General features: G+C 38.9%; 10 protein-coding genes across 18 annotated transcripts; 7 read left to right on the top strand and 3 right to left on the bottom strand.

Annotated features, from left to right (window-relative positions):
• Positions 1-2,513: 2,513 nt before the first annotated feature.
• Positions 2,514-20,600, bottom strand: epn3b (epsin 3b). The gene is made up of 12 exons (XM_044114425.1): positions 20,149-20,600; positions 14,794-14,998; positions 13,766-13,924; positions 13,547-13,630; positions 11,974-12,298; positions 11,263-11,381; positions 9,704-9,790; positions 7,397-7,550; positions 7,111-7,281; positions 6,118-6,213; positions 5,081-5,374; positions 2,514-4,997 (listed from the first exon to the last, which is right to left on the bottom strand). Exons 2-12 carry the CDS (start codon positions 14,860-14,862, stop codon positions 4,711-4,713), a joined length of 1,845 nt encoding a protein of 614 aa, XP_043970360.1. The 5' UTR covers positions 14,863-14,998; positions 20,149-20,600; the 3' UTR covers positions 2,514-4,710.
• A 128-nt stretch (positions 20,601-20,728) lies between these two features.
• On the bottom strand, positions 20,729-38,456 carry LOC122829674 (mycbp associated protein). Of its 5 annotated transcripts, none has more exons than XM_044114423.1 (19): positions 38,363-38,456; positions 35,533-35,628; positions 35,333-35,456; positions 35,102-35,202; positions 34,833-34,995; positions 34,607-34,722; positions 34,372-34,522; positions 34,138-34,256; positions 30,939-31,063; positions 29,927-30,029; positions 28,991-29,183; positions 28,655-28,842; positions 28,384-28,530; positions 26,361-26,459; positions 26,078-26,205; positions 25,845-25,939; positions 24,500-24,618; positions 22,569-22,715; positions 20,729-20,907 (listed from the first exon to the last, which is right to left on the bottom strand). In XM_044114423.1, the coding sequence occupies exons 2-19, from the start codon at positions 35,620-35,622 to the stop codon at positions 20,812-20,814; spliced, it is 2,304 nt and encodes a 767-aa protein (XP_043970358.1). In that variant the 5' UTR covers positions 35,623-35,628; positions 38,363-38,456; the 3' UTR covers positions 20,729-20,811. The 5 variants fall into 5 exon arrangements, with proteins under 5 accessions (XP_043970358.1, XP_043970357.1, XP_043970359.1 ...); XM_044114422.1 differs by lacking the exon at positions 38,363-38,456 and adding an exon at positions 36,973-37,061; XM_044114424.1 differs by lacking the exon at positions 38,363-38,456 and adding an exon at positions 36,912-37,032 and having other exon boundaries at positions 35,333-35,441.
• Positions 38,061-40,274, top strand: si:dkey-27j5.5 (dexamethasone-induced Ras-related protein 1). The gene is made up of 2 exons (XM_044114426.1): positions 38,061-38,867; positions 39,030-40,274. The coding sequence occupies exons 1-2, from the start codon at positions 38,276-38,278 to the stop codon at positions 39,569-39,571; spliced, it is 1,134 nt and encodes a 377-aa protein (XP_043970361.1). The 5' UTR covers positions 38,061-38,275; the 3' UTR covers positions 39,572-40,274.
• A 4,415-nt stretch (positions 40,275-44,689) lies between these two features.
• LOC122829677 (GTPase IMAP family member 9-like) lies at positions 44,690-50,328 on the top strand. Its single transcript, XM_044114427.1, has 3 exons — positions 44,690-45,062; positions 47,757-47,867; positions 48,418-50,328. The coding sequence occupies exons 2-3, from the start codon at positions 47,774-47,776 to the stop codon at positions 49,254-49,256; spliced, it is 933 nt and encodes a 310-aa protein (XP_043970362.1). The 5' UTR covers positions 44,690-45,062; positions 47,757-47,773; the 3' UTR covers positions 49,257-50,328.
• Positions 50,329-59,496: 9,168 nt separating this feature from the next.
• LOC122829679 (GTPase IMAP family member 9-like) lies at positions 59,497-62,458 on the top strand. Of its 2 annotated transcripts, none has more exons than XM_044114428.1 (3): positions 59,497-59,722; positions 60,284-60,394; positions 60,617-62,458. In XM_044114428.1, the coding sequence occupies exons 2-3, from the start codon at positions 60,301-60,303 to the stop codon at positions 61,486-61,488; spliced, it is 966 nt and encodes a 321-aa protein (XP_043970363.1). In that variant the 5' UTR covers positions 59,497-59,722; positions 60,284-60,300; the 3' UTR covers positions 61,489-62,458. The 2 variants fall into 2 exon arrangements, with proteins under 2 accessions (XP_043970363.1, XP_043970364.1); XM_044114429.1 differs by having other exon boundaries at positions 59,497-59,667.
• Positions 62,459-64,434: 1,976 nt separating this feature from the next.
• LOC122829680 (GTPase IMAP family member 9-like) lies at positions 64,435-67,816 on the top strand. 2 transcript variants are annotated; one of them, XM_044114431.1, is made up of 3 exons: positions 64,435-64,566; positions 65,304-65,414; positions 66,132-67,816. In XM_044114431.1, exons 2-3 carry the CDS (start codon positions 65,318-65,320, stop codon positions 67,013-67,015), a joined length of 981 nt encoding a protein of 326 aa, XP_043970366.1. In that variant the 5' UTR covers positions 64,435-64,566; positions 65,304-65,317; the 3' UTR covers positions 67,016-67,816. The 2 variants fall into 2 exon arrangements, with proteins under 2 accessions (XP_043970366.1, XP_043970365.1); XM_044114430.1 differs by having other exon boundaries at positions 64,471-64,566; positions 65,307-65,414.
• A 1,350-nt stretch (positions 67,817-69,166) lies between these two features.
• On the top strand, positions 69,167-72,684 carry LOC122829681 (GTPase IMAP family member 7-like). The gene is made up of 3 exons (XM_044114433.1): positions 69,167-69,473; positions 69,661-69,732; positions 70,884-72,684. Exons 1-3 carry the CDS (start codon positions 69,464-69,466, stop codon positions 71,813-71,815), a joined length of 1,014 nt encoding a protein of 337 aa, XP_043970368.1. The 5' UTR covers positions 69,167-69,463; the 3' UTR covers positions 71,816-72,684.
• Positions 72,685-74,379: 1,695 nt separating this feature from the next.
• LOC122829683 (GTPase IMAP family member 4-like) lies at positions 74,380-83,444 on the bottom strand. Of its 3 annotated transcripts, none has more exons than XM_044114435.1 (3): positions 83,309-83,444; positions 75,758-75,791; positions 74,380-75,637 (listed from the first exon to the last, which is right to left on the bottom strand). In XM_044114435.1, exons 2-3 carry the CDS (start codon positions 75,771-75,773, stop codon positions 74,856-74,858), a joined length of 798 nt encoding a protein of 265 aa, XP_043970370.1. In that variant the 5' UTR covers positions 75,774-75,791; positions 83,309-83,444; the 3' UTR covers positions 74,380-74,855. The 3 variants fall into 3 exon arrangements, with proteins under 3 accessions (XP_043970370.1, XP_043970372.1, XP_043970371.1); XM_044114437.1 differs by lacking the exon at positions 83,309-83,444 and adding an exon at positions 79,428-79,490; XM_044114436.1 differs by lacking the exon at positions 83,309-83,444 and adding an exon at positions 75,858-75,887.
• LOC122829684 (claudin-4-like) lies at positions 77,038-80,737 on the top strand. Its single transcript, XM_044114438.1, has 2 exons — positions 77,038-78,252; positions 78,784-80,737. Exon 2 carries the CDS (start codon positions 78,927-78,929, stop codon positions 79,593-79,595), a length of 669 nt encoding a protein of 222 aa, XP_043970373.1. The 5' UTR covers positions 77,038-78,252; positions 78,784-78,926; the 3' UTR covers positions 79,596-80,737.
• A 129-nt stretch (positions 83,445-83,573) lies between the features above and the next one.
• On the top strand, positions 83,574-95,482 carry slc25a10b (solute carrier family 25 member 10b). Its single transcript, XM_044114434.1, has 11 exons — positions 83,574-83,763; positions 87,196-87,315; positions 89,363-89,477; positions 89,595-89,643; positions 89,765-89,806; positions 89,894-89,937; positions 90,032-90,102; positions 90,521-90,613; positions 90,705-90,782; positions 90,984-91,040; positions 92,194-95,482. Exons 1-11 carry the CDS (start codon positions 83,674-83,676, stop codon positions 92,293-92,295), a joined length of 861 nt encoding a protein of 286 aa, XP_043970369.1. The 5' UTR covers positions 83,574-83,673; the 3' UTR covers positions 92,296-95,482.
• The last annotated feature ends 14,622 nt before the right edge of the window (positions 95,483-110,104 follow it).

The raw sequence follows: 110,104 nt of genomic DNA on the forward strand, positions 1-110,104 counted from the left end.
GTATAATATCAAATATATCAATATATACACTTTAAATATATAGAAGTTAGTTGTATTTGTCTTCAGATTTTAATTTCACTTTTGTTCTTCCTTCATAAGGATAAAAACAATAATAAAAAGCAGAAGAGGAATATTTAATGTTTACATAGGGGCTGCACTTTCGAGCAGTGGTTACCAATAACCACATAATCCTATTCTTAGGTGGAGCTGCAGGTTGCAGCTAAGAACCAATGCTGGACTGATATTGAGTAAATGCTGTAGTTCCTTTTCCCAGCAGACTAATCGTTTCCACATTGCAGCAGCAGCAGCACCTTCCTCGGACCTACAGTAGCTTTAATTTATCAGGCTGAAAGCTTCTTGAATTGGATGACTGCCCCCACAGCAGGCCAGAAACAGCAGCTCCAAGGGGGCGATGATGATTAGTTAAAACCAAAAGATATTTGGCACTTTTCTGCAGATGCATTGACAGATCAGGACAAGTCTAACAGAGCGGTAAGAGGTTGTTTACTTGTCTGCATTTGAGCCAACGTGTGAAACTGTTACTTCTGTCAGCTTTGCTGCAAACAAATTTCACTCACCGAGTTGTTGACTTCTGAAACATGAGACTTGCAGAGCGTACTGCACCGGTGCTATGAAGCAAACCAGTTATTAATTTCTGACAAATAGAGATGGATAGCTGCAAATAGTCACACATAATTACCTTTCATACGATTGTATTACTCAGATGTTTCCATTTTAGAAGTTCAGCCTGAGGTTACTGCTGATGTGGAACATTTTGTTCTGCAGGTTCACATTGTCTCTTATCCTTCTGCGGAAACTTTTGCAATAGAAAATAGTTTTTACTCCCCCTACAAAAAAAAATAAAAAATTCCCACAATAACTCACCACTGCCTGTTTATGCTCCCCTCTTCCACAAAATCAACACCACATGGCAAAGTTGCATATCAAATGTTTGCAGCAGTTGATTTACTGTATCTGGAGGTGGAGGCTGCAGCTGCTTAGGTCTGTGATCAGACGGCACATGACTGGGTCTGGGCACAAATGGCAGCCATCAAAGTCAAACTGAATGGTTGAGTGTGTCTGATACTGTCGACATGATTGAATTTTTAAATTATTTTCTTCAGTATACTTAAAAAAAGTTTCTTTTTGAAAGTGTGCAAGATGAACTTTTGCAGCAAGGCTACCTTGGGCAGGTTGTCCTGTAAGTGTGTTGCCCTGCCCCTCACACAAACAATTTACGCACCTATTTCTACGTAAAATTTTGAAAACAATTAACCTAATGACATATTGGTGGACTAAGGAAAGACGGACCCACATATGCACAGGGAGAAAATGCAAACTTCACTGCAAGAAAAAAAACCCCCCCAAAAAACACCAGGGCCAGAATACACACATAAGATATTTTTTGCTGCAAAGGTAGAACTGTTAACCACAGCTCAATTGATCGTCATTATTTCTGAGAAATGTATTATGCGACCTATATTTTAGTGCTTATTGACGTGTGATCCCTGTTAATCTCATCCTCAGACAATAAAAGTTCCCACTCTTTGACTAAGAATCTGGTGCATATTGAGTATTTTGAGTAAGGTTATTTATCAGTAAAGGCGTGTTTGAAAAAAAGTTACTCTGTGTCCAAACAGTTGCACAGTAAAGACATGCTGCCATCTAGTGGTTATTTAGAATATACAACGTAAACCCTATTTTTGATTAATTTGCAGGACAAATAGCGTTCAAAGCTTCGTCATCGGGTTAAATTTTACTGATTGGTTATATTAAAAAAAGCTATTACTTGTGTCTATGAACCTTTTAGAATAATGTTTCTCATAGAAAACCGTGCAAAGACACTTTCAGTTTCTATTCCCTTTCTGCGGTTAGGCAAGTCCTGCAGGGTCACAGTTCAAGTTCCTTTCATTGTTCATGCCAAGATCGTTGAGAGTAATGCAGCTGTTGCAAATTTTCATTTTTAAGTTGATTATAGAGTGATTCTTAGCACTCAAATGCTAAGTATCAGAAATATATATTTTATGTTTTTTGGAAATTGAAAACAATGGCTTTGTTAGGGGAATCGGTGTAAACAGGGGCTACTACACATGATGCATCAGACTTTTCAGATTTCTTCTTTTGAGCAAAGTGTTGAAAACAGTCAAAACTATCCCTTCCACCTCACCAACTCTGTTGTTCAATCGCATAAAAGCCTAACGAAATACTTTGAAGTTTGTGTGCATGTGACAAAATCCAAAACAAAAATTGTGGCCTATGAATTCCTCTCTAAGACACTGTACCAGTCAGCTCAAATACGTTTCTCAATGATTAAATTATGGCATTTTAAAACTCTCATTTTTCTTTGTAGGGAATTGTCTTTGTCATGTTGGAGCTTTCAGTGCTTTAAATCTTTTTTGCAGCAGTGGATTTTGAAGGGTTATTCACTTTCACAATTGTAACAAGAGGAAGAACGACTCACAGATAAATGAAAACATTTGAAACTATAAATGCAAACACTAGCTGTTTATTGGTGTAATATTTCATAATACAGCAATATATTTTTCAGTAGAGATACATATGTACCAAGCCTGTATGTGTTTATAGATAGGCATTACACATTCAAGTCCAGGTTCAGTGCAGTGATAAAGTGTCTCATCGTGTGATTTTTCTCTGATTCTCTTATTGTCAAACTGCCATTGTGCCAAGACCTTCACATCTGATATCAGTTCTTTTACGCTTTTACCTACTTTCTCATCAGGCATTTCATCTGAAGTAAGCTATATGATCTGTTTTTAATTTGATTTCTGTAATTAAGTTTCATCAATTTCATCAGTTTAGGTTGAATCCCATCACAGGAGTGAGAGGTTCTTCCAGACGTCCTCTAGAAGGTAGTGAAGTTTGGGCCGTCAGTGGAAACACGCACGGGTACAATCAGAGACTTAAGTAGGTCCACATTTAGGTAGCACAATCAATCGTAGGCTGGCTTAGCCTAGGTCCAGAAGGGGCTATTTGCTCTAAATGACATAAGACAGTTAACTTAGAACAAGATGCTCAGGAAAGTTCAGGATATTAAAGGTAACAACAATTTTACAAAGCTGTGAAAAAGTATTTGCCTCCTCACAAAACTGATCTGTTTTGACATCTTTGTCACTCCTAAATATTTAGGAACATTAAATAATTTTTAGTCACAGAGAAAAGAAACCATAGAGAACAGACCTCATTTATTAAGGAAGAAAGCTTATGCAACATATGTTCAATCTAAATGGGATAAATCATTTATTTTTGGTTTAACACTCGAGTCTGATTACTGCCAGATCTGAAGAGTTGAATTTACCAAGAAACTGAAGAAATCATTTAAACAGAACCTCTCTAACAACACGAAAAAGGCGATAAGATCTTGAGTGGCATCCCATCACACCTTGATGAGATGCTAGTCAAACATTGGTGGTAGAGCAATGGTCCAACGGTCCATGACTAATGCAACTATGAATTCAAATATATAGTCAAATTCAACAATTAAATGGCGCTAAATTTCCACTTACCCTTGATGGAAGCAGCAAAGCTAACTAGCTTGCAAGAGTATATTAGCAGCTAGCTAATAGTAGCCTCAACTGTCTCGAGTCACAGAACACAATGATGATGCCTGATAAAAAAATAGATCCTGAGAAAAACAAAACCATAGAAAACATTAAATAATTTAAGGCCTGCAATTTACATACTTAAGACCAACTTATTTTAAAAAAATGGATTTAAGACATTTTAAGGCCTTAATTTTAGATAGATACATCAATTTAAGACTTTTTAAGGATGTCCAGACACTCTGTGTTGAGATGCTGAAGGACGACTTTAAGCAGACATCCAATTGTTACTAAATTAAACAATTAAACAAAATTCCTCCAAGCAATCAATAAGTTTCTAATTGGTTCCTCACTGCTGCCAGGGAATCAGTTAAGAAAGCCATTACTTTTTCAAATTTGAATACTGTGTTTTTTTTAATATTTGCACAGTTTATCTTGAGGAATTATTAAAAGTGGTTTAGTGATCAAAACATATTAAGTACGACAAGCAAGCAAAAAGTGAAGAAATCTATAATGAAGGCAAATACTTTTTCACAACTTTGTATGTCGTCATCTAAAGGAAGGAGTCCATGAGTTCAATTTGTGCTCTGTGCTTTCCTATATCTCACAGTTTGGGGCCTCCTCCACTAACGGAAAGCTCAACATACTGATCAGATCATCAGATTAAAAAGTATGTCATCTCCAGTTCTCAGAAGAACATCGTCGCTTGCAGTCTTGTGAGTAAAACGCATTCATGCTTTTGTCGGTGAAGCAGCAGCAAAGATCCCAGTGACGCTTGGGGGACAATCATAGAGTGTTGCTTCATGAAACGGAGCGGTCTGTCGATGCGATCAGAGGGGGGCGGGGCTTGGAGCATCAAACTTGATGAGAGGACAAAAAACCCCAGACTTTTCAGATACAGTCTGTCAGTTTGTTGTTGTGTTCGTGTTTATGCATCCTGAGGCACGCTTGAGTGCATGAATGAGTGAGTTTAGGCTTTATAGCAGCTGACGTGTCTCTAGACAGACACAGATTCACCGTATGGATCTGTTACATCCACTGAAAGTTAATGACATCAGACCACAAACCAGCTCACACTCTTACACTAGGTTTACTGCAGCTGGCGTACATCATTCACTTGAGAGTCCACGGGTTGTGTGCCGCTGCGGCCTCAAAGGAAAGGGTTGTGGTTGTGCGTTTGAACGCGAGGTGCCGGTCGAGGAGAGAGGGGCAGCAGAGGCTGGGGGAGGTTAGAGGGGAGGTCCAGGAGCCCAGAGGGAGGCTGTGTGAGGGAGGAGGGGAGGACGGGCGGCTGGTGGAGCAGAGGGAGGGGCAGTGACGGGCTGTAGGGCAGCATGTGAGGGGGCAGCGGAGACGTGGACGAGGGTCGCATCTGGTTTAGGGTGAGCCGCGGTTGGTCGCAGTGGAAGGGGTTGTTGGGGGACGGTGCACTCAGACCTGAGAGGACAGATTTTGGTAAAAGTAAACATAAAACTCTTTACAGGAATAAGTGGGTGAATCACAGAGAATCAGCGTAATACCTGAGAGGAAGGGGTTATTCTGCGTCTTTGTAGAGGGTTTCGGGGGAATCAGAGTCTCCAAATTCACCAGCGAGGCCCCTGTGGGTCCAAGGAAAGCCTCCGGAGTCCGGCACACACGAACGGGCGGGGCGCTGAGAGGCGGCGCCAAACGGGAGAGGTCAAACATCTCTGGACTGGCCGACTTGCGACCGTTCACCTGGTATTTCGCTGGTGGGTCCGGTTTAAACGGATCTGAGTTGGAGTCTAGTTCAGGAAACAGTTCTGACTCGTTTCTATCTGCAAACATCTTCGCATCTGGGAAAGGAGCACAAAGGAGCTTTCAAAATGACTTTTTGGTAAAATGCAATGTTTAAGTGAAGAAAGTTGATAAACAAAACAATCAAAAACTGAAGAAAGGACTGCTCACATGTTAAAGTTATTTTGAAAAAAAATTTTTTTACAGAGTAAACAAACACTGTAGATCTGCAATCTTTACAAACCAAAATAAAACTCCTTTAGAGCCGCCAATATTACATAACCTTTTGTGAAAAGCCAACGCAATTTTCAATAACTCTACTACAGTAAAGTTGTCGTAATTTTAAAGAACAGTTATTTTAATTCTGCTTCTTAAGAAAAAAACAAAAAACAAAAACATTTACAGAAAGAGGACTGACACATTTTCATCTTGATGTTGGTGAAAAATTATGTAAATAATAATAATAAAAAAAAACACTTTCCAGTGTAATAATGAGAAGGAAAAAAAGAATCACTCACACTTGTGTTATTCTGTTGTGGAAATTAAATGCAGGATGTATTCTATGTAAAGACCTTAGAAATGTGTGAGGGTTACATACTTGTTCACGTTGCTGTATTTCTCACCTCTCGCTCATGCTAAAACAACACTCTCCTTTTGTCCCTCATATCTGTAGCTGCGTTAAAAGATTCCAAGCAGAGCATCTCCCTCTGTGTAGTGTGAACAATAGCTGCAGAAACACTCCAGACTGAGGTCGGCTGACTTTAAAAATGTTACAGCTAAATGTGTTTATTTGTCTCCCCACCTGTTGGGCTGGCGGGCTCTGGGGAGGACGCTTTGGGAACTTCCTGCTGAGGCTTTTCTTCTTCCTGCGCAGTGAACGGATCAGTCCCTTCGTGTTCTGTGTGGGGGAAATGAAAAGTGATTGAGTCAGCAGAGATAGTATATAATACTTATGAGCTTACAAATTTAAAGTAACCTTAGAGCGCATTTGCAGTTACAACCAAAAAGTTCATTGATGTTGGAGAGGATTTTGTGCTTTTTGGGATTTTACGCACTAATCACACCCTCTCCCCTTTGGTAGTTCCTCGTAGCACAACCTGCAGTGAATGATCAGCCTAGTAGCCACCAATGATGGCAGATAAACAGTTTTCCTAAAATGTTAGGTTGTTTCTTGCAGGAGAGCAGCGTGTTCACGAGCATGATTGGCAGTACTAACACCCTCCTCCTGGCTCTGATTGGTTGTTTCTGACTGAATGTGGTGCATTTCTGCAGTTGACTTCAGGACAATAGGGAGGAGGAAGAGGAGCTGCATTTTTTCCCATATTATATGTCTTAGATTATACTGTCCAGTGCATAGTGACAGTTTACCAAATATGTAAAAAACATATTTTTATAAATCTTGAAAGATAACCTTTTTAGGCCAACAACACTTGAGACGAGGGCACAGTTCATCATCAACCCTAAACATACAGCCACAGCCACTGAAGAAGGTTGAGATCACAGCACATTTACTTGTCAGCATGCTCCAATCAGCAAAATACAAATCGATGCCACAATTTGAAATTGTTGTCAAAGACAAAAAATTTAAAACATATGTACCGTTTTTCTTTCACTTTCTAGTTATGATATACTTTCTGTAGGTTTAATAACATAAAACCCAGACTAAAACACACACAAGTTTGAGGTTATTAAGTGCCAAAATGCGAAACAGTTCAACGGATAAGATACTTGTGAAACTGTACGTGCTTTCTCCCGTGTCTTTGAAATGTCTGATAAAGGACAAAGTGTAAAGTACCACCATCTGTTGGGCTGTCCCACGCATTATTAAGAGGACTGGAGAGGGCAGGTGCTGCTTCCCAAGGATCCGGGTGTGAGTTGGTACATGGAGCCCAAGGATTGGCCGTGTTAGAGGAGGAGGACGGAGCCGCCCAGGAGCTATTAATCACAGGAATGCTGGACTGAACTGCTGTGAAGACAGACATGATCTTCTTTGAGTGTGGCAAAAAAAAAATAAAGAAATAGATAAATAAAATAATACCATTGTTTTGACTGCAAAGTCCTTGAGTTTCATGCTGGCTTACATGTGGCTGTTCCTGTCATGAGCCCCCCACCTACAGAGTCCCAGGGGTTGGAGGAGATGTTACAGGAAGGCTGAGCTGATGTCCAAGGGTCGCTGGAGGGAGGCTGCGGCTCAGACGAGGATCCAAATACGTCCACCAGTTCCAACATGGCCGACTACAGGGAAAACCGAAAGATTCATGACAGACGACTGTCTCATGCAGTTCACGCTGTCTACTAAACACAACAGAAGTACAAAAAAAAAACTGATGTTCAGAAGAAAAAAACCCAACAAAAACGGTTAAACAAATATTGCTTTTCACCTCATGAACTCATCATAAAATATCTGTCATGGTATTACTCGTTTCACATTCAAAGCACCGCAATTTAAAATGCCACACCAGAGGCACCAATTAGTCATTTATCACACATCTGTGTTTAAGCACAGAGTCCGAAATCACAAGTCAAGCATTAATAGTTACTGCAAGTTAAACTTAACAGGCTAACAAAGTAAACGAAAACCCACACAGCTCAACGAACTCAATGGACACTGAAAGACAAACTTCAAAGATTTTTCACACTCGTGAGAGAGGCTGGTAAAGAATTGTGCTCTCTATTTAAAAAAAAAAAAAAAATCCTACAGATAATCCAAATAGAGTTTCATTTGAGCAAGAAAATACAGTAGCTCCTGATCCCAACACCTTCAGGCTCAACTGAGACCCACAGCTGCCAACATGAAAAAGTCAAGTGGTTGCAGATGAAACAAAATGTTTGTCAGACAAGACAAAGACGAAGCCATTAGGCCACAAAGGTGAAGCTTTCAAACCAAATAACAATCTACTGCAACTCCAAGCTGAGGTTCTGGTTCATTGTACAGCAAATACTAACAAATCAAAATACCACTACATTGATCAACTTCACCTCATAACCGCTGGACAATGGAAACCTCAAAATGATTGGGTGTTTCAACAGGTCAAAAGTCTCAAACACATCTAAACTAGTTTTGGACTCGAATGGCAGACTGCCAACAAACTGCTGGGATAGTTTTCCCAAACCTAAAGGAATGTGAACTTTATTTGATTTAACTATGTCCACCACTTCTAAAATGAGTTCTTAAATATCAAGCCAGAATCACACCAGCGTCTTGTTGGTTGGCTCCAAATAGCCAACGATTCCTACAACTTGCTAAGAGATATTCACCCCACATAATGAAGGTGGAATGATGATACATGGATCCTAATGCTGGACCAGTTTTTGTTTTTTTACGTCTAACACATCAACTATTACAAGACACTGCTCACTTACCACCTAATATATTACACCCACCAACATGTGTTAATTCACCTGTTACTGGTTCTAATGTTTTGCCTGATTGGTGCAAGTGTTTGAAAACTGACAGAAAAAGAATCCTCCCAGTCTTTCAGCGTATTTCAGATTGCATAAGGAAACGGCTTGTGCCCACGCCGGATGACATTGTTGAGCGTTCATCAGTCAGTTTCGTAGCTTATGTGTGTTTGAGCATATGTGTATGATTTTGAGTGTCTGCACTGATAAAAATTCACAATAAATTCAGACCCGTGCCACCATTTTTCGCTTTCGGCAGTCCTTAAAAACACCCATGTTGTATCATCAGCACACGACAAAATAAGGCAAAAACGCACCATGGCAAGCTGAAAATGACCTCCACGGGATAGTGAGGGAATGAAATAAGGTCATAATTAACAGAATGAACAGGACGTGGTTTTGTTATTCCTGATATGATGGCCTTTGATTTATTTTTTTTGTGTGTGTGCCTAATAATGTGAGGATGCTGTAGAGCTTTTCAGCTGGAGACCCATTACACCCACTTCCCATGGTGTCTCACTGACGCAGCTGAGAGGACCTGTCTCTCTATGATAAGAGTAATGCGTACATGGTGTAGCCAATTATACGCCCTGAGGACATTTACATAACACAGTCAGTGAGTCTGATTGGCTTTTTGACAGAGATCTGAGAGAGAGATGTACAACCAGATTAGGACTGTTAGGGTAATGTGACATTTAGCAGCGAGGTGAAACGGGACTCATCCTATAGCAAGCCCTCCGTTCTCCTCTCAAAGTCCTCAACTCTTTTCTCTCTTAAAGCCCACTGTCAACGTTTGTCCATTTTCCGGTCTCGCTTCTCCTCCATATCTCCAAAATACAAGCTGAAAAACTCTGCTTCATTCTCAAAATGCCTGCCAGCTGCCACCTACAAACGCTCTCACCCACCTTTCTATACAAATTTGCATTTACCACACACACACACACACACGAGCCGTCCGGCTCACATGCACGCATTTTCAAACTAACCTCGTGTGTCCCTGACTGGCTCTCTCTCCTGCTCTCATCCAGGGCCTTCTGTAACAGGGAGTCGTCTCCTTGGCGACAGCGCTGCTCCTGCAGGGGCGGCGTCGTGACATCATGAATGCAACAAACCCACGAATGCACACCGCCGTTAGCAAAACACCACTTTGGATTCGTCTGGCAGAACGAATGCAAACCAGAGACTTTTGTGCTGGCTTACAAAGAGGTGATTTAGAGCAAAGCAGTGGGAAAATCATCAAGGTAGGGGTTACATTGGGTGTCTATACAATGTATATATAAAAAAACACTGATTTCATATTCCATTAAAGCGAGCATGATTCTACATGGAAGAAAGTCATAAAATACAAAGATGGTTAAGGAAGAAAAAAGAGAAGTAAACAGTAGAATAAAGTTAATCAGTAAGCTGCAGGAAAGTGTCACATGAGGAATATATGAAACGACACTGAAAGGTGAATAAAGGTTTTTTTTTCAGGCAGTTAGGAGGCAGATTTCAATCTGTGTTTGTACCTTGTCTCGCTCCTTTTGACAAAAGCTTGAAGCAATCTGCAGTTGTGTGTCTTCATCCATCACTATGGTAACAGGGGAAGGAAGGGCTTATGTTGTGGACGAGTATTAAAACCATTTGTAACATTTCCATTAATGAAGACCATTAAGACATCAGAAACTCATGTGGCTCTAGTACTGGAGGGGAAGGGGGTCCTCTAAAGAGCCCTACACACTACAAGGTACTGCTGGCAAAGATAAACAACAAAACCTTTGTCCCTCTCCGGATAAGGAGGAGTAGCTAAATGATAAATCAGGGCATCTGCAGGTTTCAGGAAGTCCTGTGATTAACACATTTAAGGCTTATTTTTTAAAGTGAGTTTAAGACTTTTTAAAGACGCTAAAATACCAGGTAAAGCTTTTCTAGTCATATTGACCACTCAAAGTTAGTTGTGTCAAAAACTGTTGAAAGATGAGTAAACAGCCTGAAAATAACTTCATCTTTAATGTCAGCAACGCCTCCTCCTGGAAGAAGGTACAAAACTAACCTTAAATGTGAGCACTTATTTATTTATTGATTGATTTTGATTGTCCTAATCACTGTGATGGTGTGGGAGAAAATATGGAGGGAAAGGAATGTAGCTGCAGCTTCCTCAGATCGATGTGTGTTTCCTTCCCCTAAGCAAAAACAGAGGAGCAAAAGCCTCTTTCTAATATCCATTATTTAACGTATGACGCAAAACCGCAGGCAAAATTGTCAAACTTAAAGATGGGAGAGTCCCACATTATCAAACTTGAGCCCCCAACAAAGCTGCTGCAGCTAAACTGGTTCCATCACTCACACCTACGGTACATCAATGACGCCGGGGTGAGCTCCACCATCTTCAAGTTCAAGGTTCAGCTGCAAACTTCTCAGAAAACTGGGTTGTACTCATTTAGACACTGCTGATGGTGTGACACAGAGACTCTTTTGTCCAACACAGGGGTCTGCCAGGAGCCAAGGTGATGTGTACAGAGTGAGACAGTGAGGTCCACTTCTCTTAGCCTCTCTGTCGTCTTACCTTCTGACTCTCCTCTCTGCTCATAGCTAATGCCAGCTGGAGCTGCAGCTCCTCCTCCCCGCTGGTCTGGGGCCGGGCCTGCTCCAGGTCTGAAGCGGCGCGGGGAGACGAGGCCGAGGCTGCAGAGGGAACAGACATGTTCAGGCGGGGTGAGGAACAGATGCACAATGACACGGGGCAGAGACGGTAAGTAGATTGTTTGAATATTTTGTGATCGTGACAATAGAAGGAGGAAGGGTTCTTTTTTTTGTTTTTTTAATTTTTTTCTCCGGAGAGTTTTTGCTGCGCCAGTGGCTCGTATTTTTGCAACAGTAGGCAGACAGGAAAGAGGGTGAGGAGAGGGGGGAAGACATCCGGCAAAGGTCTTCTGGACCGGGAGTCGAACCCGCGACGTTCGCGTCGAGGACTAAGGCCTCCAAACGTGGGGCATGTTAACCCCCTGTGTCGCCACAGCACAAAAAGGAAAGGCTGCAAATATGTTGTTAAAAAGCAACTAATTATGAAACGCTTAAAGATTCATTCACAAAACGTGGAACTAACTGATACTTAGAAACAAAATGTAAAGAAATGAAGTCTGACTGAAGAGCTCCGGGGCATGGTTAGAAAAACGCTTAATTAGAGATGTCTAAAAAATACGTTTTACAAATGAGTAAAGCAGAAAACAACAAAAAAAACATTCAGTGGTCCAGATGAGTTTAAAGTCAAACTCACAGTTGAAGGAGCACGGCGAGCCTCTGGAGCGGCTGAATTCCTCCCCGTACAGCACAGCCATGCTGGGCTGACTTGTACGTCTGCCGGGGAGATATGATGGAGGAATACCTCCGTACACGCCGCCACTGCCGCCGCCGCCGACACCCCCGCTGCCCCCTCCCGTGCCTCCCCCAGCCATTCGCTCCTTGGTCTTCAGCGCCTGACTCCTCTCCTGGCGCAGTCGGTCCTCGTCCTTCAGCAGACACACCAGCTGTCGCGCCTTTTCTCTAACGTTCGCCCCCTGGTCTCTGCCGTCACGATCCACGTACTGGAAGTCACGCAGGGTCTGAAACCCAGACACCAAGACACAGTTTTACTAACACTATCAGCCTGGATTTTTGAGTAATGTGGAAGAACAGGTTGGCTTTTTATCCTTTAAGGTATTGATAGGATATTTAAAGCAGAAGCAGCGGAAACCCTGACTGTTGCTTCACAAACATAGGAACGCATCTCTTCAAATATATGGAGGATTTCTACACGTTTCAAAGTGCTAACTAAAGCTGTATTGTATTGTACCAATACATAATAACCTTGTAAAAAAATAAATGGTCATATAATGGAAAGGTGAAACTGTAGCTAATATTACACTAATTCAAAAGACGATATCTTTCTAGTGTTTATTTCTGATAAGTTTGATGATCATGCCAATGATAATGGCATAAAGCCAACAAAAGTAGTGTGTAAAATATTTGCTTAAAACAGAAATTGAAAAATATGATGTAGTACAGTGCAATATAAGCTTTCGATACTTGACTCCTTTTTGCATGAATTTAAATGTAAAAATACTTTATTGATCCCAAAGGGAAATTAAATGTAGTAATTCATTAATTCAGATTCTTCAAAGAGTTACTGTAGTTTGCGATGGCTGTTGGCAGGACAGATCTCCTCTAGCAGTTTGTATTACAGTGAATCTGAAGAAGCTTCTCTTAACAAATGTGAAATTAGATGATTCATTAAGCTTCTTAAAACACCTTTAGAGTAACAAAATAAATAAAGTTAGTTCTTAGTTATTTATTCCCCTGAACTTTATATTTTGTCACTTTGCTACCACAAACTTCTGTATTTTTGTATGCATACGACACGCATATGACACAGTTTCTAAAAAAAAATATCTGAATAATGCAAATGTAAAAAGAAATTATATTTCAAAGAATCACTATTTACTGCAAAAATAGCTCAAGTGTAATCATACTGCTTTAAATACATCACTACATATTGAATCTTTTGAAGTCTTGATACAGATTCTCAGTTGAATTTAGGTCTGGACTTTGACTAGGCCATTCAAACACATCAGTACGATCTAACTGGCTCCATTGTAGTGCTGACTGATCATGACTCAGTCAAAAATATGTAAATGTTCAAGGATTATGAATACTTTTACATGTTTTGGTTTATGTTTCTTTTTAAGCAGGTACAGCATAAGAGGTAGCAGGAGAAGAATTGGTCTTCAGGGTCAATATTAATACTACTAATAATGAAAAAAAAAAAAAAAACAACTGAACTGCAAATTGAACTGCAGAGAGTAATTACGTACCTGAATGGTGAATGCATTTTCCCGGCACTGCTGGGCTACCCTCTCCGATCCCGTCTTCAGCAGGTAATCCAGCAGAGTCAGCGCCTGGACTCAGACACAGATTTTGGACAAATATTTGCACAGGCGTGCTTTACTTTTCAGTTCTCTTAAAAGAACACGCAAATTAAACGCTACTGTAAATATTGGACGCACTTCTCGTCTGGGTGTAGAGAAACAAACCTTGTAAACGTGTCTCCAGTTCTTGCCGCTGTCGTTGAGCCGTTTCCACACCATCCCCATGACTTCGGCGAACGCCACGACGTTGAAGGTCAGGTCAGCGATTTCTGACATGAGAGACGACGACGGGCCCCAGGGATCGTTGGAAGTGGCCTCGCGTACCTTCACATTGGCAAGAACATGATCTTTGAGCGTTCCCCTTCTCCTCAGGAATCAGCATCCAAATGTTTAAACATACTGAAGCAGTATATTTAAAGCAACTGACAGAATATATTTTGATTCATATACAGTAAGGTGAATATCAATTCACCCCCTTACAGATTTCTTCTGGTTTTAAATTTCTACTTATAATACTGAATGTTTCAGGTAATCAAACTAAATTTAATTATTAGACAAACACGACCTGATCAAGTACAAAAAAGAAAAAAGGAGTTCAGATGATGATTTCATTTGTTCAGAGAAAATACCCGTCGATTCTGCGGACTGACGAGACAGAAGTGGAACATTTTGGAAGGCTGAACGTTTCATTGCATCTGGGGTAAAAACTCGCACAGCATTTCCGAAAAATAAACATCCCAACTGCAGTCAAACATGGTGGTGATGGTGTGATGGTCTGGGGCTGCTTTGCTTCTTTTAGGCCTGAACTACTTGTAATAATAGACAGAACCATGAATTCTTTATGAGAATGTCTGACTATCACTTTATGACCATAAAGTGCAAGAACACTCGGGTTATGCGCCAGGAATCCAGCAAATCCACCGATGAATGGCTAAAAAAAAACAAGATGGCGATTTCCTTGTCAAAGTCTGAACTTGAATCTGATTGAAATGAAGTGGCGCGACTATTAGGAGGTCGCTCATGCTCAAGCCCCTCCCCCCACCCATGTGGATGAATTCAAACAATTCTGCAAAAGCGAATGTGACAAAAAAAAAAAGTAAAACCGGTAAAAGAAAAAAAAAAAACAGTAATGGGGCAGATACTTTACAGGAGCACTGCGGGTGTTACTGTAGGAGTCAGGAGACAATAAATACCTTGATCTCTGCTTCTGAATAGTTGTGCACAATGTTCTTCACCTGTCGTCGCAGGGCGGAGGTTGTCATGGTGAAATGTGACGAAAGCGAAAACAAATACTCCACAAGTTAAAAAAGGAGGCTAGGGGATCAGCAAATTGACAGAGAGAAGAGGCAGCTATGCCAGGAAGGGCTCCTCTTCTCTGTCACGACTCTCAGGGCGCTCCTGTACAAAACAGCCAGGGAGACAAATTAATACACAGTATATAAGTATAAATAGATTGCATAATCAACTTATAAACATTGCTTTTTTTCTGTTTCCAGGATCACCTGGAAACAACAATATCCTTCCTCCATTGTGCAGAAATAGTTGTGCTTTTGAGGAAGGCTAAACTGCTGGCAGACTTTAAATGACAGAGCTGCAGAGTTTAATTCGAACGTGAGCGAGCTTGTCCTCAGCATCATAAACACAGCCTGGTGATGGAGAGCTGCAGCCCAGTCACACAGAAGTAGGTCACACAGTTTCTGGCTCTCAGGTGTCGGATGAAGCTTCTTGAATTGAAAATCATTTTTATTCAGGCCAGAATCTATACTCAAACGCACGCATGCGCACGCACACGCTCCCAACCCACTTTTCTTTTCTAAACTCCTATTTGAGAGGAAACTCAGGGGAATTGATGACTCTGGGCTCCCATGATGTTGTCGCTCCCCCTCTGATTACAGCCAGCATCATTAACCCAGTAAACCCAGGCTGATTTAGTGTGACCTCAATCGTTTCAATCTAATCTGACTTGAAGGCAACCTTACTTTTTTATTTCTTCCGTTGTAAGATTTATGATCTTTTACCCGACAGCCTTTGGAAACGCTTGGATGGGTCACAACCTAAGGTCACCTCTTGCGTTTAATATGTTGGGTTTTTTTTTTTTTTTTACACTCTTTCATCCCTTAATCAAACACTTTACTCTGCTTAAAATAAAGACTCCCCTGTCCTCTGAGCTTTGTCCCTAATCTTAGCTGAGCTGAGATTTGACTGAACAGCTGTTTCTTCTGCGCTGTCGCCAGACATTTTTAAAGGTTCAGTTTCCCGTGGAGAAAAATCTGCAGAAAACGCACAGCTATATTTGTGAATGCATACAAAGAAACAAAAACAGCAATACTCAATTTGGATGTTTTAAATTAAAATGAGTCACCAGGCTGTTTCTGTCTGAAATGTTTCTTCAGTGAAGTGTAATGCTTCACTTTGCTTGTAGAGTCTTAAAGCTAAGAGATGATTATTTCAAGTCATTTTTTTTGTCTGAAATAAGCAATTTATTGATAGAAAAAATCAATAAGTAGAACTTCCTTTTTTACTCAAATCTATAGCAATTTGGAGTTAAAAGTACATAAAAAAAAAATCTAGTGATATAATTTAACATTAAAACTTATTTGATAATAGCTTTTAAATCTCCAAATCCAGTTTATACATAAATAAAAACATTTTAGCATCTAAATCCAGGGTATTAAAAACATAAATGTTCATAAAATCTTTGGAAAAAGTTCCCAGATGACCTGAAAACAAAATATTTCTTTAAAAAAAAATGGACTCACCCCCTTTTTTTCAGGTATAACTCTCCAAATTTGTTAAATTTGCATAAAATCTTGAAAAGGTTTCACAAGGCAAAGTGGGTAAATATTTGTCACTCAGTGTTTTCAGCAGGGATCGGCTGAATCGTAGTTTGATTTCTTTTTTAAATAATGCATCTAAATATAAACACGACTAAAAGTGCTACTGAACATCACCTAACGTGTTCCTAAGAACATAAGCAGCTTGTTTGTTTTAGATGCATACAGAGTATGTCACAAGTGCCTACATACATGACCTAATCTGTTCTCAACAGTCATAGCTGTGCATATGTCTTAGTCATGGGCCAGGGAGGTTTTCGGTGCGTCATGCTGCCATTCTCTGAGTGCAATATGCAGAATGGAAAACCAAAACAAGCTAAGGTTGGTGTCCTCTCATCTTTTTATGTGCATAAGTTTTATCACCGAAATGCTCAGTTTTTCTCTTCTTTTTTTTTTTTTTGTCACATAAAATGTTTTATTTTACCTCTGTTCATTTGTTCTTCCTATTAGGCACTTCGAAGTACCCTGCGCGTCGATGGTGCTATACAGTGAAACTCGTCCTGAGATGCCTTCTCAAAGTACAGCGATAAAAATAAATGCTAATCAATGTGCAGGTTTATTACTGGAATAAATAAAGCAGGGAGAACCTAAGAGAAATTTTTTTTGTTGACTCCTGAAGTAAACAAATGCTCTTGCAAAGTTTTCTAAAAAATGTAAAGTAACATTTAGGTCCTTGCTTTGTGCCATTTCTGACCTGAAAAATCAATGAGATCCAGCAATCCAACATTCTTTATCATTTGTTTATTGTCGCTGACGGGTTAAATATTCTGATATTTCACTCTCTCAAGCAGTGGTGTCCATACTTTTTGCCCCGTGGGCCAAAACTGGCAAATTTAAACAACTGATTTTTATTTTAATGACTTTTTAATTAGCCAAATTAAAAATCCAGACATTATATACAAACAAAAAAACTAAAATTTCTATGATATCGGTATGTCATTGGAGACCTAGAGCATAAAAAGGACTGTTGCCCTTTAAAAACAGAAAAGACAATTTCTAATTTTTTAGGTTCTCAATTGTTTTCTGTTCTGTTTGCCAAATGTTTACTATTCTAGACTTGTATCAGGGGTCGAACAAAATCATTTTAAGGGCCACACTTTGGACACCCCTGCACTAAAGACCTGAATGTATAATTTCAATGCATAACATTTTGGTATCTTTATATTTACATTATTATAAATTCTAAAAATTTCCTAAAGTCTTATCCAAATTGATTCAGGCCTTTTCTTTACTTTAGTGATAAGACATGCATCCCCCGCCCACCCCAAAAAAATCTATTTGATTAGATCTTAGTTTAATTCTGTCGACAAAAGCCAAAAACAAAGACAAAAACTATGAATAAACCAATAGTTTAATCACCTCAGTCCATATTGAGCACTTTGTGCAACCGTGCTATTACCCAGCCTATTTAAAAGCACAAAATCAAATTGTCTGATAGCCGTTCACTGCTGCCCTATAACCGCTCACACCAGAAGGATGCAGAGGTCGCATTGTTTGGCTGAAAAGCCAACATCAGCAGCAGCACCGGGAGCCTAAGATGCAGATGGCTCTGTTACAAAACACTGAGGGGACGAGCATGAAGGAGACTGTATAGGTGCAAGAGGCACACAGAGAGAAGGACGAGCATGAAGAGGGAACTAATGCTCAGCAGCTGCAATCAGTATCAGCTTTCTGCACAATCATCTTCGACCGGCTCACACACTTATGCACGCGCGCACTCGCTTGCTCATGCTGAAAACTGGAACGTGTTTGAAAACACTACGATTTGCTCGTCTTCATCTGAGCCTCACATCATAACAAACATGTCAAATTGAGGAGTTACTATGACACAGAGGGTAAACAGTGCTCTGATGAAGAATTCAGCATTGTCATGTAAGCAGTATGATGAAAGAAATTCACCTGACGGTAAAAACCCCGTAATGTGCAAAATACTCCCAGGGCCAAAGTGGCGATCGAAAGATTATAAACCATAAAAGCAAAAAGTGGATTAGCATCCTAAAATAACCAGATGTTTGCCTCTGAGACGCAGCAGACTCGTTTGTGAGATAATGCATTTGCTCAAACTGTGGAGACATTCTGGGAATTAACAGAATAAATCACACAGAGCAATATTAGGTTGAGGGCAAACATTTTCTGACTCACACGGATCTATCACTGGCGCAAAACATTTCAAATAAAATTGAAATATATTTTGTCTTTTTATTGAAACGCAAGTTTTCAATTACATCAATTTTTCCATCTACTTTTCTATAAGACACCGGACATTAGGGTGTGAAGCAGTAGTCATGATTTGTTATCTACCAGTTTTAGTAATTCACGTTTGATGTAGCAGTGTGATAAAGCTCTACTGTTTCGGCTATAGGATGAGCTCTACTGTATCAACTCCAAGCTGGGTTTTCTTCAACCAAATATTGATTATTTATAGTACATTGTAATCACTGATACCTGACAATTAATATATAAAATTTTGTAGTTTTGTGTTTTTTTTATATTGTGACAGGCTTTACAACCATGTAAAACAGACATAAAGCTACTTACGAAGCAAGAACCAGTTAAATTACTCTATTAAATCTTTGAATGATTTAAAAGACCTGATGGCAAAAATCTTTGGAGATCAAAATAATACAAATTGAAAAGGCATCTTCAATTCACTATTATATAGAATTTTTTATTTTTTTTTGCTCTTACTAATATGTTTTCTGGTGGTATACTATCTAGACAGGGACAAGGTAAACTAAAATATAGCAAGATTTTGTGTTTTAAAATGTCCCACCTGACTGGTCTCAGAATAAAACACTAGCAAAAAATAAAGAAACAAATAAATAAAATTCCCAAATTCAATAATATTGTTAACATATAAAATAAAGGCCAACCTTTATTTCAATTACACAATAAGTCATTGAGCCATTAGGGATAATAAATATTTATTACACTGAAACAATCCAAGCAAATTGTGTTAAAGTAAATTACCTTTTTGGCTCAAATTAAATGCTTAAAGCACAATATACAAGAAAAAAAAAAGTAAAACGTTTTCTGGAATTTGGCAAATAGAAATAATTTTGGTGATTTAAACTGACCTAAAACTAGGTCTGATTAGACTTCAGATAGTGAGAAAAGAAATGTATTTTTACTAAGTGTATGAAAATATCTGGTTTCATCAGAGACCCATGCCAGAAACTGAGTCTGAATGCTGCAATAAAGTGACAAAGAGGGGCTTTAATTCATTTATCGACTTAATAAAAAATAATAATTCACGTTTTAGAGTCCCGTGCGTCATTTTCTCGGATTTAACGTCACCCCGTTGTCCAAAAGTGCGCATGCGTGCTGGGGTAGCAGGTGCACGCTTTATTATTTTACATAGTAGCTTGCCTACATAAGAAAAAGCAATAAGCAGGTAGAGCTTGGTGTGCAGTGATGAAGCAGTGGTTACCGATAGAGGATTGAAATGATAGTGGATTAAGCGGGTGGCGATGAAGGGGGAGATGAGGGAGGCAGTGGGGCCATCAGAGGTCTGCATAAACTCCCCCTCTTTACCCCCAACGCGTCTTAACGCACGCCCCCTCATGCGGTGGATGTGAGGATTTGCCATGTGAAGTATTGATTGCCTTCTTGCATTACACGCACGCTGAAAGGTAAAGCGACGGCATAGGTGGAGGCGATACAATGAAAAGGAATACGCAAATTAAAGGGCGACGGTGTGTTTCTGCTTCTTACCATGACCGCTGCTCATCTCTCGCCCTGACCGCCGAGCATCCTCGCCTTTCTGCTGCCGCTGCTTTCCTCCCAAACTCCTGCCGCAGACACAGATCAGCTCTCTCCCCTCTGCCGGGATCAGCCTAGCGGCGTCGGGACAAGTCCCTTCCCCGCATCTTCGTCCTGCTTTTAAGAGTCTCCAGATCACTGTGGGTCTTTTGTTGTTAGTAAAAAAATAAAAAATAAAAATAAGTAAATAAATAAAATAATTTAAAAAAGAAAAGAAAAAAAGCAGTAAAGTAAAAAGGCTTTCAGCGGTGATCCCGGCCTATCCTGGAGGATCCGAGGCTTTTCGAGCAGGGAGTCGGTGACTGTGAAATCCGCATTGGATAAACTACAACACACCGCTCACTCACTCACACACTCGCTCACTCACCCACCCTCCCTCGCTCTCTCAGGCCAACCACGCTGAGCTGAGCTGCACACACGCAGCAGGGGAGAAGCGGGTGACAGAGAGGAGGGACGGGGGCGCGTCTTTTGCTTCGTCAGCGATTAACGTGACAGCATCTGAAGGCGTGAGCAAATATTCAAATATTCGGTGTTCAGTAAAACAAACTTTATTGATTCGTTAACAAAAGTAATATCTGATTGTTTGGGCCTTTTTCTTCTCATCCAGCCCGCCTTTCAGGCGCAGCATTTTGGGGTCTGTGCGTCACCCACCGGAATGTCGTCCATCAGGTCACACAGATTGCACACAAGTTCTTCCATCCAAACATAAACCTGCCAGAAAACCAACATGGAGACTTAATTTCAGCATCTTCTCATACATTATTCATTCACTTTTCCCCTTTGTTTGACTTTATTTTAATACATAGGGGGGAAATCGAATAATTCATCAAGAAAATCTTAAGATTAGTTTAAGACTAGCTCGGCTACTGGCAATTCCTCTCATTTCACCGCTCCCTCTGAGCTTTCTCCCATTGAAATGGATTCCTCTGGTAGAAATTCAAGCAGGCCAATCAGCAAACAGAGGGAAAACTTCTGATTGATGACATGGATTCTCTGCATTGTTTTAGAACTGCAGTCTGCCTGTAGTCTTAGAAATGTCCGTTCAGTCTGCGCTGGGTGTACGCTTCCAAATGGATGGTCGTTTACAGTACAGGCAATTTTTGGTAAGCTTCATAGCGTCAAACTGGCTGACTATCTCAGCGTCAAACATTAAAAACTGGGTAAAATTTAAGACTTTAACAGAGTCCACACCTCCGGCGACCAATCATTTCCCAATAGCCAAGAATGCAGACCCTCTGTCTGAAGCAAAACATAGAAGTATATATAGGAGTTGGTTTTTGCCAGGCTAGATAAAGACCAGAATTACTGTTTTTCATCGTGAAGAAAGAATTTGACAGGCCTACCAAAAACATGGGAGTAGATGGTAATAAGAGTTAATTAGCATATAGCTCAGATATTAATTTAGTTTTGAGAAAATGTACCAGAGAAATCCATTGAAAACAAATGCTCAAGTGGAATGTGATGTGAAGGAAAATATGTTCTTCCTCAATTTTGTTTTTCTGCTATAGATATAAATCCATCTGTAACAGTTTGCAGAGTGACCTGGAATGACCTGCTGTATGGGATCTTATTGGCAGGGATCTTACATGGTCTCAGTATAGTATAGAGTGTTGTTATCAAGCCAGTGTGTGTTTTTTTCCCTTTAGTTCAGTAGGAGTCTTTATTTAGTTTTTTGTTTTTGTTTTTTTGGAATCACTCTGACACAAATAGTCCAGCAGATGCCTATTTAGAAAAAAGTTTACATTTTCACCACAGGATTCTCAAATATGTGCAAAGTCTTTCTGGAAAGACTTCGAAATATGCTTCCAAAAACAAGAGATTATAACGTAACTCATTCCAACCTTGCATTTTGTTCATATTTACACCCACATATTTGTTGTTGTGCTCCACTGCCTCCATCTCCTCTCCAAGACTGGAACTAATTTATGTTAGTTTTTTTTAAATCATTTTCAGAATTTTCTCCTTGCCTTTCTTAACACTGAAGATATGTTTTTTTCTCACATCATGCTACAAAGAGCTCCCCATGTCCTCTGTTCATACTGTAGCTTTTTGTTCGACACTCAGACACAATGCTTCCACCCACATTGGTGGAGTTTTCAGTTTTTGTCTGTGGGTGTGGTTAAGCTTTCACATGAGGTTGAGTTACACTTTAAAGAGAACTGCAGCTGTCCCAGGTACCAAGTTAAGGTCAGGAGGATGCATCTATGTGACCCCTTGACCTCCTATCTCCTCAGTAACAGTTAAGGAAACTTTAATGAACAGTTCAAGCATCAGAACTTTAGAAACCGACCCAGGAATGTCTCAGAGTGAAGGAAAAAAATTAATCTCAGATTTATGCACTGTGTCTGACAAAACAAAACAACACAACTTGCCTTTTCGTGCAAAGCTCCTTTGTAGATCAAGAGGGTCTCCTCGTCTATGGCTTCAAGGTCAAGAAATGAACTGAACTCACTCGCTGAGTCAGTGGGGGACTTTTTGGAATGTTTGCCATCCGTTCTCTTACTCTTTGTTCCAGTGATCTGTGGAACAATGATGCCGAGTTGCGGTTAAGCACAGCTGCGATTGACAGAGCAAACAGAGACGTTAGCGCGTAGCTGTGCGAGCATCTGTTGAAGATGGCTTGGAGTGGCACAGGTGCAAATAATTCACACCTTGGCATGCTTTCTGAGAGCAGGTGCACATTTGTCACAAAATTGTTCCGTTTCCATGGCGCCCTATGAGTAATAAACCGTACCTTACCCAATGACTCAACTTTTACACAGAGAAGAAAATTGCTCAACAGAATACAAACAGATAAAGCTGCGTCGTCGATCTTCTGGTAAATGTCAAAGATGGTGAATAATAAGAAATGAGCAGTTAGAGCAGAAGTAACATGACTAGGGCCAGAAAAGAAGTTCATGGTCATTAAGGGGATTTGGAGAAAGGGGGTATTAATATTCACTTATATTTTTGTCATCTTTTTGTGTTACAACTACTAATCACACACACATATATATATATATATATATATATATATATATATATATATATATATATATATCTGAAGAATTAAAAAGTGTTAAAGTGTGACATGCAAACCTTCTTTTTCATTCTTTGCTTTACATACCATCCAGTGGATCAAGAAGATGTAAAAAGTCACGCATATTTCACAAAAAGAAGACTTATTTAATGTTTGCAACAATCCTTGCAGGGGACACAGCGAACATGTGGAAGAGGTTGCCCTGCTCCGATGTGACCAAAAATTAACATTTTGAAACCAGATAGTGGTGGCAGCACCATGCTGTGGGGAGACTCTTTTTTTCTCAGCAGGGACACGTAATCTTTTCTGGAGGAAAATCTGTTTCAGGCACTTGTTTAGACGTCAATGTTCCAGCAGGACAATGACGCTAAACATACAACTGAAGCCCATCCACATCCACATTTTAGAAAGTCAAAGCCCAACTGATGTGGATGTAGGTGGTTAAATGTTAAAGTATAAGTTCACGGATAATATAAGTCTTGACTGAGGCTGAGCGGTTTTTACATTTTTAACTGAAATTTAAATACATATATGAGAATAATAAGTGCTCTACTTGGTTTTAATCTAACACATACAGTCCTAATAAAATTCACAGAAGTCGTAGTTGCAATATAGCAAAGTGTTAAAAGGCACTGTTGTGTAATTATTTTGTCCAAACAAGTCTTCTTATTAAAAACTAGACGGCCGCTGTGTTGCTAAGTTACTTCTACAACCCAGCAAAAGGACACAACTCTTGGCAGAAAGCCTTTATTTTCTACATTATTGGGCAAAATGTACTGACTTAGAACAGAAGATCATCACTTCAAGACACTGCCTGTCGTCAAAGACCACCACAGAGACGAGCAAATTGATAAGATTCGCCGCAAAGCCGTGGCACAGACATAAAGTGACAAATCTAAAAAAAAAGAATAATTTTAAGGATCTAGTGAAGAGAAATGAATATTGCAGATCAGTGCCTTTCTGAGGACGCGTGTGTGGTTATGTGGGGGCGGCAGTCAGTAGTAACAAAACACTTGCATAGCAGATGAATGGATGACGGCTTGACAGCCTGGTTAAAGTGGAGACTGACTCATGATCGGATCAGTTTTACTGTTGGATTCAGTGATGTGTTTTTTGTCAGTTACAACAATGTTGAATTCACACTTATATTCCAAAGTGCTTTCGATTCTGCGGCAAAACAACTGTAAACACGCCTCAGTCTCTTTGTTCATGTCGGTTAGTGAGCTGCAAAGGCATTCGCCGACACACAAACGCTGCGCCACTCTGACACTGAGGTGCATTTACCTCAATCGGGCTGTCGTAGTCTTTGGATTCTGATCTGCCCTGTCTTGCTTTCGTGCCACACTTCTCTATTGCAGCCGCTGACTCTCTCTTGTCATCGGTGGGCGACAGAGTACCCACATCTAGGACGTAATGTAGAAAACAGAAATCCTGAACAGTAGAATATTTCATTTGATGTAAAATCCAAAACAAACTAGTTGTTCTGTTAAAATTGAAGCAGATTTACTAAAATCTGTTGCAGTGGAGCTTTTTCCTCTCCTTTTCCCCCCCGCAAGGTTAATAGTTTGATTTGACTTTATCTCTGTTCAGATACACCCGAATATGCAACAATAACTAAAAATTAAATTAGAAATAAATGTCCATCCTTATAATTTTCAAGATATTTTTTTTGTTTAGTTTACAACATGGACTGCAGCTCTGTATTTGAAAATTTGATTCCTTCTAAATGGAGTCCATCACAACAGACAATGAACAGGAAAATATGTAATTATGATGTTATTGCTGAATCCTGCAAAAAAAAGAAAAAAAAAAAAAAAAAAAGATACAATATTGTGCTTGATATAATACTTCTAAAATATTTTGTATTTCTACTTTGATTTAGGTCTGCAGCTAACAATTATTTTAGTAAGCGATTGTTTGTCATCGTTCTCAAGTAGTAACTTAGAAAAATGGGCATATTCTACAAATTTTTCATTTAACCACATAAGCTTATTTTGAGCAATATAAAAAAATACAATAAAAATTAAAATAAACAAATAATTAACCTTAATTTACTTTTTTAAATGAGAAAATACACATTTTGTTGCCTCGAATGCAATAACTTTGAATTTCTTTAGTGCATTCTTGATAATTTGTAGCATCTGCAACAAAAAAAATGACTCCTTGACCTGACATCAATAAAGGGGTGATCTGCTGAATAATTTGTGATTAGTAGTTGAATAGCAAAAGGTGTCTAATAGAAGATTTATTTAAAAAATTTAAACCAGGTGAAAGTAAAACTATGCCACTATACCAAGAGTTCTGGGTTAAACACACTTCCAGACAAAAAAAGGATTTTTATCTGATCTACAAAATGTATTTATTTTTTGCACAATTTTGGCTTACTACTATGAGGGGTCTTGTTCTTTCACCAAATGACAAGTTTCAGAGTCTGTATACTCTAGTTAACCATTATTCAACTACTAAGCTAGTTGACAATTATTTCAATAATCAGTTCATCAGGATTAATCGAATTAACTGTAAGGCACTGGAGAAATAGCAGAAATCCAATCTATACTGTATCCCTAAATGTTTTTGTCGTAGAGCTGAGTGTCACAATGAGTTGGGATTATGAGTTCATGCCTCCTACCAGACCAAGTATCTTTCTCTGGAAGGCCCATCATGTCTCTGAGCCTGAAGGCTTCAGTTCCCATTAAGTCCAGAAGGTTTATCCACAGTTGTTGCCTGCAGGGGGCACCACACACCACCACCACAAACAGTATTATTCCACAATTTGTAGGCGGAAAACGGACATGTAAAATAAAAAGAACCTGCATAATGCATGTTCCTGTATTGTACTATACACTGTAGTATAGGCATTACCCTATATCGGCCCGTTCTAGAAGGTGGTGTTTTCTAGCGGGAGGTTCACAAAGTTGCAGATACAGAGAGTTGAGCTGGCAAAAGGTCTCTTCTTTGATAGGATCCTCATTAGGCAGAGACAATACAGCCTCCAGAGTCACAACATAGCAGGAGGATTAAAAACAGAATATTATACAGGTATTATAGATGACATAAACCTGTTTATGTCTTACTTTTGTTCTGTGATGTGCTGCAACATGGTCTACATTTGCTCAAAGCAGTTACCTCGAAGTGTTAGGATTACCTGTCGAAGAGTGTAAAAAGAGAGATCCCAGCTGCACTCCGGATTCACCTGTTGCCACACTTTCTTTAGGGCCTCTACTGGCTGGTAATGGTACTGCAACTAAAACCATAACAATGGAATGAATGTAACAATACTTTTAAGAGTTTACTTTTACTTTTTTTTTTTCTGCACAGCTTTGACCTATAATATTACCAGATTTATGATACAACCCCTCAAGGTAAATAAATAAACAAAGTAAATACAAATATCTTAATAAGAGGGAAACATATTTTCAGAACAGTAAAATAGTTTGTAGATATATATATATATATATATATATATATATATATATATATATATATATATATATATATATATATATATATATATATATATATATATATATATATATATATTAAAAAAGGTAATGGTTTCTATATTCACACAATTATAACCTAATAAAATAAATATTGAATTTCAATTCTAATATCTCATTAAAGCATTAGACACTGAATCTATGAATCAAGCAGAACAGAAACAAACATTTCATACTGAACTCCAGCTTTTAAAGTGAAAGACAGCATCACCAGTTTTTGATGAAGAAAAAACCATTATGCGTGATGAAAGGTTTTCCTGAATTTTAAAACATATGGATGTGTAAAACAATAAAATGTCAGTTTATGAATAAAAAATATAAATACAGACATACATTTTTAAAATGTGTTGAAAGTTTCAAAAAGAAATGCAACATTCTTTGTTTATTCCAGTTCCCTTATTAGCAGCAGGCCGACTTGCAGAAGGTAGCTCTGACTATTTTAGGAGAATCACGTGATTATAGATAATATAAGAGGTAATGCTTCCAGCTAAATGTTTGGTTGCACTTCTTAAAAGAAGCTAACAAAACTGATTAACACACTTCTAGGTGGTGGAGGGTTGTTTTTTTTCACTCACATGCATAAAATTTCATTTAGAGCCATTCTCCTTTGTAATCAATAATAAATAATGAGCTCGCCCCAAAGTTAGGATGAAACTAAACGGAGGTGTGCTATGAATATGAAATGAATAGGAGATGTAATAACGGCTCTGCTTAGGAAGAACGGACATGATGGTCTAACCACTCTCACGCGATGAATGGACCCATTGCTGGGTCATCTCACACTGACTCACAAGCTGTGACTAGGGATCTGCAACCAACACTGTCAAACAAAAACCCTCTGACAGGTCAGAACTGAGCTGGAAGGGATTAGGAGAAATGACCGGTGCGCTTCAAATAACACGTGTCATGGTGTCGAGGATTAAAACAAGCAAGCAGCTCAGTCACCACAACATCAAAACTGCCACAACAAAGGTAGCGGTGTTGTGCAGGGCCACATTCACGAGTTGTGGTGGCAACCTACAAAGACGTGTTTTGGAGAACCACGAAGTTATATTTGGTCCGTATTCATTTCATTCTAACAATTTTCAACAGCGCCACGGTCAGCACTTCAAAAGGTGTTCCAGAAGATTATGCTAAGACACCTTTATCCATAGCAAACAACAGTTGTGATGTGCAGTTTGGATAAAACGGTTGAAACACTTAATTAGTGTCTGCCAAGCATGGTGACGTCAAATTAAAGGTTAGTACTTGTAGCAGTACAGCAGGTGCATTCTGCAAGGTGGATTAAGCAACAAAGAAAGTCCACTATATAAAAAAATGTTTAAACGGATGTAAAAATCAACAGCTGATTGAGCGATGCTTGAGCACAAATGGGTGTCCGAAGAGAACAAGGCAAATACATTGACATTATTTCTAACAATAAAGGAGGCTGACATTACGTTCTTGAAATAGTCCTGAGCTCCAAACTACAGAAAACTTCTAAAATGTGTTGAAAAGCCCCGTCACTTTCAATGACGTCAAACATTAGGACAAGAATATGTCAGTGTTACCCAAATGCTTTTTGTTGGCAAAGAAAAGCATACGAGAATAAAGTTGTGATAATACGAGAAAGTCAGTAAGCTAAGAAAGATAAATAATGCAGGAGGCTTTCACCGGAGGGTAATGTACCCTGGGGTTTTTCTCCTGGAACAGCTCCTCTTCAGTAAGGTAAAGCTCTGCAGGAGACGTGGGCCTTTCAGGGACGTAGATGATCCCGACGCGGCCGTTCAACATCGATCGATAGTACTTTTCCACAACAATCTTTTCCAGCTTGTTCTGTTAAACACACACACACACACACACACCCACGAAACAAGATGAAGCCACAAAAGTACACTTTTCTATGAATGGAAATGACTTTTTCGTTCCTTTTTGAAACACGCTGTGCTGGTTAAGTTACCGCTAAGAAGCTCCTCTGATCTGCAGTTTTGTCCAGTTTGGTGGCCACCCCACTCAGCCTGATCTGAATCGAGGCTCCTTGCAACAACACAGGGTTGGTGTTGAGTTGCCAAATTTCAGTCCAGAGACCTTGCTCCTCTGACTTAAATATGAACTCCACCTGCTGGGTTTCGCTGGGATGAATCACACCTGAGTTAAAGTAGAAATAAAAAAAAAAAAAAATTTAAAATGCAAAAAGGCTGAGTTGTTGGTAGCGTGACAAGGGTTGACACATGCGACAAACGCATGACGCGCAAGCAGCAGTAGCAGGTGTTGAATCGCGTTTGTGAATCTGTACCAGAGGAGGATCTGAAGTAGAAGCGCACACGATCCTTTGGCTGGTACAGGTGAGACAGACTTAGGTCTCTCGGAAGCTTCTTCCAGCTGTAAAAAATGACGGTGTTGCCTTCGTTGCGCAGCTCCATGTCGGTTGAGACAATTTCCCCGGTCTGGGTTTTGAACAACACGGAGGTACTGATTCCAGCTTTTCCCTAATCAACCCAGTGGAAGAAAACCAAAGACACGACATGCAGAGAGCAGACAATGTGTGTTACACTCAATCTACTAATCAATAACATTTTCATTAAAAGCCCATCAGTGCCTTTGCCTACAAAATGAAGTGGAGCCGACTAATGTTTTTAAATGCAAATAGCAAATAACAAATGTAGGTTTTTAGTAGCTTTTACTCTTGAGTTACAGAGTAATTGCACTGAATTTTCAGAACAGGAGACATTTTTTAACATAGACTTTCTTGTTTTTAAGTTTGAAACTGCTTTCTTTTCTACATTATTTCCACAAATATCCCGTGGAGCGTATCTATCCTTTTTTTATATTTTTTTTCTCTATTTTAAAACCAAAAATAGAAATAAAACAGTTTCTTTCAAAATAACAACACAAGTCCTAGTAGATATGTGTTATTTCCCCATAGATAGCGTAACATTTTTGGCTCTTAACAAGTTTAGTTTTGCTGGACTTTGGGCAAAAATGGCTCTTTGGATTGTGAAGGTTGCACACCACCGGCTTAGATGTGCAGAAGGTGGTATTTATTTTCATTGTGAAACTATTCAGTGAAAAACATAACTTATCTGTGATGCTTTACTGATGGATGAAAGGCAGGAAAAGTAGAATTGAAGGTGTTTTCCTTTCATAGAGAGTAATTTGTCCCAAACAATGTTTTATCTCTTAAGAGACATCACGTTTCTGAGCAGAGAATTAAAAAAAATAATGTCGGTACCTTATCAGACGTCCATTCAGCAAGCTGACCGTTAATCCTCAAAGCAGGATAGGGCAAAGCCTGGACTTGACCATCATCAGTTTCCTCCAGTGAGTCTCTGTCACTAACAATATGAGGACACCAAACCATTTCAATATCCAGTCCTCAGCCTAGTTGAGATGTTTTAGTGCATACTCAGACTTAGCAAATAATTAAATATTGGCTAAAATAATAATCAGTTGCAAAAACAAAAAAAATTCTCACATTCTTTTATATCAATAACTGTATATTCTCTCTTAAGCCCCAATAAGTTGCTGCAGACGGCTGCTGGAAGTTTCTTCCTGTTAAACAGGAAGTTGCTCCTTTCTGGTGTCACCACATGCTTACTCCAAGAAAAGATCACTGCAAAGCCAATAACTTCATACAATCTCCTCAACTTCCTTAGACATATATTTTATTTTATTTTTAATTGTATTTTAAATTGCACCTACTACTGCAATGCATGTAACTGGATTTTTATCTGTAAACTGTACTGACTTGATCTGATATATTTCTGGTTATGAACTGGACCACTTTGTCTTGTGCACCTTGAAATAATATTTGCCGTGAAACGGAGCAACATGAATAAGCTGAACTGATTGTGATGGAAAGGAATGTCTTGTGACAGCCAAACTAAAGTGCAGCATTGATGAGGCGTGACACTGTATAAAAGAACTGTCTTATCCTGACATAAGGCTGTTATTATTATTTTTATTTTTTTTGAGAAAAATAAAATTTCACCAAAAATGTGACTCTGCAACATGATGGGAAAGACACTATACCAACATTAAGAAATAGTTGATGAAAAGCAAACCAAGTACAAAGCACTTGTTCCCTTTATTACATATTTACACATATTTACCTGAATTATAAAGAATAATGTGCCGTTTATCAAAAAACAAGCAAAAGAAAAAAACACACCAACACTGGCAGCATTTTTTTCCTCATAAAATAGATTTAAAAATGAAGAAAAATAAGCTACTTTCTATCTTACAATTTCTCTTCCTCCATAACGTTTTCCTTTTTCTCCTCTCCCTCATTCTGCAGTAAGAGATCCTGGCGCTCCGACAAGGAAGTGTGCGGCTTTCCGGTACCTATCACCTCCAGTTTAGTCATAACCTGCAAACATTGTCACATAAAGTTGTTGTTGTCCTTGTTTACTTCAAATCAAAGGATATTACTTGTCCTGATGAGCCACAACATGAGGACCTCTCACACTTAACTGTAGCCTCTGATCAGTGACACTATTCCTAAAGAAAATCTCATTTCTGGGATATACCTCCTGGTTCTAGGATATTACTAATGGATCGTTTATGTGCGTTTCCCACTGATGGCTTTAGATCCAATCGGAGTGGTCCTGCAGGCTGCATTTAAATATCACAAAAAGTTACTTTATTTCTGTTACTTAGTCAAAGAGTGAAACTCTTCTGATATAATCGCACACAAACTCATGCATCTTTAAAAAATTTGAATATTGTCTGAAGCTGCAACATTTCTTGCCAGTCATCTCAGAAAGTGAAACTCATATACAGAAGCATCACACACAGAGTGAAATACTCCAAGCCTTTCCTTCATGTAATTTTGATGATTGTGGCTTAACAAGAACAGAATGAAAACCCAAAATTCAGCGTCTCATAAAGTTAGAATACTGTGAAAAGGTCATTATTGGAAACCCGTGGCGTAACACAAAGCACCTGCAAAGGTTATGAACGGTCTCTCACTCTGTGTCAGTCGGGGAAGACTGCTGACGTGGCACGTGTCCAGAAGTCATCGACACCTTCACAAGGAGGATAGGCCACAAAAGGTCAAGGCTGAATCAGCTGGTATAAGCAGAAACTCTGTCTCCAAGCTTAATTGAGAGGTAGGAAAAAGGTGCACCAGCAACAGGGATAACTGCAGCTTTGAGAGGACTGTCAAGTAAAATCCACTGAGCCAAGTCAGCTGTGGACCAGACGATCTGTCCCAAATCCTAAACATCACATTAGCCACCTGCCCAACAGGACACACTGCACCCACCCCGAGACAACATGGAGGAGAGACACCAGCTGAGATCATAAGAAACACTGCCAAAAATCATCAAAAATAACATCTGTTATTAAGGGTGTTAATAGGATTAAGTGGGAACTGTCAGTGTATAGAAGTACATTTGTACCACCTCAGAACGGGCCGCCGCTGCTGATGGACTCATTGCAATGCAGGTAGAGTATAAAGTCAGACTCTGTTGCCCAACAGACTGCAGCCACGCTACCTTTGGCTCACTCTAGATTTCATAACTGTGCTCGCTCTAAATTTGCTTGTGCATGAGCCCTAATTACTGTTTTAATGCACCTTTCATCATTTTAGCAGGCCTTATGCACTAGATGTACTTTTAACAGGCAATGAACCACAATTAATTGCAACACTTTGCTCATTTTTTTTGTAGTTGAGTGGGAGTGTGTTTATTCCCGGTGAGCCTACAAGGTTGTGTGAACTTGTGTGAATGTGCAAAGAACGCTCTGCGCTGTTCGCATTCTGGAGCTTGTTTTCTCTGCAGAAAGCCTGGAACAGAACGATGGCAGCCTGTCGGCAAAGAAACCGAGTGAGGCAGCCTGCGGGGGTGTGAGCACTTCACAGAGCCAAGTACTCCATCATTAGTTGTTTCTGTAATAATAAAATCAGCAATGAAACAGCAATGAAATACATTCATTTATGTACATCGTGTGGGAAATGATTGATTTAGGGAAACAAATATCTCAGGTAACTTTAATTTCTAAGCATATGGACTATTTAAAAAATAAACTCAAATAAATGCTACAAAAAAAACAAAACACGATTTCATATTGATTTTGTAAGGCCGAGGCTCAAAACGGTTGAATAAAGTATTTCTATTAGCTAAATTCCAGAATAATGACAGATTTGTATTGACTTTCTTCAAATTCAAAAGTATGCACCTAATTTGGATGGATTGCTTTTTAAAAGTATGTGGCTTTGGTCAAACATGTTTACATATACTTCTACTGATGAAACTGTGTGAGGGCTGCACAGTTGGTAGAGCTGTTGCCTTGCAGCAAGAAGGTCCTGGGTTCGATTCCCGGCCTGGGGTCTTTCTGTATGGAGTTTGCATGTTCTCCCTGTGCATGGTGGGTTCTCTCCGGGTTCTCCGGCTTCATCCCACAGTCCAAAAACATGACTGTCAGGTTAATTGGTCTCTCTAAATTCTCCCTAGGTGTTAGTGTGTGTGTGAATGGTTGTTTGTCCTGTATGTCTCTGTGTTGCCCTGCGACAGACTGGCGACCTGTCCAGGGTGAACCCGCCTCTCGCCCAGAACGTTCGCTGGGGATAAACACCAGCAACCCTCCTGACCCCATTAGGGACAAAGGGTGAACAGAAAATGGATGGATGAATGAATGGATGGATGAAACTCTCTCTTTTCCAAAATATTTAAATTGCAACTTAATCCTATGGGTGTTGACTTCCAAATTTGAAAAAAGTAATAAAAAAAAAATAAAGACTCTCTGAATAAATAGCATGACATGTCAGTCAACTGTATGAAATGTATTAGAAAAAGTTTTCTCTGTCGCTTCACAGAAGTTTAAAATCTCAAACCTTAAAGCACTGACCTGTAGAAATTATGGATGTTCTGTTTGTGCCTTTGTGATTTATTACTCTAATATTAGGCTTCTCACACATGCCTAAAAATCAAACCAAATTAGGCAATAAAAAAAGCTTTTCATAAAGTAAGACCTGGCAGCTGACATTTTCCGAATCAGGTAAATTGGTTAGCTAAAAGCATCCCGAAATGAATGGGCTCATGTTTCATTTTATTTGAAACCTGAATTAGTTTAAGATTGCTGCAAGCAGAAGCAGGCGTCCAAATTGGTCATTCTCTCGCTGCAGTCTACTAGAGAATATCGCACCTGATTTATCACGGCAACAAATAGGGACATTTGTGAATCGTAGCCCTCCAGTCATCTTAAAAGCTGAAATCAGTTGTGGTAAAAGAAAACATAAAGTTCTTATCACCTTTAGTTCATTTTAAGTCATAATACATAGCTCCATTTTTGACAAAATCAAGTACAGCGCATTGTGGCAACTGTCGCATAAAAACTATGATTATCTGGGCTTGTACACAACATGCTTAAATAAACAGATAGCTTTAGGTTGTACTTGTTTTCATTGGTAATTGAGAACAGAAAAAAAAAAAAAAGTCTTACTAGATTTTTTATGTCCACGTCGCGCACAATGTTTTCAAGTTCCTGTGTCTTGTGTCGCAGGTAAGCACTCTGAGCCCAAGCTCGAGTAGCTGGACGCTCAATCTCAGCAGAAACGATTCCTGAAAGATGAAAAACATCCCCCAAAAGGAGGCAGAAAAAAGATTCCGTATGGGGTTAAATAGTTAAGAGTTAAAGAGTTCCATAACACGGCTAAAGGGATGAAACTATGTTTACCCATCTCCCTGTGTATGGTGCCTGGGTGTCCCACATGTGTGATGGGTTCCTTAAGGCCTCGCTCGGTCCGAGTCAGCGTGGTTGCGATACCGGTCAGTTCATCGCCGAGGCGCTGCGGGAGGCTCCAAAACTCGCCGCCCACAGTATAACCCTTCCAAAGAGAAAGAGACGCAGGCGTGAAGAAAGTGAAGGAATGGAAAGCTGGCAGGCCGGTGAAATCAGATGTGTGTCATACGTATCCAGAGTAGGCGAGCGGCATGACTTGATTTAGAATTTCCTTCTGCTCCGTAGTCTCTCTGAAATGCTTGTCCTGATTCATCAGCAGGTTTTCCACAGGCCAGTTGAGCGAGTCTTACGAGAGCAAATGTACAGATTCCATTTTCCTCGTCTTTCGAGTTGAGAAACACGTTTGCTCTTTTTCAAAAGTGGAACTGCCGATGCAAAATCCTCCAGAACCTTACCAGACAATTCTTTCTGCTTCCGTCTGCGATACGTCATGTGTTTATCCCAGTTCTGAAGCGCATTGCTCTGGTGTGAAATCTCTCCATCCCTGCTGTCTGTGCGAGTCTCCATGACGGCTTCACATGAGGGATCGCTCAAAGGCTTCGGAAAGTGCTGTAACAGCTTGTTTTGAGAGGGGAAAAGAAGAAAACCCAGTTGATTCATAGCGTTCCAAGATAAACAGATGCAAAAAATAATAATAATGATAATAAAAGGGTTCTCAAGTTACATGTTTCTCCCCCCTAGCCTCCAAATACGTTCGAAAATCATCTAAGCTCCCAAGGATGCTGTGCGGAAGAATCATCCCTTGCTCGTCAAATCGAAGGTATTCTGCAGAAGAACGGAATTGAGGGGGAAAAAGAACTATACCTTAGAGCCTAAAATATGGGCTTAAACATCCACAGATAGCTGGATCAATATTTTAACTAGAACATGCTTGCTGGAGTACAGTAACAAGAACCTGAGATGTCCAAGTTCTGAGACTCGTTCACTGGAGAAGCCGCTTCCGCAGCATTTCCGTCTTCATTTAGTACTTCTCCTGGCTCTGGGTTTGGATAACTTTTTGGAGGCTTTGGTTTGAGAAACTGCAATCACATAACAAATTGGGTCCCTACACCATAAAACTGTTTTAAAGTACTAGAAGGTACAGATGAAATTCACCTGCTTATTGCATTGCGGACAAGAAGACCGGAAATTCCCGGCTGTGTTCGTGGCGTCTGGATTGTCTGATCTGGTCGATGCTTCCTGCATTTTTACCTTTTGGAATAAATCGAAGAACAATGCAAATTCTTTTACATAATTTAAATAATACCTTCTGTAGCTGTCCTTCCATGTTTACTCCCACATAACTCATACAAGACCTTCAAAAGAATTCACAAACTTCTTTTTAGCGTTTCACTTTCAACATATGTTGCTGAAAGTGCACAATTGGGAAGTAATTTAATCTCACTATTAATAAGTTTAAATCCAACTATTCTGTGAGGGCCTCAGAGGTTCGCAGAGAACATTAGAGGGCAAAAAGCATCTTTAAATATCAAAAAGCAGACGGGGAGGGGAGGAAGTTGCAGCGATTTAAAGCAAAGTTGAGTTATGATACAATGTTCCAAGCCCACAGAGTACTGCTCATCTGAAAATGAAATGAGACTGGAACAAGTGCAAACTTACCACCACATAACCACCTGCCCACACTGATAGGCCAGGCCAGGCGAGCATGCTCTCTCATGAATCAGAATTTGCATACTCACTTTTAAAAGTTGCTACAGAGGCCACATGGTCCAGATTTTTGAAGATTTCTTTCTGTTAAATATTTAAGTCATTGAAATTTATGACGCTACAGTTGATTTATGATTACAGTAGAGGTTTTTCCCAAAGAAAAACTTGATGTTTCTTTCCTAAGCAGTGCGGAAGCAGTCTTCCACACTGCTTAGGAAATGTTCAAAACAAACACTGCATCAATTCATGCCTGCTGATGTATAGGATAACGTGTTAATCGAACTAGTAAAATAATTTTCCGTGATAGACTGGGCACCAAAAGTGGCTCCAGCCCAAGGCCCAATGCCCTTGTAAGTCCGGACCTGTACAGTGTACCAAAATGTTTCCAAAGCCATCAGAACTTTTGCCAGAGCTTCTTATTTTTGTGCCTGTTTTTCCTCTCATCTTGTGTAGGCTGGCTTTGTTTCAAAACGAAAATCTTGTGATATTACATAACCACAAACTTACATAATTAACAAACGCTTCTGACACTGACCCAGTTTCAACAAACATCTTTTCTGTTTCTTCCCTTCCAGGCATCGCATCGTTACAAGAGTCATTGCTTCCCTCTGTAATAATGAACGCCAGTAAGGGCATTTATTAAATTACAGCAGACAAAAGGGGTCAGACGCAGGCAATCCTTTCCGTTGCTCAGCCTTTCAAACCTGCCTCCCTTTAGCTAACTCAAGTTATGTCTATTGGTACTCCAAGCGTCGACACACCCTTTGAGTCCGGAGATTAAACAAAGCAGAACCGATACACGAGGAGCTGGTGCTGACCGGACCTACCGAAAGGTCCCGGCTCGGTTTTGCTCGGTGACTCAGCTGCAGCTGAAGTTCAGAGGTTTACCTTGTAGAGTCAGGGCGGCGGTTAGCTTTGCTTAGCTACAGGTAGCTTACAGCGTTACTATGACAACAGGCAGCAACGTCCTCTTAATTTTTTTTCTCTAGCGCTCTTTTCTTTTCTTTTCTTTTATCCTCTGTGTTTGTGTCTTTCTTTGTAATGGAGCAACTGTTTTGCCATTTAAAACAAGTTTTTATTATTAATGTTTTATTTAATTTCGGATAAAGGAGCACTTTCAATTATGAAAGGTATTAAAAAAATTTAAGTAAAATTTAATTTTATTGTAGGTCGACAACAATGATTGATTGATTGATCGATCGATTGATTGATTGATTGGTTGATTGATTGATTGATTGATTGATTGATTGATTGATTGATTGATTGATTGATTGATTGATTGATTGATTGATTGATTGATTGATTGATTGATTGATTGATTGATTGATTGATATTCATTGGTCATAATACTTTTTGTTCATTTACCCAACATCTGTCATACGTTTCAAAATATTTAACTTTTATTTTCAAATGTAAACGTTTGGATATCAGTACATTTTACATGAAATTAATAGCTATTCCGAATGTAATGCTTTAATATTTTATTAATTCATTCATTTTAAGTTTAATGATCAAAATCGATATGCAGTACAGCTGTTGGAATATTTATTTAGCCTACTATTAATATTGTTTTAGAGCTACTACATATGAACGTCTAAAACACTGCGAGTCCTACACATTGAAGACAAAGACAGTCATAAATGTTCATGAACACTTAATCATGTTCATGACATGTTGTTATGCCATGTTCATGACGGTGTCATGACAGTCTTATTCACAACCCGTCAAAATAAAGTGTTATTATATGACTATAAAGTGTTTACTTCATAATACTCAAGCAAAAGTAAAACCCCCCCAAATACTTCTAAAAGCACTTTTTTTGTAAAATGTTGCTCAAGAAAATGTAAGCTAACCGAACTGTTATTATTATTATTATTATTATTATTATTATTATTATTATTATTATTATTATTATTATTATTATTATTATTATTAAGATTAACGCTAGAAACAGGGCAATTATATAGGCCTACATCACATTCAATGTGTCCTGCTCTCTGCTCGGTGCTATCTTGTTTTTTCTGGCAGCATGACGCGGACGAATCCCTCCCGGGGCTGAGGAGCGAGTATATAAAGGGAGCTGACATCAGCAAACACACAGAGAACTGAGGAATCCCAGCCTCATCTGTGATTCTGTCCGCTTTTCGGCTGCGCAAAAAAAAAAAAAAAAAAAAAAAAAGCGCCAGTAGCGATGGAAATGGGAAGCATTTCTACTGGCGCCCCGACCAGCTCCGTTTATGTGCGGCACCAGCTCAAATGTGCCGAGAAAGAAACGCACCTGCAGGAGAGCGATGACGGACAGTGCTCTGGTCTCTCCAAGGTCTGGCTGGCTTACAAACACGCGTCGCAGCAGCTGAGTTCGTCTGGAATCAAAGCGGGCTTAGGTCTACTTAAAGTAGCCACGTCTCAGTGGAAACAGGAGAAGAAGACAGGCGGCGCAAAAAACAACCATCCCGCCAAGAGATCCTCGCTGGATCAGCTAACAGATTTAGTCTTTCACGGCCCGACCCGTCGCAGCGGTCTGCAGCACCGACCAGAGCCGCTTTACCTCACCAAGCCGCAGAACTGTAGACGCATCGTAGTTCTCGGTGCGCCACGGGTTGGTAAGACCGCCATCCTCAGAAGATACCTCCGGGACGGGTTTGTAGAGGAGTACAGTCCGACCTCTGAGGATTTCCTTAGGAAGTTATTTTGCATCCGCGGGGAGACCTACCAAATAGACGTCTTGGACGCGTCCAGGGAGAGGGATTTCCCGGCCAAGCGGCGACTCTCCATTCTCACCGGTGCGCATTGTCTCAGTATGCAAAAGTAGCTTAAACAATGTGAAACTTGCAGACAAATAAGGGTGAATGTTACAACTGTTTGCGTAATTTGCTTTCTGCAAAATGCGTAAAGTTAACTAAACAACTTCGAACAGTTTATTTTATTTTATGTCATTTCCACAGGAGATATTTTCCTACTCGTCTTCAGCCTCGACGACAGGAGCTCTTTCGAGGAGGTGTGCAACCTGCGAGAGGAGATTTTGGCCGCTAAATCCAAACTCACCAAATCCTCGGTGCCGGGGCATTGCGCGCAGCCGCGGGTCCCGCTCGTGGTCTGCGCCAACAAAGCGGACCTTGACTCCCAGAGAGGGATTTCACGCGCAGAAGTGCTCAAAGCTCTCGGGGGTGACTGCACGTATTTTGAAACATCTGCGAAGGACAGCACCAACCTCGACAAAGTCTTCGAGACCCTGGCGAAGCGGGGCGGCCTTCCGACGGAAACGGGTCCGTTTCAGCACCGCAAAGTGTCCCTCCGGTCGTACCAGGCCATGCGGACGGACCGGGCGGCGTGGAAGGGAGGAAAGGTGGAGAGGCGAGATGATCCCTGTGGCACCCTGTACCCACTGGCCCGTCGGCCGAGCTTCACCACAGATCTTCGGCAGATCATTGGGCCACGTAAGGGAACAAAACCGGGCCACGGACTGGAGAAATGTCAAATTCAGTAACGGACTGAGAGCGATTACAGACAACAACGCAGAAGCAATTTTATTCTCGAAGAAATGTCAATAAATGATCACTTTGATTTTTTTAAATTAAAATAATTAAAAATAAATAAATTATTTTTAATAAAAAACTAAAGCGTGTTTATTATCTTTTGACAAAGAAGATTGCAGCAATTGACATCATAGTGTAGCAACTTTAGAAAATGTGCTTTTATTTTTTATTATTATAATGTTTGAAATTTCACTAAATCTTGATTAACACTGAAGAAGCCTATGTTTTTGTCATATTTTAAGAATTTTATTATTTTACGTATTTTGAGAAGCACTAGTACCTCTACTGTCACTTTAAGAGAGCGTCTTATGACATCAGTACTGTACTACCTTCAGTTGGCGCTAGGCTACCTGGAAGAGGTAAGAAGTTTTCTTTGCTTTTGGTTAAGCTCGCGTTTTATGAAATATATAAAATAATTGGAAGTACATGCAGCTATGAATGTTTGTTACAATACATACAGAGGAGTATTCTTTTTGACAAGTTAAGAACATTTTTGTTAAAGATATTGTTATTAATTAGTCAGGGTTTCTCCATGTGCTAATCTGCTAGGGGAAATCCGACTCCTGTGAATGGAAGAGCAGCACGTTAAAGGGCATTTTTATTTGTATTTGTGCAGGCCTCTGCCAGCAACCTGCATTAAACAACAACCAGCAACTCCTGTGGTCTGACTCCCTTCATCAACTTAACACATCAAGGTTAACCCACTGTATAAGACTAGGTTATCAGTAAAGGACACTAATAGTATACACCGGTTACATCCATCTATCTATATATATATGTATCTTGAAGGACTCTGTGGGAGGATGTTGATTCAGGAACGTGGTACCTTGGTTTGTTCAGCCTTACATAACTTGTTTTCACAAATCTATTAGGCTGCAACACTGTGTTTTCCCACCTACTTGTTTTTTTCCTCTTCCTGTGTGTGTGTGTGTTTGTTTTGAGTGCGTAATAACTGAATCGTGATTGTCAGAAATCCCACACACCTTTTGCACTCACATAAAAGCAGGGTTTTCCAGCTGGCAAATACCTACTAATTCTCAGATCTGACTGGAGACCCCATGAATACATTTGTTTACATTTTGTTCCTTTCTTCGTTTTGTTTATTTATTTATTTATTTTTTGTAAGGATCCTTTTTTTTTTTTTGAAGGATACCAAGCATCCTCCAGAAAAGGATGCTTGGTATGTATAATCACAACAGGGAAAGAAGGGGGAAAATTAGATCCTAATATGGAGAAACATTTCATACAACTATCATTCTAAATAAGGTTATTTGTAATTATGGATAAAAGTTCTGCTTTTGTCAGAGGGTCAAAGGATGTGTTTCCATGGGTACTGCTTTGGAGTCCTCTTAGTAACAGATAATAAATCTCCAAGGTTCAATATTCACAGTGCTTCTCATATCACTTAAGCATCGCCCACTCCTTTTCATCTCAAGCAATATTTGCTGGAAAAATAAAATCTGAATCATTTCTGCTTTGTCAACTGAAAAAAAAAATAAAACAAACAAGGTATGAAATAATGCTCAAATAATCTAACTTAATAATTACAGCACACTGTTGCTGCCTGGGTGCCATTAGGCTTTCACACAAATGAAAATTGGGTACTGTTATAAAGGTGTGAGTCATCACCTCTGAAAGGCTCAGAGCAATGTTGGAAATAAGGTTAGAGAGATGCTGAGAGATGATTGGAAACACACCAATAAAACCATTATTTGGCCAGAGAGAACAGCTAACAGAAGGTTGTTATTGAAGTGCAGATTCTGACCATGTCCTTCAGAGGGCTTGGGCAGTGAATGCATCATCCACAGCCACTCATTCTTAGTCTTCACACGCAGCCTCGTCTGAGTCAAGCAAAGCACAGCTCATAAGCCTGTGTGGATGTTAGACCTACGGTCATCACTTCCACTGTCTATATCAGGCTTGTCTATTTAGGATATTCAGACATATAAAACAGAGGATGAACAAGTTGCTGTCATTGTAAACTCTCAGCACTTATTTTCAGATTTGAAATGTGGGATCTCATTCAAATTTAGGCTGAAATGGATTCCCTTTAACTCTGGTGTTGAATGTATGGAACAAGCACAGTGTGAGTAATTCAGCAGGGGGAGATTCACAGTGTTCAAGACGATGCTCAATGACAACACAGTGTCAGGATCCTCCCACCTGTGAAGGAGGAAAAAGGACAGGGACTGCTGAGTGGTTTAAAGTTGAGTTATTTCAGTATTCAATTTGTAAAAACGTTCTAGAGTCTTTCAGAATATGCTGATTCCATTGTTATTATTATTTTAATAGTTTCAAACAGGAACAATGTACAATAAACATTAACCTCAAGAGGAAAGATGCACTCTACCAGGTTAGCTCTGGTTCTAATTTCCACCTGGAGTCCCAAACCCAGCTGGGTATTTATTTATTTATTTTTCTCTTTTTAATAAGAAATGCATAAAAGCAGCTGGACACTCTTCAGTAAATATAATTCACAATTAAAAAGCCATCAAATATAAAGTCCAACAGCATTCAAACAAAACTCCCATGATCCATACTGAGCAGGACATCACATTTACCAACATTTCCAAATGTAGCAATATGTGGTTTAATGCCCATGGTATGGGCAAATACACTTAACCTAAGCTCTTTAGGCATACTTTGTAATATCATAGTATTACTAATAGGAAGATAATCACCTCCATGTTATCTTAAAGTTGACCATATAAAAGCAGTCCTGACTGTGGCATTAAATGTTTTATACTTGGCCAACATTTCTGTATTGAAAACTGAGTTTTGGGTTTTCATTAGCTGGAGGCTATAACCATTAAAATTAATAAAAATTCTGTTGGTAATATACTATGAATTTTTCTGTGTGTAAGTAATCTATATGTGCATTACACTTCAAATTTTATTTACTGAAATAAATTAACTTTTTGAAAAAGTTCCAACCCATAACGATGTACAGGGACATAAAGTGCAAGCCTAAGATCAATAATTAATCACAGTTTGGAAGCCTCTGGAACAAACAAGATTGAGATTTCTTCTCTACAGCAAGGTGCCACGTGCGTAAAGTTTAAATTACAGAAAACTGCAGCTGTTTTCATTTCACTGAAGCCCAAACAGCCGTGCTGCACGTGCAGTGGCTCCCTCTTTGTCTGAGCAATCACTGCCAGCACATTCATAGGAAAACACTTGAACAGATGCTCCAGCCTCTGCCTACAGGTGAAGAGGATTCACATCCCTGTTGTCTTCTCTTTATCCTTGAAACACAAACACACACACACCCACACACACAGCCTTACCCTAAATCCAACCATTACCAGTACATGTCTAAACTTAAACCTAATCTAAACTTAACTCAATCTTAGTCCTAACCTCTAACCCCCAAACAGCTCTTCAACATATGGGGCCCAGACCTTGAATCCCATAAGGACCAGTGGGTCCCATATGGACCTGAGTCCTCCAGCCAATGAAAATTCAGTTTTCTTTGCCACACGTAGAAATGATGCATCTTGGTACATAACTTCGCCTGAAGACATGCCTTAATACAGTTTAGATTGATTGTCATTTATACCTACTTATTTTATATTTTTAGTCTTTTGCAGACAGTTATCTCTTTAAAGTCAAACAAAAAAGATACATATAATTTGATCTTGAACAGGAGGGAAAAGTTGCTAAAGATAATTTTATGAACCATACAGCTACATCCCATGTTTTTTCATCTCATGTTAGTAATTTCCTCTAACATTCAGGTTATGTCCAAAAGCAGAGTAAAACACCCACTTCTGTTGAATTTCGCATCCACTTCTCAGTCGTGTAAAGAGAACTTATAAGCTTAAAGAGTCTCCACAGTGACTCATGTAACCTTTCAATCAAGGCAAGACAACATTTTTTTTCAGCTATTGTACAAATAGAGTGAAACTGAACAGAAAATAAACCCTGTTCTCCAGCTGGTTTGGTTGTCATCAAGACTTTTCAGGAGCTTCCGTGAATTCATCTATAAGGTGGAAACGTCAGCAAGACGACACCTTATGTGTTTAACGGTGTGTTTGTTGACAGACCAGCAATCAGCCAGTAATTCACAGGAGCTCAGTGAGACCATGCTGCAGAGATAATATCTGGGCTGCAATGTTGTCACGCAACTGCAGCTGTGCTCAGAAGTTTACATATGACTACAGTATTTCTTTTTGCTTTCGTTCGTATTTAGTAATTTTTTAACAGACTAGGAATGCTGATGCAAAACATTTCTTCAATTAGTTATTGGTTGCATTAAGCTATTTATTATCAAACAATAACTACCCTGAACCATTATAACAACAGAAACAAACCAAATGACCCTGATCAGAAGTTTGTTTTTAATGTTTTAATGTAAAGACTCAGTGCCTCTAAAATGTTGCCTTTGTGTGTCGTATGTTTGAGACCTCCCCAAAGGGTTTCAGTGATTTTTCACCTAACAGTTAACAAAAACATTCCTTGGTCTATTTGTAAAATAGTTTGACTATGAACCTCTTCCTGCATCAGAATATTCTTGGATTTTACATACATGATAGAACTGATTTGAACCAGTTTCAGCATTGTTTAAAATACACAAAAAACAGTCAACATGTTCCACACTTTCAGTTTAAAAAAAATATATGTTAAAGAAAGATGCAGGCAAAATGGAAAAAAAAAAAAAAACGGCTAGCAAATGGGCTGAAAAGTGGCTATGTTTCTTCAAGACCACTAGAGGGCAATGCGTGCTCACAAAGTTTCATACTGGAGCTGTTTGAGGCTTTTCTCTGTTTCCTCACGAGTTAAAATGTGTGGTTTCTTCATTTGCATTTTTTGTTACGTCTCAAAACTTTGCGCATATTGCAGAAAATATCTACTAGCAGCTTTGTTGCAGTGAACCAGAACACAGTTTAAATTAACTATTGTGTTGCAGTGAAAGAATTTGGAAAGAAAATAGGAGGAGAAAGGTTATTACTCTAAAGATTGGGTATTTAGAGTAATACCCAATCTAAATAGACTGATACAGTCTTGTGATGAAAGTATGTGTCCAAATTTCTCCTTAAACTATAATTCAGGAAACGGCTGCCTCAACAGACCAGGAAGAATACCAGTGTGAGGTAACTGTCACTTAGGGTCTTCAGGAAGCTTTACTTAGAAAAACAGAAAATATAGTGTCTACGCAGGTTTTCATGTAAATCACTGACACAAATTGCTGCACCGTTCTCAGATAAAGCTCAGGTTTTAATTGAGAAGCAGTACAATTGTAGAGACCAAGATTTCTTGTCTTTACCTGGGGCATATGCACCTTAGTGACGTGGAATGTTAAGTTTCAGTTTTGCGAGGTCGCGAATGTTTCCTCTAAGGTTTTCATTTCTCTTTGTTTAGCTTAGGACATTTCAGATCCGAAGCCACTGGAGTGTGTCGTGGTATCAGCTTTCTATTCATCTGTGCTAAATAGACTGAGTGGTAGGTTGGAACATATTTCGATGTCTTGTTTATGGTGGAGGGAAACTGATCAAATATTGTGCAAGGAAAGACACTTAGACCGGATAAGAAGATACAAGAAAGTTGGGGAAGCAAAGCAAGAAAATCCAAAGATTTTACTGGTTTTCTGCTATTTGTCATGTTGGATTTTAGGTTTTTTTACCCACATGCATGGTTCTACCACAAAGGCCGGAAAGTCTTGATTCAAATTATTTATTAACAATAAATGCTGAATGAAATTTAATCCAGGATGACTCTCTCGAATCGGCAGCGGTTAGGCGGCTCAGGTTCTGCTTGGAGAGGAGAGGTTAGTGAGAACCGGGTTGAGGGAATCTTGACAGGGGAATGGAGAGTATCGCTTACAGTTCGTCTGATGCAGGGTTGCTGAGGAAGGGGAAAGGATCCAAGAGGCACAGAGGTTCTGCGAGAGTGACATTGGCACGATCGGCAGGCGGTAGAGTCCTGGTGACAAAGAGCAGTCGCTGCTGCGCGCTGTGATGGGCGTGGTTCCTGGCTTGATCCAGACAACTGATCGAGATCTGCGAGATGACAGAAACAAGATTAACTTGAACACTAGTGATGTTACGTGATGAGCCGAGGCTTCGAGGCGTGTGTCGAGTAATGGAGGGGGCGTTTCCGTAAAGCGCGTATCGAGGCTTGCTTCATTTAGGGGAGGAGCCGAAAACGATGACGTCCAAAGCCTCGCTGCCCGGCTGTACCACGTGACTGCTTCGGGAAATGGTTCAGATTTTGGCGCGGGGTTTATAAACCCCACAGGCTCCATTCAAAATGTGGGTTGTTGTAGTCGAGTTGCGGTCAGTTGAGAGAGTGGATAGAGTTTTGATAGTTTGGATTGTGGTTATTTAGTTTGAGACAGGTAGGGAGAATAAATAAATAAACACTACAACTTCCCCCACCCAATAGGGCAGTTTCACTAGGAAGTCATAGGAAAGCACGGGCCGCCGCACGTCGTCCACAACTCCTCGTCCTCTGAGAGAGAGAGAAAGAGAGAGAGACAGAAACAGACAGAGACACAGATACAGAAAGGGGAGAGAAAAAAGACACAGGCAAAGAGAGAGAGAAAGATATATAGATCTAGAGATAGAGAGAAACAGAAAAATAAAAAATAGATATTTACAGAGAGAAAGAGATAGATACATACAGACAGAAAAAGAGAAAGAGAGAGAGAAAGATATATAGAGAAAGAGAGAAAAATATATATATAGATACAGAGAGAGAGGGAGACACAGAGAAAGGAAAAAAGAGAAAATCCTATCCTGTCCCACAGCTATCCTATTTTTAATTTTAATTTTAATTCTTATAGTTTTCACCACTTGATTTTTACCTTGAACCCATCAAATCCTGCTTTTGTAATTTCCTCTGTCCTTTTCCTCTTCTCCTTTTCTGCTTCTTCTTTTTATACTTTTCCTTTTTCTACTTGTCTGTAGAAGTAGAAAAAGTATTTACCTTTTAATGTATTTCATGAAATTTGTTCTTTCCTACCTTTTCCACTCTGCATTTATGCAAGACTTTAATCCAAAGACAAACATTGTAGTTAGTTTTAAAGTTCTTAATTTTTATATTAGGATTTTAAGATAGCTGTGGGACAAAAGGATTAATATTCCTTGTATATATATTTCTCTCTAACTCACAATACAGCCCTCTTTCTCTCTCTTTGTTCTCTCAATGCAGGCCTGAAGAGCGTTTTGAAATGTCAATAATAGACAAAATTCAATTCATCACAGTGTTAATTAGATCTTGGTTGTGATTATACACCTGGCCTGTGATGTTGGACATGAAGCCTCAAGAAATGAACTTTCTCGAACCAGTTGGCCACCAAGTGGTTCAATGATGAGTCATAACTCACCATCACTGTCTGAACACTCAAAGGTGAGAAATTAAAGAACTGTGTTGACTTGACCAACAAGTGGGACCATCGATTTTACAACATGAATAAGCTTAGGTTGTAAGAATCCTGCAGCCAATTGGTCCACTTGTTTGGTCTGGACCCAAAGCAGACTCCCAATGAGATCGTCTGTCCTGGGGCAGGACACACCAACTTATCCTAAACTTTTTTAAATTGTAGTCAAGGGCAAGACTGTCTGTAGAAGAGGATTTAGTATTTGTCTCGGTGAACTGCAACACAGAGGAGGCAACTGTAATAGATCTGGATTACAATTCCTGCATATTTGTCTAGGTTGGGATGCTTATTTGTATGGAGGACCAAGACTGACATGATAAGAAATAAAAGCATAAATATATATTTAGTTTTTCCTTGTTCTTACAATTTTGATGTCATCAAGAAATGTATATGTTTTGTTTTTTCCCTTCCTTTATACATGTGCTGTCATCAAAAAATGTATATTAATTTGACTTTTTCTTACATGTGTGTTTTTGTCAAAAAATGTATATGTTTTCTTTTTAATTTCCCCTAAACATGCCTTTTTGTCAAGAAAAGTAGATATTTAGTTTTGTCTTTTCCTTATTCAAACCCTCCTGCTTTTTGTAATTTCCTCCTGTCCTTTTTCCTCTTCTCCTTTTTCTGCTTCTCCTTTTTATACTTTTCCTTTTTCTACTTGTCTGTAGAAGTAGAAAAAGTATTTACCTTTTAATGTATTTCATGAAATTTGTAATTAATCACAGTTTAATTAGATCTTGTGTTTTGTGTTTTGACAGAAGCTTGTGATCCTGTGATGTTGGACGGGAAGGCTTGGAACCGAGCTTGCTTCCACCTTTTGGTGTTTGCATTATGTGGAGTCATAACTCACTGCCAGTCTCAAAGCAAAGGTGAGATTAAAATGACACACTGTGTTTAACCTGAACAGAATGAAGCAACCAATCATTTTACAACATAAATAAGTTAGGTTGTATTAACACGGGGAAATTCATTGGTCCACTTGCTTGGTCTGGACCCAAAGCAGACTTTAATGAACCGCCCTTTGTCCTGGGGCAGGACAGACGACTTATACTACAAACTTTTGCTTAAATGCTGTTTTGATGTACAAAAGCATTTGCAACTTCATCAAAGGAAGGCGAAATTGCTTTTTTTGATTTAAAGATTGAACAAGTAGCGGTGAGCATTTCAATTCTGTTCTGAGACAGAACACTGAAAAAACTATAATACCTCAAAGGAAAGGCATCGACATAACAAACAGCAAAGATAGTTGACACCAAACACTTTTATGTGACTATCATTATAGTATCAGAATGGATTCACTTTGTGTATTGATGTACACTAGTGTTCCGAAATATATATGAAGATGTTTTGTTCATATTCATTGGTTAAAAAGTGTCTTGTAACACTGACAACTGGAGAATTTTCTGAATCTTTTCTCAGGCTCTTCAAAGCAGCGGACTCTCTTTTTGGTTGGAAAAACCGGCTCTGGAAAGAGCGCATCAGGAAACACCATCTTGGGTCGCTCTGTGTTTAGAGAAGACGCCTCGGCTGAGTCGGTGACAAAAACCTGTGAGAGACGAGAGCAACTGGAAGGAGACAGGAACATCGTGGTGATCGACTCTCCTGGAATATTTGACACACATAAAACACAAGTCCAACTCAAAGAAGACATTGAGCAGTGTGTTAAGCTGTCGGTTCCTGGGCCTCATGCTTTTCTGTTAGTGATAAACTTAAAGTCCAGATTCACAAAAGAGGAAAAGGACACTGTGAAGTGGATCCAGGATAACCTTGGCTCTGCTGCTGCTACTTTCACCATAGTCCTGTTCACTCATGCTGATTCGTTGAGAGGTAAATCTGTTGAGGACTTTGTGGCAGAAAGCAAACACCTACAAACTCTAATACAGCAGTGTGGAGGAAGATACCACTCGTTAGTCAATGGGCTGAGTTCAGACAGAAAACAGGTCACAGAACTTCTGCATAAAATAGATGAAATGGTTCAAATAAATGGGGGAGACCATTACACCAATAGTATGTACAAAAAAGCCCAGAGGGAACTGGAGGAGGAAGAGGAAAGAGCATGTAGGGAGGAATACGAGAGGAGAAGACAGAAGGATAGAGAGAAAAGGGAAAGAGATAAAAAGTTCGGTTGGGGGTGTAAACTATTAAGTTTTGCTGCCAAGGGATTGATGATGACAAACTATTTCTACCTTGTGAAAATAGGAGGTGCTGTTGACTTCTTGGTTTCTGACTGTGATCTGATAGGCTCTGTATTTTCTTAAAGCAGTAGAAAATGTGTCTAAATGAACCAACATATACCGTTGTTCAGTGGGTGAACACAACGGTGCATGTTTAACAGTAATCGAGCTGGTAACACTGGTAGCTGATATCTAATTTACAGAATACAGACACATAAAATCCTCCCAATGGATGTGTATTGTCAATATGAACAATTCAGGCTCTGAGTTTTGGGTTTCTCCTTCTTAGTTGTTTATTTTTAATTAATATCATTTTGTGCATATGAACAGTTTCATCAACGTTACACAGCACTGCTCTTAGTTTTCCCGACAAAACTCATGCAGTTTATGCTCTTCTTCGTCTCCGTCAGAGAGGTGCCAAACTTATCACTAAACTGGTGAACATGTTTCTGTCTCTGCAGAACTGTTTATTTATAATTTATTAATAATTTTAAAATCTGACCACCGTTGTAATCTTTCGCTCTCGTCTCTATGAGTAATTGATAAAATTACAACATTTCATGTGAGAAATTTTACACATGAAAGCTGAAAATAATATTACATTTGTATCAAGTGGCTTCCTAAAAATGGGTAAAGTTTCTGCTTATCAACAGCTTCCAAAAACAAAAACAGTGCAATACAAAACTTTTTTACTCTAACAGAATATAATTAAGAGCAAACAGGAAAAAAATGATGCTGGTCCACAGTTAGAAGTGACTGTATATAACTATTCAATATAACTACTTTGGTTCAGAGCTTAAAGATTATATTTTGAGGTAAAACACGTTTTGGGGTATTCAGGTGGTTTTATTTTATCTTTCTGTTCAAAGGAATTTACTTGCCATCTTAACATGACCTAAAAATGTGACAGGATGGAAGGTCGACGGTTTAAAATGTTTATAGTGTACTATTTTCTTTCAATGCATTTGTTTCTTTCCATTTTATGGGTTTAATCTAAGCTGCACTGACAGTGTCTGTTATAAAAATCGGACATGATTGGCGTCAGTTTGGTTGCATTGTTTGTGAAATTCAGAATCTTTTTGTTTTGAGACGTTCTCATTTCAATTTGCTTCTTCCTGCATTTCCTATACAATTAAACATTTTCTTTCCCCCCAAATTCAATTTATTTCAATATATTATTTTCTGTTCTTATTTTATTACTACACATTGAACATCTATATGTATCTGTATGAAGAGGAATAAGAACCACACAACACACTTTTTTAAATTCTATGATCATGTTTTAAGTTGTTGTAAACTTTTTCCATTAGCTTATCCATTTATTTAAGATTTATTTCTCCATTTGTGGCATTTATTTTAATAGTAATCCGACAGGAAAGAAATAAGGAAAGACATAATGTAAAGGCAGGAAGGATAGGAGTCCATCTTAGGACGGCCTCATCAAGGTCTGTAGCCTCAGTCCATGAGTCGCCCGCTCTAACCACTGTGCCAGCCGACTCACCTCACCAAGTTAATTTTGAGCAAAAATACCACGACAACATATTTATTCAAGAATTCTGAATGAAGGTTTGTGACATCAACCTATTACTTTTGGTGGGATTTGGAGTTACCATGGCGACGTAAAAAGCAAAAAACGACCCCAAAATCACTAACAAGCTCACCAGGTGCAACTCTCGTCGTCAAGGGGACAAGGTAACCACTAAATCCTGAAAATACTCTATTTTTGAGGATTTTCTGTGTCGTCATAACTTCATATAGAAACGCCATTCAAACTTCATTTTGTAGATACGTCCGTGATCTCTTTTAAAGTGAAGACAGCACATCGATATGAATTATGGTTTGTCCACAACTTCTTTCTAAGTGACCCAAAGTTTTTGATTTTTGGAAAAATCACAGTGTGAATGCTGCTCCGCTAGAGTGAGAGTCAGAGCGACATTTTGACCCCAAATCATTTTTTAACTCGCCCTCACGCTCACAAATATTGCATGCTTCAATATGCTCCCCAGGCAATAAAATGATTCGGGATTATCTGTTTCCCTCAGGTTAGGGAAATGCCTTGCGCAGCAAGGCAGTTCATTAGCATTAGCCCTTTAGCTTAAATAAGCTATTACCTATTCTACTTACTTATTAGCCATGTTTACTATACTGAATGGAGTAAGTAAATTACAGAGAACATTCTAATGATACCCCACATGCTACTGAGAGCATTCACGCTAACATTAGCATTTTTGCTCATTTTACCTTAACATTATTTGAGTGACGAGACTGAAATGGAAGCTTAGGAGTTATGATTAGATTATCATTGGAACAATTTATATACATGATGAAACCACAAGAAGATCACTTCCTCCATCTGAATATCCTTCCTGTTTGTCCTAATCCTTTTACTAGAATATCCTACCTGTTAAAAAATATTTTAAGTACAGGGGCTTTTGTAAGAATAAAACAGTATCAGACAGAGGAAACAAGTTTTTCACTGAAATGATAGGATATGATTCATGTACACTAATATTACACCACTATCACACAGCTTCAGTCTCACATATTATTGCTACCAACATCTATTTAGCAAGGTTTAGTAATAAAAAGTGTTATTAAACTAAAATATTTTAAAGGATATGGATGGAAAAACCCACAAACCACCATATTTTGTCCTGATTAACCGCCAAATAATAACTTGTTTACAGTAACAATGGGAAGCTGCCTGCCTCACCTCCAATCTGTTCTCTGGTTTCTGATCGCTCCTCAGCCACGAAACACGTAACACACACAGCTGGTGACAACAAACACTGTGCATTATGTACATGAGCTAAATTATGGAAAATCAGTTCATATATTAAATGTTTTTTAACCACTTTATTGGTGGCGTAAAGACAGGAGGAGCATGCTGTCATAGAATGGCAGCCAGTGAGAAGTTGATCAATCCCATTTGAGGCTCACCTGCTGCTGCCTCACCTGCTGCTGCCTCACCTGCTGCTGCCTCACCTGCTGCGTTTCTGAGCATTTGAATGGGCAAATGCAAAAATTCAGCGATTTTGATGAAAAAAATAATCAAAATTGGTTAAGCTAAAGAAACAATAAATACAGTACAAACCACAGGGTAAAAATAGCTATCTAAATTATTTTTTCCATTATATTTCTCCATTATGACAGGTGAGGCTCTGCATCACTGGCTTCCAGTGACAGCACCTCACTGGTAACTATGGCAACCAGTGGCAGTTCTTTCTGGTTGGTTCTTCACATCCGTCCTGTTGATAAAAAATCCATCAGACAAGCCCGCTCTGAATACTAAACAAAACTGTGACGTCACAGTCTGACATCACAGTGTGACATCACAGTTTAACTCCAAAGGCAGAATTCTGACATCACCAGCCATTATATAAGCTCCTCACATCATCAACTTTCATCACAGCCGTTTAGCAGCCTTGTTAATACGCTTCTCTTGAGAATTTCTTTAACTTAGAAACTGAAACAAGCAAAGCTTACAATGGAGACCAACCAACATAGAATCGAGGAGGTTGCATCCGACAACTTTGTCAAAAAGGAATTGCAGCCACCAATGACACCCAGGCGGAAGAAGAAGAAGGTGTCGTTTGCAGTTTGGTTGGAGCAGCAAGAGCGGAAGATCTCTGCTGAAAACATCCAACAGCAGGACGCTTCACCTCTGACTGACAATGGATCGATAACCAAAGCTCTGGAGGCAATCGATCAGAAAGGGGACAGTGAGTCCAAGGAGAAGAACCTGGTACCATCTAAAACCTGGTTGGAGGAACACGTCCCCGCTGACCAAGAGGTTTCTGCAGAAAACACTGAGAAGCAGAACGAATCCCTGGTCAGTGGAAAAGAGTCCACCGCGGGAGGGCAGGAGAGAGTCGAGGTAGCAGAGAAAGAACAGCCCTCCATGTCAAAGGAACAGCTACCAACTACGAGACGTATCAAGAAGAAAATACCATTCCACATCTGGTTGGAGAAACACGCCCCTGTTGAGCTTAGGATTTCATCTGAAAGCACTGAAGACGCTTCACTGGTTGCCAAACAGGAACCAACATCTGTACTGCAGGAGACAACAGAAAAGGAACAGCCCCTTCAGTCCGGCACTGAAACTGTTGAAAAGCTGCACACTTCTCTGCCTGAAGAGGATCGTGACCAGACAGATTCCTTAAAAAAAGAGATCTGCACAGAGGAACTTGAGATTTCTGTAACGCAACCGGTCACTGAAAAGAACAACATCTCCAAACCGCAGAGGGAACTGGATCAGAAAGGAGAAAAACAATCCAAGACTAAGCACATCAAGAAGACGCCACTGTTGTGGAAATCTTTTCCTGAGCCTGATGCCTGCGTAGATCTATCCTTTTTTTCTGAAAACAGTGACATTAATAACGGACCTCTGCCGGAAAACCAAAGTCTTCAAGCAGGTTTTCCCAGCAGCGGAAAGAAGATGTTTTGGAAAACGCTGCCCAAGTCAGAACCTCGTGTAGATATACAATTTTTTACCGAGAATATTGAAGCACAAAGTGTTTCAATGCCACCGCAAGATAATAATGTGGCAGCTTCCTTGAAAAAGGAAAGCTTTTCCAAGAACACCATCTTCAAACCGCTGGGGACACCGGAGCAAAAAGAGCAAAAAGAGCAGAGAAGTCCATCTCCTGGAAAGACAACAAATCAGTGTACGTGTGTTGCTAAATTTAAGAAAACTGAACTGGAATATATGGAAGTACAGAAGTACTTATTCAAGCAGCTTGATGAGATGTTCCATGTGAATCAGAAATTGAATGCAAAACTTAAACAGCACAAGGATCTGATCAGGAAAGGACTCTCAGAGAGACGCCAAAGAAAGAATTCAATGGTTTCTGTTGAAACTCAGACTGATTTTCAAGAAACCCCAAAGCCGAAAACAGTCCAGTACTCATCTGCTCCAACTCAAACAGAGATGGATACACTGGAAACCAGTTACCAGGTAAAACCAGTCCATCTAACCACTTCAACACAAACGGAGATGGATACACTGGAAACCAGTTACCAGGTAAAACCAGTCCATCAAACGACTTCAACACAAACGGAGATGGATACACTGGAAACCAGTTACCAGGTAAAACCAGTCCATCAAACGAGTTCAACACAAACGGAGATGGATACACTGGAAACCAGTTATCAGCTAAAACCAGTCCATCAAACGAGTTCAACACAAACGGAGATGGATACACTGGAAACCAGTTATCAGCTAAAACCAGTCCATCAAACGACTTCAACACAAACGGAGATGGATACACTGGAAACCAGTTACCAGGTAAAACCAGTCCATCAAACGACTTCAACACAAACGGAGATGGATACACTGGAAACCAGTTACCAGGTAAAACCAGTCCATCAAACGACTTCAACACAAACGGAGATGGATACACTGGAAACCAGTTACCAGGTAAAACCACTCCATCAAACGACTTCAACACAAACGGAGATGGATACACTGGAAACCAGTTACCAGGTAAAACCAGTCCATCAAACGACTTCAACACAAACGGAGATGGATACACTGGAAACCAGTTACCAGGTAAAACCAGTCCATCAAACGACTTCAACACAAACGGAGATGGATACACTGGAAACCAGATGTCCAGTCAAACCAGTTTATCAATCAATTTCAACCCAAACTGAGCTGATTTTGTTGGTAAGAAATCAGCCCTCTGAAACGGAGCTGAATGGGCGTCAGGATCAGGAGAAGCTATTCAGGGGATCAGCAGGTAAGAACAGGAGAAAGTCAGGAAAGAAAGCTGCCTCTGTACTGGAGACTCTTAGCAATGAAAAGGTTTCTGGAGCAAACAGTGACCAGCAAAACATTTCAGTACCAGAGATAGTTGGGGATGAGATTCAGACAAAAGAAACAGTGATCAGTAAACCACAGCAGATCACTGAAGAAACTGTTTCTGAACCCCAACATAATGGAGACCAAGAAGATCAGAAAAAGCCATCGAAGACATCCAGACGTAAGATCAAGAGAAAGGCAGCATTAAAAGCTTCCTCTGAATTTGAAAAGCTCAACAAAGACAAAGTTTCTGTAGAAAACAGTGAACAAGTAGTTTCTATACAAGGAACAGTTGGAGAGCAGACAGCAACCATTAAAAACAAGATTCTGACAAAAGAAACAGTGATCTCCAAAGACCAGCAGATCACTGAAGGAGAAACGGTCTCAATAACCCAACATAATGGAGACCAGGAAGATCAGAAAAAGACATCGAAGACATCCAGACGTAAGATCAAGAGGAAGGCAGCATTAAAAGCTTCCTCTGAATTGGAGACTCCCAATAATGAAAAGGCTTCTGGAAAAGACAGTGAACATCAAGTAGTTTCTACTCTAGAAACAGTTGAGGATCCAACGGCTTCCATTATAAACAAGATTCAGACAAAAGAAGCAGTGGTCAGTAAACCACAGCAGATCACTGAAGAAACTGTTTCTGAAACCCAACATAATGGAGACCAGGAAGATCAGAAAAAGCCATCAAAGAAATCTAGATGTAAGAAAACGAGAAAGATGGCAGTGAAAGCTGAACTGGAAACTGGAAACCCGATAGAGACAGAGCAAAACTTGGTCCGAAACACCAAGACACTAAAAACAGATTTAGAAATTATACCGGAGATCCCCCAGACAGCTTTTGAGGAAATAGAGACAGAATCTTGCAAAGGTTCAGAAGATGTAACGGGTAAAGTTCCTGTAGTTTCCACAGAATCAGAGAGCGGTCTGATGGAAACACCGAGAACATCCCCTCCACAGGTAAACGGTACATTAAAGGAAGAAATGATCCAAACAGCTCAGGAATCAGAGGCTCAAACAGCTGAAGATCCAGCGGAGCAGATCATTGTCTCTGAAGAAGAAGAGATCCCCATGAAAAAGATGTCACTGTGGAAGCGTTTGAAAAAGGTTTTATCTCCAACGTCTCTGCGCAAGTTCAAAAACAGATGTAAAGTCCATCCAGCGTAGACTTCATGTCTCCAGTATGTCAGATTTAAAAGGGCGGTGGGGCCAGGTGTGGTTTGGGTGATCAGTGGTAATTTAGAAAGAGCTGCTGTTGTTGTTAATTGGATATTTCAATATTAAAAAGCCAGGACTGCACAGTGGGGAAGGTCTCCCTGTGTAGCTGTGGGTTCACTCCGGGTGCTCCGGCTTCCCCCACATTCAACAACATCAGCACTCATGTTCATCCACCGTAAGAGTTTTATTTCTAATTCTAAACAGAAAATAAGAAAACCTCATTTATTAATTAAAGGGAGATTTGGAAAAAGAAAATGTAAACAACTTGGAACAAAAACAGACTTTTAGAAGTCTAAACTTATACAAATTAGGACAAAATTTGAAAAATATTTATCTTTCTGGTCAAGATATAGATATCTATATCTAAATCTATCTGTGTGTATAGATAGATATATAGATATATCATCTATATAAATCTATATAGATGATATATCTATATAGATATATATAGATATATCATCTATGATATATCTATGTAGATATATCATCTATATAGATGATATATCTACATAGATATATCATCTATATATATATAGACAGATAGATGTCTGTATAGATAGATATCTATCTTTCTTGCTCTCTATAAATATATAAATCTATATATAGATATCTAGATCTATCTAGATTTAGATATAGATAGATTAATATATACATACACATATAGATTATAGATAGATCTATATAGATATAGATATCCATATATAGATATAGATATCTATATATATATAGATCTATATCTATATAGATCTAGATATATAGATATAGATCTATATCTATATATCTAGATCTATATAGATATAGATCTATATATATATAGATCTATATAGATATAGATCTATATCTATATAGATCTATATATATATAAAAGTAACGTGCACTGACTTAATCATAATCATATTTACAAATGTAGACCACCTGCATGTTATTGTTTATATAAGGAAATTTTGCAGACAACGCTGGAAGGCAAAAGGATTATTTTTCTACATGCCATCCATAACCCCGCTGCTGCCGTATGAGACTCAGAAATGTAGGTATTATTAATTGGGGCCTGCCCATAGCAATGCATAAGGAGAGCAGTGACTGACTTACAAAGCAAGTCAGTCACTGCTTTGTAAGAGAGCACGTCGATATGAATTATGGTTTGTCCACAACTTCTATCTAAGCGACCCAAAGTTTTTGATTTTTTGAAAAATCAGAGTGTAAATGCTGCTCTGCTAGAGTGAGAGTCAGAGCGACATTTTGACCCCAAATCATTTTTTAACTCGCCCTCACGCTCACAAATATTGCATGATTGGTATGAAACTCGGTCATGACATTGATACGCATGCCTGCTCCGGTCAAATGTTTTCAAAAATTATCTAGCGCTTACAGTTTTCTCTCCAGGTGCTTCAGAGCAAAGTCATGCGCCAAGGTGACGGACAGATCTCACTGATTCACTTCCATGTATTTCTGAAAAATTTCAGACCTTGGCACACACCTTTATATCATCGCTGTTAATACTGTGAGTGAGGTAGAGATATGAATGGTGGGACTATGTGAGACGACAAATAGCCCTCTCATATGCTTCAAACGGTTTTCGAATATGTATTACGGTTCCCGAACAGGAAAGAGTTGTTTGCAATGCTTTTTTTAGTCAAACTGGCTGGCTCAAACAGAGAATTGTCTCCCCCTGGATGTCTCACTCACAGCTGGCAGAGAGGATTATTTACCATGGCAACGGAACCCAGAGCAGGGAGAGCTGCTTAGGACTACAAATACGCATCACTGTAGTTCTAACTAGTAGTTCAGTTAAAACAGAGGAGGACTGAGCTGGCCTTTAGAACTACTTGCTGCTATGGGCTGTATATAACTCATTTAACTCAGTCACTGTTACACATGGGATGAGTTTGGCCCTTTGAAATGAAGCTTACTGAAAATTTCAAAATAAAAGCCCTTGAAAATTTTTACATCAGGTAATTGCTTTTTTGAGCTTCATATGACTGATTTAATTCAATGACTGTTACACATTGGATTAGTGTGGGCATTTAATATGAAGCTTACTACAAATTTCAAAATAAAAGCCTCAATATGCCCCTCTGGATAGATATCATTCTGCAATATCTGTTTCTCTCAGGTTAGGGAACTGCACAGCAAGGCAGTTCATTAGCATTAGCCTTTTAGCTTAAATAAGCTATTACCTATTGTTCAGACTTATTAGCCATGTTTAGTATACTTAATGGAGTAAGTAAATGACAGTAAACATTCTAATGATACCCCACATGCTACTGAAAGTATTTATGCTTACATTAGTATTTTGGCTAATTTTAGCTAATACACTTACTTTATCATACTGAATGTTGCACGTCCAGTTTACTTAACATTCTTGTGATTCTCCACATGCTATTGATTACATTGCAGCTTTCTTTAGCATTGATGCTAATTCTTAGCATCAGAATGCTGGGTCCAAACCGACGGGCACACTTTGGCAGGCCCCAGTTAAATTTCTTCAGGAATCTTCTAGTTGACTCAAATATTGTGTCTGTTTTGGCAATCAATTATTACATAGAGCAATGATTAATAGACTAATTAGTTATCTAAAATTTACCGTGCTGGGGCACCACCTGGCAAAAATCACTCTCAGGTGTTGCTTATAAATACCTGTGTGATAAACCCTAGGTTTTAAAATAATAATAGATGTAGGCATGAATCCAGCACTGGTGTAACACATGTATGAAATAAACACAGACAACATCTCTCTACTATATGAGTTTAGAAACAAAAACAATTTAACCTTACAGTTACATACTTTAATCAACAAACTCACTAAGCTAGTAACACACAGCTAAACGATTGAGTAAAAGATAATAGAATGATCAAACTAACAAAGTAGGACAGGTTAAAACCTGTAAAAATCTAAAATGAAGAATAGAATAAGTAAAAGCATGCAATGATCCTGCTGTTCGGTATATACTGTCAATGGTTGGAAACCAGGTTTGTAAAGGAATTTGAGCAGCATTACCAGAAATGTGCACAGCACAAAGCATAAAATAACCCAGTTTTGTTAGTGTGGCCGAATTACCTAAGTTAAGATTATCTTAACACTGTCTCAACAGACCAGGAAGAAGACCAGTGTTAAATGATTGTCACTTACTAGCGCTTAACTAGGTCTCAGGTTTACTTAGAAACAAGTAGGAAATACACGGTCTACTGAGGATTTTATGTGTTAATCTCTGCAAAAAAAATCAACTAAATTTCGCTGCAGCTGCTGCGCCGTTCTCTGATAAAAACCCAAGTTTTATTTGAGAAGCGGTAGAAACCGAGTTTTCTTGTCACTGTCTGACGCAAATGAGCACAGGAGTGATGTGGAATGTTAGGTTTCAATTTTGCTTTCGCGAGATCGCGCTTGTCTGATGTAAGAGATTTTCTTTTCTCTCTGCTTTAGTCTGGGTCATTTCAGCGGTCGGAAGCAGCTCACTGAAGCCTGTCGTGGTATGATATATATTATTCACAGCTTTCTATTCATCTGTGCTAAATAGACTGAGTGGTAAGTTGGAACATATTTGGGTGTCTTGTTTGTGGTGAAAGGAAACTGATACGGGACAGATGTTGTGCAAGGAAAGACACTTAGACCGGATAAGAAGATACAAGAAAGACTTTACTGATTTTCTGCAGCTGGTCACCATTTGCATTGTAGTCAAGTAACAGTGTCTGTAGAAAAGGGTTTCATATTTGTCTTGGTCAACTGCAACACATAGGCAGCAACTGTATAAGATCTGGATTTTAGTTTTATACACCTGAGCAAGAATGCAAACATCCAGCAAACGTAATGAGTTTGTTGATTGAAGTATTTAACTGTAAGGTTAAATTATTTTTGTTACTAAAATCATATATTGGAGAGATGTTGTCTGTTTATTTCATGCATGTGTTGTGTCTTACCGTTCAGAGAACACCAGTGCTGGATTGTTTCAGTTTCCCAGTACAGCCCATGACACGTCCTTTTTTTCTGCAGACCTGAAGAGCATTTTGCTGTGTCATCAATTTTCAAAGGTCTAATTAAATTGTGATTGTGTTCAATTTACAGTTTTATATAACTGTGTTTTGACAGAAGCTTGTGATCCTGTGATGTTGGACGGGAAGGCTTGGAACCGAGCTTGCTTCCACCTTTTGGTGTTTGCATTATGTGGAGTCATAACTCACTGCCAGTCTCAAAGCAAAGGTGAGATTAAAATGACACACTGTGTTTAACCTGAACAGAATGAAGCAGGACTATAATACATAGTCAGAGACAAATGATTAAACCAGTTGTTTAAAGTAATTTCTAAACATCAACAAGCTCATAAACATGCAGTAGATTGCTGGTATAGATATTGTTTACACACATAGCTAAAGAGCATGCTGTAACACTGACAAATGGAGAATTTTCTGAATCTTTTCTCAGGCTCTTCAAAGCAGCGGACTCTCTTTTTGGTTGGAAAAACTGGCTCTGGAAAGAGCGCATCAGGAAACACCATCTTGGGTCGCTCTGTGTTTAGAGAAGACGCCTCGGCTGAGTCGGTGACAAAAACCTGTGAGAGACGAGAGCCACTGGAAGGAGACAGAAACATCGTGGTGATCGACTCTCCTGGAATATTTGACACACATAAAACACAAGTCCAACTCAAAGAAGACATTGAGCAGTGTGTTAAGCTGTCGGTTCCTGGGCCTCATGCTTTTCTGTTAGTGATAAACTTAAAGTCCAGATTCACAAAAGAGGAAAAGGACACTGTGAAGTGGATCCAGGATAATTTTGGCTCTGCTGCTGCTACTTTCACCATAGTCCTGTTCACTCATGCTGATGTGTTGAGAGGTAAATCTGTTGAGGACTTTGTGGCAGAAAGCAAACACCTACAAACTCTAATACAGCAGTGTGGAGGAAGATACCACTCGTTAGTCAATGGGCTGAGTTCAGACAGAAAACAGGTCACAGAACTTCTGGATAAAATAGATGAAATGGTTCAAATAAATGGGGGAGACCATTACACCAATAGCATGTACAAAAAAGCCCAGAGGGAACTGGAGGAGGAAGAGGAAAGAGCATGTAGGGAGGAATACGAGAGGAGAAAGGCAGAAAATAAAAGGTGTGAAGAAGAGGAACGAAGAGAGAGAGAGGAGAGGGAGAGAAGGCAAAAACATACTTCTTGGTGTAAGGTAGTAAATATTGGTTCCAAACTAATGACGTTTCTCTCTGGAAATCCCTACATTCTTGCAGCAGACACTGTACTTGATCTTTTTGTAGACAAATGTGACATCATTAAGTATTTTGAGGACTGAGAACTGTAACAAAATGAGACAACATATCACAGCGATACACAACGATGAATGAACTGTGTAATCAGGACACTGGTAGACAACAGTTCCTAATCTACAGAAAACAAGGACATGAAATCAAATCCTGGGACTTTTATTTTCTATATCTGAATAATTCAGGCTTTGTTTTGGTTTTCACTTTGGATTTTCTTACTATTTTGTGCATGTGAAGACTTTCTTTTAACATAACACATCACTGCTCTTATAACCTGACACAAGTAATGCACATGTAGAGATTTATTTTCCTCACAGAAAAAAACATGTTCAACAACTTAACACAGGTTTGGCAGATCTTTTTTGATAATTCTTCACTTAATTATAAATACATGCAAATGCAAAAAAAAAAAGTCCAACTGTCAGGATTATCTCTATGTAACCGTTGTGTATTCCTTCAGTTAATCATTTTAAGATCATGTATGAGAAAACATCCGTGTTGTAATCAAGTGGATTTATTTGAACTTTCTATTCATAACGATCGACTTTTCTTGAAGTTTCTTAGTTTTGTTTCAAGGTTTTTTATTTTTTGTTTTCAGGGTTTAATCTGAAAGAACAACTCCTATATTTTAAAAATCTGGAGTGGTTTGCATCAGTTTTACTGCCTTTCATTTAATTCAGTGGTTTTTCTTTTAATAAATGCTTACTTGAACATGCTTCTTACATTTTCTTTTCATGTAATCATTTTCTGATTTCATTTCAGATTGAATTTGTTCCTATACAGGGAAACAATACCTGTTAAAGCCAGTGTTGATGGCCAAGTGAAGCCTCATGAAGCAATGAAGCTTTCCAGCTCTTTGCTTTGCTCAAAGGTTCATTACTTGATGCTTCATTCATTACTCACAAAACTGACATCTGCTGCTGGAACTGTAACAGCCTTGTGACTCAGATCGGTCATACTTCACAAAAAAATAAAATAATAGTATTGTCACAATGTTTGTGTCAAACTCTGACTTAGTAGCAGAAAAGTCAATTAAATCCTATTAAACTGTCATCTTTTTTAGTTATTAAAAAGATTATTGTATCTCTGACAAATCTCTGCTAAGACAATAAAGAGATTTGATATTATGTATTGTGCTTGTGGGGCACACAGTATTCTTTGTGTTTAGACTTGCTTCCTGACAAACATTTCTTATTTATTTTTCTTGGATTTCTAATTGGCTCTGATCCCCCTTTTTAAGCTACACGCAGAATTTTACTCTTGCAACGGCCCTAAGTCTGTTTCTGCTGTGTAGGACTGATATATACATGGTGATCAGGGCCGGCCTTCATGGGGCCCTAAGTGAAATTTGGTTTTGGGGCCCTTTATTTCTGCTAACAAGGTGGACCGGCTGGAATCAACTGTTAGACTATTAGGTCATTCACAAACTTACTTCATCTCTTATAGTGCTGTTTGCATTACATCCTATGCATGGATAATATAGGATACATTTATCGGCCAGTTGATTTCTGGGCGCCGAGTTTCTTAATTTTGGGGGATCGTGATCGGCCGATACGTACATGTGAAGCCAATCTTATTCCCTGATCTTATTTTAGTCAACAAAGGTTTAAAATCAGCCTCTGTTCTCTTCTGCTCTGCAGTGAGAAGTTTGACTGACAGACCGACCCACCAGGTCATGTCTGCACCTTTGTAGTTAATATTCACCCCACTGTTGCCAACTCAGTGACTTTCTTGGTATATTTAGTGACATTTCAGACAAAAAAAAAAATTTGGTATTGGCCAATAATCAAAATGGGCAGGTCAGGATTTGTAAAGATCGGTAACTGGGGATCGGCCAGAAAACTGCAATCGGTGCAGCCCTAAACATATTCATGACATTCTATGATTATATTAATTTCTCTTAAGCGTTACTCCAAAAGCTAAAACTGTAATTTACACAAGGTGAGTTTTTCTCCCCTGAGAATGTGGATCGGTACCGGGTTGAGATTCCGAACCTTCAAATGATTTTAACAGAAGTTTCACACAACTTAGAAGTTGATGTAAAAATAATATTTGTTTTAGATACATAAATGCTCAGCAGCAAACAGAATATCACCAACTACAGCTTAGAGTTGCTCATTGATATATTAATGCAGTATCTGTGTAGCCTGATGGAGAACATTTTGCAAGACAATTTCAAACATTGAGAAGTTTAAATTTTTCCTCATCAAACATTTTCAAACACGTCGTTTTGAAGCCAAAAAGAACCCAGAAATATACAAGCAAGCAAGAGAATCAACTGGTTTCAAGTTAAAACTCAGATTCACACAAAGAGACAAGCATAAATGTTTGGTTGATGAGCTGAACCGTTCAATAAAGCTAATTTTCTATTAGCAGCTTCACAAATCTTTATTTTTTAATAAACATTACATTACAAAGACACATTAAAACAAACCTTTATCTTGGCTTTTTTTTCTATTCTTCCTCTTTTCTTTCTCCCTGAAGGATAAATGCTTTTTTGAAATATTGTTTTGCTAATTTATCTTCTGACCGGAGCTTTGGACGTTTGGATGCTCTCTGCACAATGCAGCTCAGATTACCGGCGAAGCGATAACCGGCCACCAGGGGGACCCCAAGAACAATTTTTACTTTTTGTCCATAAAGTAACGATTTTTACATTCATTATCAAATATATATTGTTATCACAACAAATCCATTCATGATGATATTGTGCGTTTTTGTTATTATAATGACATAGAAATCGGTACCAAAAAAATAAAAATAAAAATAAAAATCAGCTCCACTGAGGGGACCCCTTGATGGCTCTGGGGCCCTAAGCGGCTGCTTAGTTTGCTTGTGCCTTGGGCCGGCCCTGTTGATGATCAAACTACAAATAATAGTGGAGATTTCCAGAGGACGAGAATATGGTAGGTGGAGGGATTAATTACTTCTATCTTAATGTGAGCGATTAAAGAATACGCCCTGGTGGCGGAGACGGTATTACGTGGAATGTTAAGTTTCAGTTTTGCTTTCACGATGTAGCAGCGTGTCTAGTGAAACAGGTTTTCATGTCTCTTTGTTTTAGTTTGGGACATTTCAGAGGTCCGAAGCCACTGAAGCCTGTTGTGGTATGCTTTATGATCTTCTCAGCTTTCTAATGAGTTTTGCTAAATAGACCAAATGGCAGGAGGGAACATACTTCATGGTGGAGGGACATGGATAAGGAATAGTATGAATATAAACACACTTTAACTGGTTAACCAAATGAAGAAAAGTTGTGATTTTACTGTTTGTCTGCAGGTGGTTACAATTTAAGTTTTAGTCGAAAAGGTTTTGTATATGTTTTAGTGGATGGCAAAAAAAAAAAAACGTGGTGGCAACTGGACTTGATCTCGACAGGTAACCTGCGTGTTTTACCAAGTTGCGATCCAGATTTAACTGTTTGTGCGTTTGATGAAAACTGTTTTATCTTAGCATTTTAGTAAATCTTCATGATTTTAGCCAAAAAGCAGAAAGTGTAGCTTCTTATTGAATAGTATTATCGATATACATTATCCGACTGGATCTGCTGGATTGCTGTCCCACTGGTATGCCTAGCAGTAGAAATATTGTTTTAGTTTTTATACAACCTGAGCCAGAAGATGGACAAAAGTGATAGACGGTTACAGTTTCCTAGTCAAGAGTACAGCTCACGACATTGACAAACAACCTCATGAAAAACAAACAAAACAAAAAAACAACAAAAAAACCACAAGTCTTTTTTTTATGCAGACATAAAAATAGCTTAGAAACTTCAACAAGGTTCAAATGTCTAATTAAACTCTCTATTTAAAATGTAAAGTTTTATTTATTTGTTTTTTGACAGAAGCTGGTGATCCTATGATGTTGGCCCAGAAGACTTGGAGCCGAGTTTGGCGCCACCTTCTGGTGATCGCGTTGTGTGAACTCATGACACACTGTCAATCTCACAGCACAGGTATGACACTAACACACATTACAGCCCAACACATTAAGTTTAACCTGAACAAAATGAAGAAGGATTTTAAAGTGTGGTAGGAGGCAAAAAATAGAACTACACCTTTAAAGTGACGTGAAGACTTAATTTCTTCCCACATTAAGCGAACACCTCAAAGGAAATGGGTAAAAAATAAAAAAATATGGCATGATCTTTTGAATTTTGATGTCAAAAACGTTGACATATCAACAAATGCAGAACTAGCAATCTAACTAAAAGGACTGAACACCAAAAAAAAAAAAGAAATTGTGAAAATATGTTTTTGAGAAGCTTGTAGATTCAATGGATTAATTACATGCATAGTGAAATATTCCCAGCCTTTATTACTTGAAATGTGTACTGCAAAATCACAAGGCCTTACCAAGTATTTTTAGTCTCGTTTTTAGTGCAAACATCTCATTACACTTGAAATAAGTCTGACCCAACTTACCAGAATCCCTTCAGAAAGACATGGTGGTTTGTTTTAAATAAATAATTCCTTTATATTGGTGAAAAAGTACATGTTCCATTGGGAGATTTACTTATAACAAGACAATTTCCCCATGTTAAGACTAAAAATACTATTTACATTGTATATGCCCTACTAAAAATATATGCAGCTATTGTTCATATATTTTGTTAAAACTGAAGAAACTTAAAACATGGAAAACTTTGAGAATTTTCTGAATCTTTTCTCAGGCTCTTCAAAGCAGCGGACTCTCTTTTTGGTTGGAAAAACTGGCTCTGGAAAGAGCGCATCAGGAAACACCATCTTGGGTCGCTCTGTGTTTAGAGAAGACGCCTCGGCTGAGTCGGTGACAAAAACCTGTGAGAGACGAGAGCCACTGGAAGGAGACAGAAACATCGTGGTGATCGACTCTCCTGGAATATTTGACACACATAAAACACAAGTCCAACTCAAAGAAGACATTGAGCAGTGTGTTAAGCTGTCGGTTCCTGGGCCTCATGCTTTTCTGTTAGTGATAAACTTAAAGTCCAGATTCACAAAAGAGGAAAAGGACACTGTGAAGTGGATCCAGGATAATTTTGGCTCTGCTGCTGCTACTTTCACCATAGTCCTGTTCACTCATGCTGATGTGTTGAGAGGTAAATCTGTTGAGGACTTTGTGGCAGAAAGCAAACACCTACAAACTCTAATACAGCAGTGTGGAGGAAGATACCACTCGTTAGTCAATGGGCTGAGTTCAGACAGAAAACAGGTCACAGAACTTCTGGATAAAATAGATGAAATGGTTCAAATAAATGGGGGAGACCATTACACCAATAGTATGTACAAAAAAGCCCAGAGGGAACTGGAGGAGGAAGAGGAAAGAGCATGGTGGGAGGAATACGAAAGAACAAAAAAGACAGAGAGGAAAAGATGTAAATCTAAGTGTGAAGAATATAAACAGGAGGCTAGAAAGCAGATGGAGAGAAAGGAAAAACTTCGTTTATGGTGTAGAGTATTAAAAATGGTTTCCAAAGGAATGAAGTCTGCTAAGCATAACTACTTTGCAGCAATGGGAAAGGTTGTTGGTTTTGTCGTTGAAGACTGTGAACTTTTTGAGTATGTGTTTCCTTAAATCAGTGGGAAATGTGACAAAATGAACCAACTCGCGCACAGTTTATGCTTTCTGCAGACACTTATTTACATTTAATGTGTCCAACAGCTTAGTAACAGGTCTGACAAATATCTGATTGACGGAATGAAAACCGTTTTGATGTAAAGATGTTTTATTTAAGTCTGTTACGGTACTTTTTCATCTGACAAGTCTAATTGTGACCTTTTGCTGTTGCCTCCATGAGTAACACAGTGTCAATGTCAAACTTCTTTATGAAGCACATTTAAAACAGCTACTGCTGCACAAGGTGCAACTAAGGATAAGTAAAATACACGACAATGATACAATCACAGATCAAAAGATAAAGATAAAACATTGCTTGTGTGAAATTGAGAATTACATCTGTTTAACAATTTCCCAACCTCAAAATGAAAATATGCCATTTATAATGACTGTAATTAAGTGCAAATAGTAAAAATTGCGTAACTACTCTTTATATTTTCTTCACTTTATCATTTAAAGATTATTGGAGGATGAGGCCATCAAGTGGTTTTAATTTAACTTTCTGTTCAGAATAACTTGCTTGCTGTCAGAATGTTACTTAGAACATTCTGTATCAAGATTAAAGTTGTAAAATTCGTTCTACTTTAACTTTATTCTTTGTTTTGTTTGAAGGCTTTGTTTCTTTTACATTTTATTCGTTTAATCAGAAATTTGCATGGGATGGTTGCTTTGTTTTGAAAGGTTTGAAATGATTTGTATAATTTTGCTGGATTTGGTGTAATACCAACCTCTGTTTAAATAAATGCTCATTGAAACACATTTTAAGTTTGTGTGAAACATTTCAAAGTTAATTTTAAGCAACAATACCACATTTTTACCACATTTATCAGCAACAACCACACAAAGGTGGTTGTGCAGTTTCTTGCACTGTGGCTGTCTGTGCAGGAAACATCAACAACAGTGGAGCTGTTTTTTAGTTTTGTTTTGTTTATATCAAAAATGTCTCCCACAAGAGGTTTTGCACTGATCATGCATCCGTTCTGTTTGGCCAGAGGAACATTTCATGTCTGCAACTGGACAAGAAATGTATTTTGCTACTTCAATAATCTCTACCAGCAGGGGGCCACAGAGAGTGATTTTAGTTTGATCAGAGGTTGACGGTTCAGAAAATGTGACGCTAATACCACATTTAAATTATACAGAGGCTAGTTAACCTGGCGCATACTTGTGAACTGTGGGAGGAAGCCAGAGAGAACAAACGCACGAATGGGGACAACATGCAAACATTCCTTAAAGACCCAAAGCCATCATACAAATGATCTTCTTGCTACAACACAAATGAGGAACATTTGCCTTCAGCTGCAGATTTACCCGGACGGTGGGGGTGAGTTCAGCACTTTGGCTCGCCTGCGTCCATCCAAGGTTGTCAATTAGAGTCTAAAGAGGAACTGGCTTCCGGTCATTTGACACCGGAGTCTCCAACCTTTGTGGCAACATTAGCCTCAAACACCTTTCATGTAATGTAATTTTTAATTTTGATGTTCTTAATTTAAACATTGGTGCTAACTTCTAGCACAACAAATGCATTATAGCATTTGAAATCCAAACACCACAAAGACAGATTTTTTTTTTAAATAAAGAAATAAATTATGATTAAAAACTAAAAACCTTAAGTAGTCCAACCGGAGCCTCAACTCAACAATGCCAAAAGATGAGAATTCTGAAAGGAAAACCCAAACAAGAACTACATATGTATGTGCCTCAAACTCATTGCTGACAAAGCTTCTTGCTTCCATCCAACTCCCCTGAGATGTCCCTCTGACTTGCTGAAAGGAAACACTTCAGGATGATGTAAGCTCCGTTGTACAAACACTCGTTTAGGCACCCTGAAGTAAGAAACGTCACGTGTTTATTGCCGAGATCCTCAAAATTTCCTGTCACGTTACGGGTCTAGTTTATGAGACACCCTGAAGACTGAATGAACTGAAAAGCTTGAGTTAAATCCTGATTTTTAAAGTGAACATTACTTGATTCTGATTGGTGGAGAGGTCAACAATGGAGGGATGTGATGCACCCTGGTGACTGACTCTCCCCCCTCATCACCTCTTAAACAAATCTTAAAAAAAAAAAAAACTGTTAGAAAACCTTATGTTATTAAAGAACTTGATTAAATCCGTGGTTTTTTTTTTTGCACATTAGCAAAACATTACGGTCAGACCTTCACATGTTCACATTCGGTGCATTCAGAATGCAACGGACGTTTTCTGCAAGCTTTCTCATATTCAGATGCAGCCCAAGGACAATGGAAGGAAATGGGAAGCTTCCAGCACTTAGACCAAGACTTTCAGATGTCTCCCTGAACGCCAATGTGAAGCTTAACAGCAGATATTTAAGCCATAATTCAGCGTTCAGATCTGCTGGAACAGACTTGGTCACCTGGGAGAAGGAAAAGGTGGATCTAAAGCGATGGCTGAAGGTAAGAGAGTAAACCTCGTATTCTGTTTGAGTCACCATTATGGAGCTTTTGACCAGTATCAGAGGGTGGTGTTACACTGGGAGAAAGAAAGCTCAAATGGATTACAGAAAGAAATGTATTGCTTCATTACAAAGATTGATTTAACTAACAATTTATTTGTTTTTATCTCATTGGCCATTTGTCCTAGAAATACAACTCAGAGAGAAGAAGCCGAGAAGTTTGCCTCGGTCTGATGGGTGTGGTCTCTATAACTTTGACGGTATGATCCCTCAAACTTCACTTTCTGAGAAATCTTGTTAAATCCTAGTAATTACACATATTTGGATTGAAGTCCAATTTTTAAGTGTTTCTTATGATTGCTAATGTACTTTTTCAGCTTTGACCTGTTATGTTTCTACTGGCATGTTGTGAGAAATTCCTAATTTCTGCTCTTCAATAATACACTAAAAATTGTGTTTACTGCTGTGATTCGACAACTTTGACATGAAGCAGCTGAGTTTTGGTGTTTCTATATAATTTGAAATGACTTTTCCTTTGAGTTTAGATAATAAACAAAGATGTATGAATGTTTTTTTTTTATTTATCAGAAATGTTCTTGTACTTTTTGCTTCTACACTTAAATCAAAGAATATAAATCTCAAGCAGACATTTGGCTAAATTTATAATTGTAATATTTTAAAATCAAATAAATATAAAATTAAGCTTAAGTTAAAAACACATATGTTGAAAAAATATTTAAAATGGGTAATATGTAATTCAGGAAAAATTAAAAACAATATTTCTGCATGGATTATTTGATTATGTCTTATATATTTTGTATTGTGCCAAATAATTTAATGAGATAAAAAATAGAGTAAAACTTTCAACTCAAGTCAAAGTCTGCTTGATGTGTGTCCGTTTGTTATTTCCCATTTCCTGGAGCTGGTGATGTCATGAGGTCAGGGAGCTCTGGGGATACAAAATAACAACCAAAAACAAAGGCGTTTGAAGACGTGAAACAAAAACAGTCAAAAGATAAAAATTAACGTTAAAACTATGAAAAACAGTCAGAGAAAATTATAAAAACAATAAACTCTGACCTTCTCCAACAAATTGGTCCAAGTCCATTGAAGGCCAGTAAACCAAAATCCAAATGCTCCGTGTGTCATGTTTACTTTCTTTTCTTGTACTTTGTGTCCTTGCTTTGGCTGGCATGTGTCAATTTGCTTTGAGCATGAAGACATACATCAATATATAATTGTGCAGCCTTGTAAGAAAATCAGTGTTCAGTTCCTTAGCTTCTGCTACTGGCAAAAAAAAAAGAGTTTACTCTATTGATGTTCTTCTGAAATAGCACAAAGCTACCATCCTCACTTCAGCAATTTAACATGTTTTTTTGTGTGAAGCATTGACGTTGCTTGTAATCCACAGCTTTGGATTTGTCTGGAGGGTTACGGATCGTCCTGGTTGGAAAGACTGGATCAGGGAAGAGTGCCACAGGAAACACACTCCTGGGCCGAGCTGCCTTCAAAGAAGATCCGAGCCCGGTGTCGGTGACCAAGCACTGCGAGACACAGAGCGGAGAGGTGGATGGGATCCCGGTCCAAGTAATCGACACTCCGGGCCTGTTTGACACAGGAATCACAGAGGAGGAGCTGAAGTCCAGGATAGAAGAGTGTGTCAAGATGTCGGTTCCTGGACCTCACGCTTTCCTTCTGGTGATCCGGCTCGGAGTCAGGTTCACCGAGGAGGAGAGGAATGCCGTGAAGTGGATCCAGGAAAACTTTGGCGACGACGCCTCCATGTACACCATCATGCTGTTTACGTGCAAGGATCAAGGCAAAGCAGACAACGCCCTGAAGGAGTGCAAGGAGCTCCGGAGACTTTCGATCACGTTTGGGCGCAGGTACCACGCCTTCAACAACAACGACGCAGACGACCGCGTGCAGGTCACAGAGCTCATCAACATGATCAAGGAAATGGTACAAGACAACGGAGGGAAGCACTACACAAACGAGATGTATGAGAAAGCCCAGAGGAAGCTAAGAGAGGAGGAGGAGCGCAGGAGGCAGGAAGAGGAGGAGAAGAAGGAAGAAGAGAGGAAGGTTTGGGACGAGGAGCGAGAGAAGCAGCAAAAAGAACGAGAGAAGAAGAAACGGGTTCGGAGGAAGAACATCCGCGCGGCCTCGGCTGCTGCGGTTGTGTTGGTGTTAGCCGGCGTTGTCATAGCAGTGGGGGCGAACACCACCGTGGCGCTGGCTCTAGGGGCTCCCACGCTCGTCCTGGGGGTTTTATGTGGTTTAGCCGCCATTTGGGTTTGGAAAGGAATAAAATGTAAAGCTAAAAAAAACAGTCCGGTGTAACTAACACAAAATCAAGTCTGTCGGTAGTAATATTACAAATAAAGTTTGGATGCAGAATATCTTCCACAAAATCAGCTAATGTTGGTATGTATGTCAAACCTTTTCTGGTTTCCAGAAAATGGTTCTCAAATGAACAAAGTAAAGCTTGACTGGAGAATGAATTTAAATTAGAAATATTATTTAGGTCAGAGGGGTCAAACTCATTTTTATTTGGGGCCATATCAAGGTCACACATTTTCTCAAAGGGCCAATTGTGGCAGAATGTATTGAAAAAATAAAATAAAAAAGTACCCACTAATAAACTGTTAAAATATCAATACATAGCTGTGTCTTTGAGTGCTTCTTAAAATTAAATTACATTTTTTCACATTGATGTAATTTACAGATAAAGCCGTTCTGATTTGATTGATAGAATAATATTTTAGCACACAACTGTTATCTTGAAGGCTCTATTTATGTGGCCCTCTGTAGAGTCTACAGGGCCACATAAATAGTTACGGCGGGCCAGATGTGGCCCACCAGCCTTGAGTTTGACATGCGATTTAAATTATCAGGAAGGCAGCATTTTTCAGCAAAACTGTTGTTTATTTTTATCTATTAAATTAATTTTTACACTTTTAAACAAACCTCTTCGGCTTACAGCCCTGAACTGACCCACAACTGGATCTTATTTGACCTTACCTGCAGGTCTTGGCAGCAAAGTTGTATCGAAATTATCTGAGTTACTGATGGACCAGAGATAATACTGTTGTTTAAAGAAACTGAAAATCAAATACATTTTGTCCTTTGATGCAGTATGGCTTATAAAGTTAGATTAAATCAGAACTACCAGAACTATATGACAATTAAACAATGACATGACCTGCAAGCTCTTTGTTTGTCTGAATTGTTTTCTCTTTTTCGTTTGATTTATACAAATCACATAATTGATTCTTAATTTTACACTTGCATACTTCCTGTTTTTACCAACAGATTTTCTGTGCACGTGATCCGTTGCCCCTTATTTAAACTATGACCTGCTGCTGTTTCCTGTGCTGTATTATTAGCAACTTACAAGCGCAAAGGAAATGTGAAACAATGAAGGGAAAATCCTCTGACTTGTAATTTTATTTGGGGAAGCCTCTGAAACAAATCATGAACAGTTTGTTTCCCTCCCTGTTTATCTCAGCTTGTAGCAAAAAGTACAGGGAGGAGAGAGAGTTAGAAAGGGCAATGGATGCACTAGATGTACGTAATTTTAAAAAAAATTACTAAATAATATACACGTAAACATGCATTTTGTGTATTAGATCACATGTACAGAACAGGCTGTGTGTTACCAGCCTCAGTTTTGTGTTTTGGTTTTCTGTGGCGTTTTACCTCTTGATTCTAACAAGAAGAAATTGAAAGAATGAACAGATTAAGTCTTAGTGTTTATCGATTTGCACAAAAACTGAAAACCAAAAGGTGAATCACAGAATGTGTCATCAATGATAATATATGGACCTGTTAGTAACAATTTAAATTACTTTGTGTTGACTCACAATAAGATGGTCCTGCATCATTTCAGTACAGATTTATTTTTTCTGGGTACTCCAGTTTAAGAACACGTCTCTGTGTTGCACTGTGATGGACAGATGACCTGTCCAGGATTTACCCACTTCCTGTCCACTGACTGCTGGAAATAGGAATCAGTGATCCTGCTGGGAGAAGCCGGTTTAGGGAATGGATGATTATACACATAGATTATGTAAAAATGTCATGTTTGCAACAATAATCCTGGGTTGCTTTAATGGTAAAACATTTGACAAATTTGAAAGTAAAAACAAACAAGAAATATCACATGCGTTTTTTACAGCAATTTACATGCAATTGTCTCCTCTTCCACTGTATGATGGTAGTTACTTAGTTTCCAGTAGAAACAGTCACTGTGTGACATCAAAACACAATGAGCATGTGACTCATGTCTAATGGACATTAACACAGACAGTTCAGGAGGAGCAGAACAACCATCTGACTGGATGGATCTGACTGGAATATGACATTTTCTTGATTACTGATAATTAGCCATGGACAAAAGATAAAGTGTGAAAATGTGCTAACTCTGGGATGAGACAAGTTTTACAACATTCCTGAGACAGCACACCTACCTGAGGAGAATTTGTTTTTGTCCTAAAGTCAATGATTTGAATTTTTCTCTTGGACCGCAACTCACTTCCTCCATTGTTATTATTATTAGTATTATTATTATTATTATTATTATTATTATTATAGTCACAGCTCTGATTAGACACTCTCAGGGAGTGCCAGCTGGAGACATCCTCAAAGGAAACTAAAAAATAATAACTTGCCTGATTTTAATGAATGTTTGGAATTAGATCTGGACTGTGCAGTAGTATTCTGTATATATGAAAGTCAAAGGTTTTTAGTCCTTTCATTTAAAAAAAGCTACATTTGAAAAGGACTCAATTGTATCCCATTTATGAACATTTTGCATTAAGAACAAAATGCATATATTCTTTTTCATGTTAAATTGGATTCTTCTACAAAAATATAAAAAAAGCCCAAATACAAAAAACATCCATGTATGTATTTTTTATTTACAAATAATGCAGAAGCATAAAGTACCATACATAATTTATATATTATTACAGTGGTAAGATAGGGTTACCATACATAATTTATATATTATTACAGTGGTAAGATAGGGTTACCATACATAATTTATATATTATTACAGTGGTAAGATAGGGTTACCATACATAATTTATATATTATTACAGTGGTAAGATAGGGTTACCATACATAATTTATATATTATTACAGTGGTAAGATAGGGTTATTGCCCATCACAATCGAGATGGAGGTATGTCTTCAATATGTGGCATAAATCACAACATTTAAAAATTAGAATCACACATATAACAAACATATTGAAAGCAAAATTGAAATTAAAATATTCCCAATTCGTTACTAAAGAGAGTGCATAAGTGTAAAAGCATTACATGACTACAGTCCAGTCACTTTCTGAATTACCTTCTCATGAACCATCCAACACCATTCACGATCGCTGCACTTCCAAGAGCCCACATGTGTGGTAAAGATACAGCTGTGACTTCACCACCGACAGCAGCTGACCTACACCTGTTGTGACTGCAGCTGCGCCTCCTGCTGCGCCTGCTGCTGCGCACATTAAATATTTTCCTGCAGTTCCCACATAGCCCCTGGTCTGGTCCCACCATAGTTTATTCTGGGCCTGTTTGTAAATCTCGCTGGTGTAATGACCACCGTTCAACTGGACCGTACTGTCTATTTTCTCGAACAGATCAGCCACCTGAGTGCGATTTCCTTTGCACGTATTGTCAAACACAACATATCCAGCTTTACAGTCACTGGTCAGCTCCCTCATTTCAGGGCTTTTGTGCAAAAAGTTCTCGATGGTGTCTTTGAGCTGATCCCCCCAAGTGAAAACAACGATCGTGTACTTCGAGACTTTCTCGCCGAAGTTGTCCGTGATCCAGTTGATGGCATTTTTCTCTTCCTTTGTGAAGCGTACACAGAGATTAATGACAAGCAGGAATATATGTGGTCCAGGGAGAGACAGCATGACGCACTTCTCTATTTCACTCTTCAGTTTTTCCTCTGGTGTGTTTGATGTGTCAAACACACCAGGAGTGTCAATGATGGTCACTCTTCGGCCATCCAGGCGGCCGGTTTCTTTCCGGCATACTTCAGTCACGGAGGAAGGAGACATCTCTGCAATAAAAGCGTCCCTTTTCAGGATGGTATTCCCTGTTGCACTTTTACCAGATCCCGTTTTTCCCAGGAGGACGATTCTCAGGTCTGTGACAGGGCAAAACAAAATGTGTTGAGAAATGAAAGATCAAAGTTTGATTTAGAGTGAGGTCACGATATTTTTACTGCGCGCGAATAAGCCATGTCTTTAAAAGAAGAAATACCAACCTGAGGTTGAATCCATCTTCTGCAGAAGACAAAACTAAAATAAGAAAAACAAATCTGGATCAAAACGACAAAAAAGGGTCTGCCCGTGGCTCTAACGTACTGCAGCTCCTGCTGTCTGATTTTCTGCAGTTTCCAGTAAAATGAAACTGTTCTGTGCGCCACACGTGACCCGTTTCATGGAAAACGAAATTAACAGAACAGTTGATAACAATAACAGGTTCAGCCCCAGGCCAAATAAAAAGAACAGCTGCTCAAACCTCTCCTTAACCTGTCATTTTTAACCTGAAATTCCACCTCAGATCACAGAGGGCAGACACATAAATGCAGTTGTTATGACTAAGTTAGACAAAAATTTATTTTGCAATTACAATTTACACATACATACATAATGTGTGTTTTAGTAGTTGAAAATGTAAAAGTTGGAGTGAAAACTCAAAGCAAATCATATGATGTTTGGTTTGTTAATAATCCAGGATATATAATAAAACATTTGATGGAGAAATGTTTGACCATCCCTGGTCCCGGCACATACTTTGTCAGACCTGCATTACCTTTGAATCCAGAGTCCAATGAGGTTAAACATAAAGTTGCCTTTTAAAAACCTTCTTGGAAAGACGCACTTTTCATATTATGCTTTGGAGGTCTGCAACTTTTAACATTTACTAGTTTCTGGTCATTAATCCGTATGCAATCTGAGCACCAAATCACCATTTTCACATCATGAGAATACAAAGAAAGTATATGCCTCTGATTTGTTTGTATCTTTGTTTTATCTACCAAGTCAGCCAGTGTGACTTTATTAGGTACAAAACAATCTCCAAGGTGAAAGTAAAGCAGTACGTATGTTGTAATCCTGTGGGAGGTTACAGATACCTAGGTGCTGTCGTACAGGGAAAAGGGAGTTGTACTTTATAGCATCAATATCAAGGACACCAGAAGAATTTGTTGTCCTCTGTTCATGTTCATGCAGCTTGATGTTTGCTTTAGTTTCCCTCTGCTCTATAAACCTCCCTCCTTCAAACATGCATTATGATCCTTTATTTACATATTCTAGTCAAGATCATCAACAAAACTCTGATTTTGTTGAAATAGCATTTTTTTTCAACACATGTTTTTCTTTCCTTAAAACACTGAGCTTTAATGGAAACACAATTAAAAGTCATTTGATTTTGAATTGGAAAGAAATGCTATTTTGAAAAATGTAACCTTTTTATTCTTCACACCAAAACAGGCCTTTAAGAAAGGGAGGGAAAGGGATCAACAAAATGATGGGGGGATCATTTGAGTCCTTCTTCAAAGGGAATTAAACAAAGAATGTGGAAAATTGGCAACGACTCTATCGCCACCAAGTGGCAACAATGATGTGTGCAGTATTTACCTAAAATACGTCAAACTTCCATTTACAGTGCATCGCAACAGTATTCATAGCTGTTGAGCTTTCTCACATTTTACATTTTCTTAGGTTACATCTGCAACTTAGGATTTATTGTATTGTGATTTTATGGGATAGACAAATAAAACATACTTGTGTCAATGAAAAGCGACCATCCAGAGTTAAAATTAACCACTTAGCTGCTCTTCTCTGATTAATCCTCTTCATTCCAGGCCTGTCTAGATGTGGAGGTTTTATTTTTTTAGATTTATCGACACACTCATCCAAACGATGATGGATTGAACAGTGCTCTGCAAAATGTTGACGCATGGGCTATTATTTTATATCATTACGACTGTTTTAAATCTACCCCTTACCTTTTTTTTGTCTTTGTGTTTGTTCACTAATGTTCTCTAAAAAGCCTCAGAGCAGGCAGATTTATAATGAGAATAAATTGCACAAAAGTAAATTCATATAATGTGGTATCAGAGCAAAGGGGGTTAAATAACACACCACAATTTTTATGTTTAGTTGAGAAACAAATTAAAACCAATTATCCTTTTTCTCCCACTCCACAACAATGCACTACTTTGTATTGATCTACCACTTAACTCCCATTACAGCATTTGAAAATTGTAATTTTCAAGTGACAAAATGTAGAAAAGTTCACGGGCACGAACGTCTTTGCAAGGCACTCTATAGATGATAAAATATTAAACAACAAAAACATTTTGGTCTACTAACTGGGACCATTGATGTCCAACAGCTTCTAAATGACCTCCATCTTCCCCCCTTTCATGGCCCACTCCAAGTTTATGTGATGACAACATGGCCGCTGCCAGCGGGAACTTCAACAAAGTGTCCTAGTGTCCTTCTGCTGTCATGGAATGGCTTTCATTTTTTTTTTGTCTAACCAACTATCTGTGTAGTGTTTTCTGTGTGAGTATATTTAGTATGCAGTAATACGCTGCTGGCCTCCCACTCCACCCTGGGTGAGCTGCAGTGAGACAAGCTGCCCTGTCAAAACAGAGGCACTGCTTCGGACATCTGTTGTTCTGTGGAGGGACTGTGGATGTGGAAGCGCACAGAGGATCGTCGAGACGCCTGCGGACCTCTGACTAAAGTAAGTTTGACCAACATAAGTCACTTTATATGGAATCCCAGAGCTGACATTTTCAGCATGTACTTTTTCCCAATGGTTTTGTCATCCTAATCTTAACAAAACAAATATTGTTTTCTTGAAATCACGAGATGCATTTCACGAATGGAGTCGGGTTTAACACACACACACACACACACACACACACCAATCATCACACATCTGTCATCTCATGATCTCAAGAAAAACGTGTCTTGAGAAAACCGTTGGGAAATTAACTTATCTCAAGAAACCCATCTGGAAAAATATATGTGGAAAACCAATGTTTCTCAATTCAGTTCCTCAGGGAACATTGTCATGCATGTTTTTGGTGTTTCCGTTCTACCAGGCTTCTGTAGCACTCGATGGCATGTAAAGGAGGTCATGCAATCATCTGAATCGAGTATTCTGGACACCTGATTTCTCTAAAACATGCAATGCAGTGGTCGCTGAGGACTGGAATTAAGAAACACTGCCATAAACTGTGCTTTCTAAAAGACTATTTCTTCTCCACAGCTGGATAGGTGCTGAAGATCTGACTGATTGACCAAGGATTAAGTGGATAAAGGTTCCTAACTGTACATAGTTATCAGTGAGAGCTTCAGGGTTGGAGTCAGGAGGTTCTTCACTTATTGACGGAGACGGTTTCTGGATCAACCATGGCATCAACCGGTCTCCAGGTGTTGGGTTTGGTGCTGGCCCTACTGGGTTGGGCATGTGGGGCTTTGGTGTGTGCAGCTCCGCTGTGGCGCGTATCTGCCTTCATGGCTGGAGAGCTGGTGACTGCCCAGGTGTTGTGGGAGGGTTTGTGGATGAACTGCCTGTCTCAGACCACCGGCCACATCCAGTGCAAGGCCTATGACTCCACCTTGGCCCTCCCTACGTCTGGCCAGGCAGCTCGAGGGCTGACGGTTCTTTCCCTGCTTCTCAGCGTTCTGGCGGTCATGCTCGGTGTTGCTGGGGCCAAGTGTACCCACTGCATGGGCGACGGAAACCAAGCCTCCAAAGCTCGGTTGGCCAGGATAGCAGGGGTGCTCCTCATCGTGGCTGGTCTCGCCTACTTGACGCCCATCTGTTGGGCTGCCTATGCCACGATTAGAGACTTTTATGATCCAAATGTTGTAGCGCCTTTAAAGAGAGAACTGGGGCCGGCGCTGTACCTGGGCTGGGGGGCCAGCGTGCTCCTCCTGCTGGGGGGAGCTCTGCTTCACGTCGGCTCGTCTGCGCCTGGAGGAAGAGCGCTGCCCGTGTCTGGAGCCGCAGCAAAGCCCAGCCCATCCATGGTGGCAGCAGGAGAAGTGAAGCAGCAGGAAAAGTCATTTGTATGAGATCACTTTGTTGGACAGCTAAACACCTTACAATTACATGCTTTAAAAATGAATCCATTAAAGTATTATTTGCTTAGTTGGATTTCTTCCAAAGAGGGGCTGATTTCATGTCCTGTTCTACCTTCAGTCAAAGGGGCTTCTTAGCAGTACTAAAGCTTTAGAGTTATGTCTTACTTACACTGTTGCCTAGCATGAAGATGTATCTACATAAAATCTACCGTTCAGCTCAAAATTATTCATACTCCTGGCAGATTTAGGATTTGACGTAATATTAATGTTTTGTTGTGACCCAACCAGAGTCCCATCCTAAAAATTAGGGCGATGGCTATGAGGCCTTCCAACATCAAAAAACTTGGAAACATGCACTATTTTTTTCAACACACCATTTTTTATTTAAATGTAAATAAAAACTTTTTTTTACATTTTTATATTTTCAGAGAAGCCTCATTTCCTATAAAAAAACAAAACAATAACAACTACTTACTTGAACGGAAATTACATTTAAATTTGGATAAAGTATAAAATTTTTCTGGCATATTTCATTTTAGAAAATTAATGCACATAAAGAAGGTTTTCTAACTTTAAGGGGTTTGTGTTGGAGTAGGAGTTGAAATGAACCGTGGGAGGATTTTAAATGTTTTAATGGTCACTAATGCGCATGGCTCACATTTCTCAGATTCCCCTCTGCCTCTGCCTGTGTGTGTGTCTGTGTGTGCATGTGTGTGTTTGTGCGTGTGTTTGTGTGTGCGTGCGTGTGTTTGTGTGTGGGTGGTATGTGTACTAAAGGCCAGTGTGCATTGTACATTAGATTACACTGGTGTTTTTGCTGAAAGTATGTGTATTTACTCTGTTTACTTTTTTCTTTATCACCTTATCTTTGTAATATGCCTTTATTCTTAATAAACAATATTCTTTCTTCAACGGCTGCTGTTCCTATCTGCTTATGAAAAGAATTCTTAAGCTGAAATATTTCTTTAAGATTTTTTTTATTATTATTTTGGCCAGGTTTATTCTCATAATAAAGCAAATGAAAAAAATATGCTTTTGTATTCTTTGACTTTCATATATTAAAGTAATTAGTGTCCCAGATAAATTTAGCTTTTCTTGACTTAATAACTAAGAAATTGGAGAGCGACTACCTGATTTTGAGATGTGCAGAATAAGTCATAATGTACTTAATTTTCAGAATAATCCATATTTGTTTTGGTCATTTTTAAAACAACAGAGGGTATTGAAGTAACTGCACCCTTGAAAGCAGATTATTCATGTATTTTGTTAATATATTTATGTCCAAGATGAGTAAAATATCTGGAACCTCAGGTGCAAACACGAACATTTGCTGCTTCTTTTCCTGATCATGTATGTAATTCAAAAGCTGAACAGCATCACTTTTAGCTCAAAATGTCCAGATGCATATAATCATAATGCTGTGCATTTTCTGACCCAAAGTAAAAACAAAAGTACAGTAGTACAGGTGTCATGCACCAATAACAATTATACAATGCAGTTTACATAATGTGTGTTACATCTTTGTCGGTTGCTTCAAAATAACTCCCCTTACACGTGCAAAATGACTTAAATGTCTATGTGAAATAGATTTAATTACTATTAAAGCATATTAAGAGAGTTAGCTCTAAAAGATCACAATTTTAGATTTTGAACTATGATCAGTTATGATGATAGAAAGACTCCACTAGGGGGCAGCAGACACTAACGATCTGTCAATGAGTCAAATCTAGACCGTTATATTCAGGACGCTTATTCGTTTTAAAAGAATAAGTTTAGTTAGAATTTTATTCTGTCTAAACTTTACACATTATGCGTTGTGAGATTTATCTTCTTTTTTATTATTGCTTATTATGGATATTATTTTTCAATGCTTTGCTCTAATTTGTGGTTATTTTGGTGTTTGGTGAGTCATCTGATTCTTTCTGGAATGACAATCAGTTTTCTTCTTCTGCTGTGTATTTAATGCTAGTCCATTTTTCAAGCCTACTTCTATTGCTCGACTCAGATCACATCAGAGAATAACGAAGTCTTACCTGCATGTGATCTACTTTTAGATGAGCAAGAGCCACACGTGTCAGCACATGCCAGCGTTTACGTGCAAAGTGTAGAATATAGTCATGGCAAAAAGAAAGTACACAGTCAATCGATTCTAGGGTTAAATGACTAAATGAGTTGTTGTTTTTTAACCAGGGCTGAAAATTATTTACCTAATCTCAACTAAACTAAACCACATAGTCCAATAAGTAGATATTTGTTGTTGTTTTGTTTTTTTAAAAAGAAGCCAAAATGAAAATGTTCATTAAAAACAAACTCTACATATATAAAATCTTTACAAGTTTAAAAATAAATGTTCTTTTTAGCATTAGTGTTGGATGACAACAGTGAAAGGATGATATTTTTAGACATTTCTACAAAAACAGTGTGAGCCAAGTTTTTGTTTTGTTCCCTGTTTGTTGTCCCACCTTTCCAAAGCATAACATAGTGATACAATATACAAATATATTTGAATTGTTTTTTCTTTTAGAAAACTAATAGTCTCTTCTTTTCTGAAAAGAAGAACAACTTCAAGTTCTTTTTCACCCTTATCTCTCCTGTTGTGACTCAACATGCTATTGACCCTTCACCCCACTGTTTAAAGGATAAACACAGAAAAGTATTCACTCTGCTTCTGGGTTTCATTCAGATTTTCAGGAAACATAAAGTACTTTTTTCACAGATTAAGACTAACATGAATAATGCAGTTGAGTTCCAACTCAAAAAAGCTTTTTATGTCTGCAAACGTTTCAGAATAGAAGCTGATCGACCAATTATCAATCACTTTGACAACTCTTCATCAAGTTGTCACTTTTAACAAAGCTAAAAGAGGAACCATACATAAAGAGTGGTTCCTTTTAAGAGGAACCACTCTTTAGGTGCCAGTGTTTTACAATTTGTAGAACATTTTTAAAAGTTTACTAAGGTTGCTACTTACATACTCCGTTTTCATGAGGCATTCCACCATCTTTGACTTCTAAGCACTGCTGCATACATTTTTTACTGAAGATATTAAATCACTTAGGAAAATAAAGACAACAACTTAGCAAACTGGACTGACAACTGATACATTGTAATTATTCTGTCGATCACAAAGGCAAAAGAGAGAAAGGTGGATCAAAAAGAAAGCAATTAAAAACAAACATTAATTTCCAAGGAAAAACATCAAGGACATTCGAGAAAATTAACAAACTGAACAATTAGTCTCAAGACTAAAATTTTACATTAAACAATCAACATACCCCTCAATCAACTGCTTTCTTTCTGTCATTTATTGTAATTTTAATCTTCTTCTTTCTGTTTACTATGCTGACATTATTTCATCAAGTTAAATTTAACAAAATGAAACTATCATAAACATTAGTATTTATTTTTATGGACGCGGTTTTCAACATTTAAAAGCAGCCTTAAACTAGCTACACAGTAAACCACATTCTCCCTCATAGAAAGCTGAGCACTAAAAACCACCGACCCCTTTTTTCAGCGTTACTTTCTGTTCTCCTGGAAACGGTTGTCCTCTTAAAGGGACAGTGTTCCCATTTATCACCCGCATCGCGTCGGAGAGGATGAGTGTCGCTTTAAAAGCACATGACAGCTAAAAGTGGGGAAACAGGAGTACACGAGCCTATTGTGTGCAGAAATTTTCTGCATTGTCATACTACGTTGCTGACCTTCAACTTTCAGCCTCCCCACCGAGCGGGTAGGCAGCTCCTCCGTCCGCACTGACAATTGGCTGAGCTCCTCTCTCTCTCTCTCTCAGTGTCACAGCTGCTTCCTGCTGCGCCGCAACATCGTAGCTTCAACGAGCTCTCGCGTGCACGCTGGTCTCGCGACGTGAAAGTCCCCGCTCTCCTTTATCGGAATGTTTGAAGATTAACGAGGTTGTCCCGTGGGGTTTTACACTCGCTTGTTGTAGCGGCTGGGAGCTCCAGGTCTGAGCAGAGCCACGCAGTGCAGGCGGACAGAGGGCCGTGGCGAGCCGGCTGGAGGGAACCCAGCGCCGTGGAAGGAGGTCGGGAGAGGAGCCGGTGTTATCATGACTGAGAAACGGATGTCGCGGTGGTATTTCGGGGGGCTGGCCTCCTGCGGAGCCGCATGCTGCACCCATCCTCTGGATCTCCTCAAGGTGAGGGGCGCAGTAGTTCTCCCACGGAGCTGGGGGTGAAGGAGCGTGCAGGCCTTAACACCAGGGCACAGCTGGTTCCAGCTGTTCTTGCACAGATCAGCGTGTTTCACCAAACTCCACGTCTCGAAGGTTTCACATAGTGCCCTGCTAGACTTGCAGAGATCACTGTACACTTCCTGAGAACTTAAGTTATTACAGAATTTCTCTGTAATAACTAGCATGTTTAAAGTTGAATCTAGGTCATAGGTCAACCCAAAGTTTCCCAGACACAGTAGTCCTGTTATTCTATACCAAATGCCTAAATCTTCTTTAATTTCTCTAGAGAGTTTTGCACATGACTCAAATAAAGTTTATGGCGTGTTATGTAATTAAACAGGGAGGAAAGGTAAAGACCAGACTGCAGTTGAAGGGCTCTCTGAAATGCCTTCTGTTTGCCCTTACTTGTTACTTGCATGTGGTAAAGCTGTAAAGCGGGGTTTTACACACAAAGCACACGCTTCAGAAATGTAAATGTTCTTTATTTTAAGAAAGAAGGAGAGCATGAACCACTTACTGACATTAAGGTTAAAAGAGTGAGGGGCTTCAAACAACGACAGCTGAACGTGACAAAGTGACCAGTCTTCTCTAGTTGTAAGGAGTAAGCATGGGCTGGTTTAAGTTTCCTATAGTTTTGAGCAAAAACACCATGGCATCATAGTATTTATATAAAAATGTATGGCATTATGTATCTGCTTTGATTTGATACAGAAAATTAGCAAATATTTCTAATGCTGCAATAGTTATATCAAGTACCTAAAAAAGCGTAGTCCATACCATGTTTTTATTAAAATGTTTATACAAAGACTCGAGAAAAATATTTCAGAAAAGAGCCTCCAAATTTAGGATTTTGTGATTAAGCTGTTCTATTGCACGCACTAATATACATTTTTGTTTGCTGGGTTTTGACTAAAACAAGTATAAAGGGTACAACTGGATCGGTTTTCAAACTACATGAACCGTCTTTCTAGTAAAATTGATTAAAAGGACGATAAGACCGTTAGGAACTGTGTAATAGAAAATGCTAGGTTTATTTAATTTTTCTTTTTAGACACTAGAGGCCTTTATTCAGCAGTAACTGGACAGGGAATGGGGAGGAGGGAGCTCTATCACACACTACACTCAGCACGTGAATGTGTGTGTGTGTGTGTGTGTGACTGAATGGAGTGTGAAGTGCTTTCGGGTTCATGTGGACCTGATTAGTACAGGTCATTTAGAGGTCATTTACCAACTGAGGCTCCCATCACTCAACATTCTAGTTGCTTTAAATCCAAAACTTATCAGAACCTTGGTAAAACTTCATTCGAGTTGCTAGATGATGCCTAGTTTGGAGCGTGGACTAACACATTACTGCCCCTCCCCTACCTGCTGCTGTGTGCACTGCAGGTCAGCTGGCTGAGATGATGGAAATTATAACTTGCTGTTTTTGACACTGGATTACCATTGATTGCCAATTTATGAAAAGTCAGCGCTGAACAGCTCGTTGTCATTAGGAATGTCTTTCTGCAAAGTGTTTTTCATGTTTAACTCTGGGATTAGTGTGAGAGAGCTTTAATTCATCTTCATCAAATGTAAACGTCACCGCTGTGTTCTCAAGAGTTTAAGTAAAAATCCATGTAGTAATCAAAATGTCCACAATCCAGTGTTAGGGCCAGTACTGAGTTCAATTTCAAGGTCAAGACTCTTAAAAGGCTTTTTGTTTCATCTCTGGCATTCAGCCGGCTTTAACGGCTTGATTTCCAAGAGTGGATAACATTTTGTTGCGACAATTATTCTGACATCTAGTTAGTTTAAAGACATTGTGCAGTGAAAATAGAATGAGGTCCCATAATAGAGAGAAGTGCACTTTGCACTTTGCTGTAGTGGGCTATTTCCACATTGCTGAAAGGTCCAGTTATGGCGGAGCAAAGGGCACATAGTCATGTTTGTTTTCATGCCAACATAGAACCGGATTTGGAAAATAAGCAAGCGCAGGTTTGACCTCATCCGTTTTACTTTTTAAAGTTACAAAGCGGTTTGCCAACAGCACAAACACTGACATAAAACATTTAATCTGATGCTGCCTTGCTTTAAATTGTTACTTTCTCTTTTTTATATATATATAAAATGGTTATAAAATAATCAAGTTGATTGATTTATTTAAAACACTATCTAATTAATTTCCCTCCAAAAATAATTTTCCTTCTCAAAATGTATCAATTTAACAGCTTGATTTGAGCCCCGATCGAATCTTACCAAATTAATCTTTATAGTTGTGACAATAACCGATTTTTCTCTAGTGGGGAAACGGAGAAAGAGCTACGATTTTCAGAGCTACGGTTTTCAGTGGTTTCTTTAAATCTGATTCTCTTTATACTTGAATTGAAATCAAGTGAAGTCGGTGATCAAGATATTGCTTAGTCATTCTCTACTTTCCTGCTTTTCTATTCTCCTTGCTTGTTTTCAGTCTGGCGAGTGAAGCTTTAACAATCCAGGTGGCTTCAACTTGCCTCCATAAAACAGTTTTTCATAGAGAGAGACAAGAAGAAGAAATTGAGTTCAGCACCATGTTAACCAAGATTTGCTTGTATGTTTTGCAACAGAATCCTAATAATTTGCTTTTGAGGGCTGAAAAACCAACAAGAGCTCATTGTCTCCTCTGTTGCAACGCCACAGGGTGATGGATTGCTAATGCGGGTAATAAATTATGCCAGAAGTCACTTTTGATTTCTAAATTTTATCACTTAACTTTGGTCCAAGATCTGAAAACATTAGATTTGCAAAATCTCTGTTACCAAGGTGGTTCTGTGGCCATTGTGTTTCCTCTTTATTTTGTATCTGTATCTGTTGCAACGTGTTGCTCAGTAGATGTTGTCACTAAATCAGCATCCACTTCAGATTGTGAAGGTGGAGTTGGTGAGGAACTGTGGACTGCACAAGTTGGAAACTTGACTTCGTACTCCAAATTTCTGACTTGAAAATGTTTAGATACAAAAGAAGTGCTTGACAGAAGCTGCTGCGGTGATTTAAATGTTGAGCCGAAACACACAAACCAGTTTACTGAGATCAGCAATGTGGAGGGGGGGAAAGCTCACATGGTTTCAGAAAGGTCATTGACCTTTAATCTGAGGTCGTCATCAACACAAAGAACAAAGGTCATGTTTTGAAACCACTGAGGCCCTCTTCCAACAACACCTTATGAAGAACAACTTGGAAAATAACATTTATCTTGGTGTTTTAGCATTAAAAGAAAACAGCTGAATTCAGAAAACCCTATTTGATTTTGAATCAAATTAGGCTTTCAGGTACCTCTGATCAACCTGTGCATCCCTCCTTTGGGTTCTGCATCTAAGCTCTAAATCAATGTGTGAGGTTTTAATTTTTTCCAACATGTGGCTCTCTCATGTTTTTTCTCAGGTCCACCTGCAGACACAGCAGGAAGTGAAGAAGAGGATGGTTGGGATGGCTGTGCATGTGGTGAAGAATGACGGGGTGCTGGCTCTCTACAGCGGCCTCTCCGCCTCCCTGTGTCGACAGGTAGATTTGTTTAAGCTAAATTTAGTCAGAATCTGAAAGAATTCTGTGAATGATCATCAACTTCAGCGCTGAAGAGTTTGTTGCTTAATTCACATCTACATATGCTTTTGTTGAATCAGTTTGAGTGTGGGGAAAAAAAAGCTCATTAGCAAAATAATAGAAAAATAGCTACCGTAGATTAACAAGGCAAAAAATAGTTGCAATTTTTCCCCCCCGAAGACAAATTGTGTAAGTTGAGTAAAGCTGCTGCATACAGATATATGCAAAATGATGATTAATTAATTATTACCAGAATATCATATTAAGTTTATTAACAAGAATACTAATGTTGTTGCCTATTTTACATCCCTTGCTTGTTAGCTTATGTCAGGAATAAACCCAATCCTCTTTCGTTTTTTTTTTTTCTTTCAGAAGTTGTGCTCACTGTTGCTTTCCACTGATTTAAAATAAATCTTTATTGTCACAATAGACAGAGCAAAAGGTCAGGGAGGAGACATTAGACCAGAAGCCAGCAGCAGGATGATGATGCAGGGTCTTCTCAGGTAAGGAGGGATTATAACTTACCTGAGGATACCTGAGGGATTATAACTTGATGAGAAACAGAGAAGAAAAGGGAAAGTCCTGTACAGAAATTTCAACTTGTTTGTTTTTTGCGTAAGACCATCTAATGGCAAAAATAAAGCTTGAAAAACATACAACTTTGACTGTAGCTTTCTGGAAAAGCTGCCACCAACCAGTAATGTTAGGCAGGAACGATCAGTGCTATGAAGGGATGATTTATTTGTACGGTGCTGAACGCACACAAGCACAAATGTTTAACAGCCACCAATAAAGTTGGCAAAATAACAAACTGCTTTCCACAGCAAGCTTTTGCTGGGACTTTCTTTTAGGGAGTTTAACCACTCCGAAACTGAAACCACTGCTGATATACTTAGGTTTTCATTTATAACCATCACTCAAGTGCACTGGGAATAAGTTGAACAAGGGAGGTGATTATCTCTTGTTCGGAGCAGCAATGGTTTGGACAAAAATGCCTCAATGAAGTTGGAGAACAACGGTCAGACTGGCTTGAGATGTGGGATAAAATGCCTGCTGCTGCCCATAGATGGGCAGCAGCAGCAGAAAACCACACTGGGTGCCACTTCCATCAGCTAAGCGCAGGGAAATTATCCTGCAGTTCACACAGACTAAACTAAATTCGACAATGACAGATTGGTAAAGGTTTGCCTGGTTCAATGAGCCTTGATTTGAGCTGGGATATTCAGATGGTGGAGTCAGAAAAAACCTGAAAACATAGATCTATCCTGTCTTTTTTTTTTTTTAGGGTTATGTTGTGCTGTTGTTTCGACGCTCCTCTTCAGAGATGCTACTTTTATAGTCAACTTATGTTGTACAAGTCAGATTCAATTTTGTTGCACTTTTCTGCCAGAAATTAAATCTAAACATTTCTGACACCACTGTGCCTCAGAATAACAGTGGAATAATTGCTACAAGTTGGACAAATACAGCAGAATTTATTCTGTTTTAAAATGCTTTTCTTATTTGTCGGAGACTACACAGACCAACCGAGGTACTGACTTACAGCACCCCCTAGCGGCCTCCTGACGCCACCACTGAAGGAGACGTACTAGTTTGTTAGATGACATAACTTTATTAGGTTTGTCTGTATTGCTGCTCCATTATAATCTCATTTAGTAGATATGACTGATAAAAAGCTGGATCTTGTTAGGGTGCAGGTTTATCGTTGTTTTATTCAAGACATAAAAAGTAGAATTTGTAATTTTCTTTTCTTTAAAATGAAAAGAAATTGAATTTAACGTACTAAAATGTGATTATCATGGTCATGTGTTAACCCAAGAACATGAATGCAATGGTGTAAGCAACTGTGATGCTTCACTAACATGCAAACCTGCTTTGTATTGCTAAGATAATCTGTCTTCCTTCCAGATCTCTTGAGGTTGCATCGCTAGCTTACTTGGGCTCAGACTTCTTCCTTTGAAAAAAAATAAATAAATAAATTGACTGAGCTGATGTTTCTGCTTGTCAGATTACCTACTCCCTCACCAGATTTGCCATCTATGAGACGGTCAGAGACATGATGGGTAACACTGGCAAGGGACCAATGCCTTTTTACCAGAAGGTCTTGCTGGGAGCATTTGGAGGTACACACACGCACACACACACACACACACACACTCACGCACTCGTTCCTTCGTCTTTCACGCTGACCCAAATGTGCAGTTGCCACCTGTTTACCAACACGTTTTATCTGCCAACAGGATTCACTGGTGGGTTTGTTGGGACTCCATCTGACTTGGTGAATGTCAGGTAAAGCTACATGACGACATTCCCTTTAAACAAGAACATTTGTGTGTATTTTGCTAATGAGTTGTGGTATTAGCTGGAAAGATAAATGAAATCTGATATAATTTTTTTCTTCCCCTTCTAGAATGCAAAATGACATGAAGCTACCACCAGAACAGAGAAGAAAGTGAGTGTTGTGGTTGAATAGATTGGTATAGATCTGTATAGATTGGTGCTCATGTAATTTATCACTGTATTTGTGCTTTGTTTGCAGCTATAAACATGCTGTTGATGGACTCTACAGAGTCTTTAGAGAAGGTAAATGACGAGCACAAAGTGAATCAAGTTTTCACTTTCTGTTTTGCATCATCTGGCATCGCAATCAAGGTCTGGTCTTTATTTTTTCATGCAGAGGGTGTAAGAAGGCTGTTCTCAGGAGCCTCCATGGCATCTGGCAGGGGGGCGCTGGTCACTGTTGGGCAGGCAAGTCGCATTAAAAATCAGATGTTACGTTTCCACAAAATATTCTTCTACGTGATTGACGATGGTTTCTTGCAGCTAAACATTGATGCGGCAGAGACAGAAATGTGTAGACTTTCTTTAAATATCAAAAGCTTCTATTTTGTTTTGGATCAGACTAACTTATTTATGATTTTTTGCAAAAAAATAAGATACAATTCTGATCTAACAATCCTCCTAGAGGGCAGAAAAAAAAATCAATATTATGAAACAATGGCTGCGCTGGAGATTTTGTCCTTTCATATAATAAGCTGGCAATAAAACAAAATGGATTTATATTTAAATGAGCCTCAAAGTGAAAGAGTGTTGAACAAACCTGTTTTAAAATTAACATTTTCCAAATTGTTTATATGTATTTGTATTGTTTTTTCCCCGTTTGCAGTTGGCGTGTTATGACCAGGCCAAGCAGCTGGTGTTGGGAACAGGCGTGTTGGGAGACAATATACTCACACACTTCCTTTCCAGCTTCATAGCTGTAAGAATTTAGTTCTTCCACTGATTTAATGCAGTTTGCTGAGCTTCTTCTTAATCCCTTTTTTGTTTTCTTGCAAACATTTCCTCTGCAGGGAGGCTGCGCTACGTTCTTGTGTCAGCCTCTGGATGTGCTCAAAACCAGGTTGATGAATTCAAAAGGAGAGTACACAGTAAGTGAATCACTCCTCTTTTATTTTGTTGTCTGCTTATTCAGGTTTCAGTTTCTAAGTGTGCTCTAAATCTGTAAAAATAATGAGTACTCCACACTCACCAAGTAATAATAAAAACAAAATGTTCCTGTTCTGGAAGAATTTTTTCTGGATTCTAAGTTAAACTCACTTTAATAATATTTCTCCCCCTCATGTCTGCAGGGAGTAATGCACTGCTTACGGGAAACAGCCAAACTGGGTCCACTGGCATTTTACAAGGTAAAAAGAGAAGAGTTTTGTTATGCAGAAATGTTGGGCATTTGTAAAGTACTTTCATCCACTCTACAGCAGTGTTTCCTAAATCATGTCCTGAAGGCTCACATGTTTCAGATGTTTCTCTGCTTTCACACACCCAAACTAGACGACTGCTGCTCAGGAAAGGCCTGTTAGTCAGACATCATTTGAAATCAGGTGTGCTGAAGCAGGGAAACAGCTAAAACATGCGGGGTGGTGTGCCTCGAGGACAACATTGCTCCACAGTATATCCACTCAGTAGTTGATCGGGATTTGGTTTGCTTGAATTACTGCTGAAATGCAATGTGACATGGAGGCATTCAGCCTGTGAAACAGCTTCTCTGTGTGGTTTAGGTTGAGATAATTAGGTGGCCGTTGATATCATGGTCATTACAGCAGGTATAGATAGTTTAGGCAGTGTGAGCGGAAGCCAAATCCTGCTGGTGAATTAAATCAGGATCTCCATAAAGCTTGTCGTCAGGGGAATAAAAGGAGCGTGACAGTTGTGGTCCACATCCTGGATTCTTGAAACACTGACTCTAGCTACAGTTCAGACATTATTGATCTTCTTCAAACTCTTTAAATGAATCCCATTCAAGGCTGTGGTTATATGTATGCAGCCTTTTTCTATGACACTTTATCCTTCCACTCAACTTTCTGTTAATATGTTCAACTACAGCCCTTTGAGAACATCCAGCTTCTTATGCAAAGCTGTTCCTTGTGGAGAATGTTTGTGACTGTGTGCTGGACAACTACCAACTCCACTGATTTCCTAATGTCTTTGAGGCTTTAACATGCCCATAACACACAATTTCTTTGTAAAAGATACTTTTTTTTTAATTGATCTTGTGTAATATTCTAATTCTTAGAGAAACTGAATTTTGGGTTTTATTTACTACAACCAGAATCATCAAAATCAAAGGAAAGACAGAACATTCTGTGTGATAAATCTAAATGCAATGAGTGAATTTTTGATCACGTTCGCTACACCTAACTCTGTGTGTAAGTTATTGCTGGTTTTGCTGCTGTCATTTCCCACTGAATGTTTACTCTGTTCTGTGTGCTGCAGTCAGTGTTGTTAGTTATTCCCACTATCAGATCAACGTGCAGAAATTAAAAACCTTTGACTTTGTTGCAGGGTCTTGTCCCAGCCGGGATCCGCTTGGTTCCCCACACAGTTCTCACCTTTGTTTTCCTGGAGCAACTCAAGAAGTACTTCGGCATTCGCATCATCTCCTGATCCGCTCCTTGGCTCTGTCACCGCCAATCATGTCCTCCTTCTTCATCCTGCTCCTCGTTATTCACAAGGAAAGAAGGGAAGGCGGGACTTGAACAGTTCGTCACGGTGCTTTCCCTCGCCTTTTTTCTCTACCTCCATCCCACAAGCGGATTTACACGACTGGTATCGAAAACCAACAGTTCTGGTCGTTCTTTTGGTCTTTTACATCAGGAATGGGGGGAAAAAACAGATTCAGAGCTGCTGGATTGTGGTTAATAACATCAATAGAAAGTTAATCAAATGTCAGAGATTAGTTTTATTGTTTAATCATGATGTAGTTGTGGAAACTGAGTTCAGATCGAATGCGTTTAACATTACATGTTGGTCGCAGGCAAAATTTTGACTTCAGCTAATTCCAAATCACGTGCTGTTTATTAATCTGACCTAAAACCTAATCTATTAGTTGTTTGTGATCATTTCAGAAGTGACACAAAGTGAGGAATAACTGCAAACTGTAGTTGTAAGGCTTAGTTTACAGTTCTTTAAAGCAATTTTGATTTTATCAACAGAGCACCACATCATCCAGAAGTTGTAAACAAACGCAGGGTGGCTTTATCAGCACCCATCTGACCAATCTATAATGGACTTACAAAGCCATAAATCTAAGACGCCCGTTTATATTCACTCGGCAATCAGTGAGGAAACAGAGATGTTGATAAAATTAATTCAATATAAATTATATTTTTCTTTTTGTTTCCTTCTCATTGACATTTTTACAAAATGAAAACACTCACTGATTAAACTGTAATTAATTTCTTTCCGTTGCTTCCTTAATTCATTCCACTGTCACATCTCACGTCACGTCTGAAAACTTAGAGGACCAAGTTTGTTTGGATCACTTTTTACACAGAGCGAGTTAAAAGAAAACGGAGGTTTTCTCCAGGCGTAGCTGGGTCTTTTTAAAAACAAATATCTTCACTACATTGTTTAAAAAAACTAATATTGTGTCTTTTAACACGGGATTGGTTTTAGAAAAGTTCTCAACCACATCAACTTGCACAAAGTTGCCCCTTGTCGTTGTTTTAAACATGTCAAACCCATAGGGGGCAGTATAGCACAAAGCTAAAACCTATGTCAGCCAATCAGATTGCTTCAAAACAACCACAACTTCCTGTTGGGAATTAAACAGGCGCCAGGAAGTTGAAGTTTGTTTAAATAAAGTACTAGATTATAAAGTTAAGCAAACATAAGTCAATGTTGAGAATAATGTCAAACAAATTATAGTATGTGGATTTATTGTCGCATTATTCGTCCACCTTGGTTGGAGTTAATAAATAATTGTTTTTAATGATATTAAACTGAGTTTTCCTGTGGATTAAAGACCAAAAGGTATAGTTTTTTCACCCCAGATATCTGACTACATGTGGACTAGGCCTGAAACGCATAAAGACATCTGATAATATGCAAAAAATATTTTCTCTAACAGCATTCTTTATCTATTCTTAGGATACTGTTTAAAGGGGCAGTGTTGCTTAAAATCAACATTTTTCAGCATTACACTATGTTATAATAACATTCACTCATTAAAAACAAACCTGGCGTGCTGCCTTGATTCTTCCATGTATGATCAGGAAATCTCTCAATCTCCCACGGCAACCGTTTCAGGGTGCAAAGCGCTTTCTCTCGCAGAATGTTGCCTTTTACACGCAGCTCCTCTCTGGAGCTGCAGTTTCCAGCTGAGCTTCTGCCTCACAGAGCCTCCCACCTCCTTGACTCTCTCAGTCAGCTCCTTCAGACTAGCCAGCAGCAGTTAGCAAACACTTGGTGGAACTACGCCGCATCTGCTGAGCTCATTATACAAACTACTTTTCAGAGCAGTGCTACTATGAACGATGTTAAAGGCTTAATAGAGGAACATTGCTGTGATGACTTGCTAAAGGCAGAGCGTCAGAAAGAGCAGGAGCTTCTTAAAGAGACAAAGCCCAATTTCAATGCGTTATATTGCAAAGTCGAATTAAGTGATTCTCTCTCTATACAGAGCATTTTTGTAACAACTAAAGATAACATACTTACTTGATTCTGCTATAAAGTCGCACTATGTGCCTGTAAAATACACAATACTGCCCCTTTAAACAGCAGCTCTCTTTCAGTCTGCAATATTGGTTTTAAAACGCACTTTTATTTAAAACTTGAAATAACACTGACAGACCTGCTTTTAACAAGGGGATGACATTTAAGATTCAAAATACTCAAACAGAAAATGTGGATGAATCCAGTTGCAAATATTTTTCTGTCTCTTTCACTCATCAGGTATAAGATGTAAAGAATATCTGCCCTCTGTAGCCGTGCCTGCTCAAGTCTTGCTGCCTTATAGTATCTGTCCCGTAGGGGGCAGTGTTGTTACATGTGAATTGTCCTGTTTTATGCACCCAAGCGGTTTCCTATCTTCATCTCAGGATGAAACCTGTGTCACTACTGTATTTACATTCACTGAAGTGAAAGTTATGGGTCAGTAAGTTTTAATATTGTAGATCTTTCACTAATAAATTTGAGAATTAAAGGACTAATTGAAACTGTGTCTTCAGATTGTTACTGTAGTCTTTTGGGGATTTTATTTGAGTGTTTCTAAATCAAACCAGTTTTTCTTTATCTAAATAAATCTAATAAATTAAGTCAGCTGCTGACCCTTTGGGGTGGCAAGTGATTCATTTGAAGAGTTTCAGCTTCTCACCGCTACAAGGTCGCGCTGCACAGCTGGCTGTGGTTGTGAATCAGCCTTCACCTTCAGGGTTCTGGTCTCAGCAGAGCAAGGGCGCGATATAATGTCCACACATCTACCGTCTTGATGTCAGGCCTTACTTCCCAGACTCTTGGCCTCTCCGTGGGCATGAGGCAGTTAATTGGTGACATTCATGAGCAATGATTAATGAAATCTGGGGACGGGATTCTGCTCTTTGGCCAAGATGAACATAACCAACCCATCCGTTATGATTTTAATACATCATATTAGTGACTGTGACCTTTCACCTCAATCATCTTCTGTCACCTCTGTGGCTAAATGTGGTAGTGGTGGAGAAATGACTTACCATTAAAGGAAACCTGTTAGTCCTCCGTCATTGGTGGACGTGCTAACTAGCTTTAGCATTCGTGGCAGACTGTGCTGTAGTGTAGCAGAAAACACAAGCTTGATTTTTATTCACACATTATCTGTATTATTGTGTATTATTGTCTGTATTATATTGTCACAAGATAGTGACAGTTCTAACAAATAAATATATATATATATATATTCTTAAAATAAGTTACATATTACAGCTTTAATGTTTCCCAGATATAAAGTTAGGTTTTTTCAATGTTTGCAGATTTACTTATTTACATAAATTTCAACCTTGCAGTTGTTAAGGAAATAAAAAATTTTTTCCTAAATTGATGCTTTTTATATTTTATTATATTTAAATGTATGTCAGATACATTTTGGTTTGATTTGAAAATAATTTTCAATCTAAATCTGCTGGTGGTGAGAAAAATTTAAGAATGAATTTTTATTTTCTGACTTTATCAATATCAATACTCATCTGCAATAATTGAAAAATGTGTTCTCTTGTATTTCCAATTTTGAAGATTACTTAATAAAAATTCTTAGATATAGATCCACTTACAAATGTAATATTTCGTTAAAAGTGGATTCATTTGTTTTATGTACACAAAAAAAATCCCATTTGTTTATTTTTCTTTAAGAATAAAAGAGTGTATGAGGAGTGTAGTGAAACAATGTTTTCATTAAAGCTCCAGTGAGAGACTCAGCTACCTCCATAAAGATGATTTATTTATTTTTTTCGGTTCTATCCAGCTTTACCGGCGGTAGAAATAATGGTGGATGTATTATTTTGTTCTCCTTTAAATGCTTTTATTTTTCCGGCAACTGACATGAAGTTTAACATCTCAATATTTTGCTCATTTCTATTGATTATCTTCTAAGCTTTGGATGTAATATAACAATAAACTTAACTCCAACCTCAATCACACAAACTCAGACAGGCGCACAACGTTTCCTCCCACAGAGATGTGTTTTATAGATAAACGCATTTCATTCAAAGCCTGAAGGAAAGCTCGGAAACACTATATTTAATCATGTCACAAATGCATTTTATTGAGAGAAGTGGATAAATAGTGCCAATTATTGTGGCTGATCTATGTGTTATATCACTTTAACATAAAATCAAACATTTTATCATTGCTACGATGTTTGCTGACGTCTGTTCTTATGAATCTCCTTAGCATGACATCCATCACCTTGGAAAAATGAAAAAACCTCGGGGAGAAAAGTCAGGCAGTGGGAGGATTTCAGAATAAATGTTGTTGCCCGTAGGAAAACATCAAAACGCTGGATCGAGCCTCAACTCAGGGTGTGAGTCAAATATGAAACCGAAACCTGGTGAGAACATTTAGAAAGATAATGTTGTAAAGGAAGCTATTTTTGTGCGTTCGTGGTTTTCTGCAGATGTGCGACTCCCCATCGATACAGGATTTATCATTCTATGAAATCTTTGTTGCTTCGGTACGGAAAATACCAGGAACGAAAATCAAAATAAAACTTTATGGAAAGCTGTTGAGTAATATTTCTGAATGTTTTGCTGTAGGGAAAGTTAATTGCTTCAAGACATGCATTCCAAGTGAATTTATGAAGCAAATGTTTATTAATCAGCTGAACATCCCTCCTGCGTCCTGTGCATTAGTTTCTTTCACAACAAGTCCCACAGATTTATGAATTTCACATGCCACCCTGGTTCACAAATGATTTTCACATGTCTTTTCAGGCACACCATTTGTGTCTGTGGGCAAACAATCTGTGCTGTAAATCCTTTCAAAATATGTTTCCCTTTGACTTTGGCGTTTGTAGAGTAATATGTAGTCTTGTCAAAACTCAAACAGACAACTCATAGCGGTGGATCACTCGGCTCGTGCGTTGATGAAGAACGCAGCTAGCTGCGAGAACTAATGTGATTTGCAGGACACATTGATCTGACCCGCACATCTGAGAAACACTGGCACCATTTTGTTCCTCTTACTGATGGGGAAGCTCTGCTAATGGTTGCTATTGATCTTTGGCTTAAAAAAAAAAAATAAAAAATTATTACGACCTTATGATTTTTGAAGTAGTGGGTAAAAAAAGATGTTGCTGTTCTATGTTCCCGAAAGCAGCTAGCTGTGCTGCAGAAAACCAACAAGCAGAGATATGTTGGACTCTATTTCTTTGCTTCTGACAAAGTGCAATATATTTCGCTCCTGATTCATGTTTTTCCAGGAAATGTTCAGTGGACAGGCTGCTGCGCTCACATCAGTCCACTGTTTGACATGTCGATGTGCCAACACACACACACTCCAACAGAGCTACAATGCTGGAAAAGAAAACTTATTTTATTTTAGATGTGGAAATACATAGTTGGGAGTAACTCTCTACAGAGATGCATTAGAGCAGGAACAATAGCAGAAAGAGCAAAACATGAAAAAAATAAAAAAAATCCAATATCAAAAGTAGGAAAGTCTGGGGAGATGAAGGATAATTTGTTTCAGAAAATGTGCTGTGGCAAAACCCAATTATCTAAAAAATCCATAATAAAAATTATTACCTGGGTTTATTTGCATGAGCTAAAGAACCCAAACAGCTGGTGCTCAGTGGAGACACTGTGAGCCTTTCTACAGCTGCCACTTTCATTTTCCCTTACAAAGGACGATGGGAGCAAAAAAATAAATAAAAGTGATAATATTTTTTCTTGTGTAAGCTGGGAATGTTCTGATTGCTTATTGGAAAATTCACTGAGTAATGAGAGTAGCTGTAAAATTTTTTGACAAATAGGTTGTTGTGAAAGCTCCATCCTTTGTTTTGTTTGGTTTAATGCTGCAGAAGGAAACTCTTTTTACACATTTAATGAAACTGTTACTATGTCCTGACAGTATAAGAGACAGAATATAAAAAAAAAACAATAAAAAAAAATTAAAATAATAATAATAATAATAAAGATAATGTCTCATTTTATTGTGCCAGGACATAGTAAGAATTTTAAACAAATATACAAACATATTTTTAATAAAAGTTGCCTTCTTCAACTTTACTATTTTAGAAATCTTGTGAGAAATATTTCTTGCATCATTTTACTTTAATTTCACAATCACACACTACTTTGTGATGGTCTGTCAAAACAGTGTAATACACTGAGGTTTGTAGTTGTTGGACAGCAAAACGTAAACAACTTCAGGCTCTGCAGATAGTTAAACTCGCTCATTCTTTGCTTTTTGCAGTAAACTGGTAAACTGATGTCTCCAACCCAGCAGCCTATCAAATTATTAGCTCATCTGCTTTCAATGTCTGATTCTGTTTTCTGAAGATAATCTTTATCTCATAATGGGCGACTTGCTCTGCTAGAATCTTGACAAACAAAAACAATGAATGGAGGTCACAGTGCCTACAATGGCTGCTGGAGAACGTCCAAACATTCACTGTAAAATTTAACGTCACAGTGACATTGTGCAAAGAGTCCCCATTAGTTGTTTTCCAATTAGAAAAATGCCTTAAACACGATAAAAGCAACACGATGCTCTAATGTGTCATGAAGGAAATAAAGGAATTGGCCTTGCAGTCAAATTCTAGAAATGTGTTGACAAAACTCAACCTTGAAATAATGAATGTCTTAGAAGCAGGATGTCTTTATTCTGCTCAACGACAACCTTGAGAGTAAAATAGCAAATGTGAAATAGAGACAAAGAGAATCTTCTTGGTTTGTTAAAGAGAATATTATAATAATTTCAATCACTGTGTTTTTATGACTCGCACAGTATTTTCATAAATAAAACTGCTTTATTTTATTTTTTTGCAAAACCCAAGCTCTCATTTTTTTTTCAGTTTTATGAAAAGAAGTGTTGCATCCTTGGAAAAGGATTGTTGCAACCCCTGGTTTTAGTTCATGAAATTTTCCTCATGCCCTTGATGAGCTTAGATTTTATTTCTTTTATATAACAAACTTCTTACCGCTCAACCTTGACAGCTGCATTTTTAAACAAATTTTTAAATCTTGCGTGTTTGGTTTTTTTTATCTTCCTTGCTAAAAAAACAATACAAAGATTTAAGCAAGCGAAGTGTAGTTGATTGATTGACGCCTCCACCTCCATCTGGGAAGCGAGTCTCCCTCATCTCACCACGTGAGTTCTTTAGAAATTGATCTTTGAATCAGTTTCCCAGGAAACATGTTTTAAAAAAAAACAAAAAACGAGAATATTAAGTGTGGAAAGGACAAAACATTTGAGTTTTTTTGGAATTTGACTCAGAAAATTGGTATTCGAGGCCTTTGCTTACAGTAAGAACCTGCTTATGACTAGAATGTGGCAACATTGAAAAGATATCACCATTAGAAAAGACGTTTTAATTTTGAAAAAGAAAAAGCAAAATAGTAAATTTTTAATGTAAGCATTTCACATATTATTGGCTTAAATTAACATAAAAAATATGATTTTCTTAGATTCCTTTAAAGGAAGTAAATATGTGTGGGAATAACTGAATTGATAAAAAAAAAAATTAAGCTATCATTGGGGTTTCTACAAATGCAGCCGGTCCCACACACATTCACTCATTGGCCTTTTCTTTCCTTGACAGTCTCTATTATACACACCCACTCCCACACACACAAGCGCACAATATCTCATCATCTTGCCTAAGGACACCTCGACATGTGGACTGAAAACACGACAGGTCTGCTTTGTAGTTCCACAGAAACCCACATTCCTACAAGCAGCAGCAGGAGAACAAAATATTGGAAATTACTTTTCATTTTTATGGTTCACATCGTTCACAAATCCAGTTTATCCAAGTTTTAAAGTGCCAAACCCTGGAGTCAATTTAAAATATCTTCTTTTCTTTTTTTTTTTGCAGTTTTGCTGCGCTGGAAACAGGCGAGTCAATAAACAAGGGTGATTAGTCATTCCTTTGGGTTCTGGCAGTAACATGCCTTCTGGCAGATTCAGTTACGAGCTGACAGCTTTAAGCAGGAGCGTTCCCACCTGGCAGTAAAACCCGAGACACTTCCTGTGGTCAAAGAACGCTTTCTCTGGCCAAATAAATGCAAACCACGCCACAGAAGCACCTATTAAATAGCTGAACAATGACAGTGCTCTCTCAAACTTTTATGAAATCACAAATTTCTTACTGTGTATCAGCCAGACACTGGAGAAGATAAAGTCACACACTTTGGAGTTCCTCAGAAAAATCTTTATGAAAGATTCCATGAAAGAGTTGTACGGAGCCTTTGAAAGGCTGTTTACGTCGTTTTAAACTGTGTGATTGTGAGCGTGAATAAAAATAACAATAGGTATTTTGTTCCGTATAACACAGTAGGAGTGTAACAGGTAAACCTTTTATGGATGCAAACTCGACTAAAACCCAACTTGTTTAGGATTTAATTTGAAACGTAATCAATTTTAATGACGGAACTTGACTTCATGTTGTGTTTTTATTGCTGATTCTATGTTGCATTGTGTTTTTATGTTTGATTTGATGTAAAGCACTTTGAAATGCCTTGATGCTGAAATGTGCTATACAAATAAAATTTAATTGATTGATTGATTGATGAATTTAGTTGTTGTGCAGTTTACAGATTAAATATTTGACTTTATTAAGCTTCACTTTTAAACTCTCAAACCCACCGTGTTTTTTTGACTGTCCACTGCTTGCATGCTTTCAAAGTGATGCGTGAAGGCCAACACACAACAGAGAAACAAATGTCGCCCCGGATCTTTTAGTTAATCTGGTAGAAATATTCCCAACAAGCCAGGATGTGTTCTTTATTTGCAGTATTTCAATCTATTAAAAGACTGATTTGGTAAATTAATGCTGCCCGTGGATCAATACACCAGAGGAGACTGATGTTATGGGGGAGTGCCTCCAGGTTTTCATGGGCCTCACTGATTATCCAAGGCTGACACATAAAACCCAAAATCATGGCAGAATTTCAGGATTTTTATTAAGTCTTCACCTGAATTGAAGTTGTTTGGGCCTTGGAGGCAGTGATGGCTTTCCAAAAGCGAAGAGCCATGAAAGATATAAAATGAATAATGAACAAATAGTTACGACTTACCAAAGTTTGCTACGCGAACAATCTCTCTTCTACATATTGGAATGTTTTGACATTTTCATTACTTACTTCAAAGTCAGAAGTTTACATACTCTAACATTCAAACAATCTGAGTTAGAGATGATCGCACACGCATACAAATTATGCCTTTTTCTATCTCCTTTCTTATGTTTTAAGCTATGGTACTTGTTTGTGTTGATTTATTTTTAATCATAGTTTCAGTATTCCCATTGTTAGTGTGCCTACTGGTATTGCTGTAATTGCTCTATCACTCGCCAATTATCCTCAGCTCCTAAGACTTTCTCCCCTCATAACTTTTATTGATTCTCTTGACTGGACTCACCTGCTCCTGGTCTCCACCAATCACCTTTCAGTTTTAATTACTCCTTTTCACATCCTCCCTACCGGTCCCTTTGTTGTTTGCTGCATGGATAAGTCAGCTCTCTGCTTCTCCACTGGGTTTCACTTTGAGAAGACTTTGAAATGATTTACCACTAAAATGTTTTTTGGGGAAAAAAGGGAATTTGCTAGAATCCTTTGTGTGTTGCAGACTCATACCTGTGTTAAAACTTGTGTATCTTAATCTTCTTTGCTAAATATCAAGAGAATCAATATATAAATATTCATTTCATAGCTGCGGAGAAAACGAAGAACAAAAAACTAAGCCATATGTGCTCTGGAGCAATAAACACCAGGATTGCCTCACCCGTTCAGGAGTCAGGCAGTACTTCCTAAAGGCTGAGATGCATGAATGTTACACATGAGACTGTCAGGAGTAACGAAGTGGTAGGACCAGAAAAAAAACAAAAAAACTTAGCAGAAATAACCACAGTTGTGACCGGAGGATCTTTCATACTTCACTTCTCTCTGCATGACGGTGCATCTCAATACAAGTTAGAAACTTTCTGCGGGAAAACATTCTCCCTGCAGCTGAATGTGGTGCAAACATGAGGCCAGATGCAGAATGCTGGCATTTGTTGTCCGTGTTCAACGAGTGAGGTGTGTAGATACTAAAGCAGTAATGGACAGAGTCTCTCCTAACTAGGGAGTTTTAGGAAACATCATTATTTTGTGCTCTCTGACCGCTGATGAAGCTGATGTTTACCCAGAGTCTTAACGCTCTGTGCTTTGTCCCCAACAAAACCACTGACAAGCGCTTTGATCTGTTGGGCATCTGAACGTGTGCCTGCATAGCAGTTAGTGTGATGGAGGTTGTGGAGAGTGGGTGGAGATGGAGAGAAGACAAATAAAAACCCTGCAAATGTATTTCATTGTGGGTGGACTTAATAGTTTATTTGTGGGCATTTAGTTGCTTAAAAGGCTGTTTGGAAAACCTTGCTGTCAAATGGTTACGAACTTCAGCTGATGGTGAAATGATCTACGTCTGTACACCCATAACATCCTGATGGCGTATCTGACTCCACTGCACAGTACTGTTTTCTCCACAATACCTGCCAACAGTGCAGGGCTGAGTAAGGAGAGATGTGTTGGGAGAACTTTGGACTCGGATGTCACTTGGAAAAGTTGTTTTGCGGAACAAGAAGATGTTAGAAGTTGCTTGGATGGATGGTTTGAGTAAGCATTGATGGTAAAGATGTTAGCATCTCATACCACTCTATCCTGATGGTCTCCATGGAAACAGAGGGCATGCCCAAAAACTAGTAAGCCGTTTCTTTAGTGGTGTGGTTTTAAATGTTTCTTACTCAACCTTGGCCACTCAACCAGTTATGCAACAAGCAATAAACATTAGAATTTGTCAAATGCCATCATCAAAATCAACAAGCAAATATACATAAAATATGTTAGAAAATGTTCCACTTCTAAACCAAGGCAACTGTACAATGGTGGAGTTATGGCCTGTGTTTGAACTCAGTGTTTCAACATTTTTGAAGTTTTCTGGAAGGTTGTCCCTGGTTAGAGGAGCATAAAAACTGAATGCTGCTTCTCCATCTCTGGGCTAGAACCAGAAGACCTGAATGGTCATTGATACAACAGAGCTTTAATGTATTTTGGTCATTCACTTATCATTAAGTCATTCACTTATTTATAATCAAACAAACATATTTTAAAATCAGAAAAAGAAAATCGCAGAAACTGTGCAGTTCTCCCCTGTTTTTGGAGCCACCACAAGAGCTGCGTTTTGGGCACAAGCGATTAGATTGGCAGCAGTCTGCATTCTTTGTGATTGTCCAGTGGATTTATATCAACATCTCAACCCCTATGTTTTTTTTATGCACGATGAGACCGTCGAGCTGAAATGGACAATTCCATGGTGAAAACCTTGAGATGTAAACCTTTTTCTCGAGGCTGGAGACAGTGGATAACAAACTAGTGTACCCAGAGATTTCAGAGAAACTAGCCACCTAAAGGTACACGCCAAAATGACATCATCAGAGTGTCGACCACAACACTCCCACGTTCCTGCCCACGTTTTCCCTTGTGAGGAACACACTGCCAATGGAGACACACCCACATTGGCTAGAAATGAACCAGACATCAATCAGCTACAGTGACACTTTGCACTGGAGAATGGGGACTCTGTTGTCCTCCAGCTTTAGAAATCATTGATGCACAGTCTAAGGTTGGCCCCCACCATTGGTTTATGAGCGGTTACTCCTAACCTGTGCAGCTGGGAAGTTGACTTAAAACATGACACGTGTTTTAGTTTCCCACCAAAGACGTCTTCATAAGTGCAGGAATTTGATTGGTGGGAAATCCAAAGCATGTGATATTTGTGCTCTCTTCAGAACGACTGTTGCTCCACAAGTCAGTAGCGCTTTAGACTTAGCCTGCTCAGGTGAACAAGGCAGACCTGCAGAGGTGGATATTATTTACAAAAATAAGCATGCCAGTTTAATTATTCCCTCAGTTTATGCGATGCTGCCCCATCAGGGTCAGACTCATCACTCCTACCTTTGCAAAGAACACATGAACTCAATGACTGCAGTTCATTTGAAGGCCAGACGGGCCTTTTAGTGGACTCTTTTCTAAAAGCTGCATTTACAACGCGTAAATCTTTAAACCACAAGTGTCTTTGGTGAAGAAAATAATGTAGTATTTTTTCGTCATTAATACATTTAATAGTAGGAAAAGCTGACTCATATGATTCAAAGTCACATTTTAGAGGCCGATGGTGTGCATTTGTAATCGGCTCCACTGAACGCTTGAACATCAAAGCCATTATTCACTGCATATGTGTGCATTATTTTCGAGCAGCTGTGCATCAGCAAATGCCAAGCAGAGGCTGTGAAAGGTTTATCAGCTGTGAACAGTGTTTCTTGCATTCATACAAATTCGTTCCATTTCTAAATAGCAGAAAGAGGAAAAAAATAGCAAAATATTAACAACTGATAGCTGTGGGGTCAGAAACACTAAACTCTAAAACCACTTTAATTTGTTGCACATTTAGGAACTCACAGTTAAAGGCTCAACATATGGAGGAAAATCTGCTATTTAACACTGAGATCAACTACTTGGCCACAGTGGAAAGAAAACGTCTAACGAGACGAATTCTCCAGCAGATGTGTTGTTGTTGTTGTTGTTGTTGTTGTTGTTGTTGACTTTGCCCTGACAAGTCTGCTTTAAAGGTATAAAAATGTGTGACTGGCTAATGAGGCTCTTTTATTTTATAATTTTTTTTAACATTTTTTGGTCGATAAAACATCAACCAAAAAATTGGTTGATGTTTCCTGTTACAGGAAATTTGATTAAATTCAGCAAAGGCTGAAGTTGGTTGGATTAAAATCACTAACACATTTTATCTGTAATTTTAATGAGAATTGATTAGAAATCAATACAAAAGATCTCAGGTTTTAACTGGAGAACATTTTGCATGATTGTCTAAATCCTTATGGAGCATCACATAATGCTGTAGTTATGGATCAGCCTGAACGCATAGAAAAAACAGAAGTGGGAAAGGTTTTCTTCGGTACTTCCTTAAAGAACACCGTGACAATTGTATCTGCTGTTTGTGAAAATTGAGAGGAGCTGTGTGTACATAAATATAGTCTGTATTGCCAAACGTACTGGGTCTCATACCTAAACAACAAACCCTGTTACAAGATCCCATCTTAGTTTGGTGTTGGCCCATGATATGCAACTGCTACACTTTCAACTCGTCTGATCTGAGGTTGGACAAGAAAACCTAACTCACAGTGTTCACTGTAATTTATTTACATTTGTCTGCTGGACTGACAGAGTCATGATTTGTCACTCCAGAAGAAAAGGTCGTCCAATACGCTAGAATTCACATAGTGTGTGTTTTCCGCCACTTTATTTGACACACAATGTAAGAAACACCGAAAATTAGTGATTTGGAGGAGTGACGCAATACTGCTGACTATATAGAATACGCTCCAAGGAATTTGATGCCAAATGATTCCATTTTGTCTCGTTAGGGCTGCACAGTGGCGCAGTTGGTAGAGCTGTTGCCTTGCAGCAAGAAGGTCCTGGGTTCGATTCCCGGCCCGGGGTCTTTCTGCATGGAGTTTGCATGTTCTCCCTGTGCATGGTGGGTTCTCTCCGGGTTCTCCGGCTTCCTCCCACAGTCCAAAAACATGACTGTCAGGTTAATTGGTCTCTCTAAATTCTCCCTAGGTGTGTGTGTGTGTGCGTGTGTGTGTGTGAATGGTTGTTTGTCCTGTGTGTCTTGTGTTGCTCTGCAACAGACTGGCGACCTGTCCAGGGTGAACCCCGCCTCTCGCCCGGGACGCAGCTGGAGAGGAACCAGCAACCCTCCCGACCCCATTAGGGAAGAAGGGTGTAAGAAAATGGATGGATGGATGGATTGTCTCGTTAGATTTTATAGGGTTAAAGAGTTGAATATCTTTCATATGGTTTATTCTTTCACTGCGTTGAGTGTTGTGATAATAGGAGGAGCTCCATATCTGAATACTTGACCTCCACAGTGGTTTAAATTAAACATCATTACAGCTTTTAAGCTGTAATGATGTTTTTCTGTAATGGGCCGGTTACCCTTGTCGCCTCAAGAGGAAAGTGAATTTGAAAACGACGTGAATGATTCGCTGTGGCTTCAGTCGCCATATCCTAATCAAACTGTTCACCCACTGCAGGTACTTTCTGGTTAACGTCTTTGAAAGCGTTTCTCATGAAAATGTTGATTTGTTACCAAGCAAAGATGCAGCTGAAGCTTTGCCAGGTTAGAGGCCATGCATGTTAAACTGCATGTTTCAGGAAGACCTGCGACGCGACAAAGCAAAAGCAGAAAAAACAACCGAACTGAAGCTGTTCACCATCAAACTGGAGATCAGATCTCACCAGAGAACGCTGAGTCAGACCTCAGCTCACTGTCTTCCTCATGACATCTCCAGGTTGGTACAGAAAAAAAAAAAAGAATCTGACAGCCTCTGAAAGCTTCTGGCCATTCGTATTCAACGCCTGCAGCAAGCGTCGTGACAGCAACGGACACTCTTCTCCGGCTGAAGGTTTCGCTGCGTCACCAGCCAATGTCTTTCCATGAAGCTAATCAGAGTGCTGAGTAAAATATTCTCCTGCTCATTCTCCTCTGAGCAGGAGAATGAGCAGGAGAATGAGCTTTGTTTTTAACTTTTCAATTCAATCAATCAAGTGTCAGTATGTATATGTCAGGACTCTGGGTTTATGGGTTTGATTTTACTTTTTCATCTCAATTATCATTATGTTGTAGTTTACTTTAGCCCTTTGTGGTCATTTTAGCTTTATTATCTGAGTTTATATATTGTGGTTAGAATTGTCTTGTTATTGCCTTCCTTATTTTCAGTCCTTCACAGTGTTTCTAGTTAGGTTTACTCTGTTATTCCTATTTGTCTGAGTCCATGTCCATCTTTCTTCAGTGATTATAGTTTATTTTTCTTCAACCCTTCTAGTTATTCCTTATTTCAGCTTCCCTGTAGTGTTTCTAGTGATGTTTATTTCTTTGTTATTTCACCATCCTAGGGGTAACTTTCTTTAGTGGTTCCAATTAAGTGATTAAGTCCTTCCAGCTCTTCTCTTGTAGTGTTTCTAGCTTTTTGCATCTGGTTACTTTAGGTTGAGTTCTGTTATGTCTGCATCCATATGCATCTTCCTTTAGTCATTCTAGTTAGGTTATTTCTTTGTTTGGATCTGAGATCCATGAGGTCTTTTCTTTAAAATGCTCAGAACCGACTGGTTACTTTGCTGAACTTACAGGGTTCTTAATGAGATCTTAGGCTTCTCTCCTTTACTTTTCTCAACTTTCCAAGAACTTACTGGGTCTTTTCAAAGAATGAAACTATTACTATTCTCTCCTCAAACTGACCAGTTTTGACTACTACAAAATGTGTCTCTTTTAAATAAAATGCAAAAAATACAAGCAAAGTTGGTTTCTTTAGCAAATCTGATGCGATGTCGAAAAAGCTCACTTTTGTTATTGTGTTTTAAGTGAATCAGTCCGAGTTCATTTCTGGCTGTTAGATATTTAAATAGATCTGACAGGGGGGGGAAAAAAACCCAAAACAAATGCCATATTTAATTTTTAATCACTTCAAATCTGTGATTCCAAAAAAACAGATTTGACTTTGAGTTTTAAGGCACACAGCCGGTTTACAGAGAGATGAGGAGAGTAAGACGATGGTGGTCAGGGTGTCCTGTACCAGCTCCCTCATGAGTCTCTCTGCTCTGTCAGCGTGTTTCTTTCTTCTTCTTTTTTTGTTACATTGCCCTCACTTTGCCGTCATGCTTCAGCTGATGTTCTGGCTCATTAGTAAAACAGTCTTATTGCTGAACTCGCCTCTGCTGCGCTACATGAGGAATTTGATTTGGACCTTTCTCAAATCAGAGCGGTTAAGTGCGATTTGCGTTCAGGCTAACAAACTGCACGCCACTTTAATTCACAAATGTTTTTAACTTATCCCAGCAGGAAATGCATTGATTTTGTTTTAGTTTGCCACACCTAAACCTGCATGGTGATTCTGGGCTGCCACATAGCCGCAGCGTGCTTCCTTATGTAAGGATGGAGAGGTTTTTTTTTCTCGTCAAACTCAGTGAGAAGTCTGAAAATGTCAGGCTTTCTCCACCAAGCTGACCTAGTCGTCCTCATCTAACCCCGTTATTCTTCGTTCAGTCCTTCTTGTGTCTCGGCTTTTAAAAGCTCTTTTATGTTACTCCGCAGCCCATCTCACTGTCGACTGCTCTTCATCACCCACTATCTTCTGCAGTCTGAAGCATTCAGCGAGCGAGCAGGTCACTCCAGGATGCCATCAGACTAGTCTGTTTTTTTTTTCATGTTTCCAACCAATTAAAGTAAAAAAGAAAAGAAAAGAAAAGAAAAAGACAGAGCCTTCCAGGAGGGACATTTTATAATACAGGTTTTGTATCGTTATAAGATTGTCATGCATCTCATAACCTGTAGAGCCTTTTGGTGATGGTTGTTATGTATGAGAAGGCTCTGCACCTAGGGAACAATAAACCAGGGGCTACCATTAACATTTAACATACAAGAATAAATCTGATCCATGTTGAATTTGGTCTAATCTTCATCTCACTGCTTTTATTTGCACCTTTAAACACAGTTCTGAGACTGCGGCTTTTCACATCATCTTTTATGTGTGTGTTTTTGTTTGATTTGTCTTCTTTTCACTCCCATTATTTTATGTAAAATTGCAATCTCTTTGCCAGAAATCCTGAATTTAAAACCTTTTGCTATTGCTTTTTCATCTCTTATTCTCTTAACAGAAAGCTCTATGTGTTGCCATACAGTTTTCCTCCCTTTAAACACGATAACATTTAAAACCACAGAGTTTTTTTAGGGAATGCTTCCTGATAGGAGTTACTGGATTTTCTTTTTGATGCTGAAAAAAAGCTTGGCGCGCTGATAATCTGACAGTGAGATCACTTTTAACCTTGTTTTCTGACGTTGCATACCAGCGATCCAGTTGCTGGCCTGCAACCGCTAAAATATTCAATGCAATGTTGTGCCTGAAATCTTAAGAGCGCTTTTATGTGCGTGATGGATAACCACAGCCTTCGTGTTGATGTAGAAATTGAACAATATGGAAATAGGGAGAGCAAAGAGTTGCTTTAAAAATTGCTTAAAAAGAAATCTGTCTAAATTGTATATGTGAAGTGTGTTTATATAAAGAGGGCCAAGAGAAAATGACAGTCTGTTGTGCACTTCTTTATTTAATGTGGTGTTGTTATCCTTTTTTTTTTTTACACAAGCATCTGCAGATTAATATAAAAGAGGCTTTAGACTTTAAAAAGCGTTTTGACCTCTTTGGCATACTATCGGTTGTGCAACATTGCGGATGAATATTTGGAAGCCTGCGTCGCAAGTCTTTACATTGGTGCGCCTCTCTTTCGCCTGACTTCATATTCTTGAACCAAACAAGCAACAAGCTCGTCTTCCTGTTGCTGCACCTTGGAGATGGAAACAGCGAGCAGCAGGCGTGATCGTGCAGCCCGATCGGAGCCTTTGAAAGGTGACCCTCCTGCTCTTCCATATGGCTAACATCTGTTCCACCTCAATGACTGCACAAACTGCTGCGAGCTTCTTGCACAGCCAGGAGTTTTCAGAAAACACCGCACGACACTATGTGAAGCTTGCAGGAGTTTCTGTGGATCAGTCTGTTGCTTTTGCTTTGCTGATTCTGCTCACTGCGCCACGACGACTGCAGCTTACACCCACCTGGGACAAAGCAGTGCAAAGACGGCCCCCACCCACATTACTTCACCTTTTTTTTTTTTTTTTT

The sequence above is a fragment of the Gambusia affinis genome, linkage group LG04 (genome assembly GCF_019740435.1).
Source record: "Gambusia affinis linkage group LG04, SWU_Gaff_1.0, whole genome shotgun sequence".
Taxonomy (NCBI): Eukaryota; Metazoa; Chordata; class Actinopteri; order Cyprinodontiformes; family Poeciliidae; genus Gambusia; species Gambusia affinis.

Bases quoted from the DNA above. Each gene is read 5' to 3' on its own strand.
- LOC122829674 (XM_044114423.1), bottom strand. From the start codon at position 35,622: ATGCAGGAAGCATCGACCAGATCAGACAATCCAGACGCCACGAACACA. The intron at 34,523-34,606 runs GTATGACACACA...TCTCTTTGGAAG, and splicing joins CGCTCGCCTACTCTGGATAC to GGTTATACTGTGGGCGGCGA. The intron at 26,206-26,360 runs GTAATCCTAACA...GTGACTCTGGAG, and splicing joins CTTTTTACACTCTTCGACAG to GCTGTATTGTCTCTGCCTAA.
- LOC122829679 (XM_044114428.1), top strand. From the start codon at position 60,301: ATGTTGGACGGGAAGGCTTGGAACCGAGCTTGCTTCCACCTTTTGGTG. The intron at 60,395-60,616 runs GTGAGATTAAAA...ATCTTTTCTCAG, and splicing joins CTGCCAGTCTCAAAGCAAAG to GCTCTTCAAAGCAGCGGACT.
- si:dkey-27j5.5 (XM_044114426.1), top strand. From the start codon at position 38,276: ATGGAAATGGGAAGCATTTCTACTGGCGCCCCGACCAGCTCCGTTTAT. The intron at 38,868-39,029 runs GTGCGCATTGTC...TCATTTCCACAG, and splicing joins GCGACTCTCCATTCTCACCG to GAGATATTTTCCTACTCGTC.
- LOC122829677 (XM_044114427.1), top strand. From the start codon at position 47,774: ATGTTGGACGGGAAGGCTTGGAACCGAGCTTGCTTCCACCTTTTGGTG. The intron at 47,868-48,417 runs GTGAGATTAAAA...ATCTTTTCTCAG, and splicing joins CTGCCAGTCTCAAAGCAAAG to GCTCTTCAAAGCAGCGGACT.
- LOC122829684 (XM_044114438.1), top strand. From the start codon at position 78,927: ATGGCATCAACCGGTCTCCAGGTGTTGGGTTTGGTGCTGGCCCTACTG.
- LOC122829681 (XM_044114433.1), top strand. The intron at 69,733-70,883 runs GTATGATCCCTC...TGTAATCCACAG, and splicing joins TGGTCTCTATAACTTTGACG to CTTTGGATTTGTCTGGAGGG.
- epn3b (XM_044114425.1), bottom strand. From the start codon at position 14,862: ATGACAACCTCCGCCCTGCGACGACAGGTGAAGAACATTGTGCACAAC. The intron at 7,282-7,396 runs GTAAGCCAGCAT...CTGTCTTCACAG, and splicing joins CATGACAGGAACAGCCACAT to CAGTTCAGTCCAGCATTCCT. The intron at 6,214-7,110 runs GTACTTTACACT...TCCCCCACACAG, and splicing joins GGACAGCCCAACAGATGGTG to AACACGAAGGGACTGATCCG.
- slc25a10b (XM_044114434.1), top strand. From the start codon at position 83,674: ATGACTGAGAAACGGATGTCGCGGTGGTATTTCGGGGGGCTGGCCTCC. The intron at 89,938-90,031 runs GTAAATGACGAG...TTTTTCATGCAG, and splicing joins CTACAGAGTCTTTAGAGAAG to AGGGTGTAAGAAGGCTGTTC. The intron at 90,103-90,520 runs GCAAGTCGCATT...CCCCGTTTGCAG, and splicing joins CGCTGGTCACTGTTGGGCAG to TTGGCGTGTTATGACCAGGC.
- LOC122829680 (XM_044114431.1), top strand. From the start codon at position 65,318: ATGATGTTGGCCCAGAAGACTTGGAGCCGAGTTTGGCGCCACCTTCTG. The intron at 65,415-66,131 runs GTATGACACTAA...ATCTTTTCTCAG, and splicing joins CTGTCAATCTCACAGCACAG to GCTCTTCAAAGCAGCGGACT.